We start from the raw sequence: 144,179 nt of genomic DNA on the forward strand, positions 1-144,179 counted from the left end.
AATAAAGCTTTGTGAGCTCATAGAATATGAATGGAAAATGAAGAACATATGTCCAATTTCAATCCTAGTATAATTTGGTCTGCTGTTTGAGAAGGAAAGCACTTTTTAAATTTAAAGTGAGAGATATTTAAAGTGCTTTCGTAATTCTCACAATATCATTATATTTTTCTTATATGGTCTGATCACCAGTGTAGGATTAGGTCTGGAAAATGTTCACCTCAGTGTGTTTTTAGAAATAGGAATATATTATAAAAATGTATTCAATAAGCAATCATTGTTCACAGTATAGATGCATATATTAATTTGAAATATGTTGTTTATTCATTCAATCGCTTCCGACTCTTCGTGATTTCATGGACCATCGGTCGCCAACACCCCCAGCTCCCCCAGGGATGAGTCCGTCACCTCTAGAATGTCATGCATCCATCTTGCCCTTGGTCAGCCCCTCTTCCTTTTGCCCTCCACTCTCCCTAGCATCAGCATCTTCTCCAGGCTGTCCTGTCTTCTCATGATGTGGCCAAAGTACTTCAGTTTTGCCTTTAATATCGTTCCCTCAAGTGAGCAGTCTGGCTTTATTTCCTGGAGGATGGACTGGTTTGATCTTCTTGCAGTCCAAGGTACTCTCAGAATTTTCCTCCAACACACAGTTCCAAAGCATCTATCTTCCTTCTCTCAGCCTTCCTTATGGTCCAGCTCTCGCAGCCATATGTTACTACAGGGAACACCATTGCTTTAACTATGCGGACCTTTGTTGTCAGTGTGATGTCTCTGCTCTTAACTATTTGATCGAGATTTGTCATTGCTCTTCTCCCAAGGATTAAGCGTCTTCTGATTTCCTGACTGCAGTCAGCATCTGCAGTAATCTTCGCACCTAGAAATACAAAGTCTTTCACTGCTTCTACATTTTCTCCCTCTATTTGCCAGTTATCAATCAAACTGGTTGCCATAATCTTGCTTTTTTTGAGGTTTAGCTGCAAGCCAGCTTTTGCACTTTCTTCTTTCACCTTCATCATAAGGCTCCTCAGTTCCTCTTCACTTTCAGCCATCAAAGTGGTATCATCTGCATATCTGAGATTGTTAATGTTTCTTCCAGCGATTTTAACTCCAGCCTTGGATTCCTCAAGCCCAGCACATCGCATGATGTGTTCTGCATACAAGTTGAATAGGTAGGGTGAGAGTATACAGCCCTGCCGTACTCCTTTCCCAATCTTAAATCAGTCCGTTGTTCCGTGGTCTGTCCTTACTGTTGCTACTTGGTCGTTATACAGATTCTTCAGGAGGCATACAAGATGACTTGGTATCCCCATACCGCTAAGAACTTGCCACAATTTGTTATGGTCCACACAGTCAAAGGCTTTAGAATAGTCAATAAAACAGAAATAGATGTTTTTCTGAAACTCCCTGGCTTTTTCCATTATCCAGCAGATATTGGCAATTTTGTCCCTAGTTCCTCTGCCTTTTCTAAACCCAGCTTGTACATCTGGCAATTCTCGCTCCATGAATTGCTGAAGTCTACCTTGCAGGATCTTGAGCATTACCTTACTGGCATGTGAAATGAGTGCCACCATTCGATAGTTTGAACATTCTTTAGCGTTTCCCTTTTTGGTATGGGGATGTAAGTTGATTTTTTCCAATCTGATGGCCATTCTTGTGTTTTCCACATTTGCTGGCATATAGCATGCATTACCTTGACAGCATCATCTTGTAAGATTTTGAACAGTTCAGCTGAGATGCCGTCGTCTCCTGCTGCCTTGTTATTAGCAATGCTTCTTAAGGCCCATTCAACCTCACTCTTCAGGATGTCTGGCTCTAGCTCACTGACCACACTGTCAAAGCTATCCCTGATATTGTTATCCTTCCTGTACAGGTCTTCTGTATATTCTTGCCACCTTTTCTTGATCTCTTCTTCTTCTGTTAGGTCCTTGCCATCTTTGTTTTTGATCATGCCCATTTTTGCCTGGAATTTACCTCCAATGTTTCTAATTTTCTGGAAGAGGTCTCTTGTCCTTCCTATTCTATTGTCTTCTTCCACTTCCATGCATTGCTTGTTTAAAAATAATTCCTTATCTCTTCTGGCTAACCTCTGGAATTTTGCATTTAATTGGGCATATCTCCCCCTATCACTGTTGCCTTTTGCTTTCCTTCTTTCTTGGGCTATTTCTAGTGCCTCAGCAGACAGTCATTTTGCCTTCTTGGTTTTCTCTTTCCTTGGGATGTATTTTGTTGCCGCCTCCTGGACAATGTTGCGAACTTCTGTCCATAGTTCTTCCGGGACCCTATCTACTAAGTCCAGTCCCTTAAATCTATTCTTCACCTCCACTGCATATTCCTTAGGAATATTAGTGAGCTCATATCTAGCTGATCTGTGGGTCTTCTCTAATCTCTTTAGTCTGATCCTAAATTTTGCAATAAGAAGTTCATGATCTGAACTACAGTCAGCTCCAGGTCTTGTTTTTACCGACTGTATAGATGTCTGCCACCTTTGGCTGCAAAGGATGTAGTCAATCTGATTTCGGGGTTGTCCATCTGGTGAAGTCCATGTATAAACCCGTCTCTTGGGTTGTTGGAAGAGAGTGTTTGTTATGCAGAGTGAGTTGTCTTGGCAAAATTCTATCAGCCTATGTCCTGCTTCGTTTTGTTCTCCCAGGCCATGCTTACCTGTAATTCCAGGTGTCATTTGACTGCCCACTTTAGCATTCCAGTCTCCTGTGATGAAAATAACATCTCTTTTAGGCGTGTTGTCCAGTAGGTGCTGCAGATCCTCATAGAACTGCTCTACTTCAGCTTCTTCAGCATCTGTGGTTGGGGCGTATATTTGGATCACTGTGATGTTAGATGGCTTGCCCTGAATTCAAATTGAGATCATTCTGTCATTTTTTGGATTGTATCCGAGCACTGCTTTAGCCACTTTACTATTAATTATGAAGGCTACTCCATTTCTTCTGTGGTCCTCTTGTCCACAGTAGTAGATCTGGTGGTCATTTGATGTGAAGTGGCCCATTCCAGTCCATTTCAGTTCAATGATGCCCAAAATGTCTATCTTTAATCTTGACATCTCACCAATAACCACATCCAATTTGCCCTGGCTCATAGATCTTACATTCCAGGTTCCAATGGTGTGTTGATCCTTAGAACATCGGATTCGCCGTTCACCACCAGCACCGTCGGCCGCTAGCCATTTCGGCTCTGAGCTAGCTGCGTCATCACATCTGGGGCTAGTTGAACTCATCCTCTGTTCCTCCCCAGTAGCATTTTGACCATCTTCCAACCTGGGGGTCTCATCTTCCGATGGTATACCGACATATCTCTGGTTGTACTGATCCATTGAGTTTTCACGGCAAGAATACTGGGGTGGGTTGCCATTACCTTCCCCAGGGATCGCATTTAGTCTGATCTCTCTGTCATGACCTTCCCGTCTTGGGTGGCCCTTCACGGTTTAGCTCATGGCATCATTGAGGTGCTCAAGCTCCAGCACCACGACAAGGTAATGATCCTTTGCTGAAGTTGAAATATGTTACCTACTGCATAATAGAAAGTTATCTAAACATTCATGGCTCAACAAACTCAAGTCCCAGTGATATGACAGCACTTAAATCCCTTAGATTCATCTTGCAAATTACATACAATTATCTTTGTGTGCCCTGGAAAGATAACATTAATAAAGACATTATTAATACAAAAATAATTAAACATTATTTAAATTAATAAAGTTTGCATTTTCCTGATCAGAGTTTGGTAGGGCCTTAGTGCTGAACTTTTCTGGGCTTATCAAAATGACTAATTGAGAACATACATGTCATCAAAGAAGGGCTAGGGGACACATTTTATTGGTGGAATAATTCTAAATAATTTAGCTGAAATAGACTAAGACCTTTTTGTCCTCAACATTCCTCAGAATCAAGACATGAAGTCAAAATTAATCTGTAGGTATTATGTATCCAGGATTTTTTTCATCTACTCTTAGCAAGAAACATAGGTACTACATTGTTTGGACTCTACCAAGCTGTCAGAAAACAAATATTGGCAGAAAGGCCATGTCGTTACCATTTGAGGACATATCTTTTCAGTATAAGTATCCATAGTGTGTAGGGCATTGAAAGCAGCAAATAATAACTGGCTTTTCATTCCTCCTTATTGCTTATTTACATGAGCCATTACACTGAATACTGAAAATATAATGCCTATTGTATCACCTGTTGCATCTTTTGCTATTTACAATGTGGGCTCTTCAGAGAAATAGTTATCTACTGCGTGTTTTATATCAAGAAATCTTAGACTAAGCTGTACTGGGATTTTTATTAATTTTTGCAAGATATTATTGAAAAATTATGAATTATTTAAATAGCAGGGATAGCTATTGTATCCCTGGGATAGCTATTGTATTGTACTGGGATTTTTATTAATTTTTGCAAGATATTATTGAAAAATTATGAATTATTTAGGTAGCAGGGATAGCTATTTGAAAGCAAATTTAAAAGCCACTAAGAAATTACTTCCATTTTGTCTAAAATAATCCTCTATATGAGTCAATGGTTTTTTGCTTCAATGGTTGCAAATATCAGAGAAAAGATTTGCAGTCCTGTAGCTTGAAATATTGAGACTGTAGCATTACAAAACCTAACCTTGTCAGGGTTGTCGTTAGCTCAATATTGCTCCAAGAGTAAGATTCAGATGTACATAATATGTCTATAACATGTCATTTGTAACACTGGTATAAAATGAAATAAATTTCTTATCACCAAGAGATGCAAGATTACACCCCCAACCCCAGAAATCCCATATTTTGTAACAGAAGAAATAAGAGAGGTAAAAATTAAGATCAACATAATTGGCGTGGCTCCAAAAATCTCTTCTATATCAATTTAGCTAGCGTATCCAACTGTAAATTTACCCTGAAAAATAATATTTGAGCTTATGTCTAAATGCCTAGGTATCACATGGAAACAGGAAGCCCATCAGCAATAGCTCAAACGATGACTTGACTTGGCAGAGAAGACATTACAGACCTCTATCCTTCTTTCCACCTGAAAGCAGGTGGGCAGTGGAGGAACAGAGTTTTGACTGGACCATGACACAAAAATTTGACCCACCTCCTGAGGGTCCCAGGATAGTTAAAGCTATTTAATGCCCAAAAGTGTGCTTCATGTTCATGTCCTATCACATAATATTATGGCATAAATCTCAGCTGTCATGAATACTTTAGCATCCTAAAGCATCTTGCGTTCTCACAACAGAAGCTCCCCTTTGTTACGATTATCTCTTTAGCGGTATTGTAAGGCCGAAAGATATAATGTCTAAAGACCACCTTACAAAAAATAGCAATCTTTTCAAGTCTGTATTCTTAAGCATTTTATTTGCTTTACCCACATTTTTAAATGACATGAACTGAAGTTGCTTTCAGTTATAACTGCTGATGGTTCACTGTCTTAAAAGTTCAATTATATCTTTACCCCATAAAAGTGTTACTCCTTACACACCCAAATGACTACGGTAGAAAAAGATATAATGAAAATTTATATACATATACAAAAGAAACCTGTATATGTGATGACTTCCTGATCAGAGTGCTGCCCAACTAATAGCAATTTCGTCTAAGATATTTCAGTCCTAAGGAGCTCAAGCAGTTCATACTCAGCCTAGTTTTCCTTTTTTTTTTTGTGAGAACAACCATTCTATGACTCTTAGATGCCACTGAACCCAGTCCTCTTACTGTATCTCTGAGGATAAGCATTTCCCAACTTCTGTTTTTAAAAAAAATAATTTGTATTTCTACATGTTCCTATGTTTAACCAAGTACTCTAATGCTCTCTTTTTCCCACATCCCCTAATGAAATAATTAGGAAGTAGTATTATTTCATCATTTGCCTGTGACATATTGTGTTCTTTACAGAAACATCTAAAGTACTTTTACTTAATTTCAAATACAATCTTTATTACTTTTAAGAAGTTCCTTCCAGTGAGTTTTTTACCCCAAATAATTAAGCTTTTCCTTGATCCCAAGTGTTTTATTTGCTTGCAGTAAAAGTTTCCACCTTGAATTTTGTGAAGAAATTTAGAAATGACCCTTTTTGATTTTAATTTCAACTTTTTATTTTGCCCTCAATAAATTAAATTTGTAAATTGTGGTCCATCGTAAATATGAAGCAGCTTTGATAAAACAGAATTTACATTATCTGAAGTACTTCTATTATAACTTGCACTTGTGCCATTGTCTACTTTTCACTGGTGTTTCTAAAGAGCTGTTAAAGCTTCCTGCGATGCAGATACACTTGTCACTATTCCACGAACATATAATTCTCCTGTAATGTTTAGTCTCATCAAATCCTCAGGATTCATTTTGTAAAGCTGCTGTTGAATAGCTGATGCTCTCAACGTCAAAGCTGATTTAAGATATGTGCACAAAATCTGATGACCATTATAATGTGGAAGATTTATAAAAACAGAAAATATCCTTGCCTCCATCTTTAATCAGTCTTTATATAGAGATTCATAGATATATAGATATGTATGTATACATATGTAAATGATTTATTTCCCCAGCCCCAAACAAGGTACAAGAAATATTTGTGCAGATTAAGGGTCTTCATCCATCAATGGTATTTCTAGAAAATAAAAGAAAGAATTAATGGGCTTTAATTGTGAACTGTCATACGGAACGTCCTGCAATTTTATTGTGCTATAACATGTCAGCAATGGACCTGCCAGTTCTTAAGATATTCATTTATGCAGGGATTCAGACAATCTTTTGTATTTAGTTTTTGCACAATTACTTGCATAATCAGAGCCAGTAACTTCAGAATCAGTTTAATTAGTTCAAAGCTAATAAATGGCTGTGCAATGAAGCAGTTTTCTGGCTAATGTGTCTTATGGCAGATGAACTTTCAGTGTGAAAATTCTCATCTAGCTTGAAATTGGCATACAGGTAGTCCTCATATAGTGACAACTCAGTCATTAAGTGAAGCAGTCGCTAAGTGAAACTGTGACTGTGCTTATGATCTTACTTCAGCTTTCCTTTGCTTTTCAGATCTGCAAAGGTCATAAAGATGAAGATTGGTTATAAAGTTATTTTTTCATCACCGTCGTTAACTGTGAACGGTTGCTAAACAAGGCAGTCACTAAATGTGGACTACCTGTATATTCAGGACTAATTTGGGGTCATTTGAATCATCATAGCACTATACTGTCTACTTAATTTTGTTGCACTCTGCTTCGTTTCAGAGCCTAAGAGATTTCAAGATTAAAATATGTTAGGGCTGTTAACTGGTCTTTAGGAATATACAAACCCTACAATTTCAGGAATGGAATGTTGTGCACTACTCTATATATACCTTTTTCACCTGGAACACTATGAATGATTAACTCCAGATCTGGAAGATTACTTTTCCAAAACTTTCAGACCACTCCCAGAATGGTTGGAGAAGTCTGGTTGGAGGAAGAACAGAACACCCTGGAGTTCTCCAGAACACTCAGTTCCTGGAATAGTAGGTTTTGCAAAAATACATTGTTCTCACTTATAATAAATAACTAACATTAATTTTCTACTTTCCTTGATATTGTAGAAGATACTGACAGACTACAGCACAAATTATATTCAACATATTAGCCCACTGAAATGTACATACTGGTATTAAGAAAATCCACACTCAGCGAAATAGCATGATTCTTATAGGATCTTGAAATATTGAGTAAGTTGAATTTTACTGTGATTTCATGCATTTTTATCTTTATGATTACAAAAGAGAATCATCTGGGTGTAACTAGGATTATCAACAGGACTTTTTTCACCCCTGCCCCACTTCCACCAAATTTAAAAGGATACTGGCAAGCTGTGAACCCAAGTAGCAGAATCGCTTTTAGTCACCTAAATCCCACAGATATCCTCGGGGGGGGGGGCGGGAATAGTATATGACTGCAGCCTTGTGCTTTCCCTGTAAATTTGCCCATCTACCCCCAAAATGACCCTGAGCATCTTAGGAGGGTAAAAAACTCACCCACTACACCTCCTGTAATATCCATTTTTTATGAAAGCGCAGCCCTCTCCCAGGAAATACTTTATCTGAGTGTTTACCAAGAATCTGAAAAGTTTTGAAGTTTGAAACATTCTGAATTCAAACCGGTTTTAAATCCCTTTCTTTTGAAATTCTATCCTGAGCTGGGGCAAAATTGGAAATTCCATTTTGTTCTCAGTGTTCCAACATCCCTTGATGGGATTTCAAAACAATCCTCCAAGGAATGGAATCTTAGAGACAAGGTTAGCCGATTAAACAGCAGCTATGGATTCCACCTCATCATGGAGAAAATCTATCTATGTGGTCGCTAAGAGTCAAGAACAACTTGATGGCATGTAATTAATCATCAATCAATCAATTCCATTCCTGCTGGCATTGGCTGGAGGTAACTGAGGGAGGGACACAGTGGGGAGACTAAACATGTCGATTAGACTCATGTTCACTGAGAGTCCCTTGTGCACATAAGAAATAGATGGCTGTCTTCCAGAAAGTTAAAGTTAGCATTGTTTTAAATTCCTTGTTATATGGAAATATGAGATTATGAACTGTAATACAATATGACTGGTAACCTGCTCAAAAAAGAAAGCCCTGCATAACAGTGACAAACACAAAATATACATTAAGGCTAAGTATTCCTATGCTATTTAGCTTTTCAAAACCAATATTGCATTACCAGTTTCTTGAGCTTTCAAGATCTCAAACACAAAAAATAATGTTACTTTTTTCATTCTGTCAATATGCAGCTTTTTTATTCTGGGCTTGGAATTTTTCAAAAATTTTGGGCACATCTATAGCACTCACAGCATACCCTCAAAGTTTCCAGTATGGGCCTGCCCAAAAAAGATTGGGGACATAGGTATATGGGCTCACGAAATAGGGCATGCCTGGCTATCTTCACATTCTACATCTAGACAACGTTTCTTGCATGATTTACTGACTCCATGAATAAATAACTCTAAGAAAACTAGCTAAACAGATCCTCCAGCAAATATTCAGCAACCCTGTCATGACAAAAACATTAACAATGATATGCATAGTATTGATGATGAGCAATAATATGTGCTTTGCTTGTCTGGATTTTTTGAGATGAATCAGAACTGTACCTTGTATCATAACAGACAGAAATCAATATTAATTAAAAAAAACACACATTGGGAACACAATCAGGCTTGGAAAGTAAGGATCTTAATTGGCATAATTAACTGGTGTTCTCCAATTAATACTGGGTGATGAAGCACACCCACCCACCCACCAATTCATTTCCTGCCCATAAAGGACAGATATATGCTTGTTAAGAAGGCAGTGAAAATTTGGCTTGTAAAGAAGCTGTTCTGGGGGGAAAAAAGGGAAGGGAGGGAGAGAAAGAAGCTAGAACAAAGAGACAGACCACAGATCTAAGGCTAGATTTCTTCTCCAAAGCACAATCTCATGGCTATTCCATATGGAAAGCACTGACACCAAAATAATCCCACATAAGGTTCAACATTCAAAATTACCATCAGCAATATCAATGCTTGGGCTGGTTGATGCTACTTCGTCAGTGGTGCTGTTGATAACATCAGTTCTCTCTGAGACAGGGTGAGCTCCCATCTGACATGCAGAAGACGTGTATAAACTCTGAAGAAGTTCCGAAGAGCCTGAAATGCTGTCACAGGTGTCAAATTCAGCTGGCAACCTGTTCAAATCATCTGGTCCAGTATAAGCTGGAGGATTCTGATCATCTGCTTGAAAAATATATCCCTGGCCTGCAGGGGGCGCACATCCTGGTGCCAACTCATTCATGCCACTACTCACAGCTTCATCATAAGAAGGAAGCATGACAGGAACACCATCCACCACCACAAAGTCTGGGCCATTGCTGCAATTCTCTTGAGCATCTCTACATCAGGAGAAAAAAGGGAGTGTATGTGTGTGAAGATGATATTGGGAATGGCTAAATGTACTTTGCCAGGAATAGATTTCTCTAAGAACAAAGTTTTCAATAATTTGGAATGGAGTTAGTGCCTCTCTAACTATTTACTTCAAAGATATCCAAAAGCTTCTGAGAATGAGAGTAATGTGACCAATTGTTACAAATGAAAAATAATTCTAAGAAAGTAAGGGATGATTGATAAACCCATCAGTATTTCTCATTAAATATCTCACTGTATCTCAACTTGTATCAAAATCTTTAGACTCATGAGCATAAAAATATTACAATAGAAAATCCTAGGGAGAACAGTGATGGCATCTAAAATTATTCTAATTATGTATTTGCATTGGTCATTGGCTCTGAATGATCAGCACCAAAGTTAAGCTGTAAAGTAACCCTTCTGAACCTGCAACCCCCTGGAGACGTTGGACTTCAGCTCTCAGAATGCATGGAGTAATTTTAAAGCCAGCATCTGGACAACCTTCCCATCAAATTGGGAAAGCTGCTTTCAAACTTTTGGCTATATTTGGTTTGAACTTATGGGTCATAGTGTTTATCATTATCATGACTATTTGTATATTTCTCTTCATCATATCCCAGCATGATGCAAAATAAAAATAAGCAAATAATACAATACTGACTAGATCAATACAAAACTGACTAGATAAAGTTCTTTTAAAAATCAGAATGACCTATCCAATAAAATATTAGGGTAAAAATTGCACAAGGAATGATTAAGAAGCTGGAATTATAGAAAATATTTTGCCTTCTGTTTAAAACAAAATGGGCACCAGGCATGTTTCAGTAGTGGGGGAGATCTATTATATTAATAAAGACTGGAGAACAGCCTTTCCTAATACAGTACCCCACAAAGATGCTGGGATTGCAACTCTTAACTGGTGTAGAATCCCGGGAGTTGCAATCCCAGTGCCACTAGAGGGACCCTGCTTAGGGAAGATTGTTGTACATTTAAAAAGCCAAAAGAGATTTGGTTTCAGAAATGAAATGTTGTAGCCAGTGAAGCTCTTTCAAACTAGACACTGAAGCTTCCCAGACATCTGTTTGAGTCTGCCAGCATTTCATGCTTGTATGGGTCTCCTTCCTTGCTGAACAAGGAAAAGCTGTATTTATTATTATTGATATTTCAAATTTCATCACTGCCCATCTCCTTCAAAAGTTTACCTTTGAAACCTGCAACTCACTGTTTTATATAAATATAAATATATAGGAAGCGTACAGCTTTGCTTTTGAAGTCAATGAGAGTAATCTGTTTTTCATTGCCAAAAATTCTTGCAGTGCCTGTCTCACTTGCCCCACAATCACAGAGAACCAAATGAATAGCTAAGAAACTGAACAATTTGCAATGACTGTTTAATTAATTGTATGATGCAACAAAGCATATGGATCTGAAAATTAACATATTGAAGACCAAAGTAGGTGTGTTTGACAGGGGAAATGCCAGCTATACATTAAACAGTGAAATATTAGAACAGGTAGATGAATTTTGTATCTTGGTGGAATGTTAATTAAAGATGAGAAGATGGATAGAGTAATTTTAAACATACAAAATCTGGTAATAAAATAGAGGGCAATATGCAGTCTATCACAAGGAATGAGTGTCTGCTTAAAGAAATGAAAGTGTTTATAAGAGCTTGTTTCTGTCCACTTTTGTTGTATGAAAATAAATGTTTTGTATGTCAGGAGAAGCATAAAAGCAAATTAAATACAGGCGAAATATGTTACTTAAAATTGTGTAAAACGAAAAGAGGTATGGTCAAAATTAAATGTGTGCTGAATGCAAAAGTGAATGACCAGTATGAAATTACTGGTTGAGATTATTTGGGCATATAGAATGAAGTTTGAATTACAAAACAAATTTACAAAGAAAGAGTGAAAGGGCTGAGAGGAAGGGGGAAGGCCAAGAAAATAATAATTGGATGCAATTGATGAGAACAGTTTGCCTGACACTGAAAAGGGGAATGCTCCTAGGTTAGTGGGATACATTGATCATACTGTTTTCTGAAAACAAGACAGCTATTATAGTTATGTAAGTTAACTGTAAATCAAATCAATTGCAAATAAAATTCCTAACTAAGAATCATCAACTACTTTGCACACCAGCAAAAAGTCTAAATTAAAGCAGTACTAACCTTGGAAGGAAATGTGCCTTAAATTTGGTTTGGAACATTCTGGCAAGAATGACTAATAGAAGCATTAGAAGAACACTGGTAGCAGTGAACGCCACAATCTTCCATGTTCGCAGGAGAGTTTCCTGGTTATTTGGCCAGGCTTGTTCTATGAAACAAAGAACGGGGAAAAAAATACTAGTCACGTTAGATAATAATGGCCTTTTATTGTACACAGGAACAATCAGAACCCAATACCTCACATTAATCCGCAGCGCTACACAACAGATATGACTGCTCACATTTACGTTTTTACAAAATTATTTCCAATCTAAAAAATTATCAGGATAGCCACACGTGGAAGCAGTGACATCTACAGGGGGATCAAAACAGGAAAGATGGCCACGGTAGAGGGAGCCAAACCACATGCTGTTTATATGTCTATTGACATTGCACATTTACAAAATGGGCAGGGCTTGGATTGGGACACCTCCTGTGGATACTGCTGTTCTGAAAGCACAATAAATGCTACACATAGTAAGGTATGGTGGAGGCAGTTTCAATTCAAAATTTAATGTTTGAACTTGAAAATTTTATGTTTAAAAGTCTAGGCTTATGCTGGATATCTGGACTGCTTTGTTCTTACCTGTTTTGACACAATATACTTGATATGATGGAAACCATTTTCCATACTGGCAGGTGATATATTTGTAATCGTTACTGAGAGTGTAGCCAGGATCACAATAGAACTCAACCACAGTTCCATGATTGTAATGTTCACAAGGCCGCGGATGGCAGATATAATCTCCATGAGTCACCATAGGAGGTAGTGGACAAACTTGGACATAAATAAAACATTAAGAAAAAAGAGAGAGTGAATTAATTACAGTAATTCTCAACATCAACAGAAACAACTGAATGTAATAATATTTCTATATAATGCTACCTCAGTTAATACATAAACATATCCACAATATTTATGCCACAGGTACCAATATATTACAAGCCAACAGATTAGTTTCTGCAGGATGGCAGGTGCAATAATATTGATAAAAAAGAATGAAACAATTCCTACTGCTGAAAACACTGTTGTGCAAACATTACTGTCAGATTTTATTAAAAATAACAAAAACAAACTCCATGCAAATTATATTCCCAGTACTAGGCCTCTATTCTGTTCTTACAATTTTATAAGATAAAATAGTTTAAGCATGCTTCATTGTTTAGTCAATGCAATATATGCTAGAATCTACAACTCACAGACAGTATAACATTTCAACAGGGGCATAAAGATTTATTGGAAAAAACATATTTTTTTGTTTCAATAAACATTCCTGCACCTATCAAAACAAGCAACTATTTAATTTAATAATACTTAATACAAGATGTATCAAAATAGTTAACACTTCACTGAAGTCCTATAAAAAAGGAAAAATTCTTAAACCACCCTTAAATTTCTATTTAGAGAACATGAGGCACTACATAATGAATGTAATCTACCCAAGTAAAAGCATATCCAAATCTCTCTGAAGTTAATGCAATTGTAGTGCTTTGTGTATTACTCAAATTTAGGAAAATGTAGCTTGATGAATTGTAGCCTAATTCTTTAAGAAAACTGCATGCACAACAGATAGGGACACAAAATGGACTTTGATGAAAAGATAGGAGAATTGATTTCTATTAATTGCTTTGTCACAAGTGTGTCAAGAAGGAAATATGCTGTTAATGATGTCAGTGTGTTGAGAGGTGCAGAAGTACAGTGATGTCTAACCATCATCTGGTTCAATGCAAGATCAAATTGAAATCTGTGCCATACTGACATCCACCACTCAGCTTCAGCTGAACTTAGTGATCTGAATAATGCCAAGAAGCCACAGACTTGGCACCCAGCAACCAAATGAGCATTATGTCAATGTGAAGCAGCAGTGATTTGAACTTAGAAACATCATCAACATGGCAATAGAAACTATCTGCCCTTGTGCCCAGAAAAGACGTAATCAAAAATGAATAAAGGATGACATCAGTGCCTTGATACAAGAAAGAATTGTGGCCAAGCTTGCAAATCCAACAATGGCAAAGAGCTGACAAACGAATTCTCAAAAAGCTGAAAAGTGAAAAGGAGACCTTTTGGGTTGGCATAGCTGCAGAGGTGGAGGCAACAGCTGGGTGCAGTGACCAAAGGACTCTCTTCTCAACCTTGAAAGTGCTGTCAGTGAGCACAGCTGACCTAGCACAAGCATCCATAACGTGCCAGGGTGAGTGGCTAAAATGACAGCCAAAGTGCTACAACACCGGAAACAGCACTTGGACTTCCTTTAAATTGTGAGGCACTAGCAGCATTATCAGGACCGAGGTGATCCAAAATCCATTCTCCAATACTGTATGTGAAGCTGAACTAAGCAAAACAGATATTGCTGCAGCTATCAAAAATGGAAATACGGCAAAACTGCAGGACTTGACAAAGGTGTGGAAGGCCTGTAGTAATTATATTCACAGGCTCTATTGAGGCAGAAATACTGTCAGGAAAATGGGTGTAAACATGTCATTTCAAAAAAGACACTACAAACTTGAGGGGAAAGTGAAATACTCAAGATTCCATTGTACTTTATGGCTGAGTGTGAATCTGGCCATAACATTTTTCTTAATGAACATGTGTTAGTTGTACAACAGGGAAGAAAAATAACCATACTCTTTAGGTATGAAGCTGGCCATATTGAAGTCTGCTACTCGTCCCCTTAGAAATTAAGCACTTTCTGTTGCCAATTATACATGCCGCTTCCATCATATTTATATGATGAAAGCAAATCCAAATGGTTGCCATCTAAACAAAATGAATGGAAACATAACAAATCTTCCATCCTGAATTTCCGTTACTAGAATTTTTATTTCCATAGGCTAACTTGCAAAAATCAATTTCAACTGCCAGATGTCAACTGTCCAGTTTTAGGTTAGTTAAAAGACTCTAGGTCCCTTCCCTTCTGAGAAAGGAGCTCTGTTATACAGTAAAGACCTACTACATAGATATAGATAATGCACATACCAATTCACAGCAGTAGGCTTTTCGTAGAAAACACAATTCAGTGTCTTCTCCCCCTACATCTATTCACATGAATAATGCATTTCAAAAGTAATTCCACACCATCCCCCTGCAAAGAGTACAATCAGACGCTAAATGAATCTTCAGGAAAAGTTGATTGTAATGTGCAACACTCTCCCACATACCTTAAAGGCATGGCTTTGTTTGCATTTTCACTGGGTAAGACTTTATAAATTATAATAAATAAAACAGAAAGCTTTTCCAACAGGAGTCAACCTGAGGGAATACTGGAAGATTAATCAGGAAGGAAGTCAGCAAAAAGTCTTAAACACTTTCCTTGTTTGGCTTAAAACAACTCTGTTAAATGGGAAACAACTGCTGGTATTGGCCAAACAGATCTCTGTTAATGAGCAAACCACAGAAAATAACTATAGCTGATTATTGGACATTTAACTACATGAGGTCTCTAGCCATTCTTCTGCTGTTATTTCTACATATTTTTTCTGCTGGTTGCAGGAATCTAACATAAGTAACTGTAAATCTTTCCAGTGCATTGATTTAACAGCAAGGGAAATGAAAATATTTTCTACCAGAGAGATTAATTGCTCTAAAAAGAAAAGTTTTAACCCAAAGTAATGCCATCTCCTGCATCTCTAAACAACCAGAAATATCCAACATGTTAGGGGCCATGATTACAGTATTTAAAAAAAAAAAGTAAAGATTCCCGTTTAGTCGTGTCTAATGACACTCTAGGGGGCGGTGCTCATCTCTGTTTCCATGGCTGAAGAGCCAGCGTTGTCTAAGGACACTTCCGTGTCATGTGGCCCAAAAAACAGTATTATGCAAAGAAGAGAAAAAATTCTACAGTTACTTGCCCTGAAGCTAATCAAAACAGTATAGAAGAAAAACAAATCAGATAGGCTACTAGCAAGGGAAATGTTTTGTCTTAGCAATACAGGCCTAAATATAATTGATACATTGGAAATTTACTGAGAATTTTGAAAAATTTAAGTTGTTATCATATCATATTGTAAGCATTAAATGCATCCAGTTATCAAAATACCAGGAACATACATAGTACAATGCTTTAACAAGGAAATTAGATATAGTGTCTTCTGGCCAAGAGATTATATTCAATTTATCATAGGAAATATAAACAGAAATATGCCCTCAAGCATAAAAGTAATTAACATCTGGAAGAAGGTTATGATCTCCTCTGAGTAATGGAAATGGTAAAAGAAACAAAATAAGACAATGTAAAGTCATTATCATAGTACAAAACCCACATACAGACTTTTGTATTACATACTTCAGGGTTGTTAGTTTTAAAATCTATTTTTTTAAATGATATGTTGTTTTCAGACATAATGGCTGGATTTGCAAATCACACTAGACAGCAGTTAAGATATTTGATGGTTCAGCATGTTGTTGGAAGCCCAGCCATTATCTTAGCATGTTGTATGAACAAGTTCATTACATTAAACCAGGTCATTACATTACAGAATAGAAATTTGTTTGAACATACAGTAGCAAGTTATATGAACATAGCAAATGTGTTTTGTTAACCCAGATTTAGGGTTAAGTGTGTAATATAGTGTAGTGTTGTGAAATTTACAGTGTAGTGAAACAAGACAGTGAAATTCACAGTGGCAGTAGGACTTTTGGTGGGAAAACCCATACTACATTTCAGACAGGTAGCTTGAAGGATTTTATGCAAAGGAAAAGAGTATTTGTAAGAAATGGTGCCCCTTCCCAAATGAGATGGAGCTGGTTATTTAAAGGTGAGATTAAAGTAAAAAGAGGGGTATGCAAGATTTTGGTGCAGCGCCCTCTTTAATAACATTGGGGAGGGATTAGTGAGAGGGTGATCAGTGTGGTGAGGATTGTCACACATATAGTATGGGAGTGGGCAGGATTTTAGTTTCCCTTCCTCAAACCTTTGTTTAACTATCTTAAACATATTTCATAACTTACAAGACAGGGTTTTTTTTAGTTCCCTGCCACAAAATAGCAGAAACAGCATCAGCAATTTTTGACAACAGTAATATACAGAGGTCATCAAAACAGAGTTAGGGGACCACAAGTTGTCCACCCTGGTTAAAGAATTAACTGACTGGTCTTTTCCATCTATTACTGCAAAATGTAGCATTGTGAAAAGGTTGATGTTGGTAGTCTGTCTGAATTAGACTAGTGCCCAAAGTGGCCATGTGAACAAATAAAATATGGTAATTATCACACAGTCACTCAGAACATGATACTGATGACAATAAAGCAGAGCTTTGGAAAGCACATTGTGCAAAGAAAGAGATCAAGACTGAGGTCCAGAATCAGAATTAAAAGGATTTTTAAAACTCAGTACTACTCTTGAAAAAAGAAAATCTGCTTGAATTAATTTATTCCCGCCTTAAGATCCAGAGTTTGGCTAAATCCAATGCATTGCCATAGTTATCATTTATTATAATATATTTATGAATATAAAATATTTGGATTAGTACAATTGATTATGTGCCATCATTTTTGACTCCTACTGATCATATAGTTTCTCCAAGACTATCTATCCCTAACCTGTTCTTTCATGTCTCCCAACGGTGCACTCATTGCCTCTGTAACTGAGTCCATTCACTTGCTGCTGGTCACCTTCTTCTTCTTTTTCCTTCCACCTTTTCCAGAATTAGAGCCTTTTCCAGAGAGCTGGGTCTTTGCATAAGATATCCAAAGTAGAATATGAGCCTGGTCTTTGTGCCTTGAGTGAGAATTCTGGTTTGATCTGTTCAATGATCCATCAGTTTGTTTTCTTCACTATTCATGATATTCTCAGGAGTCTTCTCCAACACCAAAGTTCAAAAGCATCGATGTGCTTCCTATCCTGCTTCTTTAAAGTCCAACTTTTACTTCCATAGAGTGTCACAGGGAGTACCATGGCTTGCACAATTCTGAACTTTGTAGGTATAGACACATCATGACGTTTGAATATCTTTTCCAAGGCCTTCATGGCTGCTCTACCAAATGCTAGTCTGTGGTATATTTCTTGACTGCTTGTTCCTTATTGTTGATGGTTGATCCTAAAAGGCAGAAGCTATCCACCACTTTGATATCTTCATTGCCAATTCTAAGGCTGGTTGTTCTACTTGTTGTCATTAATTTGGTCTTCTTTATATTTAATTTTAGTCCCATTTTTTCACTGTGCTCTTTGACTTTTAGTATTAGGGCTTGCAGATCCTTTGCATTTCCAGCAATCGGGGTAGTGTGATTAGCACAGCACAAGTTACTGATGTTTCTTCCTCCAATTTTAAAATCATGTTCATCTTCTTCCAATCCATTTCCCCTTAATATACATTGCGCATATAGGTTGAATAAATAAGGGGAGAGTATGCAGCCTTGTTGCGCACCTTTGCCAACTTCGAGCCAGTCTATTTTACCATGTTCTATTCAGACTATGGCTTCCTGACTTGTATATAAGTTCCTCATGAGTTGTTCTGGGATTTTTCTGAGCACATTCCACATGATCAACACAATCAAAGACTCATTGATGAAGCACATAGTGACTTCTTTTTGGTATTCTTTGGCTTTTTCAATTATCAAGCATGCATAAGCAATAATGTCTCATGTTCCTTGGCCTTTTCTAAAGCCATCTTGAACATCTGGTATCTCTTTTTCCATGTAGGGCTCTAATCTATGTTGGATGATCCTAAGCATTATTTTGTTTGCATGTGAAATTAAGGATATTGCACACTCTGTTAAGTCTCCTTTTTTGGTATTGAAATGTAGATTGGCCTCTTCCAATTGGTTGGCTACTATGTCATTCTTCAAATTAGTTTGGTTAGAACCTTGACTGATTTTTCTTCTGTTGCTTGCCATATTTCAGTGGGTATTTCATTAGTTCCTGTAGCTTTCTGTCTTGGTAATAACTGGACTGCTGATCTAGCTTCATCTTCTAGTACTAGAGGTTCTTATAAGTAAGGAATATCTTCTAAGATATCATGAATGTTGACATCTGTACTGTATAAAGTTTCAGTATACTCCTTCCATCTTCCTTTGATCTCCTTTGAATCAGTTACTATCTGTCCATTGGTGTCCTTTAGCACACTGATTTAAGGTTGGAATCTCCTTCTGAGACTCCAATTCAGAGATTTTTTGAAAGACTTTCCTTGTTTTTCCATGTTTGTTTCCATCTTCAATGTCTTTACAGATGTTGTTGTAACATTGCTTCTTGTCTCTTCTAACAGCTCTCTGAAACTATTTTTTGTCTTTCTTGGCTTTGGTTTCTCTTCATGGCAGTTTCCATGGTTTGTTCTGACATCCAGTTTGCTTTCTTCTCTTCCTTCATTTTTAGCAGTCTCTTTTCACATTTATCCTTAACAACTTATTTAACTTCATTCCATAATTCCTCTGGTTTTCTATCAATGAGGTTCAGGGCTTCAAAGCGATTCCTGATGTTCTCCTTGAAAATGGTAGTTATATGTTCAAGATCATATCATGGAAACTGACTGGCTTTCTTATTCTTCTTTAGCTTAACTGGAGCTTGCACATGAGCAGTTCGTGATCGGTTCCACAGTCAGCACCTGCCCATGTCTTTGATGCTATAATTGAGTTCCTCTACCTCCTTTTAGCAATAATACAGTCAATCTGATTTCTATATACCCTATCTGGTGATGTCCATGTATAGAGGCATCATTTTGGTTTTCTAAGCCACATTTCATCACCCTATCTGGTGATGTCCATGTATAGAGGCATCATTTTGGTTTTCTAATCCAGCTACATTTTCCTCTTTCATGTTTCCAACTTCGGCATTCCAGTCACCAATCACAAGCAGCACATCTTGCTTGCATGTTCTATCAATTTCAAATTAAACTTGATCATATTTTTTAAAAGAATTTTATTAGATTTAAAGCAAAGATAAAAACTACAAAAAAGAAAAAAAAACTACAAAAAGAGATAAAACTAAAAAGTGCGAAAACACAATTTGAGTAATAAATAAAAATAAATAAATAAATAAAAAGAATTTTAAAGATTACATAAAGAGGTGACTTCTGACTTTTAACAACAAGAATATACAGCAATTTCCATAATCAATCCCTTACTCTATATCAAACCAAAATCACATTATTTCTATATATCATTCTATTAGCACATTATAAAAATCACTAAATACAATTGCTCCTTCCCCTTATATTAAAAAACAAAGAAATATATAAACCTCTTAATCAACTCCCCCCCAAAAAACATTTACTTAATTATTTCTTTCCTACCACTATTTCTATATATTTCTGTCCACTATAATAAAAATCAAACTAAAAGACAAGATAGTTAAACAAAGGTTTGGGGAAGGGAAACTAAAATCCTGCCCACTCCCATACTATATGTGTCTAATCTTAAAATTAATAATACTGCAATTACAGTATAACAATCTTAATTCTATTAAACCTAAAACCAGCATTTTTTGTTTATACCTTATTAATTGTAACAAATTGTTGAAAAAAGGGTATGCAGTCAGAAAAGCCTTAAAAGCAATCCAGATAAACATTCTCAAATCCTTAACCCACTTCGAAATAGACCAAAGCATTCACATATCTCCACAATAAACACAAGGCACTTTTCACAGAGAGATCAAAAACCCCAACTTCCCCCCTTAAAAAACCAGATTTCTCAGTAAAAAACCTCCCACAGAAAAAAAATTCTTTTTCCCCATAACTTTCCATCAAAAAGACAATTCCATTTATAATTTGCAATTCAATCTGTCCATTTCATTCCTTCAGTTCTACAATCTGGTCATCATCAGCAGAAACCTCAATCTCACTATCAGTAAAGACATTTCTATTGTTGTTGAGTTCCTCAACTTCTTCCACAACTTCCCCAGCCAGATGACACATTTTAAAGCTCATTTTTTTTATCCCTTTATTATTTTTACAAATAATTCAAGGTGGTGAACATACCTAATACTCCTTCCTCCTCCTATTTTCCCCGCTATAACAACCCTGTGAGTTGAATTGGGCTGAGAGTGAGTGACTGGCCCAAGGTTACCCAGATGGCTTTCATGCCTAACGCAGGACTAGAACTCACAGTCTCCTGATTTCTAGCCCGTTGTCTTAACCACTAGACCAAACTGGCTACAATGTCCCAAATATCTTGCAAAATAGCTTGAGAGAAGTCGGAAAACATCTGTTTAAAGGACTATTTAAGGTCACAACGAAACTCTGAGAAAGTCTCCTTGAAATCCTCCTTGTTTCAGGCAGTAGATTACGGTGCCCCCTAAATGCTTGACTAGCAAGAATAGGAGTTAATGAGTTTATTTATTTATTTTTATTTATTTATAAATTTATTCACCACCCATCTCCACCTCATGGGGGACTCTGGGCAGTTTACAATAAAATGCAGTTAAATTTTAAAACCATTTCAATACAACAATACAATAAAATAAAATATAATAAAATCTAAGTGGCAAAAGATTTTAATCAGTCCGTGAGTGTAACAGGCCCCTCAAAATCACTTAGGGTGCTAGCCATCCCTGAAAGTTGTTAACACAAGAGAAAGTGTGCTAACAAGCAGCTCCAAGGGAAAGTGGCAACAGAAAGCTAAAGATTCAAAACAGCAGATGTGTAGAAAAATATTAAATTCTTCAAATTCAATACAAAAATAATAGCAGGGAGGTGATTATTTATTCTCAATCCTTCTTAGTATTTAAAAGGGAAACAAGCCAAAACTTTAGAAGTTTTAAAAATTAATACCAGAAATAACAGTAAGCACTAAGAGAGAACGCTTCTCCTTGCTGTAAAAAGTCTTAGGGTACATAACTTAAAAAATATAAATTGGGTGATTTAGAAATGGAATGGCTCAACTTAGTGTCTCTTTAAGGCTACAGTGTGGCTTGGAATTGGTGGCATCCCAGCCTCCTGGCTAGCTCTTACCAGATTGGCGCAGACGCTGTTTGTGATTCTCTGGCTGCAAGTCACCAATCTGGAGGACAGATGGGATGATTCCAAGCATTTTCTTTGTTCATGAAAATGCTCCAGGCTTCAGGAAAAAGCCTGCCCAAGCCCAAAAGACCACCACGTTGTCAGTTCTGTCCGTGGAGCTCACGGACACAGCTGTTCAGTTGGCCATGTCCCCACCGGAATCAAACTTTATCATAGAAGTCATCAACCTCTTCTTCTTCTGCATTGTGGTTGGAGTATAAACTTGAATTATCATCATATTGTCCATGAAGTCTAACTGATATTATTCGGTCATTGATTTCATTGTAGCCAAGTACTGTTCTTGCTATACCCTTCCTAACTATAAAAGCAATACCATTTCTTCATTGTTTTTCATGTCCTAAGTAATAAATGGTGTTATCTTCTGACTGAAAGTATCCTATCCCAGTCCATCTCAGTTTGCTGATGCCTAAGATAATTTGTAGTCATTTAATTTTTCACTATGTTCAGCTTTCCTGTGTTCATGCTTCTTACTTTCCATGTTCGTACTGTAGTTCTATCTTTGCAGCTTCAGATTTTCTTTTCCTGTATAGCAATACCAACAACTAGATTTCCCAAAGGCTTTAATCTAGCCATGTCATAAACACCATTAGTACTCCGAAAGACCCTCAGCTCTTCCTTCGTAGCATGTTTAGTGCTATCCGACCTGGGGGCCCATCATCCAATACTATATCATCAATCATTTTGTATTTCCTATCCATTGGTTTTTACCATGGTTTTCTTGGTAAAAATACAGTAGTGGTTTACCATTGCCTTCTCCCACACAGCATTAATTGATGCCTTTGCCATTGTCACTAAAGTGATCATTGGCATCCAGCATCTTCCTATATTACTGCTGCCCAATATAGGTGCCTGCTTGCCTTAGCTGGACAGCTGGGATCACTTTCACATATTGGGTGACCCTGCTGGGAACATACACTCCTGACATTCTTCTCATCCCTCCCAGGAACCCTGCCTCCCTGCCACGACAAGGCAGCACAGCAGGACTTGGGGTTGCCTGTCCTGTGTATTTCAATCTAAGGAGCACATCACATGTACAACATTGAGGTGCACATTAAATTGTTTCCTCTTAAAATGGCCCCTTACAGGCAGGGAATATTAACAAATCCATGCTCCTATAACTTTAAGAAATTATTATATTCAGACAGTTAATTCTAAAAATACAATAAGGATGCCAAGATGTGCAATACAATGGAAATATTGAATTTGTATTTTTATATTTATATTTATACTGTACTGTTTTAGTGACATGTTATTTTTATCATTGTAAATCACCCAGAGTTGTATATGAGATGCGTGGTGGAGAAATACAATACAATACAATACAATACAATACAATACAATACAATACAATACAATACAATACAATACAATACAATACAATACAATACAATAAATGACAACAGTCTAACCACTGACATTAACTTGGTCTGCTTCATTGATAACCATTAACAGTTATTTATGTGAGGGTATTGCTGCTTAGGGAGGTGCATAGATTTGGAAATGAGGTAGGATTCTATGATTTCATACAGTGATATGCAAACCCATTTGCTCATGTATTTTTTCCCGGTGGACTTCAAACCTCCTTGCATCCCCCCAAATGTGATTACAGTTCTCCCAGATTTCTGGAATATGTTTGGAGGACTGTGGGAAGGAAATAGAAGTCTTCCTACAGTGAAGAAACAACTGAATCCACCCAGTGTTTATTAAATAAAAGGAAAATCCTTTCTTTAAAAACAAAACAACCCCCCCAACCACTTGCCTACTAATGCTCTTTCTTCATCAAGTCCTTATATGGTCAACAGATGGAAGAATAATGAGCCAGGCTGAAAATAGCAAAATTGTCCTTGATTCAAATTATACTTCATTTCTGCTGTAGCTATACACATGGGAATAAGGGCTTTTCCTTCACTCAGTAAAGGAATGAATTTTATGCTAATATAAATGCAGCCTCTGCTCTCCAGAATCTTTATGTAATAAGAGCATACAATATTCTTTAAGCTCACCAAGTAAAATATTGATTATTTTAATTGATAACCTTCAATTTTATACAAAATCCTTTAAAAAAAAAGCTAGTAAGTGACATTATAGCTAAACATTTTTAAAAAGCTGTACTTGTTATCAAACTCCCTTGTCATATTCCCAGCTTTTCCTTAATATGTGGATAGGAATAGAAAACAACAAAGTGACTTTTTTTTTTAAAGACAACAGAAAAAAGATTGCAATTCAACATTAGGATAAATTATTAGGATCTCACCCCCATTACATCGACCAGTCCCACCCGGGCAGGCAGAGAGGGCATGCTATGGACCCCATCTGTCAGAGAATTCCATCTGGCAGGGTCACAGAAGCGTGCCTTCTCTGCAGTAGCGCCTGCCCCTTGGAACATTCTTCCCCCAGAGTTGAGACAGGCTCCTTCACTCCTGGACTTCCGCAAGCAATTGAAAACCTGGTTTTGCCATCTTGCCTGGGGCAGGAAGGAGAGTAGTCACTCTTGGGGATGGCTAGCCCCCTAGGAGGACCCCGTTTCACTTGCAGATTCATAGAGAACTTTTAGCCATCTGGTTTTTATCATACTTATATTTTACTGTGTATCTACTGTATATTTATTGTATAGTTTTATATTGTACTGTTTTAATTCTGTTTTTATTGTAGATCGCCCAGAGTCCCTCCTCAGGGGGAGATGGGCATTCATAAATTTGATAAATAAATAAATAAAGTAATGCAAGGAGCCAACACCTATCGGTGGTTCTATGAAGGTGCAAACTCCTGCAGAACTTTTCAGTTTAGATAGCTCAGTGCTTAGGCATGGACTGAGATGTTCCACACCTTCTCTAGATCACCAGCCCTGTAAAGAAAAGGTGTCAGAGCAGAACTTTCTGTCTGTAAAGAATTTTTAATGTCATAAAGACTTTTCTAATTCATAGTTTCCCTTATTATTTTGCCATGTCCCATGTCATTATACATATTTTTTGTGTTGGATGTTTATGAGGGTTAACAACATTTCTTAATATTAATTAAATAACAGAATTGAAAAGAAGTAACGAAAAGCTATGAATAGCAGAAAACAGGTAGTTGCAGAAAGACAGCTCTATACATTTTTCAGAGGAAAAAGCCTCGGTTAACAGGGTGTTGATTAAACACAAGCTCTTTAGATAACCATACATTGTGTGCATGAATTCGTTGTTTGTAGGCATGGATGAGGCCTAGGATGGTGAGTACTGTATAATTAATTAAGATGGTAGTACCATATGTACACAGAATCAGAAACCATACAGGATATAACCATAGAAAGTGGAGACTTATTTCACAATGTACAAGTAAACTTTAATATCAGGAGGACAAAGCTGACAGTTGATGGGTACTGATATATTCTGACCCATTTACTGTGGTTGGGCTAGATTTATGGCTACTACTGATCAGCAAGTAGAGACTGTGGCCAGGATCATCTTTGCCCACCCCTAACTAGGCCCTCCCACCTCTTTCTGGAGCGGGATAGCCTAACTCTAGCGAGTCTTGCCCTTATCACCATGCAGTTAACTTCTGCAAAGACGTCTACATTGTCTGCCTTTGAAAATTACTCAGAAACCGCAGTTGATCCAAAATGCAGCAACCCACTTATGTTCCTATAACCATATCACACCCCGTTTGCATGTCTTGCATTGGTGGCAATGAATAAACAAAAATAAGTAACAATAAACCTTTTAAAAAAATAACAGCTAAATCCTACACATTTTTCTGTTCCTTTCTGCAACAACCTATTCTGAAAATTAATTTCAGGGTAAGTGTAAGGTTTCAGGATACGTGCAAGGGAAGAGATCCACGCAGCAATACAATAAACCATTGGTCTTCATTCTTATTATTTCTGCTGTACCAGGAACCTATTACACTGAAAAAGACAAACTGAGCCAAATCACTTCAATATCATGAATAAAAAGGGGATTAAAAAACAGACAGAGTGTAGAAAAAAATAAGGTGAAAAACAGTTTTTGAGGGATCTTAGGATACATGCCATCATTGTTTCTAAGGGTAATGTTTCAAATAAAGAAGAAATATGACAGTCCCCCCACCCTGCCCCAAGCAATCTTTAGCAGGCTCCAGGAAAACTTTCTATAACTTAAGACTAATTACAGGGCCCCAGATTTCCAATTTAAAAACAAATAACATTTTTAAAAATAGCTAGACTCCAAGTCCCCCACTTCCTATATATACACAATTCCTTTAATAACAGAAGCATCATATCTCTTCCTATTTACAAATCTCTCTCAAGACCCCCTAACTATGAGAAGAATAATTGTATATTTGTATCTTGAAGGACTATAATGATCCCAACTGATTCTGAAGAAACTGGTTCAGACTAAATTTGGAAATTCAGACTATTATACTTCCTCCTCTTTGACAGAAAGGAAAGATAATGGCCCACTCAAAAAAAAACTTTGATAGGAGAGGAATATGGTGAATTTATGATTGTAGCTTGTATCTTAATTAATAAAGAATGCCAATGTTACAGTAAAATTTCTATTTCTACTGGACCATTCAACCAGAATTCATATCTTCTTTGAAGTTTGCTTGACTGTTTCTAAAAGAACTTGGAATAAAAGCTTCTATCTATATAGTTTCATACGCTAACGTTCTTTTTTAAAATCTTATATTGCATTCTGTGGGAATAAATCTTAGCATTAATTAAAAGAATGAATTAATTAAGCATGTAATATCCAGTATCTACTTAGTTTAGAGGAAATAGATTATGAATCTATAAAATATTTCCAGCATAAGACCCTTGAATATAGTATAACTAATATAACAACTTAAAACATATGGAGCAAAACAGGAAAACCCCTAATCCTTTCAAAATGAAGAAAGGAACTGAGCAGAACAGAAAATTTTAACAGCCCAACTCAATAAAGAAGGGGCCAGTTTAAGTGCCCTAGGGAAGAAATTCCATAATCAGGATACTGTACTGCCACAAAGAAATCCCTCTCCTGTATTTCTACTAATTTATCTGTTTGCATCAATGGGATATACAGAAGAGCTTCAAAAACAGATTTGTCAGAGCCAGGCAGGGATACTGACCACTGAAACCACACAACCCTTTATCTTTGATCCAGAACTGAAAACTTCCATGGGTTTTTTTGGCACCCACTGTCAAAGTGAAACACAACAGGTTGTTGTCAAGATAACGATAAGGCCAAAGTCCATTTTGTTGACCTCCTTCTGTTACTTCAGTGGTGATGTTGAAAAACTAAATTTCATAGGGGAGTCCCAGGAAGACCCAAAGACCATGGAACCAAGCATTAGTCCCCCAGCATGATCTTCCACAAATTCAGGGTAACCCAAACAGAATCATCTCTCTTTTTCTCCTTTTTACTAGTCCTATTTGGTTACACTTCTTTTTTACTAGTCCCCTTTGAATTGACTTGTTAGCAAATATGATAAATCTGCACTGGAGGCCTATTCAGTACATACTATATCTACCCTAGAAAAAGTTTTGCTTTCCTAGAGAAGCATCTAGGAGATACTAGATGAGCATTCTCTGTAATTCAAACTAAGCAGATGGCAATGAACACCACCCCCTGCCTCAGTTTTGTCAGATATCAGTTCGTACTGCTTTGAAAAGCAGCAGATAATCTCTCCATTTTATCAGTGTCAGAACAACACAGAAGACTTTGAATTTACAGTGTGTCCCTTCTCCTTTCTCAAACTTTATAATCCTTTAAAATGAGTATAAAAACTTCAAATAAAAATGTGTTCTATTCTCCTTAGACTCAGATTAGAAACTGCATTACAAGGCACTGGAAAATTTCTGTTCAGAAACACTCCAGAAATTACAGAATGCCTTTTAGTACAGCTCTTGTACAATGGACTGTATGAAGGACAAAGGACTGTTTTCTGCAACAATTTGACTTTTCATTCTCATTTGCCAGGTTTATGGAGCTGATCTGTTTCATTTCTCAAATGCAAATGTACAGGAAGTCCTTAAGAAACAAAATCTAAAAGAAAAGGAAACTTCGTATCTTCAAAACAGCAAAAGGAAGAATGAATTTACAGAAAATTGTATTCTTTAAATAATAACATTTCATTCTGCAACTTTTTTTTTTTTGCAGATCTCATTTGCAGTTCCTTAATCAATATAGCCCAAATCGTTATTTCTTCCTTTAAACAGAGATATATGTGCAATGTTGTAAGGGTTTATAGCAAAGCACCTGCTTCTTTTTAATACTTTTTACTAAAAGAGCATGGGAACAAAGAACAGACTTTTTAAAATAAGGAATGTGGAACAAGTAAATAAACATCAGATTTAATAGAACAGTAAATCTGCATATTTTAAAAATAAACATTTGGAAATATTTTGCAACATAACATTGCATGATAGATCATTCATATATATTAATTAGAAATGTGAATGTTTATGTTGCTGAATAGAAACAGAATTGATAGTAATATTTCATTAAGAATTCTAATATGATATCCTATAAAGCTAAGATTTCCTGGCACACTGGCCTCCATTTAGATCAAACAAAACTCTTAATGTAATATGGTCTTATGGTCATTCTAGAAAGTGCACAAGAAGTGGAACAGTCTACCTGAAAAGCATCTCAAACTTCAATTCAATGAAAAAGCTGCTACCTTATATATTGTAATACCATCCCCACTTACCCCATCCAGACTGAGGAATGTATGGTTGGCTTTTTAATCTTGGTAAAACATGTCAGGCTACAAAGCTGTCTGGACAAAGTAGGCAGTAAAAGGAAGCAGATTTTGAGTACCTGCACATTCTTAAAAGTAACTCAAATGGTGGTCTAATTTTATAGGGACTCATTAGGATTATGAGGGAAAATAGGAGGAGTGTGTCTATGTGTGTGTGTGTATCTATCTATCTATCTATCTATCTATCTATCTATCTATCTATCTATCTATCTATCTATCTCTACACAGAAACACACAGTATATATATATAAACTCATGAATGAAAGGCACAATATCAATCCAAACTCTAATTTAATCTAATCTAATCATGTTTTTATCCACAGGAGAAGTATTAACAGAAGCAAATGGAGCACTGTTTTCTGGGGCTTCAGGATCTAATACAGGGGCAATGACAGGTTTAGTTGAACAAACCCTATTGGATCTGCATGCTCTTCCTTTCTCTTCTCCTTCCACAAGGCCAAGGCCAAGAGAAAGTGTTCAGAAGTTTTAGCTTAACAGCACTTTCCATTTCATACAAGCCAAAAGAAAGTGGTTAACAAACTAAGGTGAGTTTAGAAACAACACAACTTCAGGCTGTGACTTACAAAACTGGTAAGTTTCAATAAAGAGTACAAGTAGTCCTTGTTTAGCAACTGCATTTGGGACTGGCAACTCAGTCATTAAGCAAAGTGGTTGCTAAGTGAAAAATCACATGACCCTGACTGCTTATGATTTTACATAGGACAATGCATACTAAGTGACTAAAATGGCAAACATGTGACTGAGAGAGAGATGCTGTGAAGGTCATAAATGAGGGCATTGGTCGCAGAGTTACTTTTTCATCACAGTTGTAACTGCAAACGGTCACTGTCCATGGCAGTTGCTAAGTGAGGACTACCTGTATTTAAAACTATCTATATGTGGAAGAAAGGACAGAATGAAGGTAAGCAAAAGTGGAACGGGAAGCTTCTAAAATTTCCTTTTTAGTTACATGATTTTACCATTGCTGCAACTTGCTATAAATAGCCAACCAACTTTAGATATAGTGAGCAGGGATCATAATAAAACAGTGTTTAAATTACTAAAGTTTAGTACATATCAACCCTTCCTGTGTTTTCCTATCTTGGCACAATTGTAATTGCCTACTATATCTGAATGATGCATCTCCCCCTCCTCTGATTACTGCTCAACCAACAGGAAGTGCTAATAAGCAGTGGAGTTCATTAGGAGAGAGAGACAAGGAAGAACAAACAGTGACTAAAAGAAATATCCATAGGTGCACATAATTTAGTCCATAAATGCATTTGTCTTTACTTGTTTGCCTTGTTTTTCCTTTTCTTAATGTATTTCTTTACATATGACTTTTAGAAGATTAATGACATATGCATGTGATTTGGTTGAAGGTTTTCTGGCAGGTACAAATGCTTATGTATTGTTACATATCTATAATGTTGTATGCTATGACAAACAGAAACTCATGTGTGCTGACTGACTTGCGCAGGATGCTGTCTTTCAGGTTGATGAGTTATGGATGTCATAAAACAACTTTTTAAGAGTTTATCACATCTACTGCTAATTATATTTTCTTGCTAACCATATGCAGACAAAATTATACTGCTAAGAGTAGCTACAGTATTTGGCTGTATTACTAATTTTGAAGATCTAGGAAGGAAACTGTTCTCATCCATCCATCACTGTAAAGAAGGCCCTATATATATTGGAAGTATTATTTTAACAATGGAAACTTATTTCAGAAAAATATATATTGATAAGTACGTTTGATACAATACTTTATTTGGGAGAGAAAATGTTGTTATCTTCAGCTATGAGATAATGGACTAGGAAGATATAAAAGTGGAAATCATACTGAAGCCACTTCAGCTACTCAAAGCAGACAGCACAATTTTCCTTATATATGGTCCAGATACACTTGTTAAGCCAATACCACATAAGCTTTGATAAAAATGTTCTTTGTTTGTGTGAATGCTGTGCCATGCTAAAGTAACTTTGTAAAGTTTTGATACTATTTTACCCATTTTTAACATATATTAATGGAATTCTGATTTTGTAAAAAGACATTTTTTGCAATAGAGGCTAATTTAAAGACAAATAATACATTTCCTATGATATAAAAATATATGTCCTCAAAGAAATTTGACAGTATATTTCAAAAAGTCCCAAATGTGTATATAATTTGTTAAACTAATGGCTTCACTAAAGCAGAGAAATATGTGGGATATTTTGCATATAGCACAATCACTCATAGGTATTCCTTGACTATGTCTGAATTCACTTTGAATGAGTTATCTTCTGAGCCACATGAACTACATCTGAGAAATTGCTGATGGTCTGGTTGAACATTTATGTGAAAGGTGAAAGGTCCCCTGTGCAAGCACCAAGTCATGTCTGACCTTTTGGGGGGATGCCGCTTTCATGACGTTTTCTTGGCAGACTATAGCGGGGTGGTTTGCTATTGCCTTCCCCAGTTGTCACCTTCCCCAGCAAGCTGGGTACTCATTTTACCGACCTTGGAAGGATGGAAGGGTGAGTCGACCTGAGCTGGCTACCTGAGAATCCAGCTTCCACTAGGATCAAACTCGGGTCATGGGGAGAGTTTCCGTTACAATACTGCCGCCTACCACTCTGCACCGCACTACATTTATGTAGTACCTTTCATAAACCCTTGAGAATGACATATGACTAAAGGGCATGGGTACCATATTAGGGGAGAGGTAACGATGACCTGTGTATAAGGTCATCAAGCAAACACTGTGACTTACAAACCTAAATCCAATGTTATGATCAGGTACATAATTGTAGCATTTGTGTGAAAACTTCATTGCATACATCATCATTCTGATGTCAGTGCTTTTAAATACCACTGTTAAAGGGGGGCAAATGACCCTATTTTGAAAAAAAGAAGGATCCAAGGAACGGCAGGCTAATTAATCTGTTATTTGTATCTATGAAGATTCTAAAGTAAATCAGCGATTAATCTGTACCCACTTTGAAAATTATGTGATTTATAGGAGTCAGCACGATTTGCAAGAACAAGTCTTCTCAGACTAATTTTGTCTAATTTTTGATCAGATAGTTTGCTAGTAAATTGTGAGAAGCCAGCTGGGTGACCTTGGGCCAGTTTCTCTCTCTCTCAGCTGTAGGAAGCAGGCAATGGCAAACCACTTCTGAAAAACCTTGCCAAGAAAACTGCAGGGACTTGTCCAGGCAGTTGCCAGGAGTCAAAAACTGATTTGAAGGCACACACACATGACAACTGTGGATACAAAGCTGTCTTAAAATTAGTATTAAGAGTGCTCATGGTACTGGAGGGAGATACTGAACAGTGCAAAATCATTTTCTGGTGAGGAGAGGAGAGAACATTTATCAGATTTACAGATGACACAAAATCAGGTGAGATAAGCAATATGTTAGAAGAAAAAAAATCAAAAGAAAGTTGACAGGTTAGAGAAATAGGCTGAAAATAACAGATTACCTCACAAGTCCCAATTATCTTCCATTAAGATTTCAAAATTATTATGAAACTAATTTGATTAGTTCTATGAACCCTTTGTTTCTGAGATTAGCCTATAGAAATCATTTTAGAGAAAACATTATAAAATGGGTTTAATGACATCTATCTAATCAAGAAAACTTTGGTACTATATAAGGCTCTGAAATTATTTGGCTATCATTCAACATTTTTTATAATACCATTTTAATACCAACTCTGAATTTGAAATTAATTTCTGATAATGCTGATATCTACAAAAACATTGAGTACACAGCAAAGCACTGACTAGGTGTTCAATCAATAAATATGGCTCCAGTTACACAATAGTAATATAGTTCTCTCATCTCCCAGTGAGAGAAATATATTTGTCCTTTTAAAAATGTACTGTCAGATTAAATTTAAATTCAATATTATACTTGGGCCTCTAGGAGCAGCTGGATCTATTATCCTGCTTTATTTTTATTTTATGTAATTATGTATGTATGTATGCGTGTATGTATGTGTTTATTTATTAAATTTACATGGCCATCCATCCCATACGAAGTGACTCTGGGTGGTGTACAACAAAATAAAATAAATACATAAACAATTATTAAAAAAGAATCATTATTAAAAACACAACGATCAGGTACAGGAAAGAGTAAATTAAACACAATGATAGAGCCATCTTAAAATATCACTGGTCCCCCGGGACCCCCAGGCCTGATGACAAAGCCAGGTCTTGAGGGACTTATAGACCATTAAGAGGGATGGAGCTAACCTGACTTCAGGGGAAGGGGAATGTTCCATAAGGCGGGTACCACGGCGAAGAGGGCCTGCCTCTTGGGACCTGCCAAGTGTAAGTCCCTGGCAGATGGGCCCAGAAGCATGCCCTCTCTGCCAGATCTAATGGGGGAGGCACATGTAATTGGAGAGAGGTGGTCCCTCAGATAACCTGGTCTCATGCCATGAAGGGCTTTAAAGATTAAAACCAGCACCTTGAATTGGATCTAGAAGCAAACTGGTAACCAATACAGCTTGCAGAGCAGAGGTTGACGTGTGCTGTTCTGGATGCACACATAACTGCCCATGCCACTGCATTCTGCACCAGCTGAAGCTTCCAGATACTATTCAAGGGCAGCCCCATGTACAGTGCATTACAGTAATCCAATCTGGAGGTGACTAGGGCATGAATGACTGTGAGCAGAGCTTCCCAAACTAGGAACAGGTACAACTGGCACACAACATGAAGCTGCACAAAGGCCCTCCTAGCCACAACTGCCACCTTCTCCTTGAGCAGGAGTCATGAATCCAGGAGGACCCCAAGATTGTGCACCAGGTCTGTCTGGTGGCATAGTCACCAGAACTGGCAGGTCCTAAAACCCAAAGCCACTCAGTCTTGCCAGGGTTCAGCTAAAGCCTGTTGTTCCCCATCCAGACCCTCACAGCCTCCAGGCACTGGGATAAGACATTCACGGCATCACCTAATTCGCCAGGGGCAGAGATATACGTATAATTGTGTATCATCAGCATACTAATGATACCTCACCCCATGGTGATGTTTCATCTCCCTCAACTCTTCCATGAACCACAGGGAGTGATGGGATCCCCGAGAGGGGAGAGGTTGCACAGACACGATCCAATCCAAAGCCTCAGCTGTCCCCTTATTCCTTGTTATCTAAAATTTTAGCACAATTCCATAGTCTAGGCAGAGTGCAGAATATAATATGCGCCTTTTGAAAAAGTAAACACTTTGGGGACAAATGCCACTGAAAACAGAGCACAGAGATTTGATTCACTAGATATTGTATCAAAGGGTCTCTTCAAAGAAAATACAGGTGACCATAAGCAGTGATTTAGTTTGACAACCATATTAATTAAATTGACTGGAACAGAAAGCTTTAAAAAGTGACATTTACAAGTCAATCTTTTGCTCTTTTAACAACAGCATGTTCATTGCTTCAAAAGTTTCACCAATGGGAAAAGTGTACATGTGAAAAGAAATCTCAACTGTTGTTGGGATGTTTAACAGCATTCAAAATTTGAAATTTGTTATGTTCCTGTTACTTCCATTTCTTCAGCTAAGTCTGGCAGAGGTGATCCTCTTGTGCCTTCCTTCAACATTTGAAGGGATTGTCAGCAAGAGAAGTCAGGAATTTCCTGGAAGAGCCACATCTGGCAGAGTTGTGGGGGTTATTACAATTACAACAATCCCTATACTTCCGCACTTCTTTGAAAGATCTGCAATTTGCTTTTGGAAAGCATCATCTATATCTTTTCCTTGGATGGGCAGAAGAGAGGAGACTTAAACATCAGTATAGCTTTTATTTTATACTCCATTTAAATTCATATGTTCTTCACATCTTTGTTGAGTTTATTCACTTGAGTTTTTGAGCAGGAATGCATACTTTTATATGTGGATGTAGTTAGAACCAATTGCCCAGGCATTTTAAGTGAGATTTCTCTAGTGGCAAAGTAAAGCTTCCTGCTCCTGATAACATCTACCTTGTTATCAAGGTAGTCTAGGTGTGTTGGCTAAATATGAGTATTGTTACTCCTACATTCTATTCCTTTTACCTATTCATAGGCAAGGCATAATTATGCCAGCTGGTTTTTATTCTCTCAAGCTGGTCTTCTCTCTCCAAGGGGCCCCCTTCTCCCTCTCTTTAGGGTAGATTTGTCCAATAGTGGCCCCCTTTCTTCGGTGAGTTTTTTCCCCACACTCTCCTGCTCCACTCCTGTGACTCTTGCTCTGGCCTTTCCTCGAACCAACAAATTTGCAACAGCCAACTCTATCTATATCCATCTTAGTTTGCCAGCCATTACACCTCTATCTCTTCTCCCTTCTTCTTCCCAAAATTCCTTTTGTTTTTAAGGGTTCAACCTGTCTCTTCCTCTGCCGGCTTAGCCATAGCCTCCTGCTTTTTATAAAATAATAGACAATCTATTCTACTCTATTGCTATCAGCTACAAAGAACATGTTGTTCAGTTGTTTGGATATATGCATGATAGAATGCAGGAGAGCCTTGGGCATCAATAGAGTATCACATAGAACTATGAGGACCACAGTAGCTCTCCCATTTCAAACAAAAGTTAACATTAAAGGAAAAAAGGGAAAATAATTATTCTTTTCAGTCTATAGGCTGTTCTGAATAGTATATCTAATAGACGTACCTACAGAAAAAAATATTAATGCCAATCAAGGGATTCAACAGTACTAATCCACCAGGATCACATACAACTTTCCAAGTTTTCAGAAGAAAATTATATGAAATTGTTGAATGACTGAATGTGAAAATGGCTATAATATATTCCTAAAACTGCCCTTTATACTGAAAAGTTAGGAATACATAATGTATTACAAATATTTTATGTATTTTAACTTAATATTTTATTTGTTTACAATATTTAAAGAATAGAATAAATAGCTACATTAGAGAAAAAAGATAGAAAAAGACAGTGGATAAAGAAAATATCAGTAAAAAAAGGATTTAGAAGTATAATAAAATTTAAAATTCATTATTTCATTAATTAATTAAATGTATAGAACTAGGTTCATTATATCATCTTCAGAAATAATTAAAAACCTCTAAATTTTAATATTAATATTGGTATCACCACCACTTGTGATTGTTCCAAAAATAAATGCACACATTCATATAAATGGGAAGAACAGAGAAAAAAGTAAAGACAGAAAAAATGAAAAAAAATGAAAACATAAGTAAAAATAAAACTAATAATAAAAAGGAGAACAGTCAGTCAAATGGCATTAAATTCTCAATTCCCTTCCATACAAATAGTATCTTAATAAATATCACAACTTATTAAAATATATGCTGACAGCTGTGAGGACAAATTTGGCCCAACAGTGGAGAAGAGACACTTTGCCAATAATATCAGACTGGGAAATCAAAGCTGGGGAATACCCGGCAAAGTTAACAGTATATATCCAGAAGAGAAGATGGACTAAATTTAAGCAAGAATGGCTCACCTATATATGTCATATGTCACACTACAAGGCAAATTCACACTTTTCAGTTTTTATGGTGGAACTAATTGATGTAAAGACAGTAAACAGAAGCAATTTCAACATTTATAAACATTTTGACACAATTACCAATTGGGTACAAATATTTTCAATAGGGTAAAGGGATAAATATGGAACCTAGAGATATAATACCATTTCAGACTCCTTGGTTGAAAAGGAGATACCCTGGCAGTTTAAAGTGTCACTTAGAGGCCTTACTATCTAAAAATTATACCGCAATAACATGCTTTAAGACCATTTGTTAGTAAAGCCAATTTCAAGTGGAGCCTGATTTCTGCTGGCTTATTCATGTAGTTCAAAGAATCATAAAAATTAGAAGGGAATGGAGAGGTCAAATAGTCTAACCCTTTCTCAGTGCAATAACTACTAAAGCATTTTGGACAGATGGCTATCGCACCTCTATTTGAAGACCTCTAATGAAGTGCAACATATGGCTTCACGGGGCAACCTGTTCTGTTGGTTGACAGCTCTTATAATCAGGAAACACCTTTTAATATCTAAACTGGATCTACTTCCCTGGAGTTTCAACCCATTGTTTCTGGTCCTGCCTTCTGAGCAAAAGAGAAATATCCACTCCCTCCTCTATAAGATAATCCGTTAGATACCTGAAGACTGCTATCATATCTCCCTTCAACTTTCTCTTCTGCAGATAAACCTATCAGGTTCCTTGAACCATTCCTCACAGGACAAGATTTTCAGTTCCCAGTTCATCTTGCTACCCCTTCTTTGAACTTGCTCCAGTTTGTCAATATCCTTTTCAGACTGCTGTGCCTAGAACTAGAGACAGTGTGACAAATTGGGCTTGACCAAGACTGACTAGACCAGTCAGTTTTTTGTAATGCATATCATTAAAAATGTTGAATGGCACAAGAGCCAGGACAGATCACTATAGCACTCCACCAGATACTACTCTTCAAGCTGATGCAGAGCCATTTATGAATATTCTCTGGGTGCACTCATTCAGACAATTATGAATTCATTTAACAGTTGCATCCTCTAGTCCATGTTTACCATTTTATTAATGAGGATATCATGAACATCCACTGCATTCCCCCATCTATTAAGCTGGCAACTATGTCAAAAAAAGGAGATACAGTTGGTCTGGCATGACTTTTTTGTGACAGTCCTAAGCCAGCTCTTGTTAACTGTTGCATTCTTATCTAGGTGCTCACAAATATGCTGGTTAATAATTGGTTAAGGTCCTTGTCCAGTACAGATGACAAAGAACTGTAATTTTCTGAGTACTCCTTCTTTCCTTTTTTTAAAGATAGGGACATTTGCTCTCCTTCAGTTGTCCAGGAGTCCTCAAAGATTACAATTAGTGGTTCTGCAATCACTTCCACTAGTTCCTTCAGAACCTTTTCAGTTTTCTTTTCATGATGCAGAAGTATTGGCCACAGACTTTCTCCAACATGCAGCCCAATCATACTACAATAGTCAGTTCCTTTGTCTTTCTCCTAATAGAATGACAACTGTTTAGAAGAAAAAAATTCTGAATGAAGTAGCACAAAATTATTATTTAGTATGGACTGCAAATAATGTGTTATTTCTATAGCAGTATCAAAATATTGCCACTGATATTTAAGATGCTAAATAATTTGGGATCGGGATTCTAGAGATGAGAAGAAATATCAGGAAAATTGTATTGCTATAGCTTTTTGGTTTGTCTTGGCAGGGCTTTTCTTAAGATAACTGCTTTCTTTGCAAAGCCTACCAAGTCATTCAGTTCAACTACAGAAGCTTATATTCTCTCAGGAAGACAGAAACATGAAAGAGAATGCTTGGTGGAATGATGAAGTGAAAGAAGCTGTGGATATGAAAAAAAAATGTATGTAAATGAATGATTGCTACAAAAAATGAGCGAAATATATTGCCTAATGTGTATATAAAGAAAAAAATAAGTTGAAAAGAATAAAGAAAGCAAGAACCTGTTAAGATTAAAAGAGGCAGAGAAAACATAAGAACTGTTTTGGGAGTGGAAGAAGAGGGCTGAATAAAGAGCCCCCAGCAGAATGATTGGATTAAATTAAAGTGATGAAATGATTAGGGATGAAACTGAACTGAGAGAATGCTGGAGAGAGTATTTTAAATATTTGTATGGAAATGATAGTGATATATTAAAGAAAGCTATAATGCTATAAAATTTAATTTTTACGAAAAACAGGAAATTCTACCTACCTACCTACCTATCTATCTGAATGAAATAAAGTGTAGTATGTTAGAAGGAAAGCAAAAAAGGACTGTGAGAATAAATGGGATGTTCAGTGAGTGGTTCAAATTTTAGAGAACAAACCAAGTATGTTTAATAACCCTCTAATTGTTTGATGTATTTCTGGATAAAGCTGTAAGGAATGCTTATAGTGATGTAAGAGGCGTGTTAGCTGGGAACATGAATGTGTGTGTATTTTTGCATACAGAAGATGCTGTGTTGATTGCTGAGAACCAAGAGGATTTGTAGTGAATGTTAGATCATATGATGCAACAAGATCTGAAAATTAATATATCAAAAACAAAAACAGTTGTGTTTGATAGGGAAAATGGAGCGAACAATAAACTGGAAAAGGAAGGGCAAGTAGATGAATCTGTATACCATGGTAGAATGTTTACTAAAAATGGAAAATAAACAGAGAAATTTTAAGATGTATAAGTGCTGGTAAAAATGTAGTGGCTAGTATATGTTCTGTTGAGAGGGATGAATATTGTTGAAAGAAATAATATTGGCTATGTAATACAAACATGCTTCTTTCTATTTTGTTACAGTATATAGAATTGACAGTTGGACATTTTAGGAGTAACAAAAAAGTTCTGTAAGAAAGATCTAAGTGAAATGGGCTACTTAAGAAGTTTGTGTGGGAGAACAAGAAGAGATAGGATTAAGATTGATTGATTATGCGTCATCAAGTCATTTTCGACTTCTAGCAACCACATAGACTTTCTCTATGACAATCCACCCCTAACCTGTTCTTTCAAGTCTCCCAATGGTGCACTCATCGCCACTATAACTGAGTCCATCCGCCTTGCTGCTAGTCGTCATCTTCTCTTTCCTTCCACCTTTCCCAGCATTAGAGCTTTCCCCAGATAGCTGGTTCTTCACACAATGTGTCTGAAGTTAGGATAATTTGAGCCTGATCATTTGTGCTTCAAGTGAGAGCTCTGGGTTGATTTGTTCGATGATCCATTGGTTTGTTTTCTTGGCTGTCCATGGTATTCTCAGGAGTCTTCTCCAACACCAAAGTTCAAAGGTGTTAATACTCTTCCTATCTTGCTTCTTTAAAGTCCAACTTTTGTTACAAGGAATACCGTGGCTTCCATGATTCTGATCTTTGTAGGTAAAGAATGAATGGGTGCTGAATAAGTAAGGACTGAATACAAAAATGAGTGACAAATACAAAACACATACTTTGAGGTGGTTTAATCATACAGTATATGAAATGATTTTCACAGAATATATGAAAAAAATATAAATGACTCAAGAGGAGGGGTAAGAATGAGAAAGCTGCAGATGAATGGAGTTGGTGAGATCTTCAAAAAGACAGAGATGAGAAATTTAAAGAACAAAAGGCAATGTATGGAAGTGAGGGGAAGCAAAGAAGGTTTGCAGGTCACAGAAGAAACAAGAGGTATAATGAGCAGTGTTGCTATAAACTAGATATATTACCTTTTCTTATCTTGTGCCTTCAAATACTTCCGTTTACTATTTCTTATTCCCTTCTGCCATTTGCATAACACTGCTTACCCTGAAGGTGAATAGCATGATAGATACATGTATATGTAAATTTCTTTTACATGCCTGATTAAAATTTAAAGTCTTTTCAAGGCCAGAAGTGAAGTACCTGTGTGGTCTTCTAAGAAGAGGCCATTATATAACTTAAACACCAGAATGGAAAGAAGCTTCTGTTATTTTTTCCACCAAGAGTTCTTTTGGAGGAAGGGGGGAGAAGAGTGAAGTTTCTGGCAAATCAAAATGATGCTAAAATGACACATGTTTAATGACCTATTTACACAAATGATGTGACTATGAATTTACATCTGTATATCTGACCCAAGAACATACATCACAGCATTTGTATGATTACATCATTACATAACTATTATCACTTGCCCCACCCCCTGGGTGCACACTGACCTATGCATCCACAGGAGAGAGTAAGTGATGAAACATGTGTCATGACACAAACTCCTTCTCTTATCTATTTTCATGTGATGTCATAACACAAGTATGAAAGGATGGAACTGGAGTTATGAAGTCACAATGCATGATTTATACTTTTGGCACTGTTGTGATTAGGAACAGTCATTTGTGCCCACATATTTCTGTGGAATTTTGTAACATAATTCTTTTAACTCTGTTCCAAGAAGTGTCCACATCTTCTTTCCTTATGTTCCCTTTCCATTAATCTATTTTCTAATACTTTTTTATGCAGGACACATACTGTCTCTTCTTACTTCCTATTTTCTCTCTACATTCTTTCATTTATTTGCCTTCTTTCATTTATTTTTTCCCCAATATCCACTCCTGACACCAACATATAATGGTCTGTCCATATTCTGAAGAATTCATCACCCTTGTATCCTTCACTAATTCTGTTTTTCATCATAAATAATTGAATAAATTGTGCTTTTAAATTTATATCCTTCCTTCCCATGAATACATATGAATAAACTCATATTTGAAACTAACATACATTTTTCTAAACAGATACCCACCAAACATTCACCATTCTTGTTTGTTCTTGGATCTCTGAATAGTTCAATCACTTTTTTTTTTTTGTACTTTCTTGTCTTGGTCCCACCCATCCATTTATGTTATCTACCAGAATAATTTCCCCCTCAAATGACATTCAGAATTTTGCACAATTTTTCTCAAAATTCACCTGTGGTTCTTTTATCCACAGGTTGGCAACTATCACCAGTCTATGGATTTTGACTTTGATATGTACCCCACAATAATCTGGATGATACCAATACATACTTTCTAACATAGATTTTACCCTTTTATTCATATTTAAATCTAAACCTTAACTTCCCTGCATATATTCATCAACTCCACAAAATCAGACCACTTTCATTCAGATATATCACATCCTTCTGCTTTCTCTTAGTTTCACATACCCATATCTATTTTTCTTTAATTAATTAATTAATTAATTAATGCGATATGCATAAGATTAATGCATATTGTAAGCAAGCAATTTTATGCAATATTAAACAGCTTAGAACTATTTTTAATAATGAGTATAATATATATACAATAAGCCTGAAATTTACTGAAATAACCACTTACTGAGAATAAGTTGCACTGAAAGCAGTCATTACTTCTAAGTAGACATGTATAGAATTTAACTGTAAAACAAACACTGTTTATATATTGAGAAAAGATTAAGATAGATTAAGTAAAAAGTTATTAAGCCAAGTAAAACTATACTGACACTTCACCAGTATTTTCTGGAACATAGAAGATGCTTTACCTTCCACATCAAGGCACCTAGGTGGACTATCTGACCAGATTAGATTATACATGCACTCAAGGAACTCTGCCCCTTCTAGTTTATATCCAGGAAAACACTGAAAATATATCATTGATCCTACTGGGAAGGAAGACTCGGACTCAGATATATTAATGAAACTATGAGGAAGCAGCAGTGGTCTCAGGCAACCTGCAAATTAAGAAGAAGGAGGTATCTTATTATGAGGTACTTATTTTAAAAAAATACCTAGTTATAGCAGTTAAGTTAAAATATATATTCCTTCATCTGAACAGCAAATTAATACTTCAGCTGACTCATTCTTGAATTCCATCACTCCCACCTAGTATGCTAGATAACAACTTTGAATTGTTCAGCATATAATTTGTGGCAAAGCACACTAAATTCAGCACAGGATTATTTTAATATAGCAAAGTATTCTTTTCTACATCCTTTGTTCTTGCCTTTGTTTTTCATTTAGATTTCTAAGGCCTGCAAGTCATTGCTGAGTTCGGTGGCCTTAGAAATCTAAATTAAAAATAAACAAACAGAACTATTTGAAACAATTGTTCCTTCCCTTCAAAACTGTTACCCTCATATTTTATTTATTGTTATCAGTATTGTTAAAATGTAAGCAAAAATAAATGGATTATTAATCCATTTTAGCCAGTTGCAATGGTTCTGGTAGTCAACACAGAAGCTTTCCACTTATTCATTACCTACAGAAACAAAATTTCATAATGGGTATTTCTAGGAGAATACACGGTTATTCCAGGAAGTACTACAGAAGAGAAGCAGTCACATATTACTGTTAATGAACAGAGGGGCTTTTGTTCTGGGAAAAAACGAAAAAGCCCAAATCCCAGGCCATTTCATACATATTTAGAAGTAAGTAAAACCTTCTCTGTCTCTAAATAGACCAGTGACCTTATGTCTGGATATTTTATTAAAAATATAAACATAAATCATCTAGAGCAAAAATCAGATTTGTACAGCGGTGAGCAAAATGAATTGGATTTACATTGATCTTCACTTTCTTAACTTATTAAAAGCAAGGAATGTATATGTGGTCACATTTCCGCAACAGGAAATCTCCTGTGCTATCAAAGTGAAAGGTATGTGCACAGAAGAATTTTCTGGCAGACAGAATATTGTATTCTTACCTTCCTCTTAGATGCCAGAGAAACTACAATAAAATAACAAAAAAAGCATGAAAGCATATCTCTGAGTCAAGTTTCTTTATAATTGTTTTATCAATGTATTTTAATATAAAAATAATTTAATAAAAGCTTATTTATAGAACAAATACTTCCAGGTAGACACCAACAGGGTGTTTAGCTCAAGCCTCTAGGTATTTTTTAAAAGGAATTCTCAGTCAGGATATTTCAAAGGGGAGTTTATAAAAAAATCTAAGATGCCAGGTTATCATTAACTCTGTGAAAGTTATGCCTTTTTCCTACTATTGTTTTTATGTGTTCTTTGCTTTGCAAATAAAGACTAGGAATTAATGACAGTTTCCTATCTACCATGCCAACCTCTAATAGTAGAAACAAAACTGTCAGTCTCATGTAATTTGTCTTAACTTTCCAAGCATTCCAGTTATTGCAGAACACTCTGGCTGCCCATTTGTCAGAGATGAGAACAATAGAAGCCTGTTATGCCAAAGCTTTAATTGAGGTCCTCTCATTTAAATGTTGTCATCTTGTGGGATCAAGGAAATGTACCTTCTCTGTAGCAACCCCTGCTCTCCGGAACAGCATCCCCTTGGAGATACGCATTCCTCCCACTCTCCAAGGGTTCTGGAAGCCTCTTAAGTTCCCAGGCCTGGGGTTAGAGAGTCTGTAGAGCCCCTCTGGAACCATTTTTTGAATGTCAGGAATGTTGTTTTAATCCAGGCAGTTGTGTTGTTTTGGTTGTTTTTAACTTATGTAAAGGATATACTATAAGCTGCCCAGAGTCTTAACAAATCAAATTAAAAAATAAATCAGCATTAGTTTCCAATCCCATTCCCACGGCAATAATGTCAAGCTGCATCTTTTTGTCTTTAAAATGTTAAAAATGGCTGTAGCCAACACCTTAGAACTAGTTCTCTCTTAATGCCACATCAAATTCTTTAAGGCCAGACAAAGGCGGCCTCTTACCACAATTCCAGTCGAGCAGCTTTTATTTGGCAGGAAGGTTAGGCAAAAGCATTCTAATTGGCTGACTTACAAATGTACAATTTGTTCCTCCTAAAAGATAAAGATGTTCTTGAATCAAGCTTGACTTCTGGGGACTAGATGAACACAACCATGAATTTTTCTTGGCAACAAGATGGACATAGCTTGCTTCCAGGGCATTTTTCAGATTCCCAGTGTAGGTTATAGTCCTAGTATTCCCTAGTGGTCTCTCATCCAAATATTAACCAGGCTCAACACAAGCTGAAACAAGATTAGCCACCTGTTGCCATATGAGGACATCTTTCCTCTTAGTTACCTACTATTGCTCAAATCTGGGAAATTTGTGGGAAAAATTATGACTTCTTAAACTCTGTGCTTTTTATGGTTTTGTATTTTAATAGGGACACATTAGTTGGATGATGGGAGGTGTAGTTTTGCCAGGGACCAAAAAAGGCAAGTTACTTTACAGTTTCTATCTACTTACAATACTCTCATCTAACTTACAGCTTTCTTACACAATGAGAGAATGCAGATATTTACTGTAAGTTTAATCTGCTGAAGGATTTCCATGTAATTTCCTGTTCCTGTGACAAAATGCACTGATAGTTTCCTTCAAAGGATCATAATTTTATTCTAGCATCAAACAGTAATCCTTCTTTGATAAGAACTTACTTCTAAATCAGGGATTTACACTGACTATTATGGTATAGCAAGTCCTACCAAGCCTGGCAATATCAGCCAGATTGTCCTGATAGCATTTTTTATAACTCTATACAGATAGTCCTCACTTACCAACTGCAATTGGAACCGGCAACTTCATCACTAAGCGATGTGGTCACATGACCATGCCCAACTTACGATGTCAGTTCTGGCTGCAGTCATGAAGCAAATCACCTGTGGTCATTAAGCGTGACATCAGTGACTGCAATGTGCAACTTCCTGCCGGTTTCTCCATCCCCATTGACTTCACTTGTCATAAACCAGCTGTGAAGGTTGCAAATGGCGATCACATGACCATGAGACACTGCAATCATTGTAAATGCATGCTGGTAGCCAAGCATCCAAATTTGGATCATGTGACTGCAGAAAGGCTGCAACAGCCACAAGTTCAAGGACCAGTTGTAAATCATCTTTTTCAGTGCTGTCATAACTTCAAATGGTCACTGAATGAGCAGTTGGTAAGCAAGGACTACCTGTAAGCCTATACAAAATTGCATAATCCCACTGGATTTATAATATCAATTGGTAGGAATAGTGCTTTGACCTGCCATAATGCCAGAGAATTAAATATATTGTCATTTTATATTCAAAACTTTCAAAAAATTGTACACTTAATTATCAGTTTATTTGGATTACTGCAACATGCTGTACATGGGGCTGCCCTTGAAGACCATCCAAAAATTACAACTGGACTAGAATGCAGCAGCACACACAGTTTTGGGTACCCCACGGTTTCCTCATGTTACACCGCTGTTGTGGTTGCTATGCTGATTTCCAGTTTTTTCTGGGTGGAAGTCAAACTGCTGGTTATCACCTTTAAAGTCCTGAGTGGTATGGGACCAGTTATTTGCAGGACTGCCTCTCCCTCTGGGTACATCTAGTCCTTGGGTTATGACCACTCATTCAGAGACCGTTCAAAGTTATGACAGGGGAAGTTGCAGCTGTCACAGGGACCCCACCATCATGTGATTGCGATTTGGGTGCTTGGCAACTGGCTTGGAATTATGACAGTTGCAGCATCTCATGGTCACGTGATTACCATTTGCAACCTTCCCTGCCAGCTTCCCACAAGCAAAGTCAATGGGGAAGCCAGCAGGAGATCACAAGTCGCCCCTGCTCCCATTGCTTTTTCACCTGCCCGCAGCACCTGCCTGCATTCCATAGCACCTGCCTGTTCTTAGCTCTCATCCACTGGCCTGCTTGCCTGGGAGTCCCACCTCTTCCCACATCATGGTCTCACTTAACAACCTGTGCAGTTCTGGGGTTATGACGGCAACCAGGACTGCTGGGATTTCTGTCACAAAGCAATGCAGTCATGTGACATCACACTTTATGACCACATTATTTAGCAATGGAAATTTTAGTCCCAATTGCCGTCACAACCAAAGGACTATCTGTATCTGCCCATTCTACCAGGTCCAATAGAGTTGGCATGCTCCAGGTCACTTCCCTTAAATGTCGCCATCTAGCAGGAACTAGGCAGCATGCCTTCCCCCAGATCCAGCAGACCCCTACCCTCCTAGCCTTCCAAAAATCCTTGAAGATCTGGCTTTTCCCACAAGTGTTGGGATAGTGTGTGGCTGAAGCCCAGGAAAGTTGTCTGCAATGAATAGAAAAGTTAGCAGTATTCTGTAAAGAAGATACATATAGATTGTTATTCATTATTCTCCTCACTGGCTATAGGTCCCCACAAATGCACAGAAAGGCTGGTATGTGATGGCACCAAGTATTGACATTAAATTCCAGAATTAAATTGTATTGGTTAAGTCTTTCTTGAAAGCAAGTTTTCTAAAGCAGTTCTATTAAAATGGCAGCTGTTTCATACATTGTACTCTAGCAAATGCCTGTTTTACATGCCCACATTATATACAGTAACAGCTAGAACTGTAATGTTTGAAGCATCAATCCACCTATCTTTTAAAACTATATATACATTCAACAAAGCTGTAGAAGGAAGCCATGGTCGACAATACCTTCTTGTTGAACCTATCCACAAGGTTTAGTCATTTATTTAATTTATTTTTATCTCAACCAGCACCTCAACCACTAGGCCAAACTGGCTCTCATAGTCATAGTTAAAGAATGCAATAACAATCTCTTTGTTACAACTCATTTCAAAATAAACCAGAGTTCATCAACTTCACATTTTCACCACTGTGCTACTAAAGAAGGCACTTTGTTGTAGGAAGGTTTCAATGGATGGGAAAGGGTGCTTAACCTGTTTATTCACTGATTCAGCTAAAACCACTTTTGCAGTAAGTCGTTTTTTTCAGAAAAAAGTATCTAGAGAAAAAAATAAACCTGTCAGAGATTTGTGAGAAGAACTGGTAAATGTGGCAGCATTTCTGCTTTCTTTCTGATTCCCCCCAGCAATTGACCCCACTTCCCCCACAATTCCCTAGATCAAAAACACAAAAGGACCTGAATCTTTGCTGATACATTATATAGATTTCTCCAAATGATGTCTGGAATTCAGGATTATAGAGTGATGCACACTAGGCAACACATCTTAACTCCACCAAAGTGATCAAAATTGGCTTCAGCTATCTAAGAAAGTAGTTATTGGAGTGATGGTAGATAGTTCAATGAAATCATAAAATGCACATTTAGCAGGAATTGATAAATGCTTAGATTTTGCTAGGGATTGTTAGGAAAGAATCTGAAAATTAAATGGCTATTATATTTTTTATATAATCTATGATGTGACTGTATTTCACAGTTGCTGTTGCATCATTGTAAAAAAAGATTAGTAATAAGGCATCACAATTTTAAAAATATAGAAAAACTACAGGAATTAAACATTGACACAAAAACTAGAAAGGCTAATCATTTTTCTCCCACTCCACTAAGGCACTTGGGATATTTAAGTATTTGAGATATTTAAGATTGTGCGGGAAAAGTTATAGGGACATTATAATTTTATAACAAGGTATGCATTCTGTAGTAGAGACAGTAAGAGTTATCCTTATGCAACATGAGTTTGAAGTGTATACCTAAAAGACATATAACATATGAAACAATTGCAGTCAATAGTTGCCCATCATTCCTGAGAAAAGAAGATTAAGAACTTTCTTATTATTTCCCACCTGAAGAGTTTAAGACTTAAAGCTCATTGTTTCCTTACCTTCAAATCCAATACACTGGTCTTACCTATCCATTCATAGCAACTCATAGCATAAAGAATTATTGTATGAAATATTTAAAATACCTAAAACTGTAAATCCTAGAACAAAAACAGAACCCCACATCTAGATATACAACTTATTCAGATAAGATATAGATACACACAGTGTAGGCAGATTCTACAGTGGTTGCCTAGCTACTAAGAAACAGACAAAATGATTGTACCATAATATAGCATAAATATAGTCTGGAAGAACCATCAGACTCTTGAAAGACTAAAAAGTTTATTTTACCTTCTTTTTTTGTAAGAAAGTCTCACAGTTTCTGTATATTTCACTTAGTATATTTTATTAACATTACTTTGAGGTTAAGACATGTTAATTGTAACGCTGCTGTAAAGCAGGGAAATAGCATTGCAGAAGGCCTTAAAGACCTGACTGTTCTCCCAGGCCTTGCAATAGGCTGGATGGAATCCCTTGTGTTTGATATATGTTGCATAAGCTTTTGTGTTAATTGTCTGGATTTTGTTTATTTCTCTTATCGTATTTTTATTTCTCTACTGCATTTGTGTTTTGTTTTTTATATGGTGAGTTGCCCTGAGCTGCTATGGATATGGGTACTACTCAGTTTAGTTTCTACATCAATATGGTTGATGGACTTTCTTTCCTATCATATACAATTGTATCTTATTCAGTGTTTCCCCATTTCTGCAAATACAAAGACCTGGATCAAAGGCAGAGAAACTTTGAACATGATGACTCCATGCTATCTATTTATTTTAGTGGTCATTGTATGGGGGATGTAGGATAGCAGTAGATATACATCTTTGATAAGTTTTAATTAGGCTTACAGATGCAAGAACAATTCTTAACCTGCTCTTAATGTGAGAAAGTTTCTATTTGACACCAGAACCAAAGAAAATAGATAATAAGGTGAACCCCTCTTGATACTGATTTTAAAGTATTCTTGAATGCATAACATTAATTCTGAATTAAGTCATGATTATTTCTATAATTGAAGGAAATAATTCAATTAGCTTGACATCCTAACTATTTACACTCTGCAAGTCTAAAAAGAAAGGAAAAATACCAAACATTTAATTTTATCCCTCAAATGAAACAAACAATAGACTATTCATAGTTAAAATGCATTTTGGCCATTTTAATTGAAAAAATATCTGTAATAAAGGTACTACTGTACTAGAAGCTATAGCTAATTGTTACATCTTTAAGCTGTAAGCCTTGCCCCCCCACCCCAATCTGTCACTACTAAAAGGTGTATGATCCATAAAATAAGATGCTCTGGCGTACTAAACCTTGGCAAATGGGCAGATTATCCCATGTTCCATCATCTTGACATACTGACACCATGTTGTCTAAATCAGAGTAATGGATCTGGAATCCTTCATGACAGCTGATTATTAATTTATCTCCAGTCCTGTAAGTCTTGTTCTGAATCTCTGCATCTTCAACAGTTGGAGCAAGGCAATCTGTAGCTTCATAAAGAAATGTTATATTATTATCTTAAATTTGAAAAGGTTGGCTAATGTAATGTAAGTTTTATACCCATAATTTTCTACACTATGCTACATTTCCTACATTATGTTAGAAAATTTGCAATTTAAAAAAAAAGTTATTTCTTATTTTTTGGTCATCAATATTGTATCAGAACCAGTACATGGGTACACAAGTATACACTTATTATTGTTGCTGTTCTTCTTCTTCTTCTTCTTCCCCCATAAAGAAGTGGTTAAAGCAATTTACAGAAAAGAAAACAAATTCCAACACCCTTCATATAAACATACTTCCAACAATATAAAAGCAGCAAACAGAAAAACACAAAGCACTAAGAGAATACATAAATAAATAAATAAAATTGAGCCATATGTGAAATTGACAATCAGCTAAAGATCAATTTATTTAACTGCTGGCAAAAGAATACAGATAAAGAGGAAGCTGACTTAATCTCCACATGTAGGGTGCTGCCACTAAAAACAGTTGCTTAAACAGCAGTGAAGTTCAAATTAGAGGAAATTACTGCTAAATTAAATAGTAATTTAGGGTTTTAAGCTAGTACCAGTCTGGTGAACTATGCATAGAGACAAATTGGGAGCAGCCAACACCAGACCAACAATCAAGCAGAAAACAATCCCCTAATCAAGGAACTACCAAGGAGACAACCACACCCCCACCAATACTGGCAGGGGAAGCTACTGTATATAAACAGAGAGCAAACCCCACACTCACTAGCACTGATGATGTTACCTAGTCAGGTAACGAAATGTCTGCAACCAAACCACCAAATTCAGAGAGCACCAAAGATTCCACATTATATCAGTACTTCATCCCAGTCAAAATAACAGCAGAATTCTGCACTAGTTGAAATTTCCTGGTAGTTATCAAGGTCAACACCAACTATTTGGGAATAACATCATTTATTTATTAAATTTATGCCCCACGTTTCCTCTAAGTAGCTTGGAGCTAAAATCAGCTCACAGGAGGTCAATTTGTTGCGGTTGCTAAGATGTGCAAAAGATACTAGTGAGTATTTGCTTGTAAAAAGAATACATGCTAGGAAAAGCCAGACCTTGCTTGTTTCATTTATTTATTTATTTGGCATATTGGTTGCTTCAGTTGTAAGCTCATTTGTACCTATGTTACTTTTTAATACTGTTGTTTTATTCATCTTATATTTTCATAGAAACACATTCATATTTTTCTATGCATGTTACATGCTTAGCATTTCTTATATGAGAGAAAACAAAGAGGCCTCCAATCAGTAACCTGATTTATGATTTTTTTAATTTATCAATTTGTATGCCACGTATGAGGGCAGTGAATAGAGAAGTGAGTGTTGCAATTGTGAAACCTGTAGAAGAATGGTGATGAATGGTGACAGTGAAGATGATAATGTGAAAGGATGTTGATAATGGTATGGCTCAGAGATAAACCAGTGAAGACATGAGGAAAGAATGCAAGCATGTGCATATAAGAAATACCTTGTCCGAAAGTGGCCGGACAGGTCATTAACATGCTAAGAAGCACACCTTCCATTAGGTAATTCCCCGCCTTAAGGTGGAGATGATTCTTAGGAAGTAGAAAGTATAACTATATTAGGTAAAAACACAAATGTCCGCATACCTGAGAGATACCTGAGACCATTGCAGCAAAAATTATCCAATTACTACTTTTTGCTTGTAACCATTCCTTCTTGAAAAAGTGTAAATCGCTTGGTTTTTGAGAAGTTCAGGGTTCCTCTTTTGGGAGAGGAATCCCATTTCACTAGGTACCAAATAAAATGGAGAAAAGTTTTCTCGTGTCCAGAGTTTTATTGGATTGAGCTTTGGGCTTATATATTTTACCACAATTTGTGGCCAACACGTAGAGCTACTCTAGTGACTAAGGCAGTATACAGACTGATAAATAAATAACATAAATAATTGAAATTAATGCTCAGTCATTATAGCCATACAAATATATAGTCATACAGACTGAAAATAATCTAATGAACAAAATTATATTTAAATGTTTAAGAAAGAGTAAGATTGCATTTTAAGGGAATCAATGAATAATTTGTTCTATAATCTCTCTCTTTTTATAAAAGGTCAAGTATTAAAAAGAAATTAATACCATGCTTTTCATTAAAAAGGATTTGAAGAGATTTCTTTAACTTCTTCCTGAACTATATATGATTTATCAATTATTAGTTTTTTGTTATATATTTCTGTATATTAACTTTCTCCAATGAATAGATAGTAGATCTTTGTGGAGTAGCCTCCAACAATTTAGGAAAGTTATTTAAGCCAGGAAGTGATAACCTGCCCCAAAGCATTTAATATTCTTTTCAGTTGATTGGCAATTATGAACCAGAATTCTTCAAGTTTTGCATGAGGAAGGTTTCCTTCCTTCCTTCCTCTCTTCTCACCCTCTCTCTCATATACAAAGACACAGGCAAAATGGTAAGAAAAAATTATTACAAAGCAAAAAAAGGAAACTAGTGTATATTTGTGTGCGTCTGCCAAATGACAACATAAAATAGGTGCATGCATTTTGTGTTGTCAGTAGTAAATTTCCTAATCTCAAGACTGATGAATGTGAGGTAGTAACACCAAGCAAAAGGATAGTTGATCTAGGGCTTTTTTTAAACCCAGAAAACAATATGTTTATAGAAATAACTCAGTCTGCAAGTATGGGAATATGTTTTTAAATACTGGCTAAAGCTACTCTTTGCCCTAGTCAGATCTGTATCTGTAATTTTACAATACCATTTCCAAGCCTCCTGGCTGAGGGCAAATGGAAGTAAACTTTTAGTTTATGGGTTTTCCCCAGAGTTTGTGCCACAATAGGGTTAGAGATTATGCAGTGTGTCTAGGATAATGATTTGCAAAAAGTATTCCACATTACAAATGCTCACATGTTACAACTTTGGCAGCACCAAGGAATAGCTATGATGTAGTTCATTACCTCTTCAACTTCACCAGAAAACTATGGCCTGTCTAAACTCCCTCCTCTTTGCCTTGCTCGAAGACAGAACCTTCAGATTCTCTTTGTACAACATTTGTATCCACGTGGTGTAGGAAAGACAGAAACAGTGGCTCACATGCAAGTGTCTGTGCTATAGGGATTTTTTTCAAAAACAAATTGCTTTCCTTTAGCTGGTATGCCTGGCAGGCCTGAAATGTGTGTTATCTCCTATCTGACTACTTTCCAGAAAGGACATTGGCCATTGCCAAATTCTGTGCCAGGGCCTGCAGAATTCACTAAACAATACTTACATTGATAAAAAATATTAGGATGCTTACTCCATGTTTTTATTAAAAATCAATGTTTCCTTTGATCAATTATTGCAATAGTAAATTTGATTTGATAGAAACAGCAGTTGATTATAAAAGTTAAAACACAGTTGAAAAACAATAAAATTAACTAAATGCTTCCTTAAGGAGCAACTTTTCACACCATTTAAGAAAAAATTACACATGGATCACACGAAGTTGATACATCTATCTAACTGGTGTTAAAACCTATGACTATATGCTGCTTCAGGTAGCTAGGTGATCTAAAGTAGTGCTCTTAATGATGACCAGAGCAAGTGGAAAGATTGCTATTTAAGAGGTTGATTCTTAAAATATTCAGGTCCTGAGCCCTGTAATACTTTCAAAGCCAAACAGCAGCAGTTTGAATTGAGCTGGAAACAAATTTAGTATAATTAAGTTAAATAGATATTTTTATTTATTTATTTATTTATTTTTATTTTTCTATCCCACCTTTATTATTTTTATAAATAACTCAAGGTGGTGAACATACCTAATACTCCTTCCTCCTATTTTCCCCACAACAACAACCCTATGAGGTGAGTTGGGCTGAGAGAGAGTGACTAGCCCAAGGTCAACCATTTTTATCACAGCACTGAGTCGGTTCTTCATTTTAAAAAGAGAACTTAGTTAACTAACATAGCTTGGTTAGCACACCCCAAAAAAAAATTATTTTCAAAACATATTGCTATTCCCTTATTAAAATGTGGAAGTCATGGTTGAATGATAACTTGCTTGTGTCAGCACAGGCTACAAGAAAATCTTATTTTATGCGTATGTCTATTCTTGTCAGACTATTTATTTATTTATTCATTCATTCATTTTCTATCCCGCCTTTATTATTTTTATAAATAACTCAAGGTGGTGAACATACCTAATACTCCTTCCTCCTCCTATTTTCCCCACAACAAGCCTGTGAGGTGGGTTGGGCTGAGACAGAGTGACTAGCCCAAGGTCACCCAGCTGGCTTTCATTCCTAAGCTGGGACTAGAACTCACAGTCTCCTGGTTTCTAGCCCAGCACCTTTTGCATCAAACATCAGATTATTTTAAGAGAAATCTCATATGAAGTGGGATACAATAATCAAATCTGGAAGGAGCTATTTAAAACTGAGTAACTGTGCCAGGTATGCCTTTGTGAGGATAGCAGCAAATGGGAAGCCAGGTAAAGGTGGAAAAGAAAAAAATACCAGAACGAAGAGGATCCTGAACTACAAATCTGTTATTTTAGGAATGTAACTCTTCAAAACAAACTGAATACTGACTTAGGTAACTCACCTACCAACAGTATTTCCATTCTGTGCTTATATTCTATGCCTATATACACCTGAGATCAGATGAAGTGAAAGAAAATGCTGGTATCATCTGAATACTACTGATACCAGAGTCCAAATTCCCAAAGGCTTCACCCAGCAATTTCATGCAGATGATGAACATATGGGACTTTATGGAACATTTTAGGACGCTGATTAAGAGAAAATAGCGCCCCCCCCACTCCCCATCCCAGTAGCCTTGTCTGTCAGGAATGAATGGAATAATTTACACAGTACCACCAGCCACCATCCCAGAAATATGCAGCAGTTGAGGGTACAGAATACAACTGAAATATTCAGCAAAATCAATAGGGTTCCACTCTTCCAGCTATTTCCAAAGACAAGTCATACTCCAGAAGTACTAAGGCAATTTCTGTGTTAAAACCAGAGCAGAAAAGGATCTAGGCAATCAGATTTATCCTAAATCTCCAACAAAGTATTTGCTCCTACTTTCTCCTTTGCTAAAAAGAACAAAAATGTATATGGTCCAGCCTGCTTCTAAATATCTGTTTGTTAAAAGATGACCCTGTAGCTCATCATTATGTTTAAACGATGGTCCACTTCCTGGCAAGGCTGAGCTATACTGATGACCATATAGACATTACAGATAAAATTGGGATAGATTCTAGAGGTGAGAGAATATAAAATGGAAATGCATTAAAATGAAGCAGCTTGCAGCACCCTTTTAGAAATAATCTTGCACAACCTCTTGTGAAAATTTTGCATATAAAAATGTGCTTAATAATTTTATTAAAATATATAGATTTGCTTATGTGGTAAACAGATAATGCTTAATTTTTCTTAATATGGTTGATGCTGAAAAGTTTTGATTCATGATGTATCTAGGTAATTGTTAGAACTAAAATATCACATATATGATGGAATATGAGGGTGACCTTGGAAAACAGAGGGAAGCAATGCTGTCTGGGGAATGATCAGATAAAAGGAAAGGAAGTCCATAAGAGGGTAACGGTCTAAAGAAGAAACTTAGGAAGGATCTGCCCTGAACCCTCAAGTGATAAATAAGGAGGGCGGGAGATTTGTACCTTCAGACTTGCAAGATTCTGTTAATGTAGCCTTACAATAAAGTAGAATTAGTTCATCTAGTTGTGTTTCCTGTCTAGTTTACTTGGAATGGCTGACACATAATACAGATGAAGTTGTACTAATTTTTTTCTAAATCAATTTATATCTAGTGGGGTCAAAATGCACATTCACTCAAGATGCATATTCTGATTTATGCCAAAAGCAAATTCATTCCCTTCTAGGCTTCCCCCGTAGCTGAAAGACATGCTCAGCTGGTATTAATGGTCACAACTCTACTCATAGATCACAACCTGATCTTCCTTTGACTACTGCAATACCCTGAAAAACAATTCATCAGGAGGACTGTATCCTGAATATTTTCAACATAATTTTTTCTACATGCAAATAAACACACCCGTACTTATATTTTTTATATTCTTAATTATAGCAATATCAATGAATAGATACCCAGCAAGTCAATACAGAATACATTGTTTAATAAATGTTGAAAATTTCACTTGTACATAGACTTACATGAATATATTGATAATTTCCTTGTCTAACTCTGCTCCTCTCAAAGATTCCATAATCAAAAATGCACATAAGAAATAATTATACTAAAAAGAAAACAAATTTTTACAACCACAGATGTGTTCCTAATATAGAAATAAATTATAAAATGCAATAATAAAATAATTTTATCTGCCATTCTTTTTCACTTCCAGATGAATTTACAACATTCCAGTCACACATAACTGATTTAATATTCTGATTCACATCTACTCTTATTATTATAAATTAATCATACTGCCCTTAAAATAGAACTTTAAAGTTATATAAATAACATTTGAAGAATAATTAAATGCTGAATTTGTATCTGTTTTATCGGGATGGTACCAACTGCATCTTTCATCTACAATTTTCCTATTATATAGCTATAAAATATATCATATTTGTCAGCACACAGAAATATTTTAAAAAGAGCTCTTTTGGGAGTAGCAGTTTCTGTGTGTAGACAGAGCATTTAGGGAATTCTAATTTTAGTGGTCAAAATGGAAATGAGATGCATATTTTTGCTTGGACACAGTGATAACACCTCTTCCTCCCCCTCTTTATTTGTGAATATGCAGTATTAAAATAAAAATTGTTTGAAAATCTTCACAGAAATAATAACTCTCATAAACTGGAAGCACAGACACAGCACAAATATGGAGTTTTTTTACAAATGAAATTTGCTAACAGTTAAGTTAGACTTACCTTCTTGTAGGCACACGGGTTTATCACTTGGCTTCCAGCTTAGGGAGCCATTAAAATGTCTCTCACAAAGCTTTTTGGATGGACCCTTAAGCCGGTATCCTTCTTGGCAATGAAACCGGACAACTGAACTTTCAAAGAAAACACCTGTGCTGGGTATTTTATATCCATATTCGGGGAATCCAGGATCAGAACAAGCATGGAGTTCATCAAAACCTACATCAACAAAGATGGAAAATATTTATGTTCAGTCAGATAGTTATACACTATTCTTCCTTATCTCTAATATCTGCCAAACTGATTCCAAAACTTAATTTGTGTGATTATTTCAGAAACTAATAAGTAGAACCAATAACAAGATATTTCAGTTAATTCCCAAGCTTGTGTTTAGTCTGCATGTTGTGCAGATACCACCTCATTCTGCCATTTTAATTCTATGTTCAGCATATCATTTATTTATATGTGTACATTAAACCTTTATAGCAGCAAATAGTGCTCAACATTATAAGCATTTTTTTAATGTGTGCCTTTTAGTCAGTCTTAACTCCTGGTGACTACATGGAGGAGTCCATCCAGTTTCTAGGCATATTTTCAGAAGTGATTTGCATCACCTTCTTCTTAGGACTGAGAGCATCTGGCCCCAAATCACCCAACTGGCTTCTATTCTAAAGCAGGACTATTATTCGGGTCTCCCTGTTCCTAGTCTGGCATTTTAACCACTAGACTAAACTGGTTTCCAGCAATAAAATACAAAATAGCAAATCAAAAACTTAGCAAACACAGACAATATAATCAATCAAACCAGTAAGTTGAACAAAGTGCAATACATTTTACACTAACCATGGCAATTTAGTTCATCATGACAATTTAGCCATTTCTGAGTTGAGCTTGACTCTTGGTAACTTCATGGAGACATCTATTTAGTTTTCTTAACACAGCTAGTTTGCCATTTTCTTCTCCTGGTATGCTTTTTCTATTTCTACACTAGACAACTTCCCTAGTATTCCCTGATGGCCTCCCATCCAAATAGCAACCAGGTCTCATTCTGTCAAGCTTTTTGAGGTCAGCCAAGGAAAGCTACAACCTCCAATCTAGGTTGACAATCAGTCAAAGGTCTGTTTTAAAAAATATTTTGGCCACAGTCACTAGAGCACAGGTTAAACGGCTTTCCATTTGCAGCAAGAAAGCTACTAAATTCAAATACATTTTAGATTTAGATAAAAAAGCACCTCTCCTGAAGCCTGAACCCTAAGACTTTGTTAGGTTCCTGTGGAATGCCATTTTAAGACAGATTAAAATATTTTCAGTTATAATTCTGTTCATGACAAAGAGTACTCAGTAAATAATGTGCTAGAGGGTTGATCCCTTTCCTAGAGTGAGCACCACTACTTCATTAAGAATTCAAATCTTTATTTATGTGTAACAGAGAAATACAAAGATCTAGAAGAAAGTTGAAAAGAAAAAAGAAAGAAGAAACAACTGCTTTTTGAAGAGGTTGATCTCAGTCACTATCAACTCAGGGACTAGTTCATCCCTCACCCCCAAGATCTCATACAAACATATATAAACCAAAACAAGTTTATACAGCTTAGATCTCAATCCATGAAATAAAACAGAATATATACTGCAGCTAGCTTCCTGTCTAAATCCACTAAATATGGTCTTACTGCTGCTGCCTGACATGGGGCTTTCACCCTTAAACTGCTTTCAGCTAGCCTTGGAGGAAAAAAAAATCACAACCCCCAAAAGACAAAAGCAAAATGGAGACTTCCCTTTCCTCTTATACAAGCCTATTTGATTGGTCCCTAGCATTTGATTTTTTTTCCAGGCTTCAGTTGTTTCCACCCAACACCTGGATGGACAGGTCATCTCATTTTCTTTTAGCCTTTCAATATCTGGACCTTTTGAAGAGAAATTTCCCCACATACATTATGATGGTCTAGTCTCAGATTTTATGAGTTAATGATTGTGCTGTTTCAGCTTTATTAGAGGTATGTCAGCCAAGACCTAACTTTTTAACAATTGATTTAATTCACATCATTGCTCTGATGAATTGTTTATTCATAGAGTATGTGCAAAAATTCACCAAATCAACTTGAAAAAAGGGGAGATTTTATTGTATTGCATTTGAATCAAATCTTCACACAGCCCTAGGCTTTACATATATTCCATGCATGCTTTATTCAAATGCTATATCTATTCACAACCATCTAGTGATCACAGAGTTAAGACAACTATGTCATTGGGCACAGTCATGGAAAGCAGGCAAGATATCACTTCCCTACGGTATGAAAAAGAGAGACTGGGGAAGTATCTTCCAGACTGAGTCAATTATAGTAAGGTCAGTGCCAGGTTTCATTTTCATTGCATGTATAAAATTATTTATTTAGCAATTATACCTTTATGAAACTTGTTGAACTACATATAGTGCTGTTTACAAAGAAGCTTAATGCAAAATGAAAATAAACAACTTTCCGGAAAATGAGGCTGTCAAACCTGAACACTTGCTGAATACCAAAACAGTTTCTTAGATGGAATAGCAGGAGGATAGTAAAAACTACACCAGTGAGAAAGGCCTAGAAAATTCAAAAAGTTATCATATACTAGCTGTACTATTTTAATTATACCAGAAAAGTATATGCACACTAAACATAAAAGTTTTCTATTCTGGATGCTTATGCATTTATTACTATGTCAGTGTTACCACACTGATGGCACTTTTCAAACAGTCTGTATTCCGTTGTGCAAATATGAAGACGGAAATGAAGCAAACGATTGCTATTCACATGGGAGACATCTTACAGAGAACCTTTAATTCCTAAATGCCACCAAGAGCAAATGATGTGGAGACATTTACACACACACATATTGGAATATACAGCAGAATCTGCCTATATCTAACAGGTGATAGATAACGGTAGTGCAAAATATAATAGTAGTAGTGAAAAATATTATTATTGGCACTGACAGAGCATCACAATCCAACTCTGCATGTCCACTTTAGCTTTTCTTCACATTTATTATTTGTAATCCAATTTATCTTTTTGCGAATATGACATAAGCTGTATGATTTACCGTTTAACTCTATATTATCACTGTGATTTGTCTGTATATTTGTAAATGCAGCACATCATGCACCACAAAGCTAAACATTCTTTAACATAATTTTTATTAAAGGAAGATTTTACAAAGATTTTAAAAACCACAGAAACATAGAAGAACAAACAGAAATGGAACCCTGGTTGAGAAACCCTGTTTCAACTATACACCCCTTAGGAAATGTCGCAAAGCAGCATTGGTAACAAAGCATAAGCTAAGAAAGTATTAGGCGAACCCAAAGTAATGAAATACTTGCTTGGGTGTTTGTTGTTAAAAAAGCAAATCTGTGTTTGTAAAAGAACGTTCCTGAGAGTGGGAACCTGGACAAAGCAAAAATTTGTGAAGCAAATCTTTTTTTTTTAAACAGAAAAAAATGTTTATTTAAGGAAACACATGAAAGGGATTGGCAAAGCTGAGCACCTAGCTAGCCATATGCTATCCGGAGGAAAACCAGTAAGCAAAAACACTCTGCCAATGTGAGCCTAGGAATAAAGTCAGGAAGAAAACCAGATTGCCAATTTCATAGGCAAAATGAAAGACAAAGAGAGAACACAGAGTCAGTCCATAACTACCTACGTATACCCCACCTGAAGGATGGACGGATCTTGCCTATAAAAGTAGTAAAGTTAACAAAACAGATAATTATATATAACCATACATTGGGGAAGATAATTATACATAACGATCAGACTAGGTTACCAAGGTATAAATCACTACACCATATCTGAGGACCTGCTGGAAGAGCTAAATTTCTACAACTTTACAAAAGCTCAACAGGGTTGGGAGTGAATGAGCCTCAGGGGAGATGCTGTTCCACAGAGAAAGCACAACTCTTAGGTCCCACAAGCCTTTACAGCTAGGGACTGGAGCACACCTACTCTTTCAGATTTTAAAGGTTGGGCAGAAGCAACAAGACGACTGTCAGATTCCTCTGATCAAAAGGTTCTCAGAACCCCTTATCGGAGCATCTTCCATTACTTCCTTATCAATGGGGCAGACTCTCTATCGCCAGATGGGAGGGGGTGTTAGGTTGGAGTGTGAATTGCATTATTATGGCTACAGATTTATGATGGTTCACATCAAGGCCAGTCAGTAGAGATACACCAGCAACACCACCTGGATGGGAAAAGGGGGTGACATACTTTTGTGGGAAAGGAAGGCAATCAAGGGAATGTAGTTTTAAATGTATGTTTTAGCGGGAATTCTCCATTTGCAGCTTTACCTCTGTCCTAGTCAATTCGCTTCATTAAACAGTTAAAGGATCCTGGTCTCCTGACTGTCATTGTGTGAATGCTCGAATGATCTAGTGCTGACATTCTCAATCTCAAAGGTACCCAGGTCCTAAGCCATGTAGGAACCCACACCTTTAACTGCCCCTGGAATCCCACTGGTAATCATGCATCTCATAGAGGAGAGATGTTACATGGATAGTTATAGTTTGCATTCTGGACTTAATAAGGGTATTAGCCAAACAGGAGGTGACTATGGTAAGAGTCACTATGAAAGGGGCCTCCCAATCCAGAAAAGTAAGCAATTAGCACACCAAATAGATTGGACCCCCAAATTTCTTATCAGTTCTACCTGGTGTAATCTTGTCCTTAAGATGTTCCATTTGTTTCTCAAGCCACATAAGGACCCAAGATGCCTTAAAAACGGTTGCCATCCTAACCCTTACCCATAAAATGCTTGCCTGCCTAATATTAAGGGCTAAATAATAGATAAAGTCAGCTGCTTATATACGAAGACCAGAAGCATCTTCCCTGAAATAGCCAAAGGCAATACATGAAGCTGCAGAACAGTCTCTGATCTAGCATCCAGAGTGGAGAACTGTTTTAAACAATATAGAGTAAAATTGAATAGCTGATGTTGAACTGGGTGAGCTTTTTCTCCTAGCTTTTAAAGAAAGACGACTTTAAAGTGCAGGCCACTGAGATGCAATGCCAGCTTTAAAAAAGTCATTTTAAAGCTGGCATTGCATCTCAGTACCCTGCACTTTAAAGTCATCTTTCTTTAAAAGCTAGGAGAAAAAGCTCAGCCAGTTCATCAGCTATTCAATTTTACTCTATATTGTTTTAAACAGTTCTCCACTCTGGATGCTATGAATCTACAGATATCTTCTGAGTTTAATTCTGTGAAGATCCCTCTTGGGTTCCATCTCCTCTTCTTGAGGAGTAATCCTCCAAGAGAGGGAAGTCAGCATGAGTATAAGATAAATATTTTTTTACAGATGACATCTGAAAGACAGATAACTGATCTTTTAAGATTTTTCTATAATGTATATTCTTTCAAGGAAATTATGGCAGGTCTTTCTCTACATGCAAGCAGTACATTGTCGTATCTCAGTGAGTTCATATGAATAAATATGAACAAAGATGCATAGGGATGCAAAAATCCCAAACTAGAAACATGCAATTGGCTTCAGATACAGTAACGATGAGTGACAGAAGAACCAAGTGAACTAGCTCTTACGGTTCAGTAAAATGCACTTTGAGAACTTCAGATTTTCATCAGGGTTTGGAAAGTAAATGTAAGAGGGCAAAAAAGAAAAAGAAACAGCAGCAGTTATTTTTCTCCTCTTCCCTTACCCTCCCTACAAACAATATGCAAACAGAAATGTGTATTTTCTGCAGTCAAAATTAATTTCTTCATACACTGTCTCAAAATGAATAAAATGTACAAGATAATCCTGGTTATCCAAAGTCTTGTTACCCAGCTTCACATTTCTGCCCTTGCTAAGTAAGTTTCACAATAAAGCTTCCAATCCCCCACCAGAAGGTATCTGCAATTTTGGTCTGTTTTTTACTTATTTAAACATGAGGAAAATGGTGGGCAGACCTTTGGGTAAAGGCTTTTTTCTAAGTCTCATTTTTAAAATCTCATTATCTTTGGACAACCCATGGATAACATGAACCATCTGTATATAATACAATAACAGTGTGATAATGCAGTTGAAACAAGGTTCTTAAGCAAAATTCAAAGTGCTGAACATTTAAATCTTTTTATTTTCTCATTCTGTTTTGGAATGATAGTACCTGGGCAATCTTGCCTCAGCTTGGAAGCTAAGCAGGATTGAGCCTGGATTGTACTTAGATGGGAGACTTTCAGGGAATAACGCAGCTATAGGTTAGACTGGAACTCTTTAAAAAGCTGGCATTATTTGTTTGCTTGTTTTGCTTTGTTTTCAGTTAAATACATTTTCTAAATAACAACAATCTAAATTTTGGGAAGAGAATCAAAGCCTAATCACATTCAGATTCAGATAGATATATAATGACTTAAAATGAGAAGAACAGCCACAATCAGTGTATAGATCTACTACTTTTGGTTCATTATTTTGACAAATCAAATTGGCTGATAAAAATATTCTAGCTGATTACCAACAGCAGGGAAAATGCATACAAATGCTTGGAGAATTATTTTGGAGTGAGATTGGGGTAGAAAGACTACTGATGTTGTATACATAGGCTACTGTAACCATTTCCACATTTAAGGCTTTTTTTCTCTCCTATCACCCCCACTTCATCCCCCAAATCTGCTCCATGTGTCTCCCAATCTTCCAGAGCACATCAGAATCCATACCACTGGTGCATACCACTCTGCCAGCACAATTGTACACTTGCAGTTCTGATTTGTAGGATGGTGACAGAAGCAGTCAGGACGCAAGACTATTCCTTATACTGAAAAGTTTTATTGTGAAGGTTTCCAGATTAAGTCTTCTACCCCTAAATTGAAGTTCCACCCTCAGTTGTAAAGCTTTGTTTTACATTTTTCTGTTTTACCTTAAGACTCTATCTGCCTTGGCAGCTTCTGGTGGGGGATTGGAAACTTGAGACGTGCCTGAGATCTCAGCAGTAGACCAGGCAGCACGGACATTTTTTGGGCTCAGGCAGATCTCCTGAGAGCTCAGAAGTGTTCTCCAGATTAAGGAGAACCCCAGGAATCACCCCATTTGTTCTCCAGACAGCTGGACACAGCCAGAAGGCCACAAAACAGCATTTCGCGATCAACTGGTAAGCTAGCAGCTGGGAGGCAGGGTTGCCATCCTTTCCTGCTGAAGCCTCAAACAGCCCACCCCATTTCTAAAACACCATTTTTTCTTTTTATTTGTTATTAAGGCTTTTTGCAACAAAGAAATGAGGAACCTCTTGGTGATTTTCATTACTTTTGGAAGTTATTAACTGGTTAATTTGGCTTTATTTTAAATATACATACAGTGTATGTATGTGTATATGTATGTACACACACACACACACACACAAACCATACATGGATGATACAAAAGAACCTGGAATTGATGGAATGCTACTACAACAGCAGACCTAATGAGAGGGGATAGATGAAACACATGAGGGAACTATGGATGGACAGAAGACCTGCATCCACACTAACTGAGAAACAGCTAGTTGCCCAATGCTTCAATATAGTTAAGAGGAAGCTGGTCTCACAACTTGAGATACACCAACTACACATTATATCCCAGACTCAAGAAGACCCGGAAGAACAACTGGATGTGCAGCCAACACCTGAAGCTGGAACTTCAGTGCCACCCCTCCATTACAGAGCACAGCAGCTGATATGAGGCAAAAGATCATGGATAAACTAGCTGCAGTCAACTCTCAAGACCGATTACCAAGGCTCAGTGGAGAAGTACCATCAGATACTATGCTAAAAGATGCCAATAGAGCCCTCGCAATAATCCCTACTACCACTATAACTCAAACCAATAAACTAGTATACGCTACAGCCGCTGTAATCCTGGAGATGCTTGGCTACATGATCAAGAAGGAGTACATACCCCCTGTGGAAAATGAGGTTGGAGGCTAAGATCAAGGCAACTTGGACAGAAGTTAGTCAGCTGGTGGAACTACAGAATGGTGTAGAGATTAAGGATAAGACTTGGCTACTGGAACAATACAAGGGCCTGACTCCATCTGAAGCCCTAGAGACTGCTAAACAAAGGCTCACAGCACTGGCTACCAGGCTAAGGAGATACACTAGAGAAGCAGAGGCCAAGAAGATAAATGCCCTGTTCACCAAAGAACCATCCAAGGTGTACTCCCAACTGCAGTGCAACAACACAGTAACAGCAGAGCCACCAACAGCAGAAACTGAACAGTACTGGAAGAACACATGGGAGAAAGAGAAGACACATAACACCAGTGCAAAGTGGCTGCAGGACCTGAGAGTAGACCATGGAAATCTCCCAGAGCAGGAACCAGTCACCATCACAGTAGAAGACATTCAACAGTGGATCAAGGACATGAAGGGCTGGACAGCACCTCACCTGGACATGATCCACACCTACTGGCTAAAGAAACTAACAGCAGTGCATGAATGCTTAGCAGCACAGATGAACCAGCTGCTACCAGCAGGCTCCCACCCAGACTGGCTGACACAAGGTAGGACAGTGCTGATCATGAAAGACCCCAACAAGGGAACAACACCATCCAACTACCAGCCAATAACCTGCCTCCCCACAACATGGAAATTCCTATCAGGCATCATAGCCGCCAAGCTGCAGGACCATATAGGCCAGTACATGAGCACAGCTCAGAAGGGCATTGGGAACAATACTAGAGGCTCCAAAAACCAGTTGCTCATAGATAGAGCAGTCACCTGAGACTCAAGGTCTAGACAGACCAATCTGAGCACATCCTGGATTCACTACAGGAAAGCCTACGACTCAATGCCACACACATGGATCTGTGAATGCCTGGCACTATACAAAGTCAACAGGACACTAAGGACCTTCCCCAAGAACTCAATGGGACTGTGGAAGACAACACTGGAAGTCAACTCAAGGCAGCTTGCACAAGTGGCCATCAAGTGGAGCATATACCAAGGTGATGCACTGTCCCCACTGCTGTTCTGCATGGGCTTGAACACTTTCAGCCAGATTATTACAAGAACTGGATACAGATACAAGTTCAAGAGTGGAACTACCATCAGCCACATCCTCTACATGGATGACATCAAGCTGTATGCTACGACTGAATGAGACATTGACTTGCTGATCCACCTGACACGGATCTACAGTGAGGACATTGGGATGTCATTTGGACACATTGGGAGAAGTGTGGCCAGATGGTAGTAAAGAGAGGGAAGGTAGTTAAGACTGATGGGGTGGAACTACTAGCAGGCCACATAGCAGACATACAGACCAGCTACAAGTACCTTGGTATCCCACAGACACATGGGAACACAATGAGGAGGCAAGGAAGACAGCAACATCCAAGTACCACCAAAGGATATGACAGGTCCTAAAGAGCCAGCTGAATGGGAAGAACAAGATCCAGGCCATCAACATGTATGCCCTGCCAGTCATCAGCTACCCTGCCAGTATAGTGAGCTGGCCAAAGGAGGACAGGGGAGCTGCTGATGTGAAGACCCGGAAGCTCCTCACAAGGTACAGAGGCTTCCCCCCCACCCTCAAATCCAACACCCAGAGACTGTATACCAGGCAGAAAGAGGGAGGGTGGGGTCTGATGAGTGTCCAAGCCACTGTCCTGGATGAGATCCAGAGCATCCAGGAGTACGTCAGTAAGATGGCCCCTAAAGATGAGCTGCTGAGAGAATGCCTGAGGCAGCAGCAGACATGGGAGGAAGATCAAGCAGAGGAAGTATCATGGCAAGACAAGACCCTACATGGGATGTACCACTGAGAGATAGCTGAGCTGGCTGACATTGGGAAATCCTACCAGTGGCTGGAAAGGGCTAGACTAAAAGACAGCACTGAGGCACTGATCATAGTTGCACAAGAACAGGCACTAAGCACCAGATCCATAGAAGCAGGGTTCTACCACACTAGACACAATCCCAGGTGCAGACTGTGCAGAGGCCTCAGAGACAGTCCAACACATAGTGGCAGGGTGTAAGATGCAGGCAGGAACAGCATACACTGAACAGCACAACCAAGTAGCTGGCATTGTATACAGGATCATCTGCACAGTGTATGGGCTACACCCTCCCAAGTCCGGATGGGAGATTCCACAGAAGGTTGTGGAGAATGACAGGGCTAAGATTCTGTGGGACTTCCAGATCCAGACAGACAGGCAGGTACTGGCCAATCAACCTGTCCTAACAGCCAGGAAACACGCTGAGACAAGGAACTGGAATCTAATGTTTATTGCTAGTACATAACAGGAATCCTAACAAACTGAAGAAGCATGGGAAAAACCCAGACATATAAACCCCAAAGGTTAAGGCGGTCCCGATCTGTGTCTCTTTGAATGGCTGCCCAATTCCTCAGTGCTACGCATGCGCTTAACAGTCTGGATGGGAGCCCCCTGCTCGCCATCCTTACTCATGACATCACCCTCCCCTCCAGATTCACATTCCATTTCAGCCCCCTCCCCTCCAGAGTCTTGGTAAGATTCGCCGTCTGCTTCTAAGGTCCCATGGGAACTGGGCAATGATGGGAAGTCTTCAAAGGAAAACTCCTCTAAGGGCGAATCAGTGCTGCTCTCCAGGTCTGATAACGCTTCTGGCCCAGGTGGCTGCTGTTGGGAAATAGCTAGATAATTAGAAAAGTCGTTCCCCCCTCCCCCCTGGGAAATGTAAGCCTGAGGTGGAGGGCTGCGGCTCCCCCACCTCCTCTGTAACTGGAGTCAAGGCTTCAGGCTGCGGGGGAGGTGCACACTCACGAACTCTTCTGCTTGGGATTCTTCGGCCTGCTCAGCCGAAAGAGGAATCTCAGGTAGAATGCGAGGCTTGGGTTTGTGAGGAAAAAGCTGATGGAAACGATGAACCAGTGCTGGAGCATGTACATCTCTGGCATTCTCCCATGTGCGCTCTTCCTCAGGGTACCCTTTCCAGTGTATGAAATATTGGATGCCCCTTCCCCTCCTCCTAGAGTCCAGAATGTCCTCAACTTCGTATTCCTCCTCCAAACTTCTCTGGTAGACTGCCCTGGGATCTCAAGACTACTGGCGGAGCTGCTGCTGCTGCTGCTGCTGGTGCCGGTTGTGGGTTAATCGGAACTGGTTGTTGTAACTGCTGTAGCATGGCAGCTTGTAATGTGTTGATCTGGAGATCTACTTGTTGCTGGTGTTGTTGCAGGGCTGCTGCCAATTGTTGGATGGCGAGCCGCATTTCTTGGTTTTCTGAAGACATTTCCAAACGTCTCTCCTTAATTTCTTGTTCCTCCCTCTTTCGATGGGAGTAGGAGTTTGTTAGGATTGATGTCCTAACAGCCAGGAAACACGCTGAGACAAGGAACTGGTCTCTAATGTTTATTGCTAGTACATAACAGGAATCCTAACAAACTGAAGAAGTGTGGGAAAAACCCAGACATATAAACCCCAAAGGTTAAGGTGGTCCCGATCTGTGTCTCTTTGAATGGCTGCCCAATTCCTCAGTGCTACACATGCGCTTAACAGTCTGGATGGGAGCCCCCTGCTCGCCATCCTTACTCATGACACAACCAGACATTATGGTAATAGACAAGGACCAGAAGACAGCAGTGGTGATAGATATAGTGGTGCCAAGTGACAGCAACATCAGGAAGAAGGAGTATGAGAAGTTGGAGAAGTACCAGGGCCTGAAGGAGTTCCTTCAGAGAGAGGATGTGGAAAGTGAAGGCCAAAGTGGTCCCAGTGGTGGTAGGGGCACTTGGGGCTGTGACCCCCAAGCTGGGACAGTGGCTCCAACAGTTCCCAGGAACAACATGAGAGTTCTCTGTCCAGAAGAGTGCAGTGCTAGGAACAGCTAAGATACTACCCAGTACCCTCAAACTCCCAGGCCTCTGGTAGAGGAGCTGAGGTTGAGGAAGACACATACCACCCATATGGGTCAGAAGATAATTTTTTATATATACAGGTATATATATTTATCTCTCTTTTCTTATTAAATCATATTGTTGGATTTAAAGTCTTTCGCCTGTTTACTATTATTTTTTCAAAGTTTGAAGGATTACAAAAGAATTACCCACTTTGTTGAGTTTGCAGAGCTGAGCTTTGCTCTATATGCTTTCGTTCCGAGAGAATGGCTTTGTTTATTCTCACTCTTTCACCTTCATTTTCCCTTCTGCCTAATATCCTGAGGCACTAAAGGACTCCACAACATTCTGTGGAGGAATATGGAAGATTTTAAAATATATTTTTAAAGAGTTGTATCTTAAGATTACTCATACGTTTTAGAACATGTGGAAACTAAAGGCTCCCAGAAACTGAAAAGGAGGAAAGTTATTTCATGAATAATGTTCCTGTTTCAAAGAAGAAAATGAGGAGTAACGTCCCAAACCCAAAAAGTGAAGGGAAGAAGATTCGCCTCTGGAATGTCAGTTTTGAAAAAGGAAAAGCTTTGGGCATAAAGGGAATGGAAATGGAATATCAAGATCAAAAACAAGATTTAAGGCCCCAAAGGTGGAAGGTCTTTGAAGATGAGTGGGACTTTACAAGGCAGGTTGAGGTTTGCAAGAAGAAAGCCCTGTGTGTAACATTGAGATATGTAAATGCCTTAGTTTATTTTGAAGTGGGTTAACTGCTTTATTGTGTTTATTAGGATGGTCTTTTAAACATTTAGACAGATATTTTTGTTTTTGGGACAATGAATTTATTTTGGGTAAAAGGATATTAATAAGGTTATTGTTTAAATGTGTAATGGTGGAGATATGTTTAACTATATAAATGCTTTGGTTAGGAGTAAAATTGTAATGAAGAAGGATAATATTTGATTATCTGTCTATTGGGGAAAAATTATGTTATAAAAATGTTTCTTTTATATATTCATCTCGAGGGAAAAATTGTTTTAGAGGAAATGTTATATTGAGAATGGAAATGTTTTAGAGAAGTAATGTTTATTCTAGTTTAAATTAGAGTGATTTATATTATCTATATCTTTGTTGTATAAAGTTGGAAGTCAGTATGTATGTAGTTTTTTTTGTATTTTTACACTTTTTAGCTCTTTTTTTTAACTCGTAGTTTATTTCATTTCTTATAGTTTTTTATGTATTTGTTGAAAAAAATTAATAAAGCTTTAACAAACACTCTCTTCCAACAACCTAAGAGACAGCTTTATACATGGACTTCACCAGATGGACAACACCAAAATCAGATTGACTATATCCTTTGCAGCCAAAGGTGGCGGACATCTATACAGTCGGTAAAAACAAGACCTGGAGCTGACTGTAGTTCCGATCACGAACTTCTTCTCGCACAATTTAGGATCAGACTAAAGAGATTAGGGAAGACCCACAGATCAGCTAGATATGAGCTCACTAATATTCCTAAGGAATATGCAGTGGAGGTGAAAAATAGATTTAAGGGACTGGACTTAGTAGATAAGGTCCCGGAAGAACTATGGACAGAAGTTCGCAACATTGTCCAGGAGGCGGCAACAAAATACATCCCAAAGAAAGAGAAAACCAAGAAGGCAAAATGGCTGTCTGCTGAGACACTAGAAGTAGCCCAAGAAAGAAGGAAAGCAAAAGGCAACAGTGATAGGGGGAGATATGCCCAATTAAATGCAAAATTCCAGAGGTTAGCCAGAAGGGATAAGGAATTATTTTTAAACAAGCAATGCGTGGAAGTGGAAGAAGACAATAGAATAGGAGGGACAAGAGACCTCTTCCAGAAAATTAGAAACATTGGAGGTAAATTCCAGGCCAAAATGGGTATGATCAAAAACAAAGATAGCAAGGACCTAACAGAAGAAGAAGAGATCAAGAAAAGGTGGCAAGAATATACGGAAGACCTGTATAGGAAGGATAACAATATCGGGGATAGCTTTGACAGTGTGGACAGTGAGCTAGAGCCAGACATCCTGAAGAGTGAAGTTGAATGGGCCTTAAGAAGCATTGCTAATAACAAGGCAGCAGGAGACGACGGCATCTCAGCCCAACTGTTCAAAATCTTGCAAGATGATGCTGTCAAGGTAATGCATGCTATATGCCAGCAAATTTGGAAAACACAAGAATGGCCATCAGACTGGAAAAAATCAACTTATATCTCCATACCAAAAAAGGGGAACACTAAAGAATGTTCAAACTATCGAACAGTGGCACTCATTTCACATGCCAGTAAGGTAATGCTCAAGATCCTGCAAGGTAGACTTCAGCAATTCATGGAGCAAGAATTTCCAGATGCACAAGCTGGGTTTAGAAAAGGCAGAGGAACTAGGGATGAAATTGCCAATATCCGCTGGATAATGGAAAAAGCCAGGGAGTTTCAGAAAAACATCTATTTCTGTTTTATTGACTATTCTAAAGCCTTTGACTGTGTGGACCACATAACAAATTGTGGCAAGTTCTTAGTGGTATGGGGATACCAAGTCATCTTGTATGCCTCCTGAAGAATCTGTATAACGACCAAGTAGCAACAGTAAGAACAGACCACGGAACAACAGACTGGTTTAAGATTGGGAAAGGAGTATGGCAGAGATGTATACTCTCACCCTACCTATTCAACTTGTATGCAGAACACATCATGCGACAAGCTGGCCTTGAGGAATCCAAGGCTGGAGTTAAAATCTCTGGAAGAAACATTAACAATCTCAGATATGCAGATGATACCACTTTGATGGCTGAAAGCGAAGAGGAACTGAGGAGCCTTATGATGGTGAAAGAAGAAAGTGCAAAAGCTGGCTTGCAGCTAAACCTGGAAAAAAACAAGATTATGGCAACCAGCTTGATTGATAACTGGCAAATAGAGGGAGAAAATGTAGAGGCAGTGAAACACTTCGTATTTCTAGGTGTGAAGATTACTGCAGATGCTGACTGCAGTCAGGAAATCAGAAGACGCTTAATCCTTGGGAGAAGAGCAATGACAAATCTCGATAAAATAGTTAAGAGCAGAGACATCACACTGACAACTATGTCTGCATAGTTCAAGCAATGGTGTTCCCCATAGTAACATATGGCTGCGAGAGCTGGACCATAAGGAAGGCTGTGCGAAGGAAGACCGATGCTTTTGAACTGTGGTGTTGGAGGAAAATTCTGAGAGTGCCTTGGACTGCAAGAAGATCAAACCAGTCCATCCTCCAGGAAATAAAGCCAGACTGCTCACTTGAGGGAATGATATTAAAGGCAAAACTGAAATACTTTGGCCACATAATGAGAAGACAGGACACCCTGGAGAAGATGCTGATGCTAGGGAGAGTGGAGGGCAAAAGGAAGAGGGGCCGACCAAGGGCAAGGTGGATGGACGATATTCTAGAGGTGATGGATTCATCCCTGGGGGAGCTGGGGGTGTTGGCGACCGACAGGAAGCTCTGGCATGGGCTGGTCCACGAAGTCACGAAGAGTCGGAAGCGACTGAATGAATAAACAACAACAATTTATTTATTACATTTCTTCACCGCCCATCTTGACGAATGACTCTGGGCGGTTTAATTTAATTTAACTGTACATTATTATGTCCTCTGTACAGGGACTTGCCAAGGCAGTCTCTGAGAATCGGAGACGATTGAATGGATTAAAAAAAAACTGGTATCTAAGGTATTTTATCCTATACTCTTATCCTGGATCTTATTTCTCTATTATTCTATAGTCTAATGTCCTGTCCCAGCCCAATCACACAAAATACACCAGGGAGGCAATTGTAAAACTTTACTGAGAAACTTGTGAGATAAACTTGTGAGGTAATGAACAGGTGGCAAAGAAGTGAGAGCGCAAATGCACACACTACAGAAACAAGCCCCCAGTCTCACAAGCTTGCCTTAAGGGAGTTTTCATGTTCAAACAAGATTAGTCAAGCGAGTCCGAGAGTCAAGAGTCAGGTCACAAGGTTTCCGATCAGGAGTCAAAGTACATGGAGTCTGGTAAGCAGACAGTTGTCTCCAACAATCAAGCTTGCGGCTCCCTTTTTATAGAGGCAGACCCGGGTGGAACTTATTTAGGAGGGCGGGGCTACTTTCTCACGCGCAGCCTTGCCGACCTCCACTGTTCCTCCCTCCTTTCCGCTCTCCTTTCTCGAGCACTGAAAGCGGGGTGGCAGCTCTGAGTCTTCATCCTCACTAATAAGCGGCGCCTGTGCCTGCTGCTCACTGACCAGCCCCGCATCCTCAGACTGCTCAGGCAGCTGTTTATCTAGAGCTGTCTGCTTGCCCCCTAATTCTACGTCAGAGGCCAGCTGCCCATCCTCATCGTCTGACTCTGACTCCAAGCCCGAACCCCCCATGGACTCTGAGCCTGAGCTCCCCATGACATTTAATACTCTTGCATCTAATGTGCCATACTCTCTTCTCCTATCCCATCAAAGTCACTAGTGTTCCACAGACCTTTTCTTGGTCACAGTTTCCACATGTTGGCTATCCTTTTCAGTTGTTTTGGTTGACTAGTCTTCAGGACTTCCAGGCTGGAGTCATTTGCTGGACTGAGTGATAGAAGCTGGACTTGCTGCCACAGTCCTGATGCAGCACTTTTGTGCTGGTGACTTGATAGCCGTTGCCTCTTGCCAGGCTCCTGCTTGCTTGCTAACACTGGAGAGAAAAGCATTCCTCTGCTGGATGCTTCCAGGGCCTGAGGACCTCCAAAGTGCTCACACCCAACCCACACTTGCCTGCAAGTTCCTGGGTCCGTCCAGTACTTCCCAGCATCAGGACTTCCTTAAGTGTTGGTGTCTAGGCCTCTTTCAGCTTTGTTAGTGCCCAGGCCATAGTAAGGTATGGCTAAGATCCATCAAGGAAGGCTGTTCCAGGCTGCTCTCCTCCAGAGTCCTTCAGCTCTTGTTCCTTCACCACTCCTAGCTTCATTCTCCACTCTTTTTTTCTTTTCTTTTCTTCCTCCATACTTTCTTCCATCTTCTCCACATTACCATAGTTTCTCTTCAGTTGGAACCTTTTTAAAAGCATGCTGAAAGAAGTAAGAACAGGACCCTTAAAAGGAAACAAGGGAGAAAAGAGACTAGGCGTTTCCTCTGCTGCATGTCCTTCCTCCAATTTCCCCACCACCACCAACTCCCAGTTAAGGCTTGAAAATATAATCAAGCCTTACTCTTCACTGGTCTGTTCTATTACTTTACCTGTTTCCTGCAGTGGTTGCTCTGCATTTGGACTCTCTGACATCTGACTCAGCTGTTGCAACCCTTTCCTTACTTCTTCACTTTTTCTATTTCACCTGATTCTACTCTTTTGCAAGAGAGTGTAGGATTATCTCCTTTCCTTCCTCTTTTCAGTCTCTGCCTCTTTCTTTGGGACTTAGGAGTAACCTCTCCTATTTCCTTTCCTTTACCATCTACCTTTATCTCTTGGGTCTTTCCTGTTGGCTTTTAGTGACAATGTCTATGCTTTTTTCCTTTTTTTCTATTTCAACTTCCTTGCTGGTAGTGGCAGCTACATAAGAGATCTATCCATCCATCCATCCATTGCTGCCACTACCAGCAAGGAAGGCAGAGAGAGAGAGAGAGAGAGAGAGAGAGAGAGACAGAGACAGAGACAGAGACAGAGACAGAGACAGACAGACAGACAGACAGAGGCAGAGGCAGAGACAGAGACAGAGACAGAGACAGAGACAGAGACAGAGAGATATTGTTATCAACACCCAGGCAAGTTTGTCAGCTAACTGTCAACATGCCAGGAAATTTGTACTGGCTACCATTGGGTAACTGAGACACAATCTCTAACCTGGTACCTCTGGTGATGCCTTTCAGTTCTAACTTGGCCCTAAGCATCAGGCACTATTTTGCCAGAACTGGGCCTGCCTGTTCGGTAGGAACAAATGGAGGGGGCCTGCCAAGAGCATAATCTCTGCACAAAGTGCATATGACTAGGTGGCAGGTATTGTCTGTTGTGGCCCCCATGCCTTGAAATTCATTTCCACTGGAGCTTCATGAAGCGCCCTCCCTCTCAATATTCTGCATAACAGTTTCCACTGTACTTTTAACCCAGTTATGTTTATGGGCATTCATCTTGGGGATGACTGATTAGTGCACTTCATGTTTCTACTCTGTTGAACAAGTCTCTGTCTTGGGGCAGGTTACAAAAATTCTAAACAAGTAAACAAATAACCATGGGCACTATCTTTGGCCACAAATATAGCTCTGCATCCCTATCTGGAGGAACTCTTTACCAGCTGGCTGCCTTTTTCTAAGAGGCCTAACACCTTCCTTCCATTTACCCTTTCTGGGGCTGTTCCATCTACCCTGAAGACTCAGAAGGGTAGACTAAAATACTGGTATATTCACTAAACCACTTTCAATAGGTATATTTTGTGACCTTGTAGATAACTTGTTTTAATCTATCAAAATACATTACTTGGCCAGAAGAATAGAAGACATGCTTAAGACTTTGCCTCTGGAGCCTAAGGCAAGCTAGGGCCACCCATTCTCTTTCTGGCTATTTGTATGCTGGGGTCATCCTTCAGAACATTATAGCACACAATTCAGTGCCCTCCCCTTTAGAGAGTTTCAGGATTTTGATGACCCAAGAAACCATACTCTCCTTACAATTTAAGGGAAGATTTTGTACAGTTGGGATAGCTGCCATACCTTGGGCTTCTTTAAGAATAATCACCATCTCAATTCTTCCTAGTGGGCCTCTCTATCTACTCTCCCTTAAGATGATCTCTCCTTTCTGTTTCCCAACACAACTTATCCCCTTCTTCCTGCCCTACAGAACATAGGCCCTTCTCCTGCCTCTCCCTTTTTTTTTTTTTTTTCCTTCCGCTGTGCCAGAACATTTCCTTTATCAGGTTAGCTCAAATATCAGGGCCCATTCCTTGAGCTTTGCCCTCTGGAAGCTCAACTGGGTTTCTCTCTGCACCTGTCAGAGATTTCCCCAGTTCCTTCTCCATCCTAGGTTTCTGTACAGGTGTCTGAATACATGGATAGTAATCAGGAATGAAGGTATTTCCTATTAGTTGTACAATTCATGGCTTGCTGGATCCAAACCTTTCTTTTTATGTGCATGATCATCCAGCTTTTTCATTCAAAGTAATAAGCCCCACACTGGAGCCAGCCACTGAGACCACCATTTCATTGTAGGTCTGATTTGGGGATGATGACAGAACCAGTCAGGAGGCAGCATGATTTCTTATACTGAAAGATTTCGTTCTCTTTTGTATTTTTGTTGAACATCCTTCGATATCAAAACAATCTATTTTGTTCCCTCCAAATGCAGCATTGCCAGAGGTTTGAAAGCTGCCAATAATTAAAACAAATCCATATATGTCTATGCACTTCTTCCACTGATTAAATTAAAGGGAATTGCTCCCATTAAGCCATTAATATTTGCAAACCTAAGTACGCATGACCAGCCAGCTAATCCATCGGGGTCTGTGAACTGACCAGTCTAAAATTTTGGAAGGAAAAATGACCCAATCCTGAATCATTTATACCCATTGAGACATCAATTTATTCGAGTACCACATGGGCACAACTTATTTTATTTTTGTTTTGCACATAATTAGCCGTCCTCCATAGATGACTGTTATACTTATTAGCTTTAAATACTGATCCATTTTTTTCTGTTTATGTTGAGAACAGCCTCAGAACAAATAAGTTATTTATATTAATTGTTCTGAATCCTAAACTGACCTTGATTTGGGGCTCCAGATGCCTTGCCTTGTCTTTTCTTTTCTTGGTACTTATCTTTGAATCTCTCCAGAGCAAATCAGGGTATTTTAGATTACCAAAATTAGGGTCAGAACCAAATGGTCTGATTAGCACCCAGAACAATTTTTGTGTACATTTCTGGAGAGTTTCTTTTAACCTATTAATTATTCTTAAATTTGGTCTTATGAACAGCAGTCAAAATGTTTTAAATTATTAAAAATGCACAACATCATGGAAAGACAACCAGGGACACAAGAAGAGAAAATCTGTTGCAAGGAATAGTTTTAAGAATATTGTGGATTATAACTATTTTGAAAATTTGTGGTTATAGTAATTACCTAGAAAACTATTCCCAATTCCTAAGCATCAGCAACATTTAAGACAGACTGATGAGCATGCTTCAGAACAGGTAGAGAAGGAAACAAGGTAAGACAATAGTCTGTTTAGATCTGTATTTTCTTAACTGCTTAAACCTAAAACGGACTTTATGTAAAGGCAACATGGCACCTATTTGCTCCCAAATTAATGGTAGCTGTTCGGCTAACAAAAGTTTATCTGTATCCATTCCTGACATTCTCAAGAGTTCTATGAAGCAAAAAAAATCATAACAGTTTCTTTGAACTGTAAGCTGCAAATATGCAAAGCTAGCAGATTTCCCAGTTAAGCCTTCTTGTACCTCATATTCCTCCTGCTATAAGTCATTTGCAGTCAGTAGTGGCACTTTTGTATAATGTCAGTGTGAATCAACACTTTGGACAGTTTGCAGTTAGAATATAGGGTTGAAAAGATGGATCACCAACTTTAATCAGGCACATTCAAGAGAGAGCATATTCTAACACAGCTTGCTTACAAAAGGTCTGCAAAAGCTTTTGATGGTAATGTAGTGATCCACATAAAGGGAACAGTATATAACAATTGCAGGCAAAACAGAGTCACCAACTGAGGAAGTCTTAATATTGTCCTAGCAACCATATTTTATGATGAACAACATACATCCTGAAACACTGGTCTAAGAGGTGCTGGATTATACTGTATATTTTTTTACACATATTAGCAAACACTAGCTAAACATTTTGAACTTTTCAATAAAGTATTTCATCATGAGGACATTAAAAAGATTCCCGTAGATTCTAGCTTGTTATGTAGCAAATCATTCTATTTCCAGCATCAGATCTTATACTTCAAAAACTTGAAGAATTATCAAGTACCACCAGAGGCAGCCTTTTTTTAAGGAGAGGGGGGGAAATTCATTACACAGTGACTTAATTACCACAACAGTACCAGTGAAAAAGCGTATTTCTTCAAGGCCATTTCATACAAAGTAGAAACATAGCACATTAAAGACTAGTGAATTTATTTTATAAAGTTCATTATTTTCTTTGAAGTTCTTAGAAGAATATATACACACAGTATTGCAGGAGAAGGAATAATAATCACTGCAGACAAAGAAAAATGAAATGCAGAAGGTAGAGATAGTGATAATTAACATTTAAACAGCAGCCTAGCATAGAAATGCTAGATAAGATACGCATTCTTACACTGGTGAAGTGATTAACACATGATCATAATTCTTTGTCCCTAATTCAGGAAACAGCTGAATATTTTCTTGAATTCTCTATTTTAAAAATTTGTTGCTCAATAATCAGTGTGTTTATAACAATAAATGATGCTGTTATGTGCTTAGAAAGGTAGAAGTGTAACATATCACCACGTAAGAACGCATTAATGCTGGAGTATATTACATAAACTGTATAGGACATTATCATACTTCTCAATGAATTTCCTGGGCAGCCATTTTGGAAACAGTAATCCTGACACATTTTGTTTGTTATAGCATTTAAATAGTGACCTACTCCAAATAGGCAGTATGTTTGGAAGACACCAAGTTGGGAAAAAAATTAGCTAACATTTTATTAGGCCTATCCATCAAATTCTGCATACCATACCAGACATTAGTCTAAAACCCATGTAGTCACCTCACAACAGGAATGAGATATACTAAGTAAACACATGTTTCCTATATTCTGCAACCAAGCCTATAACCATGCTTAAGTGTGTGTGTGAGTGTGTGTGTGCGAGAGAGATAAAATCACATATTATTTCTCTGGGTTTTTTTTTCTCCTTTATGCTTGTCACTGATGGAGTTGAGAGCTAGTTTGATCTAGTAGTTAAGGTTCTGGGCTAGAAACCAGAGGTCTGTAAGTTCTAGTCCGGCCTTAGGCACAAAAGCTGGCTGGGTGACTTGGGCCAGTCACCTTCTCTCAGCCCAACTCGGTGCAATGTAGACTAGCCTCCTTGTGGTGCACCCCAGGCAACGTGACTTGTCACGGCTAAATAGTCTATACATCTGGCTACTGGACCTCACAAGGATTTTCCAGCAAGAAAAAGCAGCATGAACACTGAACCGCTATGCCATATGATTAAAAAAAAAAAACTGATGGAGTTATCACATAATTCAAAAGCACAGTGAGTTCACATCTCAAGGGAAATGGATAATCCCATTGAAGAAGTAGCAAACAAATTAAGAAAGCATCTTCTCAGACCTAGATCCTGCAATCAGTAATACAGACTGCTAGAACAAGGAGTCAAATCTTGTGATTTGTTGCATATAACATCAGACTGATTAAAAACTAAAAGCTCCAATGGAGTTCTAGGAGTGTAACACTGCTATGCTCTTTTCATTAAGATTTGTAGCTCGACCGAAAAGGACTTGAGCGCCCGCCCCCAAGATGGTGACGAAGCCATAGCCTCCGTAATAGGCTCTTCCATTCATAGCTTTTAAATCATAACTATTACCACGGTCAACATGGGAAAATGAAAAAAGCTACAGAGAACGCCATCTGCAACACAACTGCCAGCCAAGCCATTAAAACAGCAGAAGGTTGATAGATTTATTACAAGCAAGCAAGTCTCCCCTGTAAGTAACGTTTCCCTGCTTTATCTAACAGACAGATATGACCCACTTGAGTGGGATTTGCAGGCTGAGATCGAAAGCCAGCAACTTTTAGACCTTTCCTTGTCACTGATAGAGAATGCTTCCTCTCCACAGGCAGTTGCTGTTAGCTCAGCTGCTGAACGATTTATACAGGAGAGAGACATGGATTCTAACCCTAAATCCCTGAAAGAACAAAATGCACTGGACTTTATAACTGTAATGGTTGCCTATTCTAAAACACTATCAGACTCATGAGTAGGAATTCAAAGATATCTGATTTATTAAAGAATAGTATGCAGGATCACAGAGAAAGCTGAGAATGATAAAAGCACACCAAATGCAAACTAAAAACCCTCGGTGTAAATAAGATCCCTCCCCCCATAGAATCTTCCCAAGTTCACAATCCCAGGAGCTCCTAACGGTTTCTGATGGTCTGCGGGAAAAGTCCTTGAACAGAGAACATAACCCAAACACATTCCATTGTAATGAACACAGATACAGAGCTTGGTACAAGGTTTCACAGCAGCTCCCTCCTAAACAGAAACGCGTGTCAGCGCCATGGCATGTAAAACATTACGATGTATACTGTACATTGAAACAGTGAACATGACATACTGCCCCCCCAAAAGAAAGAAAACACTAAGCAGCAGGCTTCGAAGGATAAGCAAGGTAGAAACGGTGAACGAAATCAGGAGCATTAACATGGCAAGCAGACACCCATTCAGGATGAGGAAAATGTTTCCATCGGACCAGATACTGGAGGGTCCCTCGAAGCTTGCGAGAATCAACGACCTCCTTGACCTCAAAGTGCTGTTGGCCGTCAATCATGATCGGAGCAGGAGGAGGTGGTTGGGGATGCCAGTGGGAGGAGTGGTGGACAGGCTTGAGCAAGCTGCAATGGAAAACAGGGTGCAAGCATTTCAAATTGTGAGGCAGGTCCAATTTAACAGTAACTGGATTGATAAGACCAACAATAGGGAAAGGACCAATGAACTTGGGAGCAAGTTTTTTAGAGGGTTGTGGGGACTTGATGAATTTGGTAGATAGATATACTTGATCCCCAATTTTGAAATCGTGTTGCAAAGAACGATGCTTATTGGCTTGAAACTTGTAAGCAGCCTGGGCATCAGCCAAAGCTTGTTGAATCACTGGCCAGGAATCAGACAGCTTAATAGCCCAGTCAGAGGCAGAACATGTTTGGGAAGGGGTTGTGGCAGTTCAGGGATGGGAACAAAGTCGCGACCAGAAACCATACGAAAAGGGGTTTGCCCGGTACTTTGATGGAAAGCATTGTTGTAAGCCACTTCAGCAAAAGGTAGTAACTCCACCCAATCGTCCTGATGGTAGTTAATGTATACTCTAAGAAACTGTTCAAGAGTGGAGTTCAAAATCTCAGTAGAACCATCAGTCTCAGGATGGGAAGACGTGGATAGCGCTTGTTTGGTGCCAATCAATTTTAAAAATGATTTCCAAAACTGGGAAGTAAATTGTGTCCTGCAGTCACTGACCAAATGGGAGGGGCTACCGTGGAGGCGGTAGATGTGGATGAGAAATAGGTGCGCCAATTGCGGGGCTGACAGGATGGATGCACATGGAATGAAATGTGCTTCTTTGGAAAAAAAATCTTTTACAACCCAAATTACAGTTTTCTTCTGACTGGAAGATCCACAATAAAATCCATAGAAATCTCGTCCCAGGGACGGGACAGGCTGGCCACGGGCTATAGAAGCCCCTGTGGTTCCCCCCCCCCCTTACATTTTGACATTGCACAAACAGGACAGGAAGCCACATAGTCTTTTACATCACGTCTCAAGGTAGGCCACCAGAACTGACGACGAACCAAATGTAATGTTTTGACAAAACCAAAGTGCCCAGCAAGTTTATCATCATGGGAGCGCTGTAAAATCTCAGCTCTTAAAGTTCCGGGTACATAAAGGCGGTGTTCCACCCATGCCAGACCGTTTTCAAAGGAAACAGCATCTTTATTAGCTAGCAACCACATGTCAGATTTCAGTGCCTGGAGAAAGTCTTTCTGTAACTGACAAGGAACTTGCACCTTCCACTTCCCAGACTGGGCTGGGGGCGGGGTTGCTTGCGCACGGGTCTGGCTCCGAGTGACAGCAACCAAACCCAGTTGTGGTTCAGTGAGAACAGTCCCAACCACATCTGCCCCCTGGTCAAAATCCTGAGGTAAACGCAACAAAGCATCGGCCAGAAAGTTTTTCTTTCCTGGAATAAATTTTAACTGGAAGTTGAAACGACTGAAAAACTGAGCCCAGCGAATTCGTTTAGGACTGAGATGCTGGGGGGTACGGAAGGCTTCCAAATTCCTGTGATCGGTCCAAACCTCGAAAGGGCATTTAGTGCCTTCAAGGAGGTGACGCCAGGCTTCCAAAGCGGCTTTTACAGCAAACACCTCCTTTTCCCAAACATGCCTCCGGCGTTCGGTTTCAGAAAATTTTCTGGACAGATAAGCACATGGTTTTAAGTGATTTTCAGAATCTCTCTGTAACAATATAGCCCCAACTGAGGAGTCAGAAGCATCAGCTTGGACCACAAAGGGGCGTTCAGGATCAGGGTGCTGTAGAATAGGCTCAGCAGCCTGGCATTCAGGCGTCCAATTCAACACTGCCCCAGGGTTTTTTACTTTGTGTGTCTCCCCCAAGCCCTTGGTATGGAGTAAATCAGTGAGGGGCAAAGCAATCTCAGCGAACCCCTGGATAAATTGGCAATAGTAATTACTGAACCTGAGGAAACTTTGCAATTGCCTCCGGGTGCGGGGACGTTCCCAACTTAAAATCGCCTTGATTTTTGCAGGGTCCATTTCAGTGCCCTTGTCAGACACCCTATAACCCAGATAGTCAAGTTGGGCCTTGTGGAATTCACATTTGGAAAGTTTGGCATTTCTAAGCTTGCTTAACACCTGTTTGAGGCGTTCATGTTCCTCGGTTTCAGTGTAAATGAAGTGGTGTGGAGATTGCAGCTCTTCCAATCCCTGCACGTGAAGCATCATCTAAATAAACCAGGACCCCTTTATACAAATGATCATGTAATACTTCATTAATCAATTGCATGAAGACTCCGGGCGCCCCTGCCAACCCAAAAGGGAGGACTTTGTACTGAAATGAACCCAATGGGCAATTAAAAGCAGTTTTCCACTCATCTCCAGCTCGTATGCGGATGCGGAAATAGGCTTCACAAAGATCGAGCTTGGAGAAAATCTTGCCCTTAGACAAGTGAGCTAACATGTCCTTCGTGAGTGGCAGAGGGTATTTGTTGCAAATTGAGATGGAATTTAACCCTCAATAGTCCGTACAGAGTCGAAGCATGCCATCTTTCTTTTCCTGGAATAGCACAGGGGCCCCAACTGGGGAATTTGCAGGTTCAATAAACCCCCTTGACAGATTTTTGTCAATAAAGTCCTGTAATGCCTCAAGCTCCTTCTGAGTCATTGGACAAATTTTTGGCTTGGGCAATTGAGCATTGGGAACCAACTCTATCGCACAGTCAGTTTTCCAATGGGGGGGTAGCTGATCTGCTTCCATTTCCCCAAAAACATCTGCAAAGTCTTAGTATCGATCGGGCAAGCCTTCTAAATGTGCCAAGCTAGGACGTGGTGTGGAGATTGCAGCCCTTCCAATCCCTGCACGTGAAGCTCTCTCCGCTGTAGGAGCTTGGTAAAACCCATCTTTAAAAGTCACAGTTCTGTGTTCCCAGTTTATATATGGGCTTCGATAGGTCAACCAGGGGATCCCCAGATTTACCAAGGGATTGCCAACAGGTGCTACTACGAATTTTAAAGTCTCACAGTGGCTGCCCATTTGCATTGAGACAGTTCCAGTGAAATGGGTTGCCGCCCCCCCCCCCGCCGTTGAACCATCCAACTGTGTGAAGATCAAAGGCTGCTGGAGGGGGAAGCTAGGCAGGTCCAAAGTAGCAACCAGGTCAGGGTGAATTAAACACCTGGAACACCCAGAGTCAACCAAAGCCCAGACCTCTGTAGTTTTTGTGTAGGAGCCCAATTTCACTTTTACTGCTAAAGTGGGACAGTCAGCACTCACCATAGCATCCTCATGCCCATCCTCCTCCACCTGCCTGCAGGTGCTGTTCATGGCAGGTGGCTGGCGTTTCCCGCTGGCTCCTTAGAGTCATCTTCAGCCTCTCCCGGGAAGTAGAATACTTCCTCAGCGTCGGCTGTGCCCTTGGCTGCTGTCATCCGCCGCGAGGGGGGGCGATTTAGCCGGCAGCTTGCCCGCTCGATCTCCAGCCTTGGCTTTTGGGCAATCAGCTGCTCGATGCCCTTCCTTTCCGCATCGGAGACACTGACCCCTCGCGTAGTGCCAATCTCTCTCCTCATCCCAGGCTCTATAGCCTGGCTGGGCAGCAGTCGCAGCACTCGGGGGTCCCCTCATGGTGGCTGGTGGTTTTTCAGGTCTTCTGGTTTGCAGGAAGGTATGCTGAGTATGCTCAGCCTTCCTGCCAGACAGATCCATTCAAACAATGACTCTGGGTCGTCCCTACACAACGCCCACCGTAGGACATCCCGGTTGAGTCCCTCTTTAAACTGTTCTATTAAGGTTGACTGAGACCAGTTGGGGATTTTCCCAGCTAGAGCCTTAAACTCCAGGGTGTAATCAGCTACAGACAGTTGGCCCTGGGTAAGATCCTTCAGCGCCTTCTTAGCTCTGGCCTTGGCCAGAGGATCCTCAAAATGTAGCTTTAACGCCCACATGAAGTCCTCGAAATAATCAAGTGCAGGGGAGTCAGCCTCACTTAATTGAGCATACCAGTCAGCCGCTCGACCCTTCAACTTGGTGGCAATGGCAGTTATCTTAGCCTCTTCGGAAGGGAAGTATGCTCCAAACTGCTTCATGTAACTTTTAGCGTTAGAAATAAAGATAACTTGGTTGGATCCCCATCAAACTTGACAGAAAAGTCTCTCACCCCCACTCCTGTTGGAGTGGAATTGGTGGCTCTTGAGTGCTTGGGCCCCAGGTTACAGTAGCTCTCCCTCTTCGGGGTGGGGACACTGGTGGTCGAGCCCTGCGGGGTGGAGATTCATCCCGGAGCCGTCTCCGGCCCCGCTCCACTGGCGGTCCAGATGGGAGGATGGGGGATGGTTGCATGAAGCTGGGATCTCCTCCGCGCCTCCCCTGCCCCCCCAATGACAGAGACAGGTTTCTTAGCATATACTCCATCGATTCTATTTTGGCCTCCATCACTCCTAGCCTTTCAGGGGTTTGAGATTCCTCCCTCCCTCACATGTTAGGCTGTCTCTCTGTTGATACTGTGGTAGATTCTACGTCTGGGGTCAGCGGGAACCAATACTTCCAGGACGCCTGGGACGTCCCTGGCTGGGGTTCTCCTGCTTCATCCCAGGTGATCAACTCTGGCGATTCACTGGGTGCCGGTTGCTCTGGTTCTCCCTCGTCAGATTCCTCTACCTCAGGACTGGAACTCGATTCTTCCCGGAAGTCTGAAGGTTCTGCGGTGAGGCTCAGTTCTCCGCTCTTGACTGTCGACTCGGGCATCAAACTAGCCATCTCCTCAAGTCCCCCGGTGGTGAGCTTGGACTCGGCCATCATTAACTATTTTCCCTCACAAGAAACTAATCTTGGTAGGAGCTAACGGTACAACTTTGGTGATTCTCAGCTTTATGTAATGGTTGCCTATTCTAAAACACTATCAGACTCATGAATAGGAATTCAAAGATATCTGATTTATTAAAGAATAGTATGCAGGATCACAGAGAAAGCTGAGAATGATAAAAGCACACCAAATGCAAACTAAAAACCCTCGATGTAAATGAGATCCCTCCCCCCGTAGAATCTTCCCAAGTTCACAATCCCAGGTGCTCCTAACGGTTTCTGATGGTCTGCGGGAAAAGTCCTTGAACAGAGAACATAACCCAAACACATTCCATTGTAATGAACACAGATACAGAGCTTGGTACAAGGTTTCACAGCAGCTCCCTCCCAAACAGAAATGCGTGTCAGCGCCATGGGATGTGAAACGTTACGATGTATACTATACATTGAAACAGTGAACATGACAATAACTAGGCATAGCCTACTAACTGCACAGACTGTTCTTTCAATTTTTGACTTGCTGACTACGATTAAGGATAAAGTTGACTCCCTAAAAGAATCCTTCACGAAATTTACTGAGGGTCAGCCTAATCATATTATTTACCCTACCAAATTAAATGACTGTGCTTTACATGCAGCCAACAGAGGAAAGAATGAATTTACCCCCAAATCCATACCTTTGAGAGGGAGTGTCAGCGGGGGGAAGGAAAAGATAAGCAGCTCCACAGAGAAAGGAGTGAAGGATAAAAAGTATTCATTAAGAAAATGTCTTCTATAAACTAATAAGATAACTTTGCAACTCTTAAACAACAGAACAGAGGCAGATGGAGATTTAAAAAAAGCCATTATTCAATCCTTAAGTCAGCTTTTACGCTGTGAAAGGAAATCTATGGACTTACAAAAGGTAGAATGGCTTCCATCCAGAGGCAGTTATAGTCTAGTCCTTCTAACATTTGGACAGTCTGTGGTACCCAGCATGCTCTTCAAAATGAAACCTTTTTTGAGTACATTTTCAATCTTTGCAGTTCGTGTTTTTCACTTTGAAGAAGTTAGATCACTTGTGGCTCAGTGCAGCCAAGAGGGTACTGGTGCTTTAAAATACAATAGTAAAACTCTCGCAGACAATTTCAAGGACTTTTCAGCAGCAGAGCCTCTGCCAAAGAAACGTTCAAGCAAGCAACTAGCCCATCCTACAACCACACAGCTGGCAAACGATTCACTTGAAGAAAGCCTGATCAACTCCTTTGGTGCTCTGTCAGACTCAAGGCAGGCCAATATACTTCAGAGATTAGGTGTTCTGAGAGAAGCCTTAATGACAGCTTGTCAAGCAGCCAAGCCATTAATAAATTTTGCCCTACGAAATATTCAGGACGATAAGCCCAATTTTAAGCAACAACGTGAAGGTAATCCTGAAAAAGAGCAATTGTCATGTTCACCGTTCCAATGTTGCCGGTACATCGTAACGTTTCGCATGTCATTCGGCTGATGCGTGTTTCGTCTGGGAGGGGAGGAGGATTTCATCTCGTGGGATTGTTATATGTTAGTAGCTCGATTGGAATGTGTTTGGGTTATCTCATGTGTTCAAGGTTCTTTTCCCAGGACATCAGCAGAAATGGTTACCAGCACCTGGGGGGGGGGGGGGAGTTTGCAATGGCCGGGCGAGGGGAGGGATTACATTTGTGCCGAGGGTTTTTAGTTTGTATTTGGCGCGCTTTTGCTCATTCTCAGCTTTCTCTGTATTTGCATACTATTCTTTAATAAATCAGATATCATAAAGTTCCTGCTTGTGAGTCTGAGTCTATTAGAGTAGGCAATCATTACATAAAGCTGAGAATCCAAAAAAATTTCCGTTAGCCCCTTTCCAGATTTATTTTGTGAGGGAGAAGTGCTAGCGATGAGCAAACCAAATCCCCAAACCACAGAAAGCGAGGAATCAAGCGAGGGGGAACCCGACTCAACAGCAATAAGAACGGAGAGAGTCCCTCCTCGAGAGCTTTCAGAAGTTGAGGTGAGTCGCCAGGCGAGCTGATCACCTGGGATGAAACACAGGGATCCCTACCAGGGACGTCCAAAACGTCTTGGAAGCAGCGATACCCAATGTCCCCAACCGTGGTGAGGCAGGAGGGAAAGGATTCCCAAACCCCTGACCATATAAAACTGGTGGAGGCCAAATTGGAGTCACTAGAATTTATGTTTTGGAAAATGTCCATGGACTGGGGTCCCCGGGAGAGGAGGGGAGAGGAGTCTAGTAATAGGCATTCGACTCCTTCTTTGCCCCCACTTTCCCCGGAGGAAAGGAGTAGGACCCGGCACAGAGAGGAAGCAAGAGCGCTGAGGGTGAGAATTTCAAGGTCCCCTCCTCGAGAGTGGAGATCCCTGGGAGCTAAAAGGAAGCCCGACTGCCCAGCTGTGGCGAAGGGACCGCCCGGAGTGGGGGTTAAGGACTTTACCGTTAAATTTGATGGAGATCCAACTAAGCTATCGTTCTTCCTTACCAATGCAAGGAGTTATATGGATGAATGGCAACCGTATTTTCGTTCAGAAAGAACCAAGATTAATGCCGTTGCCACTAAGCTCAAGGGGCGGGCTGCCAATTGGTATGTGCAGTTATGTCAATCGGAGGCCCCTGAGCTGGAGGAGTTTGAAGAATTCCTGTGGGCGTTGAAACTATACTTTGAAGACCCGTTAGCTAAAGAAAGAGCAAAATGGGCGCTGAGGGAGCTGTGCCAGGGGCCACGATCGGTGGCAGACTACGCTCTGGAATTTAAGGCTCTGGCTGGGAAGGTTGAGGATTGGTCCCAATCCACATTAATAGAACTTTTTAAGGACGGTCTGAATACGGAGGTCCTGAGGTGGTCGCTCAGCAGGGACGACCCAGATACCCTGTATGAATGGATACAGCTGGCAGGGAAGGCTGAGCATGCCCATGAGACCTTCACTCACAGGAAGGTGATGAGATATGCTGGGCTCAGCAAGGGTTCCCGCACTGCTGCGCCTACAGGAAAGTCCAGTCAACGTGCCTGGGAGGAGGAAAGGGAGTGCCGCTATGCAAAAGGGCAATGCCTCTGATGTGGGAAGGAAGGTCACCGAGCGGCGGCGTGCCCGAAGGGAAAGACTGATGATCGTTCGGGGAAGCTGTTGGGGAAATCTCCCTCTCTACCCAGGAAAATGAAGGCAGCCATGGCTGAAACTGAAGTGGAGGAGGTTCCTTACTTCGGGGGTGAGGGGGAGCCCGATCTACTCCAGCCGGCAGGAAACACCAGCCACCTGCTCTAAAGAGCGCCTGTGGGCAGGTGGTGGAGGATGGGTGCGAACATATCTCGGTGAGTGCCAACTATCCCACACTGACCATTAAAGTGAAGTTAGGCTCCCGCACAAGAACCGTTGAAGTCTGGGCATTGATCGATTCAGGGTGTTCGCGTTGCTTGATGCACCCTGACGTGGTGGCTGCTTTGGAGTTACCCAGCTTTCCACTGCAACATCCCATGATTTTCACCCAGCTGGATGGTTCTACGGCGGGGGGGAAACCAGTCACCCATTTCACGGGCATGGTGGTATTGCAAATGGGCAGCCACCGTGAGGGGCTGCCGTTTGTGGTGGCGCCTGTGGGGCATCCCTTAGTCACTCTGGGGATTCTTTGGTTGGTCCAAAAAAACCCATATATAAATTGGGTGCACAGGACTTTGACTTTTGGGGATGGCTTCTATCAAGCCCCTGGGGAGGACGACGCTCCAGAGGCTGCAGTGGGGAGGGCGGCGGCAGCAACCCCGCATTTTGCTGTCACCCCACTGGAGGGCTTGCCGGAGCAATACCAAAGCTTTGCAGATGTGCTTGGTGAGAAAGAAGCAGACCAACTTCCATCCCATTGAAAAACTGACTGTGCAATAGAGTTGGTCCCCGACGCTCAACTGCCCAAACCAAAAATCTATGCCATGACGCAAAAGGAACTGGCGGCGTTGAGGGAGTTTGTGGACAAAAACTTGGCCAGGGGTTTTATTGAACCAGCAAATTTGCCAGTGGGCGCCCCCGTCTTGTTTCGAGCGAAGAAGGATGGGACATTGAGACTTTGTACAGATTACCACGGATTAAATGCGGTCTCGATATTAAACAAATATCCTCTGCCATTAATAAAAGACATGTTAGCACATCTGGCTAAGGGGAAAATCTTCTCTAAGCTGGATTTGCGGGAAGCCTATTTCCGTATCCGCATACGGGAGGGGGATGAATGGAAGACTGCTTTCAATTGTCCCCTGGGTTCTTTTCAGTACAAAGTTTTGCCTTTTGGGTTGGCGGGGGCACCAGGGGTGTACATGCAATTGATCAATGAAGTGTTACATGAACATTTGTTCAAGGGTGTACTGGTCTATTTGGATGATGTTTTGATTTATATTGAAACAGAGGAGGAACATGAGCGCTTGGTGAAACAGATGCTTAGCAAACTGAAAAAGGCTGAGCTTTATGCTAAACTTTCTAAGTGTGAATTTCATCACTCAGCTTGACTACCTGGGGTACAGGATCTCTGACAAGGGCATTGAAATGGATCCTGCAAAGATTCAAGCTATTTTGGGGTGGGAGCGCCCGCGTACCCGCAGGCAGCTCCAAAGTTTTCTTGGGTTTTCCTGACTTGTTACGTACGAAGGGGTTGGGGGACACACGCAAGGTAAAGAACCCGGGGGCATTGCTCAATTGGACACCTGAATGCCAGTTGGCTTTCGACAAACTTAAAAGCCTGTTCACTGCTGAACCCATTCTTCAACACCCTGATCCCACTAGACCCTTTGTGGTTCAAGTGGATGCTTCCGATTTCTCAATTGGAGCGCTCTTGCTGCAAGTGGATGCTGATGACCGCCTGAAGCCCTGTGCGTATCTGTCCCCAAAATTTTCTGAGACGGAAAGGCGATGGCATGTTTGGGAGAAAGAAGCTTTTGCAGTCAAGGCTGCTTTGGAGGCATGACGCCACCTCTTAGAGGGGGCTAAATGTCCTTTTGAGGTTTGGACTGACCATAAAAATCTGGAAGCGCTCAGCACGCCCCGTAAGCTCAGTCCTAAGCAGATCCGCTGGGCTCAATTTTTCAGTCGCTTTGACTTTAAGTTGAAATTCATTCCGGGCAAGAAAAACTTCCTGGCTGATGTGCTTTCCCGCCTGCCCCAGGATTCGGTCCAGGCACCTGACGTTGTGGGTACAGTGTGGACAGCACCCCAATTGGGGTTGCAAGCTGTCACACACAGTCAGATTCGTGCACAGCTGCCCCCAGCTTCGGTTTCACCAGCTGGGGGAAGGACGCCAATTCCCTCGCAATTGCAACAACAGTTCCTGCTAGAGCTGAAATCTGACACTTGGTTGCAAGTGAATAGAGACAATGTTACATTTGACGGAGGCTTAGCTTGGAAGCAAAACCGCCTCTATGTCCCTGACAGTTTGCGAAGGGAAATTTTGATTAGGTCTCATGATGATAAACTGGCTGGTCATTTTGGGTTTGTCAAAACCTTGCATCTGGTACGCCACCAATTTTGGTGGCCCACATTGAGATGTGATGTAAAAAGTTATGTTGCTTCTTGTCCTGTCTGTGCCATGTCAAAACGGAAGGGGGGTAAACCGCAAGGGCTGCTGCAGCCGGTGGCCAGCCCCTCCCGTCCTTGGGAGGAGGTTTCCATGGATTTCATTGTGGATTTGCCTCCTAGTCAGAGAAAGACTGTGATTTGGGTGGTAAAGGACTACTTTTCTAAGCAAGCCCATTTCATTCCATGTGCTTCTATTCCATCTGCGCAGCAATTGGCCCGCCTTTTTCTAATCCACATCTACCAGATTCACGGGAGCCCCTCCCGCTTGATCACGGACTGTGGAACACAGTTCACTTCCCAATTTTGGAGGGCATTTTTGAAGCTGGTGGGCACCAAGCAGGCGTTGTCCACTGCGTCGCATCTGGAGACTGACGGATCTACGGAGGCTCTTAATTCGACCCTGGAGCAATTTTTGAGGGCATTTGTCAAATATCAGCAGGATAATTGGGTTGATCTGCTACCTTTTGCTGAAGTGGCTTATAACAACGCCGTCCATCAGAGCACAGGGCACACCCCTTTCCATACTGTTTTTGGCCAGGACTTTGTTCCCATTCCTGAGTTGCCTCAGCTCTCCACACAGCCTTGCTCCGCTTCTGATTGGGCTGCTCAACTGGCTGATTCGTGGCCAGTGATTCAACAAGCGTTGGCTGATGCCCAATCTGCCTATAAACTGCACGCCGATAAGCGACGAGCCCTTCAACCTGCTTTTAAAGTTGGTGATAAGGTCTACCTTTCCACTAAGTTCATTAAGTCCCCTCAACCCTTGAAGAAGTTAGCTCCTAAGTTTGTTGGACCTTTTCCCATTGTGGGAGTTGTTAACCCTGTCACGTTTAGACTGGATTTGCCACACAATCTGAAACGTTTACATCCTGTTTTTCATTGCAGCTTACTCAAGCCTGTCAACCACTCAGATCATTGGCATCCACAACACCCACCTCCTGCTCTGATCATGATTGACGGACAACAACATTTTGAGGTGAAGGAGGTCCTTGATTCTCGCCGACTACGTGGCACTCTGCAGTAACTTATTTGCTGGAAGCACTTTCCCCACCCTGAGTGGGTGTCTGCCCGTGATGTACACTCTCCTCTTTTAGTTCGCTGCTTTCATCTGGCTTATCCTCTCAAACCTGCTCCTTAATATTTTTGGGGGGGCGGTATGTCATGTTCACCGTTCCAATGTTGCCGGTACATCGTAACGTTTCGCATGTCATTTGGCTGATGCGTGTTTTGTCTGGGAGGGGAGGAGGATTTCATCTCGTGGGATTGTTATGTTAGTAGCTCGATTGGAATGTGTTTGGGTTATCTCATGTGTTCAAGGTTCTTTTCCCAGGACATCAGCAGAAACGGTCACCAGCACCTGGGGGGGGGGGGGGGAGTCTGCAATGGCAGGGCGAGGGGAGGGATTACGTTTGAGCCGAGGGTTTTTAGTTTGTATTTGGCGCGCTTTTGCTCATTCTCAGCTTTCTCTGTATTTGCATACTATTCTTTAATAAATCAGATATCATAAAGTTCCTGCTTGTGAGTCTGAGTCTATTAGAGTAGGCAATCATTACAGCAATCTCTCGGCACTCCCACAGCTGCTATAAAAAATCAAGAGCTACAAAATTCTAAGGCAGCGTCTGATTTGGTGGATCTCTCTGCTTTTAATTCATGTCCTAATAGCCCTCTGAATCTATTAGAAGCTTCAAAATCAAAAATTCTTGTAGTTGCACAGGTTCATGCGGACTGGGCCTCCTCATCTCCACCTCTCCAAGAGTAGTACCTAAATCTATGCCCTCATTGAGGCAAATGGCCTTGGCTTTTTTGCTTGACCTGTGTTCTGCCACTCTGTTAATTATCAATGTCCCAAGCTGTTTGTTATAATGACTCCCATCCACTTGTCCACACCCTTTGTAACATGTAGGATGTATCATTTCACATATTGTTTATTTGGTACCCTGATGCTATTCTGTGCCTGGAAGTAGATGATAATAGATGTGGATTTTGAGTTGGGGCTGACAGAGGCAGCAAGAGTTTTAGTACCATTGGATCCAGGATGCCCACAGGGATTGGTGAAGTCACTGTGCTTTCTTTGTGGAGTGTCATCCTGTCACCCAGGTGTGCAGAGAAACAATCGTGTTCTGACTGCAAAGTGGATTGTTAGCATCTGCTCTGGACTTGGAATCTGTGATATTACTTCTATGCAGATATCAGGTCAACATTGCCATTCTTTGACATTGCACACAGAGAATACATTTTATAGAACTCACTGGGGTTGCATACAATTCACCTAAACCAATATTGTCTTAGAGTCTAATATTCATCTTACTATATATCTCTCTATTCCTTTTTATTGTATACTATTTTACCTTATCTTTTATTCTTATTTTACCTTATCTTACTATGTTTTATCTATTTTATCTCATTCTAGCCTATTTTATCCCATTATATTGTATTTTATCTCATTTTGTCTTATTGTATTTTACTGCAGTTGATGTTTTGATATGGTCAAATAGACTAATCAATAAAGTATAATCAATCATTAAGATTTGTAGATAGATGCAAGAATCAATACCTCATTTAAGAAAAAGGCAATTTAAAATAGGAAACCAGTGGAGTGGCTGTCATGAGTAATGATGGCGAGCAGGAAGGGGCTCCCATCCAGGGTGGAAAACGTATGTGTAGTACTGAGGAATTAAGCAGCCATTCAAAGAGACACAGATCAGGCCCGCCTCAGCTTTTGGGGTTTATCTGTCTGGGTTTTTCCCACGCTTATTCAGTTTGTTAGGATTCTGTTATGTAGCAGTAATAAACACTAGAGAACTACTCCTCGTCTCATTGTGATTCTCACTGTTAGGACAGTGGCTGTGGGTTGATGGTTCTTCCGTATCTGGGACATTATCATCTCTGGTTCTGGATGGGGTTGCAGTGCCCCAGACAGACCCGGTGCATAATCTGGGGGTCCTCCTGGACTCACGGCTCCTGCTTGAAGAGCAAGTGGCAGCCGTGGCCAGGAGGGCCTTTGTGCAAGTTCATGTTGTGCACCAGTTACATCCCTTCCTGATCAGGAGGCCCTTTGAACGGTCACTCATGCCCTTGTTATCTCCCATATAGACTACTGAAATGCACTCTACATGGGGCTACCCTTGAAGAGTATCTGGAAGCTACAGCTGGTCCAGAATGCAGCCACGCAGGCTATCTTTGGTGCCCCTAGAAGGGCACATGTAACACCTTTGCTCCGCGAGCTGCATTGGGTACCAGTTTGCTTCCGGGTCCAATTCAGCATGTTGGTTATCACCTTTAAAGCCCTACATGGCATGGGGCCAGGTTACCTGAGGGACCGCCTCTTCCCTGTTACATCAACCCATCTCACCTGATCATGCAGAGAGGGCATGTTGTGGACCCCGTCGGTAAGATAATTCTGTCTGGCGGGGTCAAGGAGGCAGGCCTTCTCTGCAGTAGCTCCCACCCTCTGGAACATCTTGCCCCCGGAGGTGAGGTTAGTCCCATCGCTCCTGGTCTTCCAGAAGAATTTGAATACTGGCTCTGCCACCTGGCTTGGGGTGGGAAAGGGAGTGATCATGTTTGGGGATGGCTAGTGCCCTAGAGCGCTTGTCACATACAAGGTCTGAATTATTATGTGCAGTTTGGACTCTATTTTTGTGTATAATTATTGTTTATTGGTAACCGTTTTTAAATATTGTATTTTTATATATTGTAAATTTATTGTATATTTATTGTTTTACTGATTATTATTGTAAACTGTTCAGAGTCCCTCTGATGGGAGGAGATGGGCAGTAACAAATTTGATAAATAAATAAAATAATAAATACTATCCTTCCAGCCTTCCTATTATGCTAATTTAGCATTGACACAAACAAATCAAAAGGAATGCTAGCACATTTAAAGAGCAGCAGTAGCAGCAGCAAATTATCAGATAAGGATTACTACTTTATTTTAATGTCTTGCCCTTTAGTGTTGCTAACACATGATATAAATTAAAAAGGAATATAATAATTGTATTTAATATGTAATGCAGCAATAGTAAAACAAAAAGAGAAGTCAATTGAGTGGAAACTCAAGCTCAGAACAGCAGCTGGGGTTATCTTTGAGGGGCTGCATAGCAGAAGAGGGGGAGGAAAATCCCAAGAATGTTGACTGCCCCCAGCCATCATTAGAATGAATGGGGTACCAACTCTGATATGCTGGATTTACCCATTCATGAAACAGATGAATTTGGATCCAGAAATCAATCAACTTATCATACTTGGAGGGAATGATATGAATAGATGTTCTGTTCACTACTATAGCGGTGGCCACCTTATGTTCAAAGAATTGCTGGATGTCTACTACTGTTGGAACAAAACATCAAATCACTTAGAATGCAAGGATGACCAGCGTATATCATGGAAGAAAAACTCAAGCAATAACAGAGTCCCAGATGCCCCTGTGCCATGTGTGACTTTTCGAAGTTGATGCATAGTTGATGTTTCAGAAGAAAGTGAAATATAGTACAAAGATACTGCGCCAAGCTCCTCCTTTCTGGACTATGAAGAAGGTGTCATCTACATGGGGAAATATTTGGATTCCTCATAATTTATGCATTTCTATTTTATTTATCTAGTTTTGTACTGTGTGCTTTAGCCTATTGTTCCCTACCCCTAATCTGTCAGAATTGGGATGGGCTATAAATACTGGGAAAGAAGGAAGGAAGGAAGAAATCTGTGAGGCCAGCACCAGTTGCTGGCCTTGCTGTTGATGCAGAACAAGGCTCGGTAATGAAGGCAATGTAAAGTATGCAAGCATATGTCTTGTGGACTGGAAAAAAGGCATTAATGCAGCTGTGAGGAACAGCCTTCAAACTGGATGCTCTTTAAACAGGATGCAGCTGATGGTTGGTAGACTCCAGTTCAGTGCTATGGCCTGGATTCAGCACCTCCACATCCTGTATTGTTAATTATTAAAATCCAAATGGCTCCTCCTCCTTCATACCAGAACACTGATTCCTGCTTAGGATCAAAGTCATGCAGATCTTGGAAAGCTTTAGTCATGCTGGAGTCTGGAATGTGAGTAACAGAACTCCAGGCAGCGTTTTTAGCAATTGTAGCAGAGTAGAAGCGTCTCAGAAAAAAGGACTTGCACAGAAAAGGCTTGATTAGCGTTCAGAAAAATAAAACAGTCTTCACACATTAAGGTAAAGGTAAAGGTTTCCCTTGACGTAAAGTCCAGTCGTGTCCGACTCTAGGGGGCGGTGCTCATCTCCGTTTCAAAGCCTTGGAGCCGGCGTTGTCATAGACACTTCCGGGTCATGTGGCCAGTATGACTCACGGAACGCCGTTACCTTCCCGCCGAAGCGGTACCAATTAATCTACTCACATTTGCATGTTTTCGAACTGCTTGGTGTGCAGAAGCTGGGACGAGCAACGGGAGCTCACCCCGCCGCGCGGTTTCGAACCGCCGACCTTCCGATCGACAGCTCAGCGGTTTAACCCGCAGCGCCACCGCGTCCCACCCTTCACACATTGGTAATGTAAAAAACAAAGTAAAGGTTGCTCACATTTTATTTTGTAGATCTTGGTTACAAGAAGAGATAGATTAACACTGAAGAAAGAAAAAGAACTCCGGTGCATGCATGCGAGGTGTTTTCGGACCAGAGCCACATCACCATGTGGATCTGCTACATGGACATCTCCTCAGAAGGAAACAAAATGGAGAACCGGCCACGAGGCACCCAGAGAGGAGGAGGAAACAGGAAGTCAGGTGACCAGCACTCCCCATGAACACAGCAGAGACACACTTCATAATAAAAGTCACGTTTCAAAAGAAGAGTCCCTCCCCCTTATGTTTGTGAGACGATGCACAGTTGAAACCTGATTTTCCCAACAAGTCAGAACTGATGATACCAAGTAAAGGGGCCAGATAGCCTGAGCTAGTACAAGGAATTTCCTATGTCCCAATCAATCTTGTTAAGGGAAGGGATGTGGGAACTGCCCACACATTTTTATTTTGAGCAGCCTCTTTAACAGTCTAAAATATATAGTACATTATTCCCTCTCCTGCAAATTAAGATTGTTAAATTTTATTTTAGGGCTTTTCCGATAGGAACAACTTAAATATATTTCAATTTCAGTTTTCCAAACTGACTCCAAACACAACTGGAAGGCAGAAATGGTATCTCACACCTCACCTCTAGTTGCAATTGCATAGGATTAGCTTTAATGCTAGTGTTCCTCAAAAGTTCAGAAAATAAACTTACTAAGACAGAATCAATGAAGAGCAAACATCAGGTTAGTTTTGCACTGTAAGAATTAAAAAACAGATGGTCATATTGACATATATGCATACTGCAGCTACATCAAATCCTGTATCCTACATGTCCTCTGCATAATATGCAAAGCAGAGAAAGTGAATGTTAATTCTGGTGATGCAAGTAGAAAAATGGATGCTTTCCAAACAGTACTCTGTCCTCTAGCATTGCTCCATATATTAAGTAATCCATAGTTCCCATTACTATATGGTGCAATCTGTGAATTATGGGTACAACATGAATCTGAACTGTTGTGCAATCAGATAATGTTCTGATCCACCTGCAGAGAAATAACACTAGTTCTACTCCTACAGTGGTGTTTATACGTAACTCTCAAGAGGTAAGAATAAAAACATGCAGTGAGACAGCAAAGAACACCCACAGATGGCCCATTTAGCTGCTGACTCACTGCACTTCTTCATAATAGGCAGGCTTCTCCACTGCAGAGGAAGCTTTAAAAATAGTATGGTTATGCTTGAACCTCTTCAACTTTTCTGCTAGTGCCAATGCACATGAATCTTTCAATTTTTTGTTCCTCATGTAAAAGGTGAGTTCTGTAGATACTGTCTAATCCAGAGTTTCTCAACCAGGGTTCCGTGGAACCCTCAGGTTCCGCAAGAGGTCACTAAGGGTTCCCTGAGAGATCATGATTTATTTAAAAAGTTATTTCAAATTCAGGCAACTTCACATTAAGCAGGTAAGTTTCACTTTTCATTTTTAGCTTAGGAACACTGTTAATGCATACAGTATATGCAGGCCTACCCATGAAACAAATATAATAATTTTGTAACTTGTGGCCTATATTTGTGCATGAATGTGCAGGGGTTCCCCGAGGCCTGAAATATATCTCAAGGGTTCCTTCAGGGTCAAAAGGTTGAGAAAGGCTGGTCTAATCAATAATGAGGTGGGAAGGGGGGATAGAAATGATTCAGTATTTTTAACTATCAAAAACTACTTGTCCAAAAAAATAACCCTGCACCTTTCTGTCCAAATTGTAAACAGACTTATCCTTTCAAGAGGGGTGGCTATATCTGTATAATCTAATTTGGTTCCCCAAATAACAAGATAACCTGTATTTATTCACTTGAAAAAATCAGAGTTGAAAGGTACTTAACTCCAACATTCCTAGAGACATTTCTCTGTAATTGGACAGGCTTCATTTTCTCAGAAGCATCTACCATGATTGCACTTCCTTTGTGTTCTGCTAAAAAAAATTATGCAAATCAACGCACAGCACAGATGTCACTTCAGACTTGGTCCCAAAAAGAATGAGACAGGCTCTGATTTAATCAGAATCAAACCAGAATATTTCCCAAAGTGCAAAATACAATCTGAACTAAATCTTGTGATTGGCAAACCTCTAGCTGACAGCAGTAAAATACAGGAACTGAATTATCCATCAATAACAACAATTACTGCATTGCTTAGAAACAAAATTGGTTTGTATAGCTAGGACAAAACAAATGAATAGTTTTTACAGAAAAAAAACTTTCATTTATTAAAATATATATTTATTGTAATGTATAATCAATATAAAACCAGTTAAGAAGCCAACAATTGTAAAACAGAATTACATTAAGTCCCCCATATGTTGGGGTAGCTAGGGTATTTGGTACAAAATGAAGCCAAAACTAGCATCAGTTTGGCAACCCAGGAGGTAGGTCTTTCATGATCGGGGTGCCACAGCCAAGAATTCTCTTGCATGTGTCTCTATACAATGTACTTCTTCCAACAGTGGAACCCAGAGGAGAATAGAACAAGCAGATGTATACATGAAGGTGATACTCTCTGAAATACTGACATCCCAAATCCTTTAGGATTTTCGAAAGTCATCATTAACACCCTGAAGTTGGCTGGAAACAAATTGACAATAAGTACAATTCTTTCAGAACCAGTGAAATATGTTTTAAAAATTATGCTCCCAACATCAACTAGCTGCAAGGTAAATGTTTTCTTCACAGGAATAACATGTAGAGGACCAGTGCATAAACCACTGTAGCCGCTTCATTTCTATTCAGAAAGGTTAACCAAGGGTAGCCACAGGCACTCTGGGCTACTAAGACTAGGTAAAATACAGTGTCCCTCTTTTCAAATAGATCAGAATTTCACTGTCCAGTGAAGTTTCCCATTTCAATGAAGCTACTGAACTGGAGTTAGTCAGCAAATGTAACGCAGAGATTGCTATTCCAATATAGCCAAGCAATGCACAGCGAGTGACAGAAAAAAGCCTGTCTCAGTATTTGTTTATAGTATTGATCTTGTTATGCCTGACCATCATGGAATGCCAGCTACTGTTAGCAGTGAGTCAGTTAACCCAACAGGATTATATTCATGTGACTGGACTTTATATCTATTGATCCTCTCCCTGGTACCCCAAGATATCTTCTGGGAACTCTCACATTGCTAAAGAAAGATTCAAATTTTGTAATAGTCACAAATTGAATTAGCATATATACTCTGAGAGAAAAAACATTTTTTAGAAAACGTATTCTGATGTATAAATAATGGCTACAGACAAGTATCTTTTTTCAGCTTGGGCCACACTTTATTTATTTATTTATTGCCTCTAAGGGCTACAGAGGTAGCAGTGACGGAAGGGAAAACAATTTATGAAACAAAAAAATGCCTCCCGACCAGGTTTATTTATATCTGACCCTATCAAGGAATAAGTAGCATTTTATAGTTTTGTTTTAGTTGCCAGTGCTCATGAAATGGATTACTTGATTTACCTGTGACAGTCTAGTGATATTTTGAAGACTTACTGGACAGGCAGTTTTACAAGTAGAGAGATCATAATCAGATAAGTGCTATCTATTTGTATATAAAAGTATTGTTAAATTTTAAGCTCTTTAAAAATCTACCCAAATTCGTTAGTCTTTCCTTTAAAGCCACTGTTTCACACGTTTTACTTTTCTATAAAGAAACCTATTAGTAAAGGGATAAAGTTGTGTGGAATGCTATCTTGTGTTGTAACTGTAGAATACAAGATTCCCATGGGAAAAACATCAAGGAAAAAAATGAATTTCACCCCTGAAATGTGGTGCAGAAAAATAAAATACTGATGGTTTCAGAGCAGAGAAATACCTCTAGTATAAGGAGCAAAGGTAGCCAAGAAGCTGAGACTTATCTTGGCAGCAGGAAAAAAAAACATGCATTGACTTTTGAATATCTATACACACCCAATGTGTCAGATAGTTATACTGCAGGACAGTCAGTTCCACTAACTAGAATATGATCCATGTTGCTCCAGGAAGTACCTGGCCAAGTAGAATGTTTCAACTCACAATCTGCAAGACATGCTGATTATCAATAAGGCAGCATGGGCAGCAGCTTCCTTGCACAAAACTATACTTCAGCAAAATGCTTCTAGCTTTCAATTGATCTATATTCATTTGCCCATATCTTGCCCTGGTCTTAGAGTCTAGAGCAGCTGATAGACTCTGAGAACTTAATGTTTAGGGTGGATAGGTTTGTTTGTGGTTGAATTACTGTGTGATAGGTGGAGGTGGTCCTTGTTTTTAGATCTGTTTTTGGTGCATGGATGGGAACACGTATACGTGAAGAAAGATAGACAATTGATAGTTCCTGGAGAATGGTGAGGTACTACACAGGCTGTTGTAGGCAACAGAAGGTCATGAAGGTAGTACCCATTTCTGTACTGGATCTGGTTACCAGTCAAGGAGAAACATCTCAGCAGTTCTCCTCTTGCCTCTGTCTTTGCGTTAAATGAAAGACCAGTAGCAAATAAGCTTCAGTTCCTGGAGGTTTGCTCCAGGATCAAAAAGCTGACCTTGTATGTATGACAGAGATTTCATTGGGTGAATTGGGTGATGTAATCTGGGCCCAAGTTCTTCTGTCAGTGAAGTGAAGGAGTTTGCACAAGGGGTTGTCATCATCACAAGGGATTTAATTTCCTTTACTAGATCAAAAATGTAGAGACTAAGGGTTCCAGGTATGTTTACCTGGAGCTGGATGAGCATAGGGATCCTGTTTAAGTAGCCTGCTGTCCCACAGCCTCCCTGCCTGAGTTGGTGGGGCTGATCTAAGTGATGTTAGATGTTACGAGACTGCTAGTATTCAGTCTTTGATATTCACATGATGGGAGTAGCTCAGAAGCTATGGCTGCCATGACCACCATGGGCCTGTTTGTTTGTATCCCGCTGCAGATAACATCTGCCCCCACGTATCAAAGACACATACTAGACCTGGTTTTTTACACTGAGGAAGCTGCTCCACGCATGGATGAACTAAAGATTACTCCTTCGTCACAGATGGATCATCACTGCTGTAGTTGTAATAGCTAGGCTCTATTCCTACATCAGTTTTGAAGGCCCATTCCTGGCAGTTTCACATCCTAACAAATTCCAAAATTCATTAGTAGGGAGGTTTGGTGATGCACAAAATCTTTTGGTTGAGCACTGATGGCAGATTGGAATGATCAGGTATCACAGGTCATTCAAAGATTGGTTCCTAAGCACCTCCTGCCTGCCTTGTGAACTCTCAGGTCTCCTTGGTTTATGAAGATGCTGCAGATGATGAAGCAAACAGCCATTTCAAGTGGTAGAAGCAAAAAAAAGCTATTATGACCAAACACAGCTTAGATCATAAAGGGAAGTTGATACTGCAGTTGCAAGAGAGGAAAAAAAGAGTTTTTCCTCCATACCCCCCCACTTCTACAGCAAACTGCCTGAATAGTCGCAGAGTCTGAAAGGGTTGAGAAGGCTGCCTAGTGCCCTCAATAGCAAACTCTGAAGACTTTTTGGAATTTTTCTCAGATAAATGCTCATATCTACCAGCAGATTGACAGTAACATTAATGGAGATACTAGGGAAGTTAGTCACCTGCTTGTCCAATTTTATTGATCAGTTTATTCTGTGCACCTGGGGGTTGTGAACAGGATGCCTGGATATGTTTGGGCCATTGTATAACTATAAGATCCAGTTCCTTCTTGGCTGGTACTGACCAAGAGGGATCTATTTGGGGAGATTTTATGTTTGATCATTAATATCTCCCTCAATCAGGGGATGGTGCTACCTGCCTTGAAGGAGGTGGTAGTGGTACATTTATTGATTTTATTTATTTTTATTTATCAATTTTGTCACCACCCATCTCCTCCGAACAGAGGGACTCTGGGCGGTTTACAGCATAAAACAATAACTATACAATAAAATTCCAATATAAAAATAGACTAAAACAATCCTCTGAATAATAATAGATCAAACAAACTGACTATAAACAATGACATAACACAGTCAACAAAATGATTCACTTGAACATCTGTAAAAATTATCATTTGCCGGTAATGAAAAATTAGTGGGAACATATACTTGAAAAAGTAGTCAAAAATGAGCAGATTAAAAGATTGTGGGATTTCCAAATATAAACTGATAAAGCCTTGTTGTATAACACACCAGATTTAACTGTGGTTGAAAAGAAGAAAGTGTGGATAATTGATGTGGCACAGTAGAATAGAATATAATGAATTGGACATTATATTATATTGGACATATAGGGGACAGTAGAATAGAAGATAATGAATTGGAGAAGATCCCAAAGTATCAGGATCTGAAAATCAAACTTGAAAGATTATAGCATAAATCAGCAGTGGTGATCCCACACTGGGGGCCATACCAAAAAGCCTTAGATGGCACTTAGAAAATCTGCACATTGACAAAATTTCCATCTGTCAATTACAAAAGGCCACACTGCTTGGATCCGCACATATACCATGCCGATACATTACAACATCCTAGGTTTTTTGGGAAGAACTCGATGTGAATGAAGGCTAACACCAGTAAAGAACTGGCAGTTGTGATTTCATGTTGTTGTGTATAATAATGTTATAGTAGTTGTTACTTAAGCTTGTATGAAGGAACCACTCTTAGATTCTTCCCTTTTTGTAACTATAGCTTAGTTTAGAATTTACCATTCCTGGCCAGGGTGGTAGAGTGGAATATGGCTGAGTAACTCCAAGTGCTTCTGAATGAAACTGACGTACTAGGTCCATTTCAATCCAGTTTTGGACAGGAACCTCATGGAGAGATGACATTGGTCACCTGGATGATCTGCTGAAGGAGCATGAGGAGGAAGTTGTGGCCTTGTTTGCTCTCTTACGTATCTTGGTAGCTTTTGATAACATCAACCATGGTATCCAGCTGGACTTGTTTAGGGAACAGGAGGCATAGCTTTATTGTGATTCTGTCCCTACCACAAGTACAGATTCCAAACAGTAGTTTGCCAGGGGATTCCTGTTCTACCCTGATATCCCAAGGTTCCATTATGTCTCCAATGCTTTTAACAACATATATGATGTGGCTGGTTATGACAACTAGGGAGAAGGAAGCTGGATGCCATTTACATATGGATAGCACTCATGTCTGCTTCTCCTTACTACCATCATCAGGTGGGTTGGGATTCTGCTTGGTCCAGATTGTAGGTAGGTAAAGGTAAAGGTTTCCCTTGACATTACGTCCAGTCATGTCTGACTCTAGGGGGTGGTGCTCATCTCTGTTTCAAAGCCGAAGAGCCGGCGTTTGTCCATAGACACTTTCGTGGTCATGTAGCCAGCATGACTAAATGGAATGCCCGTCGCATGGATTCAAACCGCTGACCTTTTGATTGGCAAGCTCAGCAGCTCAGCAGTTTAACCTGCAGCACCACTGCGTCCCTCCAGATTGTAGACTATCATCTAAAACTAAATCCTAACAACACAGAGGGCTTCACAATTGGGGGTGAGTCTTTCTGTATGGCAAAAACCAAATCAGCTATCAGCGTGGTCACACTGTCCCCAAAGGAGCAGATACACAGCTCAGTGGTGCTTTTTGACCCTACATTGTCCTTGAGTGTTCATGTCAGTATGGTGATGAAAAAGTGTATATCCTGCTGCAAATGCATGATCAACTACTTTCCTCTTTGGAGAGGGCTAATTTGGATGCTATTATCCATGTGCTGCTTACCTCTTGAATAGATTACTTACCTTTTTTTTTTGGTGCTTATGACACCAAGCAAAATCACATGGTAGTCCATGCTAAGCTTACACACACACACACACATTTTCTTAGCACAATGTATAAAACTAGCCAGTGTGTAACTATGGGAAGCAGAACAGAGATCAAACAGTCCTTATCTACAAGAAGGTTGACTGTGCAACAGGAGGTTTCTTATTTCTTGCTTTACGTCATTTTCAGATCTACATTATTCATTTCCAAATCTTCTTCTAACAGAAAGGCAGGGTGTAAATTTAGTAATAAAACAGTAATAAAATAATAATCACTTTTTATTATTGTGGAATTCTCATAGTGTAATGCTAGCCAGACTTTCAGTTTCAAGTATTTCTGCACGTTATTTTCCCCTTTTTACTGAATTACTGAAAGTAATTCCCACAGAGAACTTCCACTGTTCTCCTGGGAACTTCAGATGTTATTTTCAATCAAACTTTTCCCTACAAGGAAGTTCAGCCTAACTACTCCAATTCATTGTGTAAATAATTGTTTTCACTGGAGAAATTCTTTCCACTTAAACTCATTAAATGTTTCAAATCAGCACAGCTGTACAACACTGACCACAAAATGTTCTCATCAAGAGAAAACCAACTATGCTTTTTGTGTACACTCCAACTACAGCTGTCTATTAACAACATATGTTACAACTACTGGTATTATTTTATCTCACTTGTGGTTCTATCCCCAGACTGTAGTAGTTCAGGTCAATAAAGCAATTTGTCCCAATGATACTGTTTGTAAAGGGCACTCATACTTTAATTATATTACAAAAAAACTAATTACTACATTATTTGTCTTTTCAAATGGACTGATTTCATTTAGTTGTATAGTTTTAAAATTACAGCAACATTGTGTGATGCAATATAGATGAAAATGTCTGTTTCTTATAAGTACTTACTCTGTTTGAAGACTAGTTATTAGTGTTACAAAAGTGTAATATGGGAGTTCTAATGTGATGATGATGATGTTGTCTAGACAGGTAATGAAATGTCTGCAAGCAAACAACCAAACTCAGAGAGCACCAAGGACTCCACAGTTCAACCCTGACCTACATCTATTATCTTCTATTGGAATTTGATTTCTTTTCATTTCTTTTTTACCCCTTCTCACAAGATTAATCCAAGCTTTAACAAACCTCTTTTGTAAATCCAATATTAAAGAACTATCCAGGTCACTCTCTTGGTTTATTATTTGTAACTCCCTCGATTTTTAAAGCATCAACCGATTTCTTTTGTATGCCCAATGAAACATCTTTTTCGATATGATTCTTGTAGCCTGTAATTTGTAGATCCACTTTCAGTGCCAACTCAGTCTCTGTCTTGTCAGATAAAACTTGTTCCTCTTCTGCCATTTCTTCCAAAACATCTTTTAGACACAGTCTATCCGTAGAAGCAAACATCGCTATTGACATTATTATTAACTTTTGATTCCATTTTTCAAAAATATCCTTCAGTATTTTCAGTGTTAGAATATTTTGCATCATTCTGTAGCTGTTACTCAGGTTAATGTACTGTATTCTTCTCCTTTAATTTAAATATTTAGTTCCCTCTGGTATTCAATTTTTTAAAATTGTTTATCATTTGATGTCATAGAAAAAATTAAAAAGAAATCAACTTTTCCATGGGAAGGATTCTTTATAATTAATTCCAAAATCTTAATCCAAATTTACCTGGACTGTTAATCTGTTTATAACTTTCTAAAATCAAAGTCTTAATTAGCTTTTTGCTGTTTATTTCAATTTTTTAAAAGTTCTTAAACTTGTAGTTAAACTTTTCTTTCATTAAGGATTGAAGGCAGACTCACCCAGTATTTTCAGACTTGTTGATCCAAAGGTTTCTAATAGCTGAAAAGTAGTTAATAAGCAATTTCCGAACGTGATTAGAAAAGTATGCAAATTTATTGTCCTCTTAAAGGCACCAACAGCAGTTTGAGCAAGATGGCTATTCCCTAGTCTCCCAGTGCCGAAACCCACCAGAGATTGCTGTCTTGTGGTCTCCTCGTGAGAAGCAACTGTCTGGAACTCTTGTGGGCGATCTCCCATCCTCTCTGGGTCCAGAGAGGTTCCAAGAGCCGGTCTGCTCACCAGCTCTTCGTTCTTTGCCATGGTCATTGGCTCTGCTTTTCAGGGAGCTGTCTTCAGTCTGCCATTTCTTCCTCCGGAAGCCCTGTATCTATGTCTTTCTGAAACTGAGATAACCCAAGGATAGCTTGAGGTGCGACAGTCTGGATGCGATGTTTTCCTTAATTTTCCACCTTTGCAGAGCAGGGTACATAGGGTGTGTTGATACACATCAGGGAGGTAGCTGAAAATGATGTACTCTATGCCAGCAATCTTGTGGCTCCAAGTAGTTCTGCCAGTTTCCTGTGGGATCAGCCTCTTCAATCTGGTCCCTGCCCCTCAGTCTCTTTTGGCTGCAAGGGAAACAGGATCTCTTGCTTCTGCAGTCATTTTTAATGGATTGGTCAATCTAGAGAGAGCAAAGCCTAGAAACCGACCAGCCTGTGCCTGTAACTGAATTGTAATTGAAAGTGTAATTTTAAAAATTCAGCTCTTGTACTTCTGTAGGCTGCCTGGCAGGGAATTTCCTTCCCAGGGGAGCCCCTGCTCCTTGCTTCCACTCTTTGTGTTGTTAGGGTAATTTACACCCACACAGCTAAACCTCTTTCTCAATCTCTAACCCTTCAGCAGCATTTATCCACTGGCTGCATCTTGCCTGTACAAATCTGGACCACTAGAAGTCAGCCAAGAGACAAGCCAAACATTCAGCTGATTGACCCATAGTTTCAAGGGATAACAACAACAAACAGTTAAATCAGTTGGCAGTACAATGGAAAAGAAAAAAGGTACAGTACATGGAATGACCAGAGCACTGTGCATGAACACTGGAGAAGGTTTTTCACATGTTGAATGATGTACAGCATGATTGGAATTTCAGTGGAGAAACCACAGCCCTTAAAATGTTACATATTAAAGCTATGTGGACAGCAATATAGCACAGACCCATTCAGAGGGTAAAGTAAGGGTACCCTTTGGAGTGGCAAGATTTAGGTGACATAATTTCCTGCTGACTCCAGAATGGGAGGGGAGCATACAAACCAGCTGCATAGATGTGGCCAGAGTACAAAGCTAAGTGTCTCATTTCATAATGAAATTTTATTTGAAAAACAAATGCCAGAGAAAATAATCAGTTGCTACTTTGAGACACAATTTATGCACATTCTGTAAAAATGTACAAAAGGGATTCCTTTACAGTCTGTTGCGCTTCTTTATCATATTTGCAGCTACAAACATTACCACACTGTGACATATTCTAAAATACATCCAATAATCCACAGTAATAACCGTCTTTAACACTTCTCAAATTCAATTCCCCCATAGAAATCCCAACATTAAACTATCCTTTCAAAGATTGTCACGCTGCTATATCTCTAAAGAAAGTAGGTTACTGGATAACTAAATGTGAAGCACATTGTTCACAACAGCCAGGAATGTTGTGCAGCACATTCACTGCTGTATTAGTACTAAGAATTGGCACAAAGGAAGTGATGAAGAAGAGCTATAAAAAGATCTGTAGAATATTTTCCACATGCATAGATTGATAGATGTAAAGAGGAAAACTAGTGCCTACTAAGAACTTTCTACTAAGTATGTTTTTCAACATTTTAAAATGCTGATAACTAAAATCTTTCCAAAACTAAGCACAGTGTATGCACACACAATTGCAAAAGTGTTTTATTTATCATGGAAAATCACTGCCTGAGTACATACATGTTTGGTTTTGTTGATAAATCATAGTTTATGGGGTTAGCATTTATGAATGACCCAGGCAATTACGGTTTCTTTAACATAGCATCAATGCAGCACTAAGTCAGAACAAACTATGGTTTAACCTCATGAGTGAAATTGTTTTGATGCAAAATAGTACATTAGAGAAATTTGTTTCCATCCTGTATTCTTCATAACCATTTTGCATCCTAACAAATATCTAGAATATTTAAGAGAAATTACTTCTTCCTGCATATAGCAAAGAAAAAATTCAGACATTATCACTATAAATAGTGACAAACTTCCACTGATAGTACCAGTATCAGTACTTTTTTGTTGTTGTTCTTCTAGTGTTCGTCTTTAGCTGCAGGTCTGCTTGCTTTTATGCTGTACTTGCCTAGTTCTTACCACAAAACTTAGCAATCCATGATGCAATGAGGGGTTTTGTTTTTCAGCCAGCTTATCACAGAGCCTGACTCTGGTGAGGGGTGAGTTGGGATGACTAGCACAAGGTCACCCAGCTGGCTTCTGGGTCTAAGGGAGAACTAGAACCTGGGGCTCCCCACTCCTGGTCCAGCCCTTTAATCACTACACAATACTGGCTTTCATTTAGGACTTTTCATATTATAGAGTATTCTTCCAGCCTGGATGACAGCACAATTCCTAAAAAAAATTGGAATAAGCATGTATGTCTTTGTGTGTCTGTGTGTGTGTGTGTGCGTGCATGTATACATGTATATACGCATACACACTTACACAGATACTACTATATTCAAAGAATTCCCAGGACTGACTTTATTTATTGATGCACAATACTACACTGTGCACAGGATGAATAGTGGCAATATTCATATGGGCTAAGAAATATATGCCTAATATCTCAGCCAGTTTCCACATTTTTCCAGGGAGATGAAAGAAAGATTAATAAGATTTCACTCCCAATTAGAAGATTTTATTCCTTCAAACACTGAACTCTATCCCAGTGTACAGGTAGTCCTCGACTTACGATCACAAGTGGGACTGGAACTTCTGTTGTTAAGTGAGGCAGTTACATGAGTCATGCCCAATTTTACAACCTTTTTTGCCATAGTTGTTAAGTGAATCACTGCAGTCATTAAGCGGATCCGGCTTCCCCCAGGGATGCTACAACAGTTGTAAGTGCAAGGACTGGACCCAGCAGCCCCAGTGGGGGGCTCGGAGTCCAAGTAAGGGCAACTGGGTCCCAGAGCAGACTCGGAGTACAAGCAGGTAGCGCCTGGAGCAGCCTCAGAGTGCAAGCAGGCAGCGAAGGGGGTGCCGAATGAACAGGCGCCTGGACAGGCAGAGGAGGTGGAGCTGGCTAGTGAGGACGCAGAGTTGCAAACCCTTCCCTGCCCGAGAGCAAGGAGAGCGGAAAAACGAGGGGGACAGTGGAGATCAGCAAGGCTGCGCATGAAAAAGCAGCCTCACCCTTCTAATTAAGCTCCATTGCAGTCTGCTCCTATAAAAAGGGAGCCACAAGCCCAGGCCGGTCATTGGAGACAACCGTCTGATTACCTAGATTACATGTGCCTTGCCTCTCGATTGGAAGCCTTGTGTCTTGACCCTGGACTGGCAGACAAACTTCTTACACCTTCGGAACCCTTGGAATTCACGTAACTCGTGTGGACTCGGAGCTCTCAAAAGGCAAGCTTGTGGGACTTTGGGGAGGGCTTATTTCTTGTAGTGTGTGTGTGCATGCGTTTGTGCCCACACTTCCTTTGCCACCTCTTTATTGCTTCCCAAAACTTGCAGTAAAGTACTACCTCCCTGGTGTATTGCATGTGATTGGCCTTGAAGAGGACACCCAGGGACGCTGCTACGGTTGTAATTGTGAGGACCTGTTGTAAGACACTTTATTCAGCACCATCATAACTTCGAATGGTCGCTAAACAAATGGTCGTAAGTAAAGGACTACCTGTACTGACAGCTTTATAAGCAATTGGGGCACAGAAAACCAATAAGGAAATTTCTGCCTGATTGGATGAATCCTAAACACACACACACACACTTTTAAAGTCAGAACCCCCCACCCCAGATGTATAAATGCATCTATACAGAAACAGTTTGGTATGAGCTTATATGTGCTTTTTATTTAAATTCACTTCTGGTGATAGTTTTCTTTAGCCACTCTTCAGAAATTGGTCTTTTAAAATCTAAATCAAAGTGGAATTCTTCATTATAAAGTAAGGGACAAGAAAAGGAAAGGAGGTTTATGTGTGCTTTATTGAGCTCAAGAACAGATCCATGCATCTATATAGCCTTCCAAACAGGTATAAAAGTGTTTTTATTTTATATTTATATGAATACTCAAATAATTCATTGTAGAACTACGAATTAAAGCAGTAAGGCACTCCGTTATGTGACTATTTTTAATCCTTTTGAACATTCCAGTGTAAAGGCATACATAATTTTTCAACACAGTACTTTACTTATTTTTAAAACAATAAGCCTAACTTTATTCTCTGTATCTATAATACCTTATGCAGATTATTCTTGCTCTATTGGTCATTTTTATTTGCTCTTTGGAGGAAGAAAACATTTTATAATTAGTTCCTGCTGTTAAATGACTCTTGCAAATGGTTTTAAAATATGCTTTTTATTGACTTCACCATACATCTTTCTTATTTTCTTTTTTCACAATAGACTATGGCAAAGCAAAGCAAATAAAAATATAAAACACTGAACTGAAACAGTTTTGATAAATTCTCTGTTCCTCATGTTCAAGTTGCATTACCTATGTTGTTGTTTATTCATTTAGTCACTTCCGACTCTTCGTGACTTCATGGACCAGCCCACGCCAGAGCTTCCTGTCGGTCGTCAACACCTCCAGCTCCCCCAGGGACAAGTCCGTCACCTCTAGAATATCATCCATCCACCTTGCCCTTGGTCGGCCCCTCTTCCTTTTGCCCTCCACTCTCCCTAGCATCAGCATCTTCTCCAGAGTGTCCTGTCTTCTCATTATATGGCCAAAGTATTTCAGTTTTGCCTTTAATATCATTCCCTCAAGTGAGCAGCCTGGCTTTATTTCCTCGAGGATGGACTGGTTTGATCTTCTTGCAGCCCAAGGCACTCTCAGAATTTTCCTCCAACACCACAGTTCAAAAGCATCGATCTTCCTTCGCTCAGCCTTCCTTATGGTCCAGCTCTCGCAACCATATGTTACTATGGGGAACACCATTGCTTTAACTATGCGGACCTTTGTTGTCAGTGTGATGTCTCTGCTCTTAACTATTTTATCGAGATTTGTCATTGCTCTTCTCCCAAGGATTAAGCGTCTTCTGATTTCCTGACTGCAGTCAGCATCTGCAGTAATCTTCGCACCTAGAAATACAAAGTCTTTCACTGCCTCTACATGTTCTCCCTCTATTTGCCAGTTATCAATCAAGCTGGTTGCCATAATCTTGGTTTTTTGAGGTTTAGCTGCAAACCAGCTTTTGCACTTTCTTCTTTCACCTTCATCATAAGGCTCCTCAGTTCCTCTTCGCTTTCAGCCATCAAAGTGGTATCATCTGCATATCTGAGATTGTTAATGTTTCTTCCAGAGATTTTAACTCCAGCCTTGGATTCCTCAAGCCCAGCTTGTCGCATGATGTGTTCTGCATACAAGTTGAATAGGTAGGGTGAGAGTATACAGCCCTGCCGTACTCCTTTCCCAATCTTAAACCAGTCCGTTCTTCCGTGGTCTGTTCTTACTGTTGCTACTTGGTCGTTATACAGATTCTTCAGGAGGCATACAAGATGACTTGGTATCCCCATACCGCTAAGAACTTGCCACAATTTGTTATGGTCCACACAGTCAAAGGCTTTAGAATAGTCAATAAAACAGAAATAGATGTTTTTCTGAAACTCCCTGGCTTTTTCCATTATCCAGCGGATATTGGCAATTTTGTCCCTAGTTCCTCTGCCTTTTCTAAAGCCAGCTTGTACATCTGGCAATTCTCGCTCCATGAACTGCTGAAGTCTACCTTGAAGGATCTTGAGCATTACCTTACTGGCATGTGAAATGAGTGCCACTGTTCGATAGTTTGAACATTCTTTAGTGTTTCCCTTTTTTGGTATGGGGATATAAGTTGATTTTTTCCAATCTGATGGCCATTCTTGTGTTTTCCAAATTTGCTGGCATATAGCATGCATTACCTTGACAGCATCATCTTGCAAGATTTTGAACAGTTCAGCTGGGATGCCGTCGTCTCCTGCTGCCTTGTTATTAGCAATGCTTCTTAAGGCCCACTCAACCTCACTCTTCAGGATGTCTGGCTCTAGCTCACTGACCACACCGTCAAAGCTATCCCCGATATTATCCTTCCTATACAGGTCTTCTGTATATTCTTGCCACCTTTTCTTGATCTCTTCTTCTTCTGTTAGGTCCTTGCCATCTTTGTTTTTGATCATACCCATTTTGGCCTGGAATTTACCTCCAATGTTTCTAATTTTCTGGAAGAGGTCTCTTGTCCCTCCTATTCTATTGTCTTCTTCCACTTCTGCGCATTGCTTGTTTAAAAATAATTCCTTATCTCTTCTGGCTAACCTCTGGAATTTTGCATTTAATTGGGCATATCTCCCCCTATCACTGTTGCCTTTTGCTTTCCTTCTTTCTTGGGCTACTTCTAGTGTCTCAGCAGACAGCCACTTTGCCTTCTTGGTTTTCTCTTTCTTTGGGATGTGTTTTGTTGCTGCCTCTTGGACAATGTTGCGAACTTCTGTCCATAGTTCTTCTGGGACCCTATCTACTAAGTCCAGTCCCTTAAATCGATTCTTCACCTTCACTGCATATTCCTTAGGAATATTAGTGAGCTCATATCTAGCTGATCTGTGGGTCTTCCCTAATCTCTTTAGTCTGATCCTAAATTGTGCAAGAAGTTCATGATCAGAACTACAGTCAGCTCCAGGTCTTGTTTTTACCGACTGTACAGATGTCCGCCACCTTTGGCTGCAAAGGATGTAGTCAATCTGATTTCGGTGTTGTCCATCTGGTGAAGTCCATGTATAAAGCCGTCTCTTAGGTTGTTGGAAGAGAGTGTTTGTTATGCAGAGTGAATTGTCTTGGCAAAATTCTATCAGCTTATGTCCTGCTTCGTTTTGTTCTCCTAGGCCATACTTACCTTTATTCCAGGTGTCATTTGACTGCCCACCTTAGCATTCCAGTCTCCTGTGATGAAAATAACATCTCTTTTAGGCGTGTTGTCCAGTAGGTGCTGCAGATCCTCATAGAACTGCTCTACTTCAGCTTCTTCAGCATTTGTGGTTGGGGCGTATATTTGGATCACTGTGATGTTAGATGGCTTGCCCTGAATTCAAATTGAGATCATTCTGTCGTTTTTTGGGTTGTATTTAGCCACTTTACTATTAATTATGAAGGCTACTCCATTTCTTCTGTGGTCCTCTTGTCCACAGTAGTAGATCTGGTGGTCATTTGATGTGAACTGGCCCATTCCAGTCCATTTCAGTTCACTGACGCCCAAAATGTCTATCTTTAATCTTGACATCTCACCAGTAACCACATCCAATTTGCCCTGGCTCATAGATCTTACATTCCAGGTTCCAATGGTGTGTTGATCCTTAGAACATTGGATTCGCCGTTCACCACCAGCACCGTCGGCTGCTAGCCATCCTTTCGGCTTTGAGCTAGCTGCATCATCACGTCTGGGGCTAGTTGAACTCATCCTCTGCTCCTCCCCAGTAGCATTTTGACCATCTTCTGACCTGGGGGTCTCATCTTCCGATGGTATACCGACATATCTCTGGTTGTACTGATCCATTTAGTTTTCATGGCAAGAATACTGGGGTGGGTTGCCATTACCTTCCCCAGGGATCACATTTAGTCTGACCTCTCTGTCATGACCTTCCCGTCTTGGGTGGCCCTTCACGGTTTAGCTCATGGCATCATTGAGGTGCTCAAGCTCCAGCACCACGACAAGGTAACGATCCTTTGCTGAAGGCATTACCTATACTTTATAACTATCCATTATTATTAATTATTATTATTAGCCATTCTGTTTCTCCTAGAGATCTATTTTAAGTTAAGTACTTTCAGTGTCCATTTATTTCACTAGGACAGTGGTTCTCAAAGTGTGGTCTGGGGTCCCTCTGGGTCCCCAAGTCCCTTTGAGGGGTCTGCAAAGTCAAATAAATATTTTAAAAATTCTCAGTTTTGATTTCTAATACAATAAATATAAAATTATATCACCCAGATAAACCAAAGCTCTTTGGGGTCCTCAATCGCTTTTTAAGAATACAAAGAGGTCCTGAGAGCAAAACGTTTGAGAATCGCTGCATTAGGTCAAAGTTCAGCACTGACCTTCCAAAGTCATTAAGTCCTAAGTACTAGATAAAAATGATGATCCATAATCAGATTATCATAAACGTAAAGGACATAAAAACAAGGACCTCTGATCCCAAACACCACTACAGAACCAGTGAAGGTAGGTTAACTTTTTATCTTTTTGTTGTTTTTACACTGGAAGTCCAACTGCTATTTGCATAATGACAGGGGAAAGTAGCAAATTTCTATATTTAACTTACAGTATAAAAAGCAAAGACAGAGCCAATTATCATTGGAAAAACTATGCAATGCAAAACAGTTAACCCAACCCCCAGCACCATTACTTCCAAGCACAATTGATCACCAGTCCACTCCAAGTTACTAAAGTTTTAAACAATCTTAATCCACATTAAGATTCACATCCACATTTTGACATGCTAAGCAGTAGTCTTCTCAGAAAAATACATTTTTATGGTTATGCAAGTGAAAAGATTCTGAACTATTTATTATTTTTATTTATTATTTTTTTATCCTGCCTTTATTATTTTTATAAATAACTCAAGGTGGGGAGCATACCTAGCATTCCTTCCTCCTCCGTTTTTCCCCACAACAACAACCCTGTGAGGTGAGTTGGGTTGAGAGAAAGTGACTGGCCCATGGTCACCCAGACGGCTTTCATGCCTAAGGCAGGACTGGAACTCTCAGTCTCCTGGGTTCTAGCCCAGCACCTTAACCACTATACCAAACTGGCTCTCTATTATATCTTCATATATTATATATATAATATAGTTTATTTTATTATCAATCTTGTTCTGTAGTTTCCCTTAGTTGATTTTTTTAATATCTGATAAAAAAATCTGAAGAGGCAGCAAATAATAGATAATGCATATAACTAGCATTTTGAATATACTTACAAAAATAAAGGACACTAGAAACTATTGCTTTGATGCAAACACTTTCCTTTTAGTTAAAGCAAGTTTGTTAAACAATGTAAACAAACAATATAATTCTACACAATACCTTTATTTAGTCTTAGAAATTAGTATTATGAAAAACATTTCAAATCTGAACCATTTCAAGCTTAAAAGACTGTATTTTAAGCTCCTGTTTTTTTTAAGTTTGAGAGAATTCTTTATGGCTCATCATTCCAATGTGCCTTTGTTGTTTTTTTTAAACAAAAACAGCTCTCTTTCAAACTCAAAATATCTGTTAAAAATGCATGGCAAGGCCATTTTGAATAGACAATATAGTACTGGAACAGTTCTAGTAAGGTTTTTTTCAAGTTTAAAACAAATCTCAAAACGTTTTTCATACCTCTGTTAGAAATGTAATCATTGACAGTTTCTATCAGTAGGATATGTTTTAATTCAGTATGAAGGTCAAAGATGATTTACCTATGATATTTAATACAAAATCAGCAAATTATAACAGCTAAAACTATCAAAAAGTTTGTTCTACAATATATTAACATAACAAAATGCTAGTCCCCCTAATACCATTTAAACTAGTTTATAGTATCTAAATATTGTATTGTTTAATTTAAAAAATCACACTGCATTCAAATATTATCTTTAAAAAGATAGCAATAAATATTTCTTTAAGCACTCATCTTTGAACTGTTCCACTTTTCAAAATAATCACATACATAATTTAAGTTCAATTAGATCTCAATAGAATTCAATTCCAAGAAACAAAATTTAACACTAACACCTCAACTAATTAAAACTGCAACCTGGCAGCTATACCAATGCTTTCAATGCAAGAGATGCTCTAAACACATGCTCCATCTTACTATGGCACCCTCTGCATTTACATGCAACTGGTTGGTCCAAAGAAAACCAGACTATATGGTAACTAAGCTCACAGTACTGAGATTTGCTAATATATCCTAACTTCATTTATCTACAGGCTGAAATGCTTACAAATTTTCCATGTTTATTTCATTGGATCTGCTGCTGAAATATCCAAACAGTTCCTGAGGATAGTTTGCATCATAACTCAGCAGACTTTACAGAGCTTAAACCCACTTAATTAGACTTTAAGTTCAGGCCTCATTTCTTTGTGATTTTATCAAGAAACATAGAAAAGCTCTAACTGAAACAAAAAATTACAAATGAACAATGGGCTCGTCTTTTTGACTACCAAACTTTCAGGTTGCTGTTAAACAAAAGGCAGACTATTTGATTCTAACTTGAAAAAAAAGCATCTGTGGTAACCCATATCCCATGAGAAATCTACACCACTCCTTTAACTAACAGGGTTTTTCTTACTAAATGGGAGAGGTTCATCATGATCCAATTAGGAAACAGTTTATGGTAGGAATGTTCAAAGCACTTCATTGATGTAAAACTAAAGAGGGTTTTTTTTTCCTCACAGTCTATTTCAGATTAAGGAATATATTTCACTTTAGTTTTAAAAATGAACATAGGAAGAGCTGTGTTCACGTACTGTTTCCCCTCTAAGTAGCTCACAAGAACACAGGCAACAGCTAACATTCAGAGAAATGAAGTTTAAAATATTTCCAGGTGCTCCAAAAAAAAGAAGCCTGCAAATAATATCTAAAAGCTAAAATACAACAAACAGTAGGTAGTTTTCCAAGTACCTTAACTCTAACATATTTTAAAGTTTCTAGTATTTACCTTCAAAAATTATTGCAGACAGAAGTCCTCCAAAAGTGGCTGTCAACAAATCATGAAATTAAAAATACATAGGAATTACAAGCCAACGTTGATCAATTTAACCCAAATATTAAAAATCAGTACTACAGTTAACAACCAGAACAGCTTAATAAAACCCTCTTAGGGAAAGGCCAGAAAGAACAGGGACAGTATTTAAGGCCTGCACTGATTGGGCATGTGAAGTGTCCATGGTAACCCATTCCAAAAGTGCGGGATCACTGAGGAGAGGACCCTCTTCTGATCAGCTAAGCAGCTGTCAAAGATGGACAAGTAAGAACAGCCTCAGTTACTGAACTTAATAAGCAGGTAGGTCAGCACAAGTAAAAGTGGTCCTTGAAAGTGACTGTATCGCGAACACTTGGACAGACGCACTCTGTTAACAGCTGACATTTCCCAATTGCCTTCACTGTGGCCCCATGTAGACTGCACTGCAGTAGTATATGGGCTATCTCTAGAGTATGGATAGCTGAGGCAAGGTTCATCCTTACAGTTGGAACACTAGCCAAGACCACTTTAAAAGACTAAAACATTCCCAGATGAGTATTTTCTCTTTAAAAACACTTGGAACTCAGGACAGAATTGTTAAACAAAATCAGGGCAGTGAGTAGAGTCTCTTTTTCATCTTATAAAGTGGGATCACTCCACTTCTGGGTTACCTAACATGCAAAAGAAGCCCAAGAGGTACAACTGCTACTTATTTCTGTCTGCTCAAATACAAGAGACTGCTGGGTAACAACCACTAATTCCTAACTTCTCTCTATATACAGTAAATGGGTGCCTTTAAGTAGCCTGTTCCTTTGGAGATAAACAGTGTACCACAGTATTAAAGTCTGATTTTAAAAGCAACCCAATTTTTAGGGAGTCTTTATGCATCAGTGTATCCCAAACATAGTTTTCACACTGTGGGTGGAAGTCTCACAATCACTGGAAGATTTATTAATGTGGATTGGAAGATAACTTTTCTGCAGCAAATACAGGGAGCTTTTTAATATGCACTTAGGAGAGCAAGGAGAGAAGAATTATTCCACAGAGGACAAGTGGATTTTTTTTTTGTAAAGTAGAAATAGAATAATTGCATTGTTCCTTACTTTCTAGTGTAGAAGCATAACAGAAGAAAATGAAGATGCACTTTCCTAGCCATATTTTTGGTATATTTGAGGGATAAGAATTCTTTTTCACCTTTCTACATGAAGTATATTCTTGTGCAGGATTATTATTATTATTATTATTATTATTATTATTTTAGGAGGACCCCTTTTAACTTACCTGGGCAGGAAGTAGTCATTTAAGAGGTTGCTCCTCTAATGGTTTGGAATAGGAGGAAAACACTGTTTTACCTTCAGCCTTCCTTTTTTCACAATCCACTGACTTGAGAGGCAGCAAAGCAGGCAAGGCTGTGGGAGGATGTTTTCCCGTTTCAGCATTTTGTGTATATGAGATCAATAGCCAGAGGCTGCCTTCTCCGGCCTGAAGGAGGACCTGCCTGTCAGAAGCAGCCTGAGCTCCCTCACCCCTCCTCCCTCCCCATAGCTGGCACTCTTTGCTACCGCTTGTCACACGAACCAGCCACTCACTCACCGCCTGTGATCTGTGCAGGGCCAAAGCACAGCGCCAATTGGAACCACAAGACCACCAGGGAGAGTTTAGACTGGGAACGCTGCAACGGCGGTGGCGGTGGCTCTAGGAACGGATCCCCGCTGTTCGGGTTCATTCCATGATACATCTTTCATCCGCAAAGGGCATCCGGATTGAAATGGTCTGCAAACAGAGCAGGCAATCTGCTTTAGCGGGGAGAAGGGGGGGCAATTTCCTCCGCACACTCCCCCTCGTCCGATCTAGACAGGGGCAGCACTTTCTTGGCTTCTTGCACGCAAACGAAACCGAAGCCATCACCCAGCCCAGCTACCCATTCATCCCTTCTGCGCTCCCTGTTGGCAGGATGGGAGCACTGCGGTACCAAAAAATCGGTCTCCTTAACAATTCTTCCCCCGCTTTTCGAGTCCTCGGCAAAGGCAACCCTTTCCCAGCGCAGAAAAGCCCTGCGCTAATGGACAGGCTGTCCTGCTCACGTCCCTGGCTAGCGCTCCGCTAGACGACAACACGGCACAGTTTTTCTCCACTGAACCCCGCCCCCCACCTCCGGTTCCTCAGAAGACAAGCTTGGTCATTTGCAAAAGAGCATGCCTGAGTACCTCCTCCTGACGAAATGTTCGCTTCTGATCGCAAAAAATGGGGGGGTGGGGAAGGACACTATAAAGTTATTTCCCCTCACGTCGCATCTTCTGCCACAACCCTTCCTTCGCGACAAGCCCCTGGATTCGCCCGTCTTTTTCGCCTTACCACCTCCCCGCCCGCCGCCCCGTCACCCGTACAGAGAGTCCTTAGAGGGTCCTTACCTGAGGGCCGCCCGCCTGCATGGAGCCTCCTTCGTTTTCCCAGCGGGGCACACCGCGACTCTTGGCTGCTGCTCCAGCCGCCTCCGCCGTACTGTCCTCGGCGGCTAGCGAAGGAGGACGGGGAGACACTCGCGGCGCGCGCCACTGCTCGCGCTCATCCTACCTGGCTGCAGGGGTGGGAGGGGAAAAGAGCCAAACACCCGCGAGGCTCCGGCGCCGGCTGCAGCAGCTGCTGCCAATGAGAACGCGGAGCGTGCACCTGCTTGCGCGCGAGCTGCTTTCCACGCTGCTCCCCGAGGCCCGGCTCTTTCCGTCAGTCTGGCAGGCAGAGCGCAGCAGCCGCGCCGCGTTTCCCGGTGATAAATGAGCGACGGCAGCGGCGGCGCCGTAAAAATCTCCCTTACCCCAAAGCATGGACATTTGTGACAGATCCAGTGAGCTACAATATCTGGGCTGTAAAAATCCAGCCATTAGATGCTAGGAAATAGTACCCTTTTGTTGCACTTTAGCGGTCGTCCGGATAACGCAACCCCGGATATGGTGGTCCGAATTCCGGAGAGCGTCTCACCGTCTCCCCTTCATGCTCTGGAGCTGAACTATTAAAAGGTTGCCTCGCGTATTTTTGGAATGCGCCGCAGGATCCAGATGTGCTCCACTGAGTAAAAATCAGGCTTGCCTGGATGATCACAGTAGAATAAATGGACCCAACTTGAAAATGGAAGTGACGGCCATTTTCCAACATTGCTTCGCGAGTGAAAGAGAAAAATTAAATACGGTGGTTTTTGAAAACTTGATTAAATAGTAAGCGAGTTGAAACTAACCTCCATCTTCAGTATTTCCGAAAAGGCCGCTAAGAGCGCCGTGTCCACCTTTCCCCAATTAGTAGGCTGATGCACAAGGTTGGAAGTTCTGCGCTTTCAGAGTGCTGCGATGTAGGTAACGTTTTTGTGTAAATAGGGTTCGGTTAATCATCAAAAAAGCCTCACGGCAAAATGACTTCGTAATCAGAACTGCACTCTGGGGTGGGGGGGCAAACTTGATCACTTTTGTAAACAAATCTCCTTGATTCCCAATTCCCCAAACTAAAGAAGAAAAGGTAGAAGCTGATTAAATACATAAATCCCAGCTCTTGACCCCTTCAGTTTTACTCTTTCCATCTTCTAAAAAGAGTAGCTGAGGCGGTGAATTAAAGGTTACAGGCCTAGAAGGCTCTGTTGTCAGATGGCTGAAAAGCTTCTGTCCCCACGATTTGAGGTTAATTTATGACTGGTAGTATTTATGGAAATTAGATGGAAATATAGTGTTTTGGCTTCTAAAAATACACTAGCAGAAAACCATTTCCCTTTTGAGTAGCTTATAATGTTTATTGCATATTAATCATATGTATACACTATGCATTTTGAAGTGCTTGCTTTCTGTGATAAGTTTGTTAATTTTGTTTTCTTTACAAGTTGAGGTTTATAATTAAAATGTGTGGTTTTAATGAGCACTGTAATGATTATCCATGCAATGGTAATAGCATTCCAGCTATGTGGACAGAATACATGATTTGCTAGGGTATGAAAAGAAAAAAAACCTTCAAAATCTCACAAAATCAAATTGTAGTTTTCCAAGTTGAGATTCCAGTGATGAACAGTTGCAGTCCAAATGCTACCATCTCCTATCTGGAGATGCCAGGAACTGCCCTTGGGACCTTCATGCAGAACATCTGTTCTTCTCAGTATCACCAGCTGTGATCTCTACCTGTTTCCAGTTGTTCTCATCCCCCACCTCAAATATATACAGCTTGCCTTTAATGACTATGAGATTTCAAAAACATGAGCAATTTTAACATTATTTTGTCACAGAAAAACTGAAAGTGGACATTCCAAAACTCAGAACTGCAGCTCAGAGACCTGATGCCTGAAGAGGCAGAGGAGAAACCATTTAAAAAGTGTGGCACAAAAGTAGTGAGCACTTTGGGGAATGCTGGAGTTCTTGATATTAAGAAAAAGCAAAACTAAATGCTGTCAAATGCATACTTTGGACTTTGGAGCAATATAAGTAGTAGTAAGATTCCATAATAGGAGAAGCTAATGGGAAAAGTTGGATAGGAGTTCCTAAAAAAGATACTAAGAGCACAGTAAAAAAATAAAAATAAAACAATTAGTTTTATTGTGCCTTGAAAGTAAATTCCTGACTTTTATATAGTTATTGACAAAGTATGGTTTTAGCTTCACAAATGTACTATGTATCCATCTGTTTTAATCCCAAATTATGGATTTGGAGAGTTGTATACCATTCAGGAATGGTTGACTAGAGCAGCCAGTTCAATAAATAAACATATTCTAATGAACCAAATAAATTGGAATATAGCAGATGGAGCCAATGTGATTACACCAACTTCTGAAAATCATAAATAACATACACAGAAATTAGAAAGATGGATAGCCCTCTTTCTAAACAATATATCATGGGTATAGCATTTTCAACCAGCTGAAGTTTCTAAATACTTGGAGCATGATCAGTTGGCCCCCAGGGTGAATGCAGGCTGCAGGGTGAATGCATACTCACAGGGTGAGTGCAGTTTAAAAAATTCTCATTTTTAACTGGCCCAGGAGGGGTAAAGAAGAATAGGGATTCACCAGTAGGGCCATGGTAATGTTGTCTGTGCAGAACATCAGCAAATCATCATGACCAAACTGGAGGAAGGGGTTGAAATTTAGAAAGGGATTTCTTAACTGTCTTCATTCCAATAATACCCAGGAGTTAACAGCTTAAGGCTGCAGTAGAGAAAAACCCGAGTCAGTAACCTTTTCTTTAGGACAGATTCTGCTTGGTACAGGCACTCACACTCCCTGGGTGCACAAACAGATGACATTGTCTTCCTCCTGCTCCTAGCCCATTACCGATGTACACCATGCCCTTGTTTTCCAGGTTTGATTCAGAACTCCTATTTTCTGACCCAAGTTAAGAAATCTTGTTCATTACAGGAGAATCTCCACAAATCTAGGCAGGCAAACCACTAACCAATCTTTATCTTGGCTGAATTGGATTTCAGTTTATTATTTAGTACATCCAATCAGTTATAGTACCTAGACATTGGTTTATAATGATCTGGCCTCTTTAGTTTCTGGACATTTCATAAATTTGGTTTGTTTGGATTTGATAGCTTTATTGCAATTTTATGAGGCTTCATTCTTTGAAAGCTGTCTTAAGTTTAGGGAAAAGAATAAAACAGGATAAAGAAATATAATTCTGCAGAAAAATGCTTTCAGCAGTGCTGTCTCTGACTGAAGATAATATCATTTTGATGATAGTATTATTCCGATAATGGATATATTTTCTCCCTTGTCAAATGAAAGCAATGGAATAACAAGATATCTGGAAGCAAATTTTATAGACAAGGATGTAGTAACAGCAGAGAGTAACAGCTGGTACTATATGGGTGGGGAAAATCCTATCTTTTATTTTATTAGTTGCTGCTAATCAAGCATTATTTTAAAAGCTTCATAGGAAAGATTGTAAATTAATCCATACCTTCCTTTGGTTAACATGATATCTTATTTGACTTTCAAAAGCTTGTTTTAAATATGGTGGTGTCAGATCAGCTCCAGAAAACCTAAAAACCTTATTTTTGCCTGTTTCAAACATTGTACAATATCACATTTAAAAATAGTTTCCCCAATACATAGTCCAAGAGGAAAAAAAACAGCCATCCTTGAACAGTAATTAAGTCGCCTAGTATTTAACTAACTGGGTTTAAAAGTTCCCATAACACAACTGTCTAGGTAGAATTTAACCCCATGAAGGTTAGTTGACTGGGTCCTGTTTTGCTGTTTCCATAATACACCTTAAGTGTGATATTGTAATAGGCCCTATATCAATTTTAAATGCCAGACAAAACAAGAAATACAGCAGTATGTTTTATCACGTGTAGTGGACATTTAAAAACACCCAGAAGGACTGGAAAGACATACATAGTACAGTGCAGAAAAATAATTTAACTTTGAAATTAAACCATAACTCTTCTTACTAGTATAAACTCAGAAAGAATCAACAACATCATAATTTAATGAGATATATGCTCACAGCAGCAAGAATAAATTTTGCTCAATACTGGAAGAAACATACAATTTGACAATATCTGATTGGGAACTTAAAATTGGAGAATACACAACAATGGCAAAACTAACAGTATATATACACAATAGAAGTTTTTGGTATTTTAATTTGCTTTGATATGGTCAGTTGACTAATCAGTAAAGTATACTGTTACCGGTATTTTAATTCTTGTTAAATTTGCTTCATTTATCTATTTTTTCCTTTAAAAAATTCCCTTCTCACCCCTATAGGTAGTATGCGTCTTCCTCAACCTCAGCTCCTCTACCAGAGGCCTGGGAGTTTGAGGGTTCTGTGCAGTATCTTAGCTGTTCCTAGCACTGCACTGTTCTGGACAGAGAGCTCTGATGTTGCTCCTGGGATCTGTTGGACCCACTCTCTCAGTTTGGGAGTCTCAGTCCTGAGTGCTCCTTCCATCACTGGGACCACTTTGGCTTTAGTTCCTCCTTCAGGCCCTGGTACTTCTCCAACTTCTCATACTCCTCCTTCCTGATGTTGCTGTCACTTGGCACTGCTACATCTATTACCACCGCTGTCTTCTGGTCCTTGTCTACTACCACAACGTCTGGTTGAATGGCCAGTACCTGCCTGTCTGTCTAGATCTGGAAGTCCCACAGAATCTTAGCCCTGTTATTCTCCACAACCTTCTGTGGAATCTCCCATCTGGACTGGGGAGGGTCTAGCCCATGAACTATGCAGATGTTCCTGTACACAATACCAGCTACTTGGTTGTGCTGTTCAGTGTATGCTGTTCCTGCCTGCATCTTACACACTGCCACTATGTATTGGACTGTCACTGAAGCCTCTCTGCACAGTCTGCACCTCAGGTCCTATCTAGTGTGGTAAACCCCTGCTCTATGGATCTGGTGTTTAGTGCCTGTTGTTGTGCAACTATGATCAGTGCCTCAGTGCTGTCTTTTAGTCTAGCCCTTTCCAGCCACTGGTAGGATTTCCCAAGGTCAGCCACCTCAGCTATCTGTTGATGGTACATCCCATGTATGGTCTTGTCTTGCCATGGTACTTCCTCTGCTTGATCTTCCTCCCATGTCTGCTGCTGCCTCAGGCATTCTCTCAGCAGCTCATCTTTAGGGGCCATCTTACTGACGTACTCCTGGATGCTCTGGGCTTCATCCATGACAGTGGCTTTGACACTCACCAGACCCTGCCAGCCCTCTTTCCAGCTAGTGTAAAGTTTCTGGGTGTTGGACTTCGGGTGGAAACCTCCATACATTGTGAGGAGCTTCCAGGTCTTCACATCAGCAGCCTCCATTTCCTCCTTTGGCCAGCTCACTATACTGGCAGGGTAGCTGATGACTGGCAGGGCATACATGTTGATGGCATGGATCTTGTTCTTCCCATTCAGCTGGCTCTTTAGGACCTGTCAAATCCTTTGGTTGTACTTGGATGTTGCTGTCTTCCTTGCCTCCTCATTGTGGTTCCCATGTGTCTGTGGGATACCAAGGTACTTGTAGCTGGTTTGTATGTCTGCTATGTGGGCTGCTAGTAGTTCCACCCCATCAATCTTAACTACCTTCCCTCTCTTTACTACCATCTGGCCACACTTCTCCCAATGTGTCCAAATGACATCCCAATGTCCTCACTGTAGATCCGTGTCAGGTGGATCAGCGAGTCAATGTCTCATTCAGTCTTAGCAGACAGCTTGATGTCATCCATGTAGAGGAGGTGGCTGATGGTAGTTCCACTCTTGAACTCCTATCCATATCCAGTCCTTGTGATTATCTGGCTGAGGGGTTCAAGCCTATGAAGAACAGCAGTGGGGACAATGCATCACCTTGGTATAAGCCACACTTGATGGCCACTTCTGCAAGCTGCCTTGAGTTGACTTCCAGTGTTGTCTTCCACAGTTCCATTGAGTTCTTGGGAAAGGTCCTTAGTGTCCTGTTGACTTTGTATAGTGCCAGGAATTCACAGATCCATGTGTGTGGCATTGAGTCGTAGGCTTTCCTGTAGTGAATCCAGGCTGTGCTCAGGTTGGTCTGTCTGGACCTTGAGTCTCAGGTGACTGCTCTATCTATGAGCAACTGGTTTTTGGAGCCTCTGGTGTTGTTCCCAATGCCCTTCTGAGCTGTGCTCATGTACTGGCCTATATGGTCCTGCAGCTTGGTGGCTATGATGCCTGATAGGATTTTCCATGTTGTGGGGAGGCAGGTTATTGGCCGGTAGTTGGACGGTGTTGTTCTCTTGTTGGGGTCTTTCATGATCAGCACTGTCCTACTTTGTGTTAGCCAGTCTGGGTGGGAGCCTGCTGCTAGCAGCTGGTTCATCTGTGCTGCTAAGCGTTCATGCACTGCTGTTAGTTTCTTTAGCCAGAAGGTATGGATCATGTCCAGACAGGTGCTGTCCAGCTCTTATTGTTCTTGATCCACTGTTGAATGTCTTCTACTGTGATGATGACTGGTTCCTGCTCTGGGAGATTTCCATGGTCTACTCTCAGGTCTGCAGCCACTTTGCACTGGTGTTATGTGTCTTCTTTTTCTCCCATAAGTTCTTCCAGCACTTTTCAGTTTCAGCTCTTGGTAGCTCTGCTGTTACTGTGTTGTTGCACTGCAGTTGGGAGTACACCTTGGATGGTTCTTTGGAAAACAGGACATTTATCTTTTTGGCTTCTGCTTCTGCATTTCCACCAGCTGGCTAACTTCTCTCCAAGTTGCCTTGATCTTAGCCTCCAACTTCATTTTCCAGGCGGGGCAGGGTACGTACTCCTGTTCTTCTTGATCATATAGCCAAGCATCTCCAGGATTACAGCAGCTATAGTGTATACCAGTTTATTGGTTTGAGTTATGGTGGTAGTATGGATTGCCATGAGAGCTCTATTGGCATCTTCTTGCATACTATCAGATGGTACTTCTCCACTGAGCCTTGGTAATTGGTCTCAAGAGCTGACCGTAGCTAGTTTATCCATGATCTTTTGCCTCATATCAGCTGCTGTGCCCTGTAATGGAGGGGTGGCACTGAAGTTCCAGCTTCAGGTGTTGGCTGCACATCCAGTTGTTCTTCTGGGTCTTCTTGAATCTGGGATGTAATGTGTAGTTGATCTATCTCAAGTTGTTCTCAGAACTTGAGATATATAGCAGCTGGATAGCGTAGTGGTTAGAGTGCTGCCCTTTGACACGGGAGACTGGGATTCAAGTCCCAGCTGGTATCTACCTTACTAGTAGGGGTCCTTGGGCAAAGACCCCCTAATGCTTCACCTGCTTACCTTGAATATGAGAGTGACACAAACTAAGAGAGTCAAGCTGGCTCGGACATCGCCCAATGTTGGGGAACCATGCACAAGGTCCGTGCCAGATGTTGGGAAACCAGGACTATTTGATGATAAGTGGGCTACTGGAACAAACCATACATGGATGAAACAAGAGAACCTGGAATTTTATTTGTGTGTGTGTGTGTGTAGTAACAATACAATGGAGACTTTAATACTAAGTGATCAGCTCAAGATCAAAACCTTTATCATACAACAAATACTTCGATGCAATTTGCCTTTTCTTTTTTTCAATGCTATACTCAATTTTGTCAAATAATTTTATGCTTGTAATATTGACATCCTAAATTGTAATTAATATTGATAGAATACTTTTTTCTCTTCTTTATTTCCTACATTCTAAGTTTTCTAAATAATGGAATGTCAATAATCTTCAACTGGAGAATAAACATCACTGTATTGAAACAGACAATATATCAAGATTTATAACAACATAATAAAAAGGGTCAGGGGAGAAATGCAGCATTTATGAGGTTTATGAGAATACTATGATTGTGCAATGCTTTGAGATTCAAAGGGGAAAAACTGCTTGGAGCATGCAGGGATGCCAGTGTAGCACCTATCAGCCACCCTTAAAACAGCTGCATCTTTTTCTACAACTGCAACACAACCCCAGGAAAGACATCTGATGTAAGGAGTTGCCAACAGGTGCTACGAGTGTTCCCATGCACACTCCAAACAACTTCCCTTTGAATCCTAAGTGTTGCACAGCTCTAGAGAATAATGCAGAAATCAGAAGCCATATAAACCAGAAGTGATGATAAAATGCAGAGTGCCTGTCTTCAAGGCACAGATGTAAATAATGATGAGGATGGTGATGATGATGATAATGATTGATCAGTATAAATGCAGATTAAATGTATACAGCTGAGCATTAGCAAATACACAAATACATTAGCAAATACATCTTCTAGAGCAAAAAGCACACTCAAAATATAGGACCAAATAATTGGAAACAGAAAACTATATAAAAGTGTCTTTTTATAAAGACAAGTAAGACAGCTAAGATCTCAAACTGAAATGCTGCACTAGAACAGTGATATCTCAAGGTTTACTAAAAACATGAGTTTGTGTAAAAGGAGGAACAAAATCCTTCCTTCCTTCCTTCCTTCCTTCCTTCCTTCCTTCCTTCCTTCCTTCCTTCCTTCCTTCCTTATAAAGCAATGCTGTTCCAGAAGGGCTAAGCTCATGGGATGACAATGGGAGGTCTCAACCTCCTCTCCTGGATGTCTTCTTGGTCTTACATACCCAAGGCTTGCCTTCCTCTTTTGGTGTAGCTCCTTGGTAGTTACCACTGCCACCACCTATGTTCTAAGGGGATGGCTTTGCCTGATGGCCTCTGCTTTAATCACAGAATGTGAGATAGAGACCGTGCAGCCTAGACCTTTACTGGCATAGAGCAGAAAAATAAAGCAGATAAAAATTAAATCAATTCTATAGCCCCACCTCCTAGACCAGTGGTGTGAAGCATGTGACTAAGAAAATCAGCCCCCCACTCTTTGGGTGTTAGATCAAAATCCTAAGATACAAATAAAATCATTTTATTAAGGAAAAAGAAAATGTAAAAATTCCTTTTGTGGCTTTAAGTCCTTACATGCAAAACAGTAACAATAAACATGTAGTGCTACTAAAATCACAGCATCTTCAAAGAATCTCCCATCAAAATGCTACACAGGAAAAGATTAGTTTGGGGCAGATCACAGAGTGATCTGCTAGTAATATAGGAAACCGCTACACAGAGATCCAAGATGCTTCAAACATACAATACTGAACTTGCATAAATAAGATAAACATCAGAAACAATAAAAATCTTGACTAGCACAGAGAAAATAATTACCTTAGTGCAGTGCTAACTAAATATTTATGTCTATCCAAGTCACAGTTATTTTGAATCAGAGGGGTTTTTTTTTCTGATTCAGTTCTAACATTTGGTTTTCTGGGGTCTGAAGATTGGTAGCTTCAACTTTCCCTTCTTTCCATCTTGACACACTTTCATCCTTACTCCCCTTCCACTTAAGATCTTCCTCAGTTTCAAGGAAACAAAAGCTCTTTTACCTGGACAAGGAGAATTTGGGGGGATTTGCTTCCTTCCTAGGTGAGTAGAAGTATATCACACTCAGGCAGACCCCAGTTTGGGACAGCAGCGATGTGTCTTGGCCAGTGGCAGTGAGGCTGTGAGAGGGCTACTCTCACATCAGATGCCCTGAAAGTCTCCCTGGAGAGAATGTTCCATACCTGGGTTGCTGCCAGCAAAAAGGGCATCTCCTTTTTTCTCACTCCATGTGGGAAGGGGTCATACAGAGCAAGACTAAAAAAAGACATAAGGGAATGCAGGGGAAATGGCCTGGTCGAAACTTAAAAACATATTGTGTTTTAAAAGCACTGCTGAAATACTAAAACCCCAGTGGAGGCAAAGTTAGGCTTTCAACTTGCAAATATAAGAATTGATCTATAGTGACAGCAGGTCATATTTCATTTCTGGCATGTGATGAAGTCAAAACATCTGAGAGATTAATGTCACCCCCTCTTTTTTCCTCTGGATGTTGTTCAGAGATAAACTCTGGAGATTGTATTAACCTGATGCATGTGCATTGAACATTTGGGGGTGCAGAAAAAAGTGAAGGTTTTAGCTCGAAATAGGTTTGGGGGAAACATTCAGATGGTTTTCATAATCATAACAACTTACTTTGTTTATTCCTTTCATTTATTTAAAATATTTATATACCACTTATTTTAAGAAAAATCTCGAAGTAGTTTACAATAAAAATGAGAAATGCAAGTTAAAACCCCATGTCAGGGTGAATGTAAATTGATAAGATTGTTGATTGGTGTTCATCTGTCCCTAATCAGATGTTGTGTGTATTATGCAGAGATTCAGAACATAGAAAGGAGGAGCCTTAATACTCCCGCCCTAATTAGCTACCCAGGCACTGAGATTGACCCACCATTTTTACTGCCTAAAGCCTTGGAAGCAGTTTGAAGGCAATCTGTGATTGCTTTCACTTTTGCTGACCTGAAATGCCAAAAACCAAGGCCCTGACCCCAAGCTGCTCTAGGCTGTGCAGCCACAAACTTCCCCTCCCCCCACACTATGTAAAAGAAGAGGACATTGACAAAATGGAGCTACTGTTTAGCCCGGGTTACGAAGGGTACCTGCAAAGCAGTCAAACTAGCATTACAGGACCTGAAACTCAGGAATGGGGAAGAAGAGTGAGGCTGGAGTCCCTCCATTGGGAAACCCCAGTCAGATTCCTCCGTGCTTTTCAGAAGATTGGGAAACCCCAGTCAGATTCCTCCGTGCTTTTCAGAAGATTCTGCTACCACCACGCTTGCAATCAAATGATGCAAGTATTGAGACCTGTCCACCTCTTTTCTTCATGCAGATGCAGTCAAAAGTGGTAGTGGTGTATAATTACCCACCCTCAGGACCTGGAAATGCTTAAGGACCAAAACATGGGATTGAAAATGTCTAATAAATTAATAAAAAAGAAAAAGGTGCCACTATATCAATGGAAAACAGAAGGATCGTGTGGGGAGAACAGCAGTAAAGCTCTGAAATTGTTCTTAAGCAGGACCTGATGCTGAGATCTCAGACCTAAAATGAAGATGATAATATTTCATCATGCCTTATCCAAAGAATAATTGTGAATAATAATCAACCGCAACCCTATTGAACTCCTAAGCATTAAACCAGATCTTTCTAATGTATTTCCTCAGATAATACTTGGTTTTTAGATGTCTCTTTTTTTCCTCTTTTCTTTTTTTTATTAGAAATCATACTTTTCTACGTCTTTTTTTTTCTTTTTTTTATTAGAAATCATACTTTTCTAATAGAAAATGCTACCTTTCTCATAGTAGCTGAAATGCATTTTATTGTTGCAGAGAGGTGTCTCTTCCTATGGTGTTAATTATCCCTTTTTATTAAAGACTCTTTGTTGTCTTTTGCAATTAGTATTCTGGTCTGAATATTTATATTACATTGAAAATGGAACCTCATTTTAAATGAAAGAATTCAATCACAGAAGAAGCAAGCAATATTAAGCCAATTTTTTCTTTCCCTCTTTATTTGCATAGGGCTGCATGCCTGTGTTTTTGGAAATAAAAAAAAATTTCTTTGATAAAGATGAATCAGATCACAGAGGTATGACATACTCTTCACACTTTATAGTAATCAGGTAACTGGAAGCTAATATAAACTCTGGGATAAATTTTTGGCCTAGATGTTGATCTTTATTCTTTTTTCCTGACCTACATATTTGGTTTCATAGCAGCGGTGTCTGCAGAGAGGGCATCAAAAAGGCATTGTACAAAAAAGGGAGCTTCTATTGTGCAGTTGTGTGTGTCAGACACAACTGCACAATAGAAGCCCCTTTTTACATATGTGATGCATGTAAAAAGAGGGCAGGGCTTCAGTGACATCATCACAGCTACCTCGTGACACTCCCACCCCATCCCCCTGCAGATGCCACTCTCATGCACCGCACAGCTGGGCACCTTTAATGCTCGTCAGGGTAAAAACATGTTCTGTAAGCTGTAAAATTAAGTTCCTAGGCAGGCATATAGCAAGCCAATTGAGGTAGAAATGTTTCCTTCTCTCCTCTCCTGGCCACTAAATTCCTCCTGTGTTTCCATCATCTCTTACAACCCCTATTTCAAGCACCTAAGTTTATATTTCTTGAAGAGGTTTTTTTCAAAGAAATGTTTTGCAACTAGCTGACATTCTGATGACAAAAATATTGCATCTATAGAAATCTAGGTATCCTAGGCTACACCAAAGGAGAAACAAATATTGGTGAAATTCTTATGCATGGCAAGTGGTGTCCTTGCACTTTTTTAGATATGAGGTAGCTTGGGGCAGGGTGTGAGAGAGTCCAATTCTCGTTCCTGTGATCTGCAGCTTCCCTGGCATCCCAAACTTCAGTTAAATCCAAAGGGAAAACTTCATGAGGATACTCTTCCCATTGGGCACTTTTTCATTATGTGAGTAGCCAGGGAGGCTCCAGAGTAATGGAAAAATGCAGACAGAAAGCAGTATCAACAGCAGCAAAAGCATTGCCTGCCTCCTCTAAGAATAAACAAAGCTCCAAAAATCACTACAAGACATTTGAAAGATATGTGTAAGGACCCTGAGAATAAGGTAGAAAAATAGAAGCCATTGTGCAGGGGAAAAAAATGTATGAGAAAGTGCAAAGCAGATTTCCACACAACTTTAGCAAAAGAATGAATTGGTGGCACTGCTGAGCTGCCCATGCTGTTAGATACTAGTCCTTAAGGACACTTTGCATTAGCAGCAGGCATTTGAGAAGGCAGTCTTAGGCCTCCTTTCAGTTATTCTAAAATGAAGGAAGATGCACATTGGGTAATGATGACCTAGGTTTAGGCTCTAAGCTTCTAGAATCCCCATATTGAGAAAAACGAGCTACAGGTATGTGCATAATGATACTACCTCATGTACAACCCCCAAAAGAATACAATGTTTTTTAATAAGCATAATCTGGCTCTGAGGTTGGTGGCCTCCTTTTTACTTACTCTTGAGAAACCCACTGGCAATGGTGGACCTAAGGTCTCCTTTAGAAATCTTTTCTTCAAAGAAATCTAGTGGCTAGCTTTGCTATGCAGATAGAGGGGAAATACTCCATGACAGTGATTTATTTAGATAAACATGGGATAGAAGAATACAAGATTGAAAACACAGAGAATTATGAATTATGTGAAACAGCAGCTGTCCCCCAAATCCTCTCTTCCCACAGGGCAATGTTACTGTAGATTCATTCTCACATCTGCAATTAGCAGAACCTCTTTGTGTATCTCTAAGGGGAGCCAGATGACTCCCTGAAGATTAGCCACGGTTTTATATGATGGAAAGAATCGGTGAAGGTCACAAAAGGTCTCTGCTTCTGTGCCATACATGAATTCCATTTTGCTGTTGCAAGACATTAGCATTTATAAAACAGCTGGTTCCTCGCAAACATCATGCAACCATTAGCTCAAGGTGTTAGTGCTACTTTCTATTTTACAAATTACAATCAGGCACAAAGCTAGCTGCTTCTATTCCCATTGAAAGGCTGTTCTTAAATACATGGCAGTAGTGACCAGGACTAAGAACGTTTGACGCATGAGTGTATGTGTGGGTGTGCATTTGTAAAACAGTTCTGTTGCTGCTGCTGCTGCTGCAGCCTTTGTGGGGATTTGGAAACCCAACAAAATTGTGCCAATCTGTTCTGCCATCTCTTTTCATGTCCCCTACTCATCTGTGCCTCAGTTATCAAAGTTTATATTTGTATATCTTTCAGATATATTAGATATATATTTCTTGATATGGGAAGCAGTATATTAATAGAGTGAGTACATAAATAAAGGAATGCTACTAGTTTTAGTCCAGAGAACTCATTATACACAGGAGTTGCTCATTCACTCAGCCACTCAGCCACCCAGACACAGACACAAACATAGAGAACTTCAGCCTTTAAGAAACATCAAGCCTTTATTTTCAAGCTTAATAGAAGTTTGAAGAAGTTTGGCTTATGGTCTTTAAAATTCTGGTTGTCACAAAGACTTTTTCAAATAATAGGATGTGCTTCTCAGCCCCTGCTCTCAGTGACAGCTTGGAATGTCCATTGGATGCACACATGAAAATAGGCACCTGAACACTTTCCCACATAAGACCTCCTGGTCCCCATTTTGAGTATCGTTACCAGAAAATGGAAAACACATGAAATACATACATATTTTGTTAACTGATACCTGTTCTAATGTTAATTATAGTAGAAGTTTTATCTAAGAAATATCTTGAATGCGTAGTTGCTAGGTCTAGGAATTAGGGGAACTAATAATAGGGGAATTAGTGTGTTCTGAATTTGTTTGTGCTCTCTGTGAAGGAACATAACCATGGTTTGCAGGTACTCCTGGATCCATAATTAGAAACCCAGATTACCTACATGGGTAGAAGCATCTATTACAGCATTATGTTGGTACACCAGCAACACCTTTTTTGGACAGGAATAATCACAGGCACATGGCATTCATTGATAACCTCAAGTTGTTATTATTCTGCATTCGATGAGGCTACCCATGAGATCAAAAACTACCATTTGTGCAGAATGCAGAGGTTTAAGCTACTTATTAGAATGTCTTCATACATAACTGCTGAAAGATCTGTCCTGTCTGCCAGCCTGCTACCAAGCAACGTTCAAAATGTAATTCTAAAGAAAGAGGGTCATACACAAGCAATCTTAGAATTGCTGCTTTTAGGATCATACAGTAGAGGTAAACTGCAAGATTACCTCTCCAACATTGCCTGTGAAGGACTTTTCATGCACCATGAAAGATAAAATAAAATTTCTTAATTTATTTACTTATTTTTATGTATTTTTGCATGCTTACTTCTTGTAAAACAGCTGCAGAGCTGGTGCTAAACATTTGATTGGTGCAATGGCATTAGGAAATGTTTTATTTTTCTCTCCTGTCTAAAAAAAAACTATTATTCCCCTTCTCCAGTATCTGACCAAAGTTCATATACTGTATATGCAGATTACTTCAAAATAAGAATCAAAATATTCAGTTGTGATTTTCTGTGGCTTTATGTAGTCTGGTACTAAAGAAAGTTTACCCTGGAATATGCTATATTAACAGCATTTATTTAAAAGCTATATGCTATATTAATAGCATTTTCTACAAATGATCCCAAATTGAATAGAAGAATGGACAAAATCAGGCATACTGTTTGGACTGAAAATCAATACAAAGGTGTCAGCTGCTGCTGCTGATGATGATTTCCAACAACTTTAAACACATGAAATGGCATCATTTGCAGCACAGCCCCAGCAGATTGCTTCTGCAGGACCTCATACACCAAAGACCTTATTCCATTTCTAAGCCTCTGGTTGTCTAGTGCCAGAGAGTTGCTGACACCAACCTCATCCTGTCCCAGAAGATAGGCTCTCTTCTGGCCTGTTGAGGAAGAGAATCACTTTTCCTCCCCTCCCATATCTTCTCTTGTTCCAGAGAAACAAGCAGGTCCAGCCACCCAGTTATCTTCTGGCAGAGTTGTTTGTCAGCAGGAGAAGAATATATTGGGTTCTTCACATTGCTACAGCACCTGACACTTCCTAGCACTAGTAGTAAGAGGCCAGATGGCTGATTCTGATTAATCTTCACGCTTAGTTTCACTTGCAATCAAGCTATTAATTCATTTTGTTTTATTTTCAGAGGTTTCTTTTTTAATCCAGCTTTTTCTATAATCCCATGTCCAAAGCCATATCTGCAACTGAAGAAATATTACTTATTTATCCTATTTCTTTTCTTATCCTTTCATTAGGCTTCTTCCAATGATGTAGAAACTAGCTTACAGAGAGCCAGATGCAGGTCTGGAGAATAAAAGCAGTATAAACAGAAAATGTTAACCTGCATCCCCCCAGACCTAGCAAGATATATAAGAATAAACGTATAGCTATGCTGAATCAGGCCAAAGCTGATCTTAGTGCAGGATTTGTTTCTCGGAGCAGCCAACCAAATACCAAATATTCTACTGGGTATTCTACTCACAAGCAGAAAATGGAGAGATACCTTTTTCGCACCATTGTTCCCCTGTGCCTGATACTCAGAACCATGCTGGTAACATTGAGTCTTCAAGACCAATAGCCTCTGACAGAACTATGCATGTAGCCAATCCCATTTTAAAGCCATCCAAGGTGTTGGCTATCACTCTGTCTTCTTATGCACTATGTGAAGCCCACTATGTGAGGTCTGTTCCAGATCTCCTTCTAGTCAGTTTCATTGGATGACCCTGATCCTGATGTTCTAAGACAAGGAGACCTATCTTCTCCCAGTCCCCTTTCTTCATACCATTTTGTTGTTTATTCGTTTAGTCGCTTCCGACTCTTCGTGACTTCATGGACCAGCCCACGCCAGAGCTTCCTGTCGGTCGTCAACACCCTCAGCTCCCCCAGGGATGAGTCCGTCACCTCTAGAATATCATCCATCCATCTTGCCCTTGGTCGGCCCCTCTTCCTTTTGCCTTCCACTCTCCCTAGCATCAGCATCTTCTCCAGGGTGTCCTGTCTTCTCATTATGTGGCCAAAGTATTTCCGTTTTGCCTTTAATATCATTCCCTCAAGTGAGCAGTCTGGCTTTATTTCCTCGAGGATGGACTGGTTGGATCTTCTTGCAGTCCAAGGCACTCTCAGAATTTTCCTCCAACACCACAGTTCAAAAGCATCAATCTTCCTTCGCTCAGCCTTCCTTATGGTCCAGCTCTCGCAGCCATATGTTACTACAGGGAACACCATTGCTTTAACTATGCGGGCCTTTGTTGTCAGTGTGATGTCTCTGCTCTTAACTATTTTATCGAGATTTGTCATTGCTCTTCTTCCAAGGATTAAGCGTCTTCTGATTTCCTGACTGCAGTCAGCATCTGCAGTAATCTTTGCACCTAGGAATACAAAGTCTTTCACTGCTTCTACATTTTCTCCCTCTATTTGCCAGTTATCAATCAAGCTGGTTGCCATAATCTTGGTTTTTTGAGGTTTAGCTGCAAACCAGCTTTTGCACTTTCTTCTTTCACCTTCATCATAAGGCTCCTCAGTTCCTCTTCACTTTCAGCCATCAAAGTGGTATCATCTGCATATCTGAGATTGTTAATGTTTCTTCCAGAGATTTTAACTCCAGCCTTGGATTCCTCAAGCCCAGCTTGTCGCATGATGTGTTCTGCATACAAGTTGAATAGGTAGGGTGAGAGTATACAGCCCTGCCGTACTCCTTTCCCAATCTTAAACCAGTCCGTTCTTCCGTGGTCTGTTCTTACTGTTGCTACTTGGTCGTTATACAGATTCTTCAGGAGGCATACAAGATGACTTGGTATCCCCATACCGCTAAGAACTTGCCACAATTTGTTATGGTCCACACAGTCAAAGGCTTTAGAATAGTCAATAAAACAGAAATAGATGTTTTTCTGAAACTCCCTGGCTTTTTCCATTATCCAGCGGATGTTGGCAATTTGGTCCCTAGTTCCTCTGCCTTTTCTAAACCCAGCTTGTACATCTGGCAATTCTCGCTCCATGAACTGCTGAAGTCTACCTTGCAGGATCTTGAGCATTACCTTACTGGCATGTGAAATGAGTGCCACTGTTCGATAGTTTGAACATTCTTTAGTGTTTCCCTTTTTTGGTATGGGGATATAAGTTGATTTTTTCCAGTCTGATGGCCATTCTTGTGTTTTCCAAATTTGCTGGCATATAGCATGCATTACCTTGACAGCATCATCTTGCAAGATTTTGAACAGTTCAGCTGGGATGCCGTCGTCTCCTGTTGCCTTGTTATTAGCAATGCTTCTTAAGGCCCACTCAACCTCACTCTTCAGGATGTCTGGCTCTAGCTCACCGACCACACTGTCAAAGCTATCCCCGATATTGTTATCCTTCCTATACAGGTCTTCTGTATATTCTTGCCACCTTTTCTTGATCTCTTCTTCTTCTGTTAGGTCCTTGCCATCTTTGTTTTTGATCATACCCATTTTGGCCTGGAATTTACCTCCAATGTTTCTAATTTTCTGGAAGAGGTCTCTTGTCCTTCCTATTCTATTGTCTTCTTCCACTTCCGCACATTGCTTGTTTAAAAATAATTCCTTATCTCTTCTGGCTAACCTCTGGAATTTTGCATTTAATTGGGCATATCTCCCCCTATCACTGTTGCCTTTTGCTTTCCTTCTTTCTTGGGCTACTTCTAGTGTCTCAGCAGACAGCCATTTTGCCTTCTTGGTTTTCTCTTTCTTTGGGATGTATTTTGTTGCCGCCTCCTGAACAATGCTGCCAACTTCTGTCCAGAGTTCTTCCGGGACCCTATCTACTAAGTCCAGTCCCTTAAATCGATTCTTCACCTCCACTGCATATTCCTTAGGAATATTAGTGAGTGTCATGTTCATCGTTTCAATGGTTTGAATACATCGTAACGTTTCACATGTCACTCTCCTGTTCCGTGTCTGTCATTTGCGGGGAGGGGAATTTCAGCCGTGCCAGGCTGTAATCTCCTTGCTGTTCTGCAGGAATGTATGTTTGGGTTATGACATGTCTTCAAGGTTACTTTCCCAGGCCGATGTGTGACGGTTGCCAACACCTGGGAGGGGGTGGTTGCTATGGTGGGGCGAGGGGCGGGATTGGGTTTGAAGCGAGGGTATTTAGTTTGTATTTGGCGCGCTTTTGCTCATTCTCAGCTTTCTCTGTATTTGCATACTATTCCTTTAATAAATCAGTTATCTTTAAGCCCGAGCTTGTGAGACTGAGTATTTGGGTTTAGGCAATCGTTACATAAAGCTGAGAATCATAATGAAATTTTCCGCTAGCCCCCATCCAAGCCTTTGGTGAAGGGGAGAGCTAGCGATGACTTTAACAATGGATGGACGAATCGGGGCGCAACAGCGCTCCAGCGGGGACGGCGTGGCGGAAGCTCGGTCGGGGCTAGCTCATGCCACCTGGAGACCCCAATACCCCACGTTTCCGGAGGTGGAATTCGCTGATCGGCGGGTCAGGCCGCAACGGGCAGAGTCGCGGGGGAGCGACCTCAGCGCAGTGGCCGGTAGCGATGTTCCGGAGTCGGGGATGGGTTTGGAGGTGGAGAGCGGCGCCCCGGTGTGGTCCCCGGAGTGGCTGGCATCCTTGATGGCCCAGGCTGGGACGCGGCGTGGCTGCATGATTCCGGCGAAGGAGGGCGGCACATCGGCATTTTCGTTGGAGTGGTGGGTGTTCCTGCTGACCGAAGCCGAGCTGCGGTGCGAGCGCTCGGAGGCGCAGCGGGACTGGATGAGGAACTTCCTGTGGCTGGAGATGGCGCTGCTCCACGGGATGCAAGCGCGGCAGGAGAGAGCCATCGTTCCTGCCTGTGTCAGCGCCAAGAAGGGTGCGGCCTCGAGGGGCCTGGGCTGCGTGGAGAGCGGCGGCGGTCGGGCGGGATGCAGCGGAGAGGCCGAGGTGAGACAGCCCGCCTTGGGGCCTGAGGAAGAAGGCGACGCATTCTTCGCACTGAGGGCGGAGGAGGTGGACCCACCGAGCGAGGCTGGCGATCAGCGAGAAATCCTGGATTTCGGGCGAGATAGGGGTGGGTTTCAGGGCTTTGTTTGCTGGAAGCATGTCCCTCCGGACTGAGTGGAGGGGCGGGGCTCTGTGGTTTGCTTTAGCATTCTCATGCTGTTTAGCCTTTTGCATTTATATGCTGTTTAACCACTGTAACCTGTTCCTTGCGTTTTGTCATGACCGCAATGTTCAATGCTAATATCTGCATCGTGAAAATTTTCATGCCAATGCTTAGATCTTGTGTAGAGATGAATGGGAGCGTTTCACATGTGGATTCTTTGATGCGTGTCTTCCTATGTATAGGTGCTGATGCGTGTCCCACACTGTAAAATCACTTAGCCCGTCTTTATTCTGCCTAGCCGCATGAACTTGCTGCTTAGTTTAGTTTCTTTAAGGGGGGCGATATGTCATGTTCATCGTTTCAATGGTTTGAATACATCGTAACGTTTCACATGTCACTCTCCTGTTCCGTGTCTGTCATTTGCGGGGAGGGGAATTTCAGCCGTGCCAGGCTGTAATCTCCTTGCTGTTCTGCAGGAATGTATGTTTGGGTTATGACATGTCTTCAAGGTTACTTTCCCAGGCCGATGTGTGACGGTTGCCAACACCTGGGAGGGGGTGGTTGCTATGGTGGGGCGAGGGGCGGGATTGGGTTTGAAGCGAGGGTATTTAGTTTGTATTTGGCGCGCTTTTGCTCATTCTCAGCTTTCTCTGTATTTGCATACTATTCCTTTAATAAATCAGTTATCTTTAAGCCCGAGCTTGTGAGACTGAGTATTTGGGTTTAGGCAATCGTTACAGTGAGCTCATATCTAGCTGATCTGTGGGTCTTCCCTAATCTCTTTAGTCTGATCCTAAATTGTGCAAGAAGAAGTTCGTGATCTGAACTACAGTCAGCTCCAGGCCTTGTTTTTACCGACTGTACAGATGTCCGCCACCTTTGGCTGCAAAGGATGTAATCAATCTGATTTCGGTGTTGTCCATCTGGTGAAGTCCATGTATAAAGCCGTCTCTTAGGTTGTTGGAAGAGAGTGTTTGTTATGCAGAGTGAATTGTCTTGGCAAAATTCTATCAGCCTGTGTCCTGCTTCGTTTTGTTCTCCCAGGCCATACTTACCTGTAATTCGAGGTGTCATTTGACTGCCCACCTTAGCATTCCAGTCTCCTGTGATGAAAATAACATCTCTTTTAGGCATGTTGTCCAGTAGGTGCTGCAGATCCTCATAGAACTGCTCTACTTCAGCTTCTTCAGCATCTGTGGTTGGGGCATATATTTGGATCACTGTGATGTTAGATGGCTTGCCCTGAATTCGAATTGAGATCATTCTGTCGTTTTTTGGGTTGTATCCAAGCACTGCTTTAGCCACTTTATTATTAATTATGAAGGCTACTCCATTTCTTCTGTGGTCCTCTTGTCCGCAGTAGTAGATCTGGTGGTCATTTGATGTGAAGTGGCCCATTCCAGTCCATTTCAGTTCACTGACGCCCAGAATGTCTATCTTTAATCTTGACATCTCACCAATAACCACATCCAATTTGCCCTGGCTCATAGATCTTACATTCCAGGTTCCGATGGTGTGTTGATCCTTAGAACATCGGATTCGCCGTTCACCACCAGCACCGTCGGCCGCTAGCCGTCCTTTCGGCTTTGAGCTAGCTGCGTCATCACGTCTGGGGCTAGTTGAGCTCATCCTCTGTTCCTCCCCAGGAGCATTTTGACCATCTTCCGACCTGGGGGTCTCATCTTCCGATGGTATACCGACATATCTCTGGTTGTACTGATCCATTTAGTTTTCACGGCAAGAATACTGAGGTGGGTTGCCATTACCTTCCCCAGGGATTGCATTTAGTCTGACCTCTCTGTCATGACCTTCCCGTCTTGGGTGGCCCTTCACGGTTTAGCTCATGGCATCATTGAGGTGCTCAAGCTCCAGCACCACGACAAGGTAACGATCCTTTGCTGAAGTCTTCATACCATACGTTGTTTTATATACCTTGATCATATCCCCATGCCTCATTTGAAACAAAAGAGTCCTAAGTATGCAGATGAGCCCCCTAATTGTTTTGGTTGGCTTCTCTTCTTCTGTACTTTTTGCAGTTTTATTATATTTTTCAAATGTGGTGATCAGAACTGTATATAGCATTCCAGATGTATATGTACCATAGATCTGACTAAATGCATGACGCTAGTGGCAGTTTTATTTTCAGTCCCTTTCAAAAAGATCCCTAACATGAAATTTGCATTTTTCACTGAGCTCTCCACTATGATCCCAAGATCTTTTTCTTGGTTAGTTCCAAACAACCAAGACTCCACCAGTGTATATGTGAAGTTTGGGAGGTTTGTCCTAGTGTGTATCAGTTTATACTTACTGGGATCCCAAAGATTCAAAATCAAGTTCTTGCTTATCTGTAAATTTGCACAGGAGTGCCTTAAGCAATGCTTAAAATCAGGAGTCTGGTAGCACCTTTTCTGACTTACACATTTTATTAAAAGGCATATGTTTTTGTGAACTGCAGCTTACTTCATCAGATGCACAGAGTGAGTAGACTGATGTAGGATTTAAATTGGGATGAGAATGGGTGGGGAAAAAGGGGGAAGACAGGTAGGCTATGCAGAGAAGAGACAGATTTCAAGTACCTTATCAATTTAACAATTGTGATGTGTCAAAAACTCATTGTATTTGTTGAGACCTTCTGAGATTACCTGAAACCTTTTGATGTACGAGGGTTCAGCAACCTCTCACTCAATGGTGGAGTTAGTTCCTTTAACCAGACCATGCAACGAACTCAGATGTCTACACCAACAGCACCATCACAAGCCTCAACCAGTACACACAAGATCAGAGGCACCTTCCTATGCTCTTCCTCTAATGTGAGGTATGCCATCATTTACCAGCAATGCCTCTCTGGATTCTATGTAGGACAAATGGGACAAACTTTGCTCAAAAGAATAAACAGACACAAATTTAACATCAGAACTCAAAATAAGGATAGAGTAGAGCATTTCAGTCTTGCAGGACACTCTATAGCAGACCTCAAGGTGACTCTTTTGGAAAAATGGGACTTTCACTCCATCATTGAGAGGGAGGTTGCTGAACTCACATACATCAAAAGATTTCAGTCAATCTCAGATGTCTCAACAAACACAGTGGATTTTTAAATATTACAACTGTTAATTGATAAGGTACTGCTAATCTGTTTCATATGTAGCCTGCATCTGCATAACTAATCTGTCTTCCCCTCGCTTCCTGCCCCTGCCCCGTCTCACCCTAATTTAAATCCATTATCAGTCCAGCCGCTCTATGCATCTGATGAAGTGAGCTGCAGCTCACAAAGTCTCATGCCTTTTAAAAAAAATTTGTGAGTTAGAAAAAATGCTACCAGACTCCTGCTTTTTTGCCACCATTGACTAACATAGCTCTCCTCCTACACAGTTAAGTAGTGCTTAAGCAATTGACTTCAAATGGGTGCTATGGGATAATAGAACATCGAGTAGTCTAAAAAAGAATACTCTAGAAAAACAGTTTGGGGTTCTGGGAATCAATTACAAAATATAAACATAAAAGCCAGGAACTCCGTGTTTTACACAGTAATGTAGAAGAATTAATGTTTTATGACCTATTTATCCATGGAATGCTTATATTATGGGACAAACAGAGTTTAAAAATAACATATAAATCTGTTTTGCAGATAAACTGGGCCTCTCACAACATTATTGCTTTGGATCAACTCCATTTCAAGGAAGTTGTTTTTAAACTATTCCAAAATTAAAAAGCAAGTTTCATACACCTGATAGGATGTCTTGGCCATTTATTCTATTTAAGTATTTAGTTTATTTAGGCCAAATATTGCTGCATCAGAAGTTCCACAGAGGTTGGAGGTTTCGAAAGAATTACTTTAGAAAAAGAATAACTGTCTCATAGTATTTTTTGGGAGACAGAAGTTGAAGGAACAGATATTATATAGCCTCTAGATAATGACCCTGAATGTTCTTTCCTGCTAACCCGATGGAGGGTCACCTTAAATACAGTGAAATTAATTTCCTAGAAAGACTAATGTTTTACTTGCATCAACATTTTTTCAAACTTTGCCTGCCTATCTTCCTTGCAAAAGAAGGCATAACCAAAAAAACCTACAGATTTTATTTTTGTCTTCTCCCAGTTGGATAAAGTATTTTTTTATAACGCTACAGCAGTTTGTAAATCAGAAGGAGGTCATCACCGAGACTACCAGACTGCTTACTAAATCTGAGCTTTTCCTGTTAAGAAAGATAATTCTCAGGGCTATAATGCCGCATCTATCAATGCCTGTGACATTTATGTAACTATATTCTAAGTAGCAATCACAGTGCTTATAAAATACCACTAAGGGAAGAACTGCATTTTCCCAAGGACAAAATGTAACTGAGTGCCAGGAAAACACTATTTTGCTGCATCAAGTTTTTACTGAGGAAAATTTCCTAAATTGTGGATAATATATGAGTAACTACAGTACATGCTGAGCATTACAAATGGCTAGGAGGGAAGAAGCCATAGCTAAAGGTAGGACATAAGTTTTGCTTGCAGAATATGCCAGTTTACTCCCTAGCACATGTGCTGTCTTCAGATGATAAAGTGAAGGATCAGATACTGAGCTACATGAATAACTATTTTGGCCTGATTTAGTGTACCTTTCTTTGTTCTTAGAAGAAGGCTTGACACAGGTGAAATACTATGCAGAAAACCATGGATTTCAAGTCATTTTAGAGATTTTATTTCATAGATGTTATTGTAGAGCTGAAAGCCATATAAAAAATTCAATGAAAATAATCAAGGCATTGGAGGAAAGGTTACAACATTTGCTTAGGAAAAAAGAGGCGTAAGTTGAGAAACATATTAGAGATGTACAGAAGCACACATGGTATGAAGAAAATGAGAACAGGATTTTCTTCTTCTTGGGTCATCCAATGAAGGTAAAACAGTGGGGAAAAATCCTTTTGTTGTACAGCATTTTCTTTAATGTATCCCACATCAAGGCTGTTAAGAAGAACACCGCTTGCTGGCTTCATTACTGGGACAGGATAGGGCTTGGCCAGTGGGGCAGTAAATTTTATACTGGCAATACTTCTCTGCCAACTCAAGGAATAGTGGATTGCAATTTAATGCACTAGTCTGACTGTGCCCTGAGGAGACCATTTTTAAAGTATTTATTATTACATGTATGTACTTCCGTTCCTGTAGAAGCTGCATACATCTGTATGCAGATGTCTTTCTTTATTTTACCTTAGCAAAACTACCCCAAGATAGTGGTTAGCCCAAAGCCACGCAGTGAATTTCAGGGTTGACTGGGAACTTTCACAAATGAGTCTCCCTGTCTAACACATTAATCACAATTTACCCTGAGCTTGGGGTGACTTTGGGTCAATCATTATGGCTGCATTCACTCATCATGTTAAGCCAGGATATTTTAGCCATATTTTGGAAAAAGCCATTATGGCCTGGTTTGCACACAATGCCATTATGGGTACACTTACACATCATATTATGGCCTAGTGCAATGCATGAACCCTGTCCATCTCTCCTACTATAGAGGATTGGTTGCAAAGATGCCATTGCAAAGAGGAGTGCACTGCTTTGTCTCCTGGAGGAAAAATGGATTATAAATGCAACAACAATAAATAAAATAAATAAAAATATCCATGGAAGACAATTCCAAGTTAAGCATTAAGCAGGGATAATTCATCATTCTGGGTTCCATGTAAGAGTAGATCCACAGTGAAGTTAGTTGGTGTGCTTTCCATTAAACTAGCCATTTTTGCATTCTGCCTGCCTGCTTCCTTCACAGTAGGCTGTGATTACATTTATCATTGCTTTGTCATCAGAAATGAGAAATGAGCAAGAGGAGAGAGCTGAATGAGAAAGAAAAGCAGGTGAGAAGAGTTACACACACACACCGGTTTTTTTTTCCAGAAACAAACATTATTTAGAGAAATCAGGTATCACAACTGCCTGGCAGCTTGCAATGAAGAAGCAGATACTATTGCAACCCTTTTTCTTGTTGTTTTTTTTAAAAGCATAATTATAAACAAGGAATTTAGAGAGAATACTTGGCAGAAAGATTTTGGAAATGTATTCTTTATTATACAATGAAGATAAAGTACAATAAAATGAAAACTAAAGAACCGTTGAGCAGAGAAGGACAAGGTAGTGAGTTTCCTACTTGAGGTCTAAAGATAGATTAGCATTTGCCCCAAGGTATCTTGTGTCAGCCTTCTCCATCTGGGTACATCGACATGTGTTGGGACTACAATACCCAGAATTCTGAAGTACTGGCTGGGATTCTTCAGCCCTCCTGTAGGGAAGGAGCTGCAATCACAGCCCATCTGAAGGCCATTAGGTTGAGAAAGGCTCCATAAACTGCTCGTAGGTCTCATACCCGAACTGGACATACACAGTGTCATTACCACTCATAAAAGAGTGTCTCTGTGTTCTTTTTTCCCCCCTTGCTTCAAGAGGAGAGATTTAT

General features: G+C 39.9%; 1 protein-coding gene across 3 annotated transcripts; it reads right to left on the minus strand.

Annotated features, from left to right (window-relative positions):
- Positions 1-6,065: 6,065 nt before the first annotated feature.
- SUSD4 (sushi domain containing 4) lies at positions 6,066-118,540 on the minus strand. 3 transcript variants are annotated; one of them, XM_063304023.1, is made up of 9 exons: positions 118,231-118,540; positions 117,413-117,592; positions 56,153-56,365; positions 49,063-49,242; positions 41,749-41,937; positions 12,694-12,885; positions 12,072-12,216; positions 9,506-9,888; positions 6,066-6,602 (listed from the first exon to the last, which is right to left on the minus strand). In XM_063304023.1, the coding sequence occupies exons 2-9, from the start codon at positions 117,555-117,557 to the stop codon at positions 6,574-6,576; spliced, it is 1,476 nt and encodes a 491-aa protein (XP_063160093.1). In that variant the 5' UTR covers positions 117,558-117,592; positions 118,231-118,540; the 3' UTR covers positions 6,066-6,573. The 3 variants fall into 3 exon arrangements, with proteins under 3 accessions (XP_063160093.1, XP_063160101.1, XP_063160110.1); XM_063304031.1 differs by lacking the exon at positions 118,231-118,540 and adding an exon at positions 117,101-117,228 and having other exon boundaries at positions 117,413-117,513; XM_063304040.1 differs by lacking the exons at positions 41,749-41,937; positions 49,063-49,242 and having other exon boundaries at positions 118,231-118,535.
- Between the last annotated feature and the right edge of the window lie 25,639 nt (positions 118,541-144,179).

Source organism: Candoia aspera, chromosome 1, assembly GCF_035149785.1.
Source record: "Candoia aspera isolate rCanAsp1 chromosome 1, rCanAsp1.hap2, whole genome shotgun sequence".
Classification (NCBI taxonomy): Eukaryota; Metazoa; Chordata; class Lepidosauria; order Squamata; family Boidae; genus Candoia; species Candoia aspera.

What these genes read in the sequence shown, in the direction of transcription:
- SUSD4 (XM_063304023.1), bottom strand. Translation starts at nt 117,557, where the DNA reads ATGTATCATGGAATGAACCCGAACAGCGGGGATCCGTTCCTAGAGCCA. An exon ending in TAGGTGCCTTGATGTGGAAG is followed by an intron (nt 12,886 to 41,748) that starts GTAAAGCATCTT and finishes TTTATGTCCAAG; the next exon opens with TTTGTCCACTACCTCCTATG. An exon ending in AGTATATTGTGTCAAAACAG is followed by an intron (nt 12,217 to 12,693) that starts GTAAGAACAAAG and finishes TTTGTTTCATAG; the next exon opens with AACAAGCCTGGCCAAATAAC.